Source organism: Cupressus sempervirens, chromosome 5, assembly GCF_028749045.1.
Source record: "Cupressus sempervirens isolate cs-2001-9-10 chromosome 5, ASM2874904v1, whole genome shotgun sequence".
In the NCBI taxonomy this organism is placed as follows: domain Eukaryota; kingdom Viridiplantae; phylum Streptophyta; class Pinopsida; order Cupressales; family Cupressaceae; genus Cupressus; species Cupressus sempervirens.
Genome location: NC_143122.1, coordinates 494,616,938 through 494,761,116, shown reverse-complemented (window position 1 = coordinate 494,761,116; position 144,179 = coordinate 494,616,938). Strand labels below are relative to the sequence as shown.

General features: G+C 35.0%; 1 long non-coding RNA gene, 1 other non-coding gene and 1 pseudogene across 2 annotated transcripts; 2 read left to right on the top strand and 1 right to left on the bottom strand.

Annotated features, from left to right (window-relative positions):
* Positions 1-23,818: 23,818 nt before the first annotated feature.
* On the top strand, positions 23,819-24,281 carry LOC149556891 (uncharacterized). Its single transcript, XR_016364581.1, has 2 exons — positions 23,819-24,034; positions 24,198-24,281. It is a non-coding gene; the product is annotated as an uncharacterized LOC149556891 (long non-coding RNA).
* A 45,862-nt stretch (positions 24,282-70,143) lies between these two features.
* Positions 70,144-136,441, bottom strand: LOC149556889 (uncharacterized; annotated as a pseudogene).
* On the top strand, positions 74,216-74,289 carry TRNAR-UCG (transfer RNA arginine (anticodon UCG)). The gene has a single exon. It is a non-coding gene; the product is annotated as a tRNA-Arg (tRNA).
* Positions 136,442-144,179: the final 7,738 nt, after the last annotated feature.

Genomic DNA, 144,179 nt, shown 5'->3' with positions numbered 1-144,179 from the left:
TGTATTCGCTGCCTCTTTCTCCTATCCATACTCAAGCCCAACTTGAGGAGCAAAAAATGGATTCTGAGACTGAGGGTGGGGAGGTGCAGGTTAAAGATAGGAGGAAAGCTTGGAAAAATTTAATGTTAGGAGCTCAAAAATGGGCATTTTTAGAGAGGTCGTGAACCTGCAAGTCCTTGTGGATAACCAAGAAGAGGAGCGGCTTGAAGAACTCATAGACCTGGCGATTGTGGCTATTTCAGATAATGCTAGGGAATCTGGGTTGAACCTTTTGAACAATACCCACAACAGTATGATTGATAACTTCAAATCAATCAAGTGGCTTTTCCATGAGCTGGAGGAGGTCAAAGAGAAGGTGGGTCATATGGGGGATAATAGGAATGGAGTGGATTCTGATAATAGAGACGACAATGGTGAGAGGCCCAGTCTAGTGGAGAGAAGGATTAACAACCTCAAAATCTAGAATCATAATCTCTCAAACTAGATGATATCACTGCTAAGCTCCATTAACAACAACATTATTTCTTTAACTGGCTAGATCAAAGACAGAGTTATGAAGGAAGAAGAGGATGGAAAAGATAGGGAAAAAGCCAGATTGGTGGTTGACACTGCAAAGGACAACATCAACAATGGTCAGTACCAAGAGGATCAAAGGGAGCTCCAGCAAGAGGCTGAGGAGAACCAGATGGCCTATGAGGTTGCTCAGGCCATGCAAGACCTAGAGAGAAAGAATGAAGACTAACCCACTACCTGCTCTTTTGTTTCAATCTATTTTTTGGCTTTTTGTTAGGGCTTTTGCCTTTGTTGTCTCTATGTAGTTTTTGTTCCTAGTCTTTTCTTTGTTTCTAGGCTGGGCCTTGGGCTTAGTATCAGCTTTTGAACTTGAACTCTTTTGGTTGGACTTTTCACGCTTATTATCAACCTTGTTATTGTTTTAACTCTTGGGTTTTAGGGTCCTTGTAAAACCTGTTTATCTAATAAAAAACAATCTATATTGTAACCTTTAATAGGGTTGGCCTTTCTCAAGACATCACTTTAGAAGAGTGAGAATTAGTAGCATGTTATTGGTGGTTTATTTGAAATTGGATTTCCACATAAAATCCATGTGTCAAATGTGTTATTGAATCTGCTATGTTTCATGTTTACATTTTTGCAGAGATGTTTTGACCTAAGACGATAACCTACAAAGTTCAAGCATTGTTTGATTTAATGGATGTATGAATAATATTTTTTTATAGATATGGATTCACTATGTTGTGAAAATTTTTATTTTTACATTTGGACTTTGGATAATTGATTCACACGCTCCCCCCACCCCAAGTTGTTCTAAAGAATTCCAACAATTTTGGTGGCATGTGCCACATTTTGTAATTTTGTTTGAGATGGCATTTGCACCATATTTGTATATGGATGCATTTCTTTTATAGACAATTGCATATATATGACATATCTATAACATTGTTTTTTGATATATTAGAAATTATTGTCATTTTTTTGTACATGTGTATAATATTTATGTCTATGAAATCTTGTCTTAAATTTAACTTAAACTTGGATAATTTAATGTATGTTTAGTATTTTCATTTAAGTTATTTTAATTTTTCATTGTACGATGAGATAAGAATTGGATTTGGAAAGCTACAAGGGGGTCACTTAGATGACTTAGAGAAAATGAAGATCACAAGGAACTAAAAGTTCTCAAATCAATGTAACCTTGGCCATTAGTGCCTAACAAACATAAATGAAGTCATGAAAGGTCTATGTATGCAATGTTGGCATGACAAGTTAAATGACCCTAAAAGGGCCACTATATAATAAGATGAGGGTGTGTCATCTTTGAAAGGTTTAGAAGGAGTGAAAGTGTGTAATAGGCCATTATAAGTCATGTTAGAATGTAACGAATATCTTTATTGTATAATGGGATCAAAAGAGTCTAGTTGTCAATAAGGCCTATAAGGGTCAAAGTGTAAGTTAGTAGTAATTAAATTATTTTGAAAGAACATGAAATACATCCATTAACAAAAGTCTTAGTAAATTAGCGGTGAAGAGGATCATACTTTTTAAGGTTGTCAGCTTGACAACATTATATGTTACAGTTAGTGGTCAATCAACAGTTAGTAAGAAATTAAGAGACCTCAGTTGATTTTTTAGGCAGTAAGGAGGTAGTTGGTTAGTCATTGAACTATGAAAATGTTTATAAAAATGTAAAATATCAATAATGAATCGTCAAAGTCACCGTAAAAACAATTTGAGTCATATTTGAGCAAAGAGGCCTACACCTTAGGTACACTTCAATATAGGGTGGATGAAGATGTTGTAATGACTCAACAGTCAAAATCAAATTGTCACTAGAATTCACCTGCCCATCTAGACCTAATATAGCATACAAATTGATGCCATGATGCATAGTTTAAAAGATATGTACTACGACACCATTCAACTAACCTCTACTACACATTTTGACATCAAATGAGATTGTTGTGCCAAATGCAATGAATTTCAATCTCCCAAAACCAAGGGAGGTTATTGTAGACCTTGACAACACAATCTTGTAACATCTAATAGTTCATCAATACTCCTCACGAGCTCCAAGTTATGGCCCTATGAAGATTTTACCCCAATATTACATAGGGTACCTTGGGTGCACTTTAGTGTGGGGTGGGCACAAACATTCTATCAACTTAGTGGTTGAAATGTGGTTGTCAGTAATTGATGTTACAATTTGTAGTTTGAAAGATATGCACTATGATGCCATTTCATTGGCCTTCACTACAAGTTTTGACATCAAGTGAGATTATTGTGCCAAATAGAAATGAATTGGACACATATGTCTCTAGGGGTCTTAGGACCCCTAGAATTCTATTATGTTTGTTTGAATGGGTTGATCCTATGACCCCTTTCAACTCATTCCATGCCATCTTATGTTCCTAGGGGTCCTAAGACCCCTAAACACATGTCTTATCTGTATGAATGGGTCAAAAGGGATCATAGGTTATCCTATGACCCCTTTTGAACCACTCAATTGTTAGAATGATTAGAATAACTAGGAGGGGGGTGAATCAATTATCCTTAGGTCAAGATGTACCAATTCAACATTTAACAACTTCAAACAACTTATTCAAACTCATAAATCCACTTACTCAATATAGAAACTCATCAATAACTTAACTTATTCACTAACACATTCTCTATTCAGTATATTCTGAATAACATATATAAACAATAGTAAATAGCATGAACAACAAAACAACATTCACACACGTATGACACTAGGATTTAATGTGGAAACTCAATTTAGGAAAAACCACCAAGTAATATGCTACCACTTTTTCACTCTTTTGAAGTGAGCTCGGTTAAGAGCCAACTTTGTTAAAGGTTACAAAATACACTATTAGGTGTGACCTTGTTAAAGGATTTAATCACCCCATTAGGAGTGGCCTTGTTAGAGGACTTTGGATCATTCCATTAAAATGTCACATTGATTAAAAGATTTTAAAATGATTGTTTGGTCAACCTTGGTTAAAGGATTTTAGTGCCATAATGGTTAGAAAGTAACAACTAGGCTTGATTTATTAAGATATAACTCACTTTCCAAATTTGGATCTTCATTCGACTCATTCCTAGTTCATTAACTAGACTTCATCATATTCTCCATCACTAATATTCTTGGAAACCCTTCAAGTAATCACACTTCACCAATCACTAACCATAAAACATCTCTTGATCCTTCTTAAGTAGGTGGCTTTGACCTTTTGTTGCTTAAACATCAGATCTTAGGGTTTGATCATATTCATTGAATATGTCCATTATTTTATCCTTTTACACTTCTTTCTTGAAACTTCTAAAAAATTCTCCTTGGATCCTTACCATAGATCACTTAAGAAACTCAATCCATGCATTAAATATGCTAGCTCATCAATTCTTATCATTCATGTGCTTTGACCAATCGAAAGTTCAACTATGTTTTCTTCAAAACTTGATTCTTTCACAAACTATTATTTTGCTGACACTAGGTCGTCACTATGTTCTTCAACTCGGTCATTGTTGTCACAAAAGCTTGCACTCTCGTCCAAAGTTTTTACCTAAGGACAACCTTGTGAAACATGAAAATAACCTCCAAGCTATGAGACTTGAACTATGAGGTTGAGTCTTTAGAGAAGGCCAACTTCCTCTATTATCTGTAATCACCTAAAAATGGTCTTCTAGCTTATTAGCCCCCTTCTCAACATTTTGGATGATTTAATTGATCATTTACCTAGACTAAACTATTAATAATTAATAATTTGATTATAACCTATAGTTTGACTATGATATTCTAAGTTTATTATTAATTAAAAGAACATGTCCCCTTTTAATTAAATAAAATACCCCATTCTTCTAATCCATTTAAAGTGCACAGATAAATTCCTTTTTCTATTTTTTAAATTAAAAGAAAAGGCTTTGTGATTTTTCTCTTATATGGGAAGTCAACTTATATTTTATTGGTTGACTTGCTTGTGCACATGGATCACTCCTATTTTTAAACTCTACCATCGATCATCCATCATCTTGACCTTGATCTCTACCGTCCATACAACTTTAAAAGAAAGAGTGCTCCCCTTGTCAAAGGATCCATCCACCTTTTGAATATTGTTATGTTGCATGTTTTCTAATTGGTCTCTTTGGAGCTTTGTGGAGAACTTCTATTTTCTTGTCTTCATTCTCTCATTCCATCACATTCTAGCTTAATATCATGTTGTATGTTAGTTTAGTTTCTCTTTTTCAATTATTTATCTTACATAGCTTAACTAGGTTGGTGGTAACACTCTCATCCATGCTTAGCATAGCTGCATTTTGCATGCTCATTCTAGTTTAGTCTCCATTTGTATTGCATTATTGAGGCCCATCCTTCATAGACATTTGTACTCTTGCATCTTGTCTCTAAGAAAACCTCCCATTGCATGGTTTACTAGCAAGAAGAGTATTCATAAGGCTTAGCTAAGAGCCCTTACATTCAAATCATACTCTCTTGCACTCCGTGGATAGGGAGCTCTAAGCCGACATCCAAGCATTCTGAAATCGTGGAATCCCTTGGATAGAATGGTTTAGAGTGTGATACATTTATAGTGTACATTTTTGGCGCCCATCGTGGGGTAGAACACTTGGTTTTGTCCTTTATCTTTTTGTTTTTTGTTACATCTTCTACATGTTGTCTACACTTTTCTTTTTTTACACTTGCAACTTTCGCACAATATTTTTCCAGTTTTGTATGACATTTTTGTAATTGTAGTGTGATATTTTTCTGGTAGAAGTGTCGCACAATAGTACTAATATTTGTCACTTCACTATAGTATGTGCTATCACCCAGCTTAGACAAAAATATCACAGGGAAGAAATCTGTTGCACTCAAATATTGAGAAATATCATACAACAAACTTCTAGCATAAACTATTGCCTCATTTGAACTTGCTTACTGATTGAGTGATTAGATCAATTTCATGATTGTACTTGCTATTTGCTAAATTTTTACATGTTTGTAGTGGTTTTATAGAGGTCTATTTGCATATTACATGTTATTTTGAAGCTAACTTGTGGGGCTAACAATTGTGTTTGTAGGTTGTTACCTTGAGATGTTTACCTAATTGCCTTTAAAAAAAAAGAATGCATGTCAAAGGTTCAAATGCACAAGGGCTACTAACAATTATTTGTAAGGCTTCCCAAAGCATAAAAACCCAAACTTTCTTGTATTTCTTTTATTTAATGTGTGACAATATTACTAGTTGTTTCATTTCCATAGGCACATTAAACTTGCAATTAAGGTCCTTTGGTGATAGGAGAGTATCCTCTTCACCCTTGTGGTGAATTAGAAATCTTAACTCTTGAGAGTGGATCCAATATATAGTAGTTAGAATCCTTTAGAGGGCCTGCTCTTGGACAAAACTAAGAGGAAAAATTCAAGGGGACAAGCTAATACCCAACTCTTCCAACCCACTATAAACTCAAGGCTATCAAGAACACAAAACCTTAGTAGATGTATTGTTTGTCTTCACTTAGTGTGATCGCTTGTGAGATTTCGACCATGAGGAGATTACTAGGAAATAATGCTTAAGGTGCTCTTATGATCATGAGGTATGATACCCATTGCAAAGTGGGATGCCCCTTAATTGGGTACAAGAGGAACATTATGAACAAAAGCCCTTTCTAAACACTCTAAGTTAGTAGCTACCCTATTTTTCTGTTCAACTTCTTGGTGCAAGGATCGGTCCTAGTGGATTACCCAGATCACTCCAAGATTTTACACTCACCATCTATGTTCCCTTGGTTGTGCTTATGGCACTTCCATGACAAAGCTGATATCTCTTGTGGACAACCACTTGGTGTGAGGTGAAGGAGCATTAAGCTTGGGCCAAGTTGTTGAGTAATGAATCATGACTCTAATGTAGATTGCTTGGCTAATATTTTTGAATGTGACAACCTATGTAAATATTCTTACAAATCAAACATCTCGATAAAATTGGTGGGAAAGATGTTTTGATATCACAAATGTGTATTGGCAAGGTTGTTTTGACCCTTGTTCAATTGTTTGGGACATGTTAAAAACCCCTATTGTTTGCAAACCTTGTTGTTACTCGACACGAACTGAAACCTAAATTTTTTTGGTCCTAAAACTATCCAATTGTCAAACCAAAACACCACAAAATTGGGGTAAAAAACTTGTCCTTTTTTACACAAAAAATGGCACTTTATCACACATTCTCTAGAGAAATATCATGCGATAGTTTTTTCAAAAATTATGTCACCCTACTATTATAAAGTTTGTCACCCTGCTATATTGAAATCTATTGTCCTACCTTGTGTGAACTGTCACCTAGGAGAAAGTGTCACATGGTTACTACAAACTATGTCATACAATATATTGTGTTGTCATACTATCACCTAGGTTCTAAAAGAATATCACCTAAGCTTTCTATTGTCAAAACAGAGTTTGTATTCTACTTTTTCTAATCTAGGGCCTTGTCGCTTGAGTCCTTCTTGGTCCTAGTCACACATCTACATGTTAGGTGTTGTCCAAAGTTGAAAAGATGGGTTTAGTTTGTTAGATGTAAGTCTCGAAACGTCATTGATGATCACTTGTCAAGATCCAGTTACCTTTCTATGCTAACTATTTGCTATTAAGCTTCTTTCTCACTCACTCAGCTTGAGTCACTAGTATTGTAAATTCTTGAGCACCTTTGGCAAGCCATTTATTGTACCTAGACAAGTGATTATTTTTTATTGTAAGAGCTTCAAATCTGAAACACTTCTCTTCTCCGATTAAGCAAAGACACATCCTTACATGTTGGTCACAACTCGATTCCAAGTTGGTAATGGTAGTCATTCCCCTTTCATTTTTGAATAGTTAGAGACTCCCCTAGGTGTCCTTGTGGACAACCTTGTGCAAAAGATCCCAACTCTAGTAAAGCACAGACAACCAAAGTTTGACTCAATTGGCTTTACAATTTTGAGAACCCATTTGGAACACCCTTTGACACACCCACAGGTGAAAACACTTTGACCAACATGCATCCTAACAAAATCAAATGCTACTAAGAAGAGAAAGCACGTAAAAATGAAAGACTTCTAGAAATCATCTGTGCTAAGGAAAGAGTGGATCAACAAGCTAAAGCTAACTGTCATACACACAATAAGGAAACTAGAGGATGAGACTATTATCACAATCCTTTTGATCACATTCCCATCAGTGGCAACAATAGAAATCATACTGTAATGTGTACCCCTAGTTGACTTTTTGTATTACATTGCCAAACTCTTTTAGGCTAGCTTTATGTTTATACTTGATGATTAGTGATATTGTTTTCTAGATTGTTGGATATTGTTTGATATTAAGTTGATATATATATATATATGTTGAGTTAGTTATTTCAGTTATTTCATGATTGTTCGATGATGATATATATGTTTATGTAGTTACTTTCAATTATTTAATGATGTTAGTTAGATGAATAATTTGTATACGGTTTCAATGGATACTTACCCCATACTTTCATGTGTATGGTGTACGTGTATGTTTTCTTTATGTTTGACATTTTCGATGTGGTTGAGGAAGGGAGTTGTAGTCACCTACTAGTTGGGATCTACATGATACACCACTTCCTACCATTTCCTATTTAGTTTAGAATATTGTGTTTGTACATGCATGAATTTTATGCAGATTGTAGGTATCAGGTATCAACTTCCCTGAATTGCTAGGATGAGTGCATCCTATCGTAGTATTTCAATGGTATAAGTGGGGAGATAACTCTTGAGTCCAAATCCTAACCTAAGCCAACTATCCTAGAAAATAGGACAAGTATTTGAGTTAGTTTTTCCTTTCCAAATTCGTCAAGTGATGTGAATTTGTGATTTTGACCTTGGTTTTTTTTAGTTTTATGTTTTGTATGATTAGTTGTCATATTTGGTTTTGTGGGTCTATTGTGATTTTTTATTATAATTAAATGAAGTTAAAGGATAATTTAATGAAAAATTTATAAAGAAATTTGATATTTAATTATATTTAATTAATTAAGAAATTAATTAAGGGTGAACCCACAATAGTGGGTTACACAGTTTCGGAGGAAGAAATTCCTCCAAAAAAGTGCGGACTCGAAAAATTATCCGTAAAGTTTCAATCGAATTTTTTTACTTTCTATCGAAAGTAACTTGCAATCAAAACTATTCAGCAGTCAAAGTTTTGATCGAAACATAAGTCAAGTTTTGATCGAAACAAGGAAAGCGGGTTTTTGCACAGGTTTTAAAGTTTCGATCGAAACTTGATTCAAGTTTCAATCGAAACCCTAATCCGCTAGCATATATATGGGTGAAGCCGGTTCTCTCTTCATTATTTTGATCAAAAGTTGGAGAGAGATTGGCATCCGCCTTATCAACAATCGAAAAAGGTATGAAACATTTTCTTTTTCCTTTTTCTATTGTTTTAGTTAAAATTTATATGTTTTTAGTAGTTAAATATATGTTTTTTTGTATATTTTATTTTACTGTTCATGCTTAAGCCTCTAATGTCATTGTGAATCTCTAAATACACAAATAAGATATTTTTTAAAGATAATTTTTCATCCATATTGGATCTAAATATATAATATTATCTTTTAATTTAAAGTTTATTTAAAAAAAATATGATTTTAGATGTTTTGAAATGTGTTTAATTTATGTATTTATTACAATGTTGAATGATTAGATTAGATGTAAATTCATTGTTTAAACATGTAATTTTACAAATAAATATAACCTTGACCTAGAACCATATAACCTCGACCTAAATTAATTATTTAAACTATAATCTCGACCTAACCATATAGTTATGTACAATAAAACTCTAAACATATATAACTAAGTACTTAATCACATAACAACTCGCCAAGGGATCCAAACAAAAAACTTCTAGTATTTAAAATGATTTTACTTAAATTGTATTGTACTTTGTTTCATGGATTGAAAATGGATGGTGTAAACTATTTTATAAATGTATATTCTTTCAGCCTTTCATACCCTATGACATGTACAGTGGATGATTGTGCATTCTGAATTAATTTGCCAAGTGGCATTCAAAACAAATGTATATAAATTATTCAAATGGATTGAACTGAAGTAGTTAATATTCTTTCATGTGGATGTGTTATTTATTTTACTTTTAGTACTTATAATTATTTAAAAATGAAATGTAAATGTGCTCATTAAGGAATGCAATCACTTATGTTTTTTATAAATATAAATAAAATTGTATGTATGTTATTGCTTGCTGTTGTCACTTAGGTTTGCACCCTTGTCCAAGGCCTATGCGCGAGGACAACCTAGTGAAACATGGAAACAACCTCCAAGCTGTGGGACTTGGACTACGAGGTTGAGTCTCCGGAGAAGGCCGGCTTCCTCTTACTGTCAGGGCGCACCTATCTATTCTCAGAAGGGAAAGGGAGAAAGAGAGCATCAAAGCAAATCTACCTAGTCTAATCTAAGGTGGTGATGCACCAAAACAGAGTGTTCAAACTCATTCCTGCCCATGTATATGCTACAAAACCATAATAACATACAAAATTCATACACATCCAGACTTATATCAATCAGTAATCACATACAGATCAGGAGAAACCAACCGAATGACACTAGGAAAAGGAGATTTCACTTATGTATTATTCGATAGGCCAAAGATAGATATAGTATGCAGATCGTTGATCTCAACAATACACCAATGGGAGGCAAAGTGATGCACATTCACACTGATGGCTAAAAGAGATGATATAGGTTATTACATGGCTCAGAGATAAAGGGGTCTTACACTGCAAGTCTGCAAGCAGTAGCAGAGGAATCAGGAAGAATCGACCCTCAGAACAGATCACGAAACTGCCTTTATAGATCAGGCACAACTGAAGATTTCTGCGTTACATTCACTTCTTACCTACTGGCATTAACTTCCTGTCATGAGAATCCAATCGGGGATCTGGATTGAAATCCTGGCCTGCGTACCGAGAAATCTCATTTCTTCTGAGAAGAGCCTGGAGAAGATAGAAACGGCGCCACAACATTCCTTGACATGGTAGATGGATCGACCGGATGGGTGGAGTGTCCTTATGTCCTGCATTCATTCCTGGTAGGTCGAAAATGATCGCGAAGATCAGATCGCAAGATACATCGATCGCCTCTGCATTTTGGTTCATGAATCATCCAAGCCTATTAGTCGACACGACTCCCTATAAGCCAACTAGGCCACACGGGCCAATTGTAATCCTTTGTCTTGCCACCTGGAGAGTCCTTCCGCGATTGACCGCCTTCATCGAACTAACCATGCCACCTTATCACCTAACCGCTGGCCGTCAGCTAATTGCCATGTTGAAAACCGAAATGCGAGGACACGTGTCTTCCGAGCGCTAACTCGCTATTGTAAAATCTGTGCAATTCCTTCATGGCGAGATAGCGCCGACCCTAGATTCTCGCAGATCTGATGGTGGAGAATCGACCCCTCAATGCGTTGATCGCATTAAGAAACTCGGCCCCACGACGCATCTGTGTTCTGACTTGGCACACTTGGTTGTTTCTGATTCGCCGCAGAATCTCTTTCCTGTGACTGGGCCCCATCCAAATCGGTGCCACCTCAATGATGCATCCGGTGAGACCTGACCCCACCGATACGTGTCAGTCGAGCGCGATGTCGCCATGGTAAAAATCCCGCAGCTTCACTAAGGCGACATGGCACCTACCGTTGATCTCTTCAAATCTGATGGTGGAGAACCTGACCTTTTGTAACCCTCCGTTCCTATTGATTCGCTGGGCCCGCCAACACGTGGCGTCCCCCTATTGGTTCATCAGTCACCCCACCCTATTTGCTTCTGATGGCATGAAACACAACCCTGCCAGGACACGTGGCGCACGGGCGCCATGTCGCTGATGCTAAAGTCTGAGTAGCTCCTGATGGTGAGATAGCGCCAGCCGTAGATCTCCTCAAATCTGACGGTGGAGAACCTGACCTTTCGTAACCCTCCGTTCCTATTGATTCGCTGTCGTGACGCGGGCTCTGCCAACTGGGCAAATAAGGTACGCAATGGGGGCCAATATTTGTCTGGAGTTCTCATCGTTTATTTTCTTCGGCCCGCCAAACTTTATTCGATCGTCGCAACATTTTTGGCCACGTGTCCCGCCCATCATCGTGAGTATCTCCGTCGGGCGCTATGTTGCCATGGAGATTTTTTGGTTGGCGTGTGATAGCGCCATAGCGCCTGCGGCATCGAAAAACTTTCCTGACCTGCCCTCCGTTGTAGCCTCCTGTCGGGCCCACCAACATGTGTCGTTCGGGCATGATGTCGCCAACACTACCTCCTGTGCAACTTTCGATGATGAGATCGCGCCGACCGTCGATCTATCTAAAATCTGACGGTCACAGAACCTTGGTGAGTCGAGGCATTAAAATAATAACTTTTTGGCTAACCGTTGAATAGGCCGCAGATTTGAATTTGAACCTTTTGGTGGCAAAACCAGAGGTAACACTTCTGGCGACTCGCAGGGGGCATGAGCCTGCTCGATGCATGACCAGTGCCTGAGAATGATCCATTGGGCTATGGAGTCGAAAGAGGACTAGGAGGCACAAGCTGAGAGCTGCAAGAACCCTAACCCTTAAAGAGGAAATCAAAACATTAAAAGCCCTTAAGGTTCTAACTCTGCTTCTATGATTGGAAACAAAAAACAAAAAACGGGACCTCCTCAGCAGCATGAGACATGTCAAAGATGACTCACGGAGAGGGCCATGTGCTCATGCACTTATTGCAAAATAGAAACAAGCAGGAAGCAACTAGATTAACTATGTACATAGATTCACAACCCTTCAGAAATAGGGCTTCAGATAGATCCCATTGACTGGAATGGGTAGAACTTCACCACTTGGCCTGCTTAGTTGGAATGCGTTGGCCTATTTGCAACTGGAAATCAGATAAGGGCCACTCCATAATGGGTCAAATTTGGAGTGCCTTCCTGGTTTTGCTCTGTCTGAGTCCCACTTGAGAACTAAATCTCCCTCTCTGAAGATTCTGGCCCTTGCCTTCTTGTCAAAATTCCTCTTCATCTGTTGCTGGTGAATCCCTAGAGTTTTCATGGCGTTGTTTCTCTTTTCTTCCAACTCAATTAGTTCTGCCATTCTTACTGACATGGCATCATTTTCAACCAGTTCCAGCTGATGAGCCAACTCCAAGGATGGGAACTCCAATGAGATTGGGAGTTTAGCTTCCCTACCATATACTAGCACAAAAGGTGAATTCCCAATAGATCTCTTGGGTGTTATTCTATCAGCCCACAGAGCAGTCCTTAATTTCTTGTGCCAGGTCCTCTGATTGTCTTCTATTGTCCTCTTCATAATTCTGATCAGATTCTTGTTGGAAGATTCAGACAAACCATTACCCTAAGGATAGTAGTTCGATGATGTGCTCAGGTAGATATTGTGATTCATAGCCCATGCACAAATTTGGGTTCCAATAAAAGACTTGGCATTATCTGAGATGATAGTAGAAGGAGCACCAAATCTAGATACGATTCCATCAAGGAATTCAACAACAGATGGCTCTGTGGCATCCTTCAAGGCAACTGCCTCTGTCCACCTAGTGAAATAATCAGTAGCAGCCAAGATCCATTTATGACCTACACTAGATGGAGGATTAATGGGGCCTATAAAATCCAACCCCCACTGAGTGAAGGGCTGATCCACCTGAATAGGATGAAGAGGAAGAGCTGCAAGTCTCTGTTTGCCTGAGAAAAAAGCACATTTCTCACATTTCCTCACATACCTATAACAATCATGGAACAGAGATGGCCAATAATATCCAGCCCTCATGATTTTCATAGCGGTTGTTCTTGCAGAGAAGTGGCCGCCATCAGGGCCATCGTGGAGTTCTCTAATCACCCTTTCAGCCTGATTCACTTCAACACACCTCAATAGGGTCCCATTAAAATCCCTCCTGAATAGGATATTGTCAATCACAACATAGGGGATGGATTGTAGTCTATATTGTCTTCTTTTAGTTCTGTCCAATCCCTGAGGGTATCCATTCCCTAATAAGAAATTCTTCATGTCATTTATCCAACTCCTTGGACCATCAGCATACCTTTTCTCCTGCTGCTCTGCTATCACCATGGCAACTTCTTCATATGAGTTCTGATCTGATAACATTTCTTTACATAATCCTCTTCCTCTTACCAATTTGGTAATCTGAATGTCAACATCATATTCCATTACCCTAGTGATCCATCCAGCTCTCTTCTCACTGACATCTTTGTTTAACAGGAAGTCTTTCACACTTGCATGGGGCACCAACAAATGGATCCTATTATGGGATAAGAGGTGTCTAAACTTCTTCAAGGCTCTAATGACTGCAAGGGCCTGCTTCTCAACAAAGCTATACTTATCTTCATATTCCTTAAGCCCTTCACTAAAGAAGGCTATGGGCTGCTCCTCATTCCTGTCATTTGTTTGGGTCAAAATAGCAGAGATACTTGACTCACCACCTAAAGTGTAGAGGATGAAATCTTTCTCAAATTTTGGATTCATGAGGGTAGGGGCCGATGCTATGGCTGCCTTGATCTTTTCAAAACTCTCCTTCCCCTCCTTGGTCCATGAGAAGACCATATCTTTCTTGAGCATGGTTGTAAGGGGTTTCACCATGGTGGCAAGATTAGGAATAAACCTTCTTACAAAATTTATCCTACCAAGGAAACTTTGTAGCCCTTTCTTGTGTTTAGGTAGAGGAAGGGAAAGTATTGCTTTTGTCCTTTCTGGATCAACAGTCAATCCATCCTTAGATACAATGTGTCCCAATAGTTTTCCTTGGTCTGTAGCAAAGACACATTTGGCTGGGTTGAGAGATACCCCAAACTTTCTACATCTTAGAAATACCTGTCTCAAATGATCAAGATGATCTTCCACATTCCTGGAATACACAGTTATATCATCAAGGTATACCAAGACAAACTTGTCAATTAATCTTCTGAAAGCTACCTCCATTGCCTTTTGAAATGTGGCACCTGCATTTGTTAACCCAAATTGCATTTTGCAATAAGCATAGGTGCCCCATTTAGTAGTAAATGCTGTCTTGTATCTATCAGACTCTTTAACCAGCACTTGGTTATAACCAGAAAACCCATCAAGAAAAGAGAATCTCCTTGACCCACTGACCTTGGACAGAATTTGCTCCATAGAAGGGAGAGGATGGTGATCTTTAAGGGAAGCCTGATTGAGATCCCTAAAGTCCACACATAATCTGATTTCTCCATTCTTCTTCCTCACAGGGACAAGGTTAGCTACCCATGATGAGTGTTTGATAGGAAAAATTATGTTAGCCTCAATCAGTTTGGATAGTTCTTTCCTCATTAAAGGTTCAATCTTGGGATTCATTGGCCTCTTCTTTTGCCTTACTGGTTTCACCCTATCAACTAAATATATGGTATGCTGAAACAAACTAGGGTCAAACCCTTTTAAATCATCATATGTCCAAGCAAATACATCACTAAATTCTTGACATAGATGAATGAAATCTTCTTGCTCAGCTTTAGAACATACCTTCCCCATGTTAAGAGATTTTCTATTAGCAATAGTAACTGGGGCATGGCCATCCTTTTCTGCAACTAGATTCATCCCTTTGCCCCTTGTTTGATCATCAGGATTAAAGACGCCCTCCAAGGTAATGAGACCCTTGGGTAGCTTGTTGGAACTGAGATGAATGATCTGATCATCGTATTGATCTTGTAGTCTTAGCTGACTTCTCTCTAAAAATTCTGCTTCATTTTGCAAGAAGCTCACAATTTGCTCATCAGACTCGAACACTTGCCAATGAGTATTATTATCAGGAACAACAGGCCTCACCACTACCCTTATTTGTTGTTTCTTTTCTTCCTCAAGATTCCCTGGCACATCATAAGATGCACCCACTGCTGCAAGTCTGTCAGCATGTTTATTTTCTTTCCTAGGAATGCTTTGAATGTTAAATGCATTGAAACCTTCGAGCAAATCCCAGACTCTATGTTTATAAGACTTGAGCAGGCCATTTTTGGTGATATTCTGATTTCTCACTTGGTTCACTACCAACTCACTGTCCCCATATACTTTCAAGGCTTGAATTCCCCTCTTTTGGGCAAGTAGGAGACCTTGGATCAAGGATTCATACTCGGCCACATTATTGGTACAACTAAATTGGAACCTAAAGGAGAAGTAGTATCTTATTTGTGTAGGAGAGATCAACATAACACCAGCCCCTAATCCATTTTTATTCCTTGAGCCATCAAAGTACATTCTCCATACTCCATTTATGTCGTCATTAGTCCTAACAAGGTCAGGAACTTGAACCTCCTTCTCTATTATGCAATATGTACTAAGGCCCGTCTCAAGGGTTTTCGACATAGATTCAAACTGACATGCATTTGCCCACTCATCCAAGAAGAAATCAGGAATCTCTGCTATGGAAGTGACAGGCTCGTTTACTATGTTATTTTCGTTCACTTCTAGGATAGGGAAATTCATATTGATGAAGTTGGGAGTGTAGGGTTCAGTGTGGTGAAGGGCTTGAGGTTCTGCTCTTATTGAAGCATTGGCCCCATATATGGTCTTAAACGACATGTAAGACCAATCAGCAGATATGAATCCACCAATTTGAGCAGTGAAGTCTCTCGAAAGACAGATGGCAAAATAGGGCTTAACCTCAGCCACAAATATGTCTTGAATCACAGTACAACTAGGGCATGCATGTAGGGCCATTTCCACACTTCTAAGGATGCCTACGGTTTTGACAATACTCCCATCTAGTTGTAACACATCCCTAACAATGGGCTCATATTTCATCCCTAAAGCATCAGCAACACACCTAGGCATTACTGAGCTGCTAGCCCCTAAATCTATCATGCAATTATGGACTAATTTCCCCCTATAATCAGAGAAACATAAAATGGAGGAGGTCTAACCTTTTTATTTGCCTCCACATCTTCTTCTGGTTGTACTAAACTAGTGGCACTCTCCATGGTAGATGACTGATCCTTGGGCTCAATCCTTTCCAATTCTTGCTGCAGCATCTTCTTCTGTATTGGTATGGTAGCAACAGCATCCCACATGGAAATGTTTACATTGGTCTTCTTCATTTGCTCTACCACACTCAATGGTGCACTAGGGATTTTGGTAGAAACTTTGGGGGCTGCACATATAAGAGGTTGAGGTGGGACAAAAAAAGGATCACTTGCGTCCTCATTTCTTGGACCTTGCTTTTGCTGTTGTGAGGTGTCTGTCTACTCATTTGCTGTCTGTGTGTTAGGTATAACACTTGAAGTTGAGGCCTGTTTAGGAGAAGGAGGAGCAACATGTTCCATATCTCTCTTCTTGCTTCTTGTGTTATGAGCAATGGAGTCCTGGTTTACATTACAATGTTCCTCCATTCGGTGATTCATAAAAGAGCAATCACCCTGCCTTTGAACATATGAGGCTTCCTTGGGATGATCTTCTTTGTGTGATTTCTTTACTGTGGACTCCTGGACAGTTAGGGCCAAATAAGATTCTGCTTTCTGACACAAGCAGTAGGTATAAGAATAGTTACATGAGGGACAAAAATCTTGGTCTTGGGCCAAGTTATTTTGAGGGACTATAGCTCTATTCTGATTTGAGCTTGAAGCAGAAGCATGACTACTCTGCCTATTCTGATCAAAAGAGCTATTCCACTGATTAGGAGGCCTACCACCACTTGGAGCCTGATATTGCAATTGGGGAGGCTTGCCACCCTGGGCCTGCTGTCTTTCTAAGGCCACCACCTTGTTACTCATCTTTTGTATTAGAGAAAAACTATCCTCTAGTCTCTTCCCTTGGTCCTTCAACTCCCTCCCCTGCTCTTGTAATTTTTTATCCAGGGTCTGTTCTCTTTTATCTGCGTTCAATACTAGGCCTTGGAGCATTTCCTTGAGTTCATCTATTCCATTTGAGGATGTGGAAGCTTGGGGAACTGGAGTAAGGGCTTGCGATGTAGAGATTGTAGGGAGAGGGGCTATTGCTGGTTGGTGGTTGGGAACATCAGGAAAGAAAGGCATAGGAGGCCTTGGGGCCAACTTTCCTGCTTGTATTAGAATGTTCTCAGCTTTTATGGCTGTCTCATAAGCATTAGGTAATGTATCTCCTCCCATAGTTTGGATTGTAGTGGCAATATCACTGTTAAAAGCTCTAAGGTAATGCAAGAAAGCATTACCAGGGGTAGGTTTCACTATAGTAGGTATTTTATCCCATGTCTTTTGGAATCTATAATTAAAATTAGTCATACATTCATGGGGGGCTCTTTTTATTATAGTCAGCTGCTCTAATAGTGACAAATGGTCACTTTTATCCTCAAAATGTTTGCATAATCCTGCTCCTAGTCCATCCCAATCAGTTATGGAACCATGAGCTAAGCCTCTATACCACTGTAATGCTTTTCCTTTTAGAGATGAGGCTAGAAGTCTGACAGCAACATCATCTTCCGTAATACCATGAATATTGCAGACATTCGCTACCTCTTGGATATGCTCTAAGGGGGAAATAGAAGTTTCACCAATAAAATCAGGTATGCTTTTTAGTGCAGCTACTGGTATATCATGTCTTTGGGCTAACAACAGAGGACTTCCACCATTAAAGGTGGCAAAAGGATGAACTCTTGGTTGTGCCATATAAACAAGTGTTCTATTGATGAGTGTTGATGGCAATCTAGGCTGAGTTCAGATAGAAGGAGGAGTAGAGACAGATCTCACAAGTATGTTGATTGTTACTCCACCTCTAACTGGTGATAATGAAGCTCTAGCCCTCCTTCTTCTAGGACTTGAAAGTGAGAGTTCTTGATATTGAAAATTACCTCTAGAAGACGCCCTTGTTTCAGCTCTGGGCATGAATTTCTGCAACTTTAGCCTGAAACCAGATTTGTTGATGCTCAGAGTCGCCAAGTACTTGATGAATCAGCCTCTTGAAGGCTTGAATACTGAAGCCAGCACTACTTCTTTAGCATTAATCTCAGAAACTCTTTCTTCTTTTGACACCAGTAGACATGAAATCTTCTGATATTTGTCCCACCGGGCGTGCCAAAAACTGTTGTCACTTAGGTTTGCACCCTTGTCCAAGGCCTATGCGCGAGGACAACCTAGTGAAACATGGAAACAACCTCCAAGCTATGGGACTTGGACTACGAGGTTGAGTCTCCAGAGAAGGCCGGCTTCCTCTTACTGTCAGGGCGCACCTATCTATTCTCAGAAGGGAAAGGGAGAAAGAGAGCATCAAAGCAAATCTACCTAGTCTAATCTAAGGTGGTGATGCACCAAAACAGAGTGTTCAGACTCATTCCTACCCATGTATATGCTACAAAACTAGAATAACATACAAAAGTCATACACATCCAGACTTATATCGATCAGTAATCACATACAGATCAGGAGAAACCAATCGAATGACACTAGGAAAAGGAGATTTCACTTATGTATTATTCGATAGGCCAAAGATAGATATAGTATGCAGATCGTTGATCTCAACAATACACCAATGGGAGGCAAAGTGATGCACATTCACACTGATGGCTGAAAGAGATGATACAGGTTATTACATGGCTCAGAGATAAAGGGGTCTTACACTGCAAGTCTGCAAGCAGTAGCAGAGGAATCAGGAAGAATCGACCCTCAGAACAGATCACGAAACTACCTTTATAGATCAGGCACAACTGAAGATTTTTGCGTTACATTCACTTCTTACCTACTGGCATTAACTTCCTGTCATGAGAATCCAATCGGGGATCTGGATTGAAATCCTGGCCTGCGTACCGAGAAATCTCATTTCTTCTGAGAAGAGCCTGGAGAAGATAGAAACAGTGCCACAACATTCCTTGACATGGTAGATGGATCGACCGGATGGGTGGAGTGTCCTTATGTCCTGCATTCATTCTTGGTAGGTTGAAAATGATCGCGAAGATCAGATCGCAAGATACATCGATCACCTCTGCATTTTGGTTCATGAATCATCCAAGCCTATCAGTCAACACGACTCCCTATAAGCCGACTAGGCCACGCGGGCCAATTTTAATCCTTTGTCTTGCCACCTGGAGAGTCCTTTCGCAGTTGACCACCTTCATCGAACTAACCGCGCCACCTTATCACCTAACCGCTGGCCGTCAGCTAATTGCCACGTTGAAAACTGAAATGCGAGGACACGTGTCTTCCGAGCGCTAACTCACTATTGTAAAATCCGCGCAATTCCTTCATGGCGAGATAGCACCGACCCTAGATTCTCGCAGATCTGATGGTGGAGAATCGACCCCTCAATGTGCTGATCGCATTAAGAAACTCGGCCCCACGACGCATCTGTGTTCTGACTTGGCACACTTGGTTGTTTCTGATTCATCGCGAAATCTCTTTCCTGTGACTGGGCCCCATCCAAATCGATTCCACCTCAATGATGCATCCGGTGAGACCTAACCCCACCGATACGTGTCAGTCGGGCGCGATGTCGCCATGGTAAAAATCTCGTAGCTTCACTAAGGCGACATGGTGCCTACCGTTGATCTCTTCAAATCTGACGGTGGAGAACCTGACCTTTCGTAACCCTCTGTTCCTATTGATTCGCTGGGCCCGCCAACACGTGGCTTCCCCCTATTGGTTCGTCAGTCACCCCACCCTATTTGCTTCTGACAGCATGAAACATAGCCCCGCCAGGACACGTGGTGCACAGGCGCCATGTCGCTGATGCTAAAGTCCGAGCAGCTCCTGATGGCGAGATAGCGCCAGCCGTAGATCTCCTCAAATCTGATGGTGGAGAACCTGACCTTTCGTAACCCTCCGTTCCTATTGATTCGCTGTCGTGACACAGGCTCTGCCAACTGGGCAGATAAGGTACGCAATGGGGGCCAATATTTGTCTGAAGTTCTCACCGTTTATTTTCTCTGGCCTGCCAAACTTTATCCGATCGTCGCAACATTTTCGGCCACGTGTCCCACCCACTGTCGTGAGTATCTTCGCTGGGCGCTATGTCGCCATGGAGATTTTCTGGTTGGCATGTGATAGCGCCATAGCGCCTGCGGCGTCGAAAAACTTTCCCGACCCGCCCTCCGTTGTAGCCTCCTGCCAGGCCCACCAACACGTGTCGTTCGAGCATGATGTTGCCAACACTACCTCCCGTGCAACTTTCGATGACGAGATCGCGCCGACCGTTGATCTATCTAAAATCTGACGATCACAGAACCTTGGCGAGTCAGGGCATTAAAATAACAACTTTTTGGCTAACCGTTGAACAGGCCGCGGATTTGAATTTGAACCTTTTGGTGGCAAAACCAGAGGTAACACTTGCTTAGTAAAACTTTTGATTAGTTCTTTGGATCCCTTGGCTGAGCATCATTTAGGATTAACTATAATGTCAATTTGTATTGAATTTAACTCTAATTATAACCCTTACTATCATCTTAACCTTAATCTTAATTTGCTAAAACCTACACCAGGTAATATATAAATAATTAAATAACTTTCCTATCTTACCTTGAGTACTAATTTTATAAATGTCAAACCCTAAAATTGTAACCTTATTTATGATTTAAACTAAATTATCCTAGAGGAGCATCATATCTACATCTACATGTCATGCACATGTGAATCTAAAAACATTTGTACATATCTAATTACATCATTTATTACATAGGAAGGATTTAAAATTTTTATTTTATATATATATAATCCATGCATATCATATCAAAAGAATCATATAGAAATGTCATTTACGACATGTCCATCATATCAAAAAATCAAAAAATGAGTGATATCAATACATTATATCTTAATATTTAACACTAAAATAAACTAACCCCTGGGTTAACCCTAAACCAAATTGAATATATCAAACTAGATTGAAAGGTAAGCCTGGCCCTTAACTAATTAATATTATACTTATAAACCAAATTGAATTAAACCATGATCATAAACCTAATTATATATCCCAACTTAATAGTAGAAACCTTGAATTTAACCTTAAATTCTTTCCCCAACCATTAACCAAATTGAACCGTTACCCTAAGATTTAACCAAGTTAAACGTTGACCTTAAGACTAAACCAAATCACCTAGGTAAACTAGAACTCAATAATATATTCAACACTTTATTAAAACAAAATTCAAACCTAACTTTTTTGAATTAATCTAAAAGCTCTAACTATAATTCTATATCTAAAACTGAATTTAGCACTTTAAAACTTAATTCAATTTATTAACTCTTGTCCTAATTGAAACCTAAGCATGTAAACCTAATCAAACAGTACAAACCAAATTGAACCCTAATCCTAAAACTAATTAAACATTGATATCAAGGTCTCAAAATGATACCGTGTGCATTATTTATATATATATATATATATATATATATATATATATATATATATACATAAATAGATCTATATACATGCATATGTGTCATGATATGTATATTTGTACATATCATGTGCACGTGTGTGTGTATATATGCACATGTATGCACATATATACACACGTGCATGATAGATATATGTGCAAATATACATATCATGCACATATACACATATATAGATATATATACATATATATGCACACATATTTACTTCGTGGACCTAAGTTGTACACTTGACAAGTTTATGTGCACACATGTATGTCTAAAACCTTTGAACATTCAATCTAACTTAGATAGAAATATAACTTGCACACATGTAGTTCTTAAAAGGTCCTTGAATTACAAATATTATATATAACAACATGTCTGTTTTAAAATTTAGTTTTCTTTGAAGGTATATGTTCATTTATGTTTTAGGACTTTTATATATATGTAGACATGTGCGTGCATGTTTAATTTTATTAAAACAATTTAGATACAAGTTTTTTAATTTGGTCAAATTGTACATACATATGTTAATATAAATTTCAAGTTTATTAAATATCATACATTTTAATTTAAATTTGCAGGTTTACACATTATACACACACCTACATACATTGACATGGCTGATCAACAACCTTCTATCCCCCCCGAGCAGCCTGTCCCCCTTGAGCAGCCTATACCCGGGCCCGAGTATCCTATCCCAAGCCATGAGCAATAGCCTATACCTGGGCCTACGCAGCCTATCCCAAGACCTGAGTAGCAACCTATCCCCCCTGAGCAGCATCATGTCCCTCATGATCAGCTACCTATCCCACCTGAGGAGCTCTATGATCGCACTAACTAGGAGATTCATAGACTTCAGGAATCCCTAACTAGTGGCACATGCTCTAGTGTTTATAGTGGTACATGCTAGAGTATCTTACGCAACCTGACATTTATTCAAGATGAGATTCATGGAACTGCCCCATATTCTGCACATACTATATAGACTGTCCTTAACAGTAAGAGACGAGAGGTCTCCTCTGGTCTTTCACTCTAGGAGGTGCAGGGCTTGGTACCCAAAGATGTCCTGAAGAGGGAATGTTTCCCTCATTATCTTTCACAAAAGTATGTGAAGGGGTATTCTACCCTTAAGTGTACAGATCCATAGATGGCTGCATTGATATACCCATGCTTCCTTGCTGCCCATGGTCGTTATCCAAATAACGACCAAATTCCACTCTATTTTTCCTGACAGCTTTATGCAGAGGTTCTCTTACGTAGGGTGGTGAACTACACAGATTTACCAGGACATTTAGGATAGGGGCGTGGTAGATTGGTTGATAGGCAGCTAGGTCATCCCCCACTGGTACATAGATCGATTGTCGGAGAGAGGGCACCTGCTATTTCCCCTGTGTTAGGTCCATTAGCTAATGAGGCCATGCATAGAACTCAGTTACGTGGGGTCCTTCAGGGAATTGGAGAGATTACAACAGCTGTCAGATCTATTTTGAGTGATGAGGTTAGTCAGTATTTGATGTCTCATTGGCATTCTAGATCATCATCCTATGCTTCATCTTCAGGAGACTTGTACAATACAATAGACATCCCTTTAGTGGCTAGCTTAGAGGGTCTCACTAGAGTGTTGGCATGAGATACTATGATTGGTTTGGCTGAGGATCTATTAGATACATATAGATTTGTATCGGAGCATCTTAGCATACCCATATCAGATGTTCGAGGTCATGTCCATGGTAGTACTAGGACACATCCTCAGCCATATTCCTCTCATTGATCAGGTAGTGGTCATGGTGGTAGTGCACGTGATGATCCATCTACTAACCACTCTTTTGCTCTAGAGAGACATATACATACCACAGACTCTTCAACCAGTGTTACAGTGCAGGCTCAGAGTTCAGGTGTGGGCCTTGATGATGTTGATTTGAGCTTGTTGACCATAGGATGGATGGACTTGTTGACATGTGATGAGTCTACTTCTATGCCATCTCATCTACATAGTCCACTTGGCTCGTCATTATTAGGACATGTGCCAGTCACGAGTCATGGGGCCCGCGTAGATCCAGAGATTGACCTTGATGCGACGCAGCGAAATATAGATGCATTAGTGGACACAATCGATGCTAGGCAGTCTGAGTATTATCAGATGCCACCATCTACACAGGTAAATTTGTTTTTGTTCATGTTAAAATTTCAATCATTTCAAACTAATTTAATTTAGACATGTGCATGTGTGCACATGTATGTATATCATGCACATAGATTCAAATGTAATCATGCAGACAAATTTTAATTTGATGTGTTGCACGTGCACATGTACAATGTAGGGGGACATGCCTCTTTTTACTCCAGCTTTGATGCCAGATCGTGTACGTCGTCGAGACTCATTGGATGATGTTAGTAGTGGATAGGTAATGTTTATTTATGTTTTGATTATGTGTACATGTATTTCAATATCACTTTCTCTTGATTAAATGTATGTATGTATTGATATCACTTTCTCTTGAATTTATATATAGGGGTCAACACATCCTAGTGAGCACCTTGATACTAGTCAGTCTTCAAAGCGCGTTGTGAGGAGGCGTGGTGATGATAGTCTTGCACCTAATAATCTATAGTTTTTTTTTATCTAGATGATTTGTTGTAGACTTTCATCTAGAGAGACATTCATATATATTAGATAGACACTTTATATACACACATGATGCATGCTATATTTATATTTGATTTGATATAGATGTACCTAGATTTAAATGTCTACATGTGTGCACGCTATTTATATTTGATATTATCTTCTGATAGATCTCTAGATAGATACATGTTTTTGTTATTTGTTCTCGAGATGATTGATACATGTTACATTATGTTGTGGAATCTAATACATACATACTAGATCTAGATCTAGTATATTATAAATTGTTTCTATCTAAGATATGTAAGTAATTTATTTAGATATGTATGTGCATGTTTAATATATTGATTAAATATATATATATATATATATATATATATATATATATATATATAGTTCATGTAATTTAAATTTGTGGTAATATATCACATGTATTAAATGTTCAAGTATCAGGTAATTAGTTGTACATAATTTCTAACTCGAGTAAATCTATAGAACTCATCCCTTTTATTTGTACACATATCCTAGAATTTTATCCCCTTAAGCCCAATGTTCGAAAATTCAAGTCCAACTTAAAACATGTGTACATGTTCAAAATTTAGTTTAAACAAATTGCAATTTGAACTTGAAAGCTCACATGTCAAGTAATTAGTTAAATCAAAAGCTCACATGTCCTAATTTAATTGAAAGGACATGTCCTAATTAGTTAAATTGAAAGTGTACATGTGTTCTAAAATTGACAAGTTAAATGAATTAGAAAGCTCAAAATGAAAGAGTAAAAGTTCAATTTAGAAAATTAGTTATTCCACCAAATTTCAAATTGATCAAATGATTGTTCAACCAAATTTCAAATAGTTTAAACCAAATTTCAAATTTTTCTTGAGTTACATTTCAAATTTTAATCATAGTGAAATTTTAATTCAAGTACACATGTATCCTAGAATTTTATCCCCTTAAGCCCAATGTTCTAATTCAAGTCCAACTTAAAACATGTACATGTTCAAAATTTAGTTAAACAAATCACAATTTGAACTTGAAAGCTCACATGTCCTGAAATTGAAAGCACATGTCCTAATTAGTTAAATTGAAAGTGTACATGTGTTCTAAAATTGACAAGTTAAATGAAATAGAAAGTTCAAAATGAAAGAGTAAAAGTTGAATTTAGAAAATTAGTTATTCCACCAAATTTCAAATTGATCAAATGATTGTTCAACCAAATTTCAAATAGTTTGAACCAAATTTCAAATTGTTCTTGAGTTACATTTCAAATTTTAATCATAGTGAAATTTTAATTCAAGTACACATGTATCCTAAAATTTTATCCCCTTAAGCCCAATGTTCTAATTCAAGTCCAACTTAAAACATGTACATGTTCAAAATTTAGTTAAACAAATCACAATTTGAACTTGAAAGCTCACATGTCCTAAAATTGAAAGCACATGTCCTAATTAGTTAAATTGAAAGCGTACATGTGTCCTAAAATTGACAAGTTAAGTGAAATAGAAAGTTCAATATAATATAATTAATTTTACAAACTCCTAATTTCATCCCCTTAAGACAAGTGGTGTTTGAATTTATTTCCCTCAAGGTGCACATGTCAGGTAATTAGTGTACACACATACATATAAGTTCATAATTTCTATAAGTAGTTACTTTAGAAAATTCAAAATGAAAGAGTAAAAGTTCAATTTAGAAAATTAGTTATTCCACCAAATTTGAAATTGATCAAATCATTGTTCAACCAAATTTCAAATAGTTTGAACCAAATTTCAAATTGTTCTTGAGTTACATTTCAAATTAGGAGTTGTTTCTATCTCATATCAAGTGGATCAGCTCGTTCTTGGATAACATTTAATATTTTCTCATGATCATCAATATGGAGCCTCCAATTACATATTCCAGGTCCTTTGACTGGATGAAGAGTTAGACCAGTGGCAATAACATGGTTACTATATTGATATACCTTATTGTTAGGTTGATAATCAATGAAATGAATCCCATTTTAAGTACTTTTATTTGCTTCAAATATGTTCCTTGTACAACAACAGAACCTGCACATGTACACATTTAAAAAATACATCAATTTTGAATTTAAGTCAAAGAATTTGAATTCATTAAAAACATGTAGATACTTGACATACATAATTCAACTATATACTAACCTGTGGGAAACATAATTTCATCCCTTATTTCAGTCTTTGTTAGCTTCTCTCTTTCCATGGTGCAACGCAATAAATAATAGCTAACACCTTCTACATTTTTCAATTCTACCATGACTGTAAAAACATTTCCTACACAAACTTATATATGTCAAAATTCTGGATACACGTCATTTACATAAGTACATATATATAATAAAAATTAACCAAAATTATGAAAAATGTATACATGTACATGATCTAGGTATATATATAGATCATACATACCAACTCTGATCAATCTTGAAATATGGTTATAATCACTAGAAATCAATGGAATATCGTCATAATTTTCGTCCTCAAACTCATTCGTATTAATAACATCTAGTGGCACCAAAGTCCATTCACCCACATATCCACGTTCTTGATTAATGCAACCACCATAGTCTTCATCAATACAATTAGGAAAAAAACATGAGTATTCTCTTGTGTACAATGACCACACATTACTATTTGTACTCATAACTGAATGCAAAGATCGTGTCTTCTCTACCCTCTTGCATGCATGCATTGATCTTCTATCAGCACTTGAATGTACACAAGGTCCATAATTTAGTTAGAGATCATCTAAGGTAACATATTAAATATAAATTTAAGATTCAATTTAAAAATATGAACAAATTAACTTATATATGCTTGATACCTCCCAAAACACTCTAAATGATATGACTCAATCTGCTTGTGATGATGTGTTATCTATATTTGTTGGCACCGAAAAATGTGTTTTGCACCACTCAACCACATCATGAGCATTATTAATGTGACATCCTTTATAGTCCATTTGATACTTTCTTAAAGCACGTTTGATACAAGCTCCTGCACCATCATGCTCACCCTTTCCATGTCCACTCTCAAAAAAACTCCAAATGTGTGGTATATTAAGGTATCGATGATATCTACATAATGCATAAAATGGTCTAGCTGATTTAAATTGTGCTGCACATCCATCTGACCATACAAAATGTTTTTCTATTTTAATGTTTTTGTTTTTCTATTTTAATGTTCCACAAAATGTGTGTCATGTTCTTTGCCATCACTAACATAAAAGTGATACTCTTTTTTGATAACTCATGCTTGATCTGTACTTTCCACACCATCCAAATCAATTTGTGCATGTCGATAAGACACTTGAACCATAATAGTAACCTGCTTTGTATAGTAGTATTATGCTTGAAGTTGTTTTTGAGATACGAAAGAGTAATTCTCTACAAAGTCAACAACAGATAGAATTGTTTCGAGTAGGAAAGTTTCTCTTAGTGTTTGAAATTGTTTTGCTTGCCACTTAGCAAAAAATGCATGGTGTATATATGGTTGAATCAATTTACGAAAATTTGACATAAATTCTCCAGCCGATATCTCATCCTCTACATATTCTAACCTTGTTGATTCTTTTCCAGTTTTTATTTTTGACTTTATGTACTTATATCTCTTACATTTTACCATCCTTTTTGTATTAGTATATTCTTCTCTCAAATGAAATTTAGTCAAGTTACCACATGTTTCACAAGTTCCTCTTATGCAATCTATTTCACCTATTCCACAATCATTTGGTTTGTCACATAAGATTGATGTTATGAATTGACTTGATCATTTAGGAAAAGTATTTTGAGAAGTTCCACCACTTTCTTCTATCATCTTTCAAAACCCTTCATAGTAGAGATCAAATTCAACATGATATCGACAACAACATGTTTCAAAAGATTTATTTATCTTCCCAAAATAGGGCTTCAATCTTTCAAACATTGTTTGTCCAATCTTTATGTTAGGATTTAAATTACAAAATGAGAGATACAATTCATGTTGAGTGACATCCAACCAATGTTTTGCGTGTTGAATATATTCCTTAGGCCCAATCCTCTTCTTGATGATATCTCTTCTATTTGGTGAAGGATGAGTATTATCAATCCAAAATTGAATAACTAAGTTCTTAACTATTTCCCCAATCATGTCAGATCGAGGAGCTCTACACATTAGTGCCCAATTTCCTTCTAATGTACTATCATTCAAATTATTTCTCCTTTTCAGATAATGTAGTACTGTCTTCCAACTATACCCAAAATGAGATGATAATGAAGAGATCTGTCTATTTTGGGATGTTTTCTTATTTAAAATAGATGTCAGTATCACTCTCCGTGTAATGGATTGATCTACAGATCTAGTTTTTTCCCCAATGGAATGTAACCCTTCCTTAACACTTTCAACAATATCTTTTTCTAGTTTAGAAGTCTTCCTCCTTTTTATACTTGTATCTATACCCAATAGTCTCAGTGGCTCTTTTAATTCATCTTTAAGAAGTGAAATTGATAATAGTTGAGTTTTCTCCACTGTTGATAGATTCTCAAATTGTGCAATTATGTCTTTAGACTTTTTATTCAATTTCCTCTTCATAGTATGTGTAGGTTGATTAGCATATTCTCTCAATTTTTCCACATCCATTTCAATTAAATGATCTATGTTTCTATGATTAATTTTTCTCTTCAATCTTTGAGCTAAATTAACATTCTCATTTGTTATTTGATCTCGAGTTGCACAAGAAAAAATGAAACAAAGTCTTAAGATACAATCTCTTTAATGGACATATATGTACATACATATATACATGTTTAACATGAGTGAAATACTATGTACTTGATTAAATTATCTAACCTTCAGATGGTCCTTCTTCAATATCCATTGCTTCATCTTCAATTTCTCCATTTCCTTCTTCAATATATATGTGTAGATTGATTAGCATATTCTCTCAATTTTTTCACATCCATTTCAATTAAATGATCTATGTTTCTATGATTAATTTTTCTCTTCAATCTTTGAGCTAAATTAACATTTTCATTTGTTGTTTGATCTCGAGCTGCACAAGAAAAAATGAAACAAAGTCTTTAGATACAATCTCTTTAGGGGACATATATGTACATCCATATATACATGTTTAACTTGAGTGAAATACTATGTACTTGATTAAATTATCTAACCTTCAGATGGTCCTTCTTCAATATCCATTGCTTCATCTTCAATTTCCTCATGTCCAACATTTTCATCATCTACTAGAGTTGCATGTGCATGATATAACAAATAAAATCAAGTAAGTTTATAAGGGGAAATATGGCTCACTAAATTTAAAAATTAAAGATATAAAGTTTGATAGAGACCTAAAATTCTAGAGAGATCCATATTATATACTTGCAAGAGATGCACATGTACCTGTTTGAACTTGGGATGAACCTTCTCCAATGTCAGTAGGTTGTCCTAGTTGACTATGTCCTAAATAAATTCATTTATTTAAATTTAATCATAATTTAATAAACCTTAATGGACTATAAATTATTAATATAATTGAATAAACAAGGTAATTCCCATACTAAATAAATTCATAATTTAAATTTATTCATAATGTAATATTTACCCTAAGGACTAATATGGACATAATTGAATAAACCCTAATGGCCTAAATATGAACATAATTTCAAATAAACTCTTAATATTAAGTTAATCTAGTAATGCTAATTTAAGATAAATATCATATTCCTAATTGGATTTAAACCCTAATCTTAACTAAATAAACTAATTAAATACATTGGAAAAAAGATTGTGCATGTGTACCTAATATAAGATAGTATCTTGCTAGCATTTTTTGACGATTTTCATCTTCTTATTCCTTAGTTCTTCTTCATGCATATTTACTTGCTCTTTTATCTTTATCGCCCATGTCGTAAATTCTTCTTCCAAAATTCGAAAATAGGTTGAAGTTTGTCAAATATTTCTTTCTTCCCAATTCAAAAGCCAATAACTTGATTTCACATAAATGTAAATTGTAAAAAATGAAACTCATATTTATATACAATTTTTTTTTTTAAAAAAAAATCTCCTTACTAGCCGACTAGGGAAAAACCCTAAGGAGCCGACAAGAGAAACAACCCTATGGTCCGAATAGGGGTTATCCCACTTTCTTACTTTCGATCGAAACTAGGAAAGCAGTTTGCTAGCCGTGGCTGTAAACCGCAAATAGTTTTGATAGAAACTAAGAAATTTAGTTTCGATCGAAAGTTTGCTAAATAGTTTCGATAGAAACTAAGTTTCTATCGAAACTAGCTAGATAGAATAGTTTCAAGTTTTTTCAATGATTTCCTCTCTTCGGAGCTGAATTACCAAGTTCAAATGGAGCATTGAAGACCTGAAATTGTACATGATTGAAGTACTCTGAACTAGCTTTCTAATGACTATGAATTTGGTGCTTTTCAAATTTTTTAGGTATATATATTTTAACATGAATTAAATATAGGTTTATTATAAAAAATAAACTGAGATATTCGACGCTCATGGAAAAATAGTAAATATAAAAATAAATTTTTTGAAAAATAAGTATGGTCTCCATATTTGAGTCACCTTTCAATTAAATTTTTCTTTTTAAAAATTGGGTAAATATAAAATAAGTTACATGTGTCAAAAGCCATGTATGTCTAAATTAGTGTTATGCCAACTTTAAACTACAATAATATATCAAATACTAATGATAAAGATATAAGACCAACTATACGATTTAGGTATGAATGTTAACAAACTAAATTCGAAAGAATCACATTGATATCTATTGTAGAAAAAAAGTTATGTGTGTCAAAAACAGTGTCACTCTTTAAAAATCAGGTTTTTGATATCATACCAATTTTCGTAGGAGAAAAAATAATTCAATAAAATCAATTTAAAAAAAAAAAAAAAAAAGATTTAGAATCTAGACACAAAATCCTAAAAGACTCTAGTTTACTTCATCTTCAAATTCCTAACCGTTAAATGCAAATTTGCATTTGAAAGTGAACGTTTTCTTAAAAGTTCAGAGTTCAGTGTTAGTTTAGGCAAAAAAGTGTAACATCAAGAGAGAAAACATTAAATTTATAAAGTTTATTTTTATTAAATTGCATAAAGTGTATGAAAGAAATTCAAAGATAAAGTTATAGTTCTAATTGTGACGTAGTTATATTTATTTAATTTAATTATAATTATTTAGGAGTTTTATTTTAAATAATAAACTCTAAATAACATGATTAGTTGAATTGATAAATATATTATTAAAACGTCTCTAAATTTATTAAATAAAAGAATTTATTTAAAGATAAAGTTATAGTCTAATTCTGGGCATGATAATATTTATATAATTTAATAATAATATATTGAAGAGTTCAGTTTTAAATAAATACTAAATATTATTATTACTTAAGTTAATAAATATTATTTAAAAAATGCTTTGAAAATTAATAAGAGAGAGTTATTTAATAAAGTTTATTTTAATTAAATTGCATAAAGCTAATGCATGAAATTATAATATAATAAACTAAATAAAGTGAGAAAAATAATTAATTTAATAAAGATATTTTAAAATTGCTAAGAGTTGTGCATGAGAAGGTAAAAGATAACAAGTAATAAACAATATTGATCAATGAGTTCCCTCACATGGTTGCACAATTAGAGCCCCAAATTTAGGGGAGAACTCTTTATCAGAGATCGTGTGATTGCATAATCAGAGCCCTAAATTAAGGAAGAACTCTTTAGCAAAGATCTAGAGCTCATTTTGCAATTACACTCATTTTGGAGGAGTGATTTAGAAAAGAGAGGTTTTCAGAAAGAAAGGAAAATTCTTGTGTGCTTTGTGTATTGTTGAATTAACATCAGATTTAGGTAGAATCTTGTGGTTAATTTGTGAGTAGACTTACATTTTTCAATTTTCCTGTCTTCTTCATGTTTGGTTAAATCTGTTTTCAAAACTTTTAGAATTTTTTGAAACCATTGTAATTGAAATTTATTATTTTATATTCTTGATTACGTTCGTGAATGAATTAATGAAATTGAAACCTTGTTGTATATTTTAATTGTTCTTTATTCGATTATATGTATATGAGAAATAGAGATTTGAAATCCTCACGTTAAAATTTATTGTTCTCTACTCTTGAATACATATGAGAAAGAGTTAAATTGAAAACACTTATTTGATTATTTTGTAATTGGATGTTGAAATCGAGATTTAGGTTTTGAAAAGAAAATTAATTTTATTTTATAGATTTTAACTATTTAATCTTGGTTTCTCTACCAAATTCCTATTGGGAAGATTCTATTTTTAGTGAGTTTTCATTTTTAGAAAGTTTTCATTTTTAGTAACTTTTTATTTTTGGTAAGTTTCCATTTTTAGTAAGTTTCTATTTTAGGAAAGCTTTTATTTTCAGAAAGTTTCCATTTTTAGTAAGTTTTTAATTATGGAAAGTTTCTATTTTTAGCAAGTTTCCATTTCAAGAAAGTTTCTATTTTTAGCATGTTTCTATTTTTGGAAAGTTTCCATTTTCATAGTTTTCCATTTTTGAAAAGTTTCTATTTTTAGCAACTTTTTATATTTGGAAAGTTTCTATTCTTAGCAAGTTTCTATTTTTGAAAAGTTTATATTTTTAGTAGGTTTCCATTTTTGAAAAGTTTTTATTTTTATCAAGATTCTATTTTTGGAAGTTTCCATTTTTAGCAGGTTTCCTTTTTCGAAATATTTTTCTAAAGTTTAATAGATTTAAAATTGTAAGAATTTGCCTTAGGAAAAAATTCACCCAAGAACTAAGAACTCAAACACAAGCACAACTATAGACTAGAAAGGAGCATGATCAGAATAACAATGTATTCAATTCTATATGCATTAAAGTATACTAGGAGTGCCTATATATAAAGGCCTCAGAGATGCACTAGAATGCCTAAGAATCAACTACATGATAAGTCATACAACCGGGCACATGTCTACCAAATATGGGTTATCCTCCATTATGCACAGAAGTAAGTGTGATGATGAGAGGATAAGCCTACAAGGGTATAATACACAAATTTATGTTGTAGACAACATGTGCTTAAAAGGGAGTGTGAATAACTGTGTTGTCTACATGACAACTCAATGAATGATGCAAATTCTAATGTTGTAGACACCATGTGCTGAATTAGAGTTGCATACTTTTGTGTTGTCAATATGTCAACTCAAAAATGTACACAAACTCTTAAGTGTCTCACAAAATAAATAATAAAATAATGCATTAACCTAAGTAAACTTAAGTAAGTGTAAATAGTAAATATGTATTTACACCAACATCCACCCTTAAGTGCAACTTAGGGGAATGCCCTTAAGCTTACGAAAACAAGAATGAAATGCATGATGGGTCCCGGCTACTAGGCCATGTTAGGTACCCATTTACACAATGATATGCAATCTCTCATAAAGCAGAGAAAGAGGGAAAACCTCATGGGAGAAACCCTCACCCAGAAAGAGAGATGAAAGGGGATGCATCGATGGATAGAGTAATCAAGACCCCTCCATTACGACATACATCTAGTATATACAATAGTGAAGAATGAGAAGAACAAGACCTCATAAGAGAAAAAAGTCCCCCCCATAAGAAAGAACAGGAAGAGAGAAAAGTTAGTCCCCCCCACCAATAAAAAATGTTGACTAGTGAGTGCTGCTCCAAGGAAGAAGCTAGTACATAAGTGCATAATGATGTTCATCCCCTTGGGAATAAACAATGGAAAAGGTACAATCTTGAAGATGTATGATGGCCCTAAAACCTACTCAAGTGTCCCTCTGTTGATGTTGATGTGCACCCTTTCCAATACTACTGAAAAGAACAAATGCAGATCTGACTAGGATGTTTGTTGAACATGTTCCAATGAACCATCTGTCGCCTCAACTGATAAAGAGACCTCCAACAACTATTGTTCATAAGGATCCACAATCACATCAACCTATAAAGATCAATCATGTAGAGAATGGACATGAGGGTTAGAGTGAGCCCTCACAACAATTGTAGAAGGATCATCTTCATCAAAGAGAAGATGTAAATCGTCAAGGTTGTCTCCCAAATCTATAGTGTGTGACTCCATGAACAAACCTACAATGCCTGCCATGTAGTCATCAACTGAAGTTGGAGCTGGAAGACAACATGTACCTTGTTGTGTTGGACCTATCACTATGGCAATATATGCATGTGGACTATACTAATGTCATGACCTCTTGCTGCAATTGTCAATAGAACCCCACATGTCTAAATTTGTTGAAGCACCATTACTAGTGTCACTATTAGTTTTCATTGTGTATGAAGTGCGAAGTAGAGTGGAGGATAAGCTAGGTGAACTTTCCTCAAAGTGAACATCCTTCTCTGAAAAAATCTCATGAGTCTTTGGATCCATAAGTCTATAAGCTTTCACATTATCTCCATAACTGATGAAAGTACAAGGCCTAGGTGTTGGTGCCTTGCATCCCCTAGAAGATAGGTTTGCCTATGTTGGACAACCGAATACTTTGAAGTGACTCACAACTGGTTTTTTGGCACACCATGCCTCAAAATGAGTCTTCTCATCTAAGGCATTACGAGGAGACCTATTAAGTATGTGAGTAGCACTACTAATGGCTTCAACTTCAAGTGTTGGATCAAGAGACTTGGCTTTAATCATGCAACTTGCCATGGATTTTAGAGTCCTAATCCTCAGTGCTGCAACACCTATCTTGTGTGGACTGAATGCTAGTGAGTTTTGAAGATTAGTTCCCTCAAGTTTACAAAAGTCCTTTAGTCTTTTGTCCATATATCTGTATTCATTGTCCATCCATAGAACCTTGATGGCTTTCCTTGATTTGTGTTCAACATGAGTCTTAAAGGCTTGAATCTTATGAACCACTTCACTCTTGTGATGAAGGAAGTAGACCCATGTGAAACATGAAAAGTTATCAACAAAAGTAAGGATGTAGTAGCCTTGGCTGACTAATGTCACTACAAAAGGTCTTGCTAATACCATGTGAACCAACTGAAGAACAACTGGAGCTCATGAAGACTTCCCTTTATCATACTTCTCCTTGAGATGCATATGCACTAAACATGATGAACACTCACCCTTAGAAAAGTTGATGTTAGGTAGACCTTTGACCATGCATTTGGAGCAAAGTTGCTGAAGATGGTGAAAGGCAAGATGACTAAACTACTCATGCTATAATTTGATTTGTGAATGTGAGTTAGTTAACAAGGCTTGTGAAGGAGACTTTGGCACAAAGTCAGAGAAGGAATAAAGCCTCTTGTCATGATTGACTTTTCCCACTACAACCAATGAATCATCTCTAAGACTGTGCACCATCTCATTGAATCTAGAAGGAACTCAACTTTGTCACCATCTCCAAGATGACTGATTTGGTAAACTGAGAGGAGAGTAGAGCTAAGGTTTGGAACATAGAGAACATCTTTGAATTCTCCATTTTTCATTTCCACATGTCCTTTCCCTTCAACTTCCATTTTAGTATCATCTCCCATGAAGATGTGGGTACTTGTGACTATTTTAATGAAGAAAAGTCTCCCTTTGGAGAACCCATATGATAGGAGGAACTTGAGTCAAGTATCCATTCTGAAGAACTTGTGTTTTGTTGGAAATATAGATGGAGTAATTGAGAGCGGGGGGGGGTGAATCAATTACCACAAAAACAAATCCACAGATCTCTTAGATGTCTTATAAAACTAGTTACTACTGTCACTCAGTAGCAATACAAAAAAATATTGTAACTTGGTAGATGCAGTGTATGTTATCTTTAACAAATCTTAAACACTCACAGTGATTAACATGCATGCATAAAGAAAATAACATGAACACATAAGACACAAGATTTAATTTGAAAACCCAATATGGGAAAAACCACCAAGTAACTAGCTATTGATTTTCACTCTTCTGAAGTGAGCCCTGTTAGGAGCCAACCCTGTTAAAGGTTACAAAATACACTGTTAGGTGTGACCTTATTAAAGGATTTAATCACCCTACTAGGAGTGGCCTTGCTAGAGGACTTTAGAAAGATTCAATAGAACTATCACCTTGTTAGAGGATTTACAAAATGGCTATTAAACCAACTCTGTTAAGAGATTTGAAAATCACTGCTACAATGGAGAGAAAGTAACAATAAATTGAGCTAAATGAGATGCAACTGAATTGCTTATAGAGATCTCTGTTCTACTTCACTAGATCCTCTTATGATCAAATACAACTTTTTTACTCCTCAATGATATCTGATCCTTTTTCAAAATTCACTCACACTTTCCTCTTCACATATTCAACACACTTGCATGCTCACTCATTACAATTTAGAATTCACAACTTGAACTTTTATTTATACCTTACAAATTGTCAAGTCAGCTCATTTACAAGTTACAATTACCAACAATTATTACCTCAGTCAGCTACAATCATTACATAAAACAATTAAGCTTTATTTTCCAAAATAATGAAATCCTTTATTGGTCAACCCTGCTTGGTAAACACTACTCTAGAAATGATTTCCAGTGTTAACCAGCTAAAGCTCGGTGAACATTGCAATCTCTATAAAATCTTTTGGAGACTGAGTGAACTCTATAAACACATACTTTCCTTCATTAACCTTGTGAGCTTGGTTACTAGTGACTTCTGCCACAAAATCCTTCAATGCCCAAGTGAGCTCAGTAAAAACTATTTCCACAAAGTAACTTTTAGGAATGCTCAGTACACTCTAGAATTTGCTTTGCTAACCAACTGAGCTCGGTAGACTTTTTTTGATAACTCATATGAAATTTGTGTAACATCAAAGACAACACACAATTGAACAATTGTATCCAACAATTTTCCTCTTTGGCGTTGATGGCAACACAACATGTCATAGCAGATGAAATTTGAGAATAAATCTTTTTTTGACAGAACATTTCTCCCTCTTAGATTTTATGCCACAAACTCCTCTAATGTAGTAATCTCCCTCTATGAAGGAATTACATAGCTTCTTTTCAAACAGTAAACTCTTCACAAATAGATTCAAATTTCAAAAAGATATGATAGTACACTCTCCCTCTTTGACAACACAAGTAAAATAAGTAACAATGCACCTTGAGTACTGAATCATATGCAATATTTCCATGACTATGTTGTATCAACTGAAAGATCTTCAACTTGTTTCTTGTTGATGCATCACTAAAACTTTATTTTAGTGAGCTTAAAATAGGGGATTGACCCCTAGCTTACCTCTTAGATACAAGAATGCATCCTTAGGTAATGGCTTGGTGAATATGTCAGCAATCTGTTCTTTTGTATGGACATATTCCAATTTGGTCTCCTTATCTTGCAACAATTCTCTGACAATGTGATACTTTATAGCAATGTGCTTGGTTTTGGAATGCATTACTAGATTCTTTGATATGTTGATTTCACTTGTATTATCAGAAAATATAACAACTGGTTCTTTGATCTCAATCTTCATGCCTTCTAACAACTGTTTAAACCAAACAATATTTGAACAATTTACTATTACTGCAACATACAATTTTGCTTTTTACTTGTCCAAGAAACCAACCTCTTTCCAAGAAATAATGCTCCACCACTTCTACTCTTTCTGTCATCAATGTTTCCTTCCCAATCAGCATCAGTAAACACTTTCAAGTCCAAATTTCTTCCAAATTTGTACCACAGTCCATAATCTTCAATGCCTTTCAAGTATCTGATCCTTTTGATTGCCATCATGTGATTCTCTCTAATTTTTGATAAAAATCTTGCCACAATACCAACTGCAAGAGCAATATCAGGTCTTGTATGAACCACATACTATAACTATCTAATCATTGATCTATATAAGGTTTGATCTACCTCTTTTGATTCATCAACCTTGGTAAGCTTTAATCCAATACACATGGGTGTTCCAACTAATTTACAATCTTCCATACCAAATTTTTTGAGTATCTCCTTGATGTACTTAGACTGAGTGATGTAGATACCATTCTTGCTTTGCTGAATTTGAAGATCAACAAAGAATTTGATCTCACCAAACATTGACATCTGAAATTCCTTGTTCATTTTCTCTAAAAATTCTTTGCATAGATCATCATTTCCTATAAACAAAGTATCATCCACAAATATTTTTGCCAAAAAAATCTTGTTATCTAGTCCTTCCTTGATATACAAGCTACTTTTATCATTAGTTTTTCGAAAACCAATCTGAATAAAATAGTTATGTAACCTTTCATACCATGCTCTAGGGGCTTGTTTTAGGCTATACAATGCTTTGTGTAATTTTTAGACCATGTCCTTCTTGTCTAGATCAACAAAATCTTAAGGTTGCTCAATGTAGACTTCATCAAGAATACCATTGAGAAATGTTGATTTGACATCCATCTGATATACCTTAAATCCTTTGTGTGTAGCATATGCAAGTAAGGTTTTGACACCTTCTAGTCTTGCAATAGGAGCAAAAATCTCTCCATAATCAATTCCTTCTTCTTGGGAGTAGCCTTTACATACCAATCTAGCTTTGTTCCTTGATACCTTACCATCCTCATTCAACTTATTTCTGAATACCCACTTTGTTCCAATCACATTTTTGTCTTTAGGCCTAGGTACAAAATTCATGTTTTGTTCTTCTCTTTTTTCTCTATCTCTTCATTCATAGCCTCAATCTAAATTTTATTTTCCAATGCATCTTTGACATTTCTAGGTTCAAAATTAGCAAGTAGGAAAGTACCTTTTATCTTACTTCTTATCATAGTACCTTTAGATTTGTCTCCAATAATCTGATCTAGTGCATGATGTCTCCTAACATACTTAGCCAATATAGGTTTTCCTTTTGACTAAGTTCCATTGTCTTCATGTTGAATTTCAATTTTTGGCTCTATTTGATCTGACTGCTGCTTGGATCCTTTAGACTTGATAGGCATTGCCTTGGTAGCATCTGAATGTGACCTAGGTTCCTACAACTCAATTTGAACTTCTTGCAACTTGGTGACTGAAGACTCAGGAGTAGAAGTTTCTTAATTGACAGATGTATCTGGCACTATACAGGTTCAATGAAAAAAAATCTCCTATAATCTTTTGGTTCCTTTTTGCTTTCTTCTTTAGTCCTTTCTACAAACTCATCAACTTTCACATGTGCACTTTTTACGACTTTGTGAGTAGACAAATTCAAACATCTATATGTCTTACTCTTGCAAGAATATCCCATAAATATACCTTCATCACCCTTCACATCAAATTTACCTTTCCTAGATTCTTTCAAAATATAACAATTGCTTCCAAATACTTCTAGGTAACTTACATTGGGTTTATAACCATACCATAACTCATAGGGGATTTTGAATGAGTTCTTCTTCAATTGTACTTGGTTCAAGGTATGAACTGCAGTGCTAATAGCTTCCTTCTAGTATTTGATAGCAATGTTCTTTCCAATCATTAGAGTTCTTGCACAATCCATGATAGATCTATTCCTCCTTTCAGCTATTCTATTCTTCTTGGGAGTTCCAGAAGCTGATATTTGTCTTTTGATTCCTCTTTCAATGCAAAAGTTATTGAATTCATGGGAGGTGAATTCACCACCTCTATCTGATCTCAAACATTTTAGTCTTTTCCCTATTTACTTTTCTATTTTAGCCAAATACCATTTGAAATTCTCAAATGCTTTTGGTTTCTCTCTCAGATACATGACAATCATCATTTTGAAGTAGTCATCAACAAAAAGACTGAACATCTCTCTAGTATAGCTCTCAATTCCAATAGGTCCACACAGATCGGTATGCACAATTTCCAAAATTTCTTTAGATTGATAATTTTTACTTTTAAAGCTAGTCTTTCCCATCTTACCAATCTGACAATTCTTGCATAGACTAACATTAGGTTTCTTTATACTAGGAATGCCTCTTACTTTCTTGGATTTGCTTATTTTCACCAGGTTATCAAAATTCACAGGGCATAACCTTCTATACCATAACCAACTTTCTTCAACTTGAGCAATAAAACATGAGCATTCACCAAGTTCAAGATAAAACAAGTTACCTTTTGTTTGTATGCCTGATCCAATTAGCTTTCCTTTGTCATCCAACAGTCTTGCTTTTCCATGCATGAATTCCACTTCAAATCCAATATTCATTAGATGTGCCACACTCAATAGACTATTTTTTAGTCCTTCAACCTAATAGGCATTATCACATACAAGCTCTTTGGTTAATGAGATTATTCCTCTTCCTTTTATGCAACAAGGTTCATTATTACCAAATCTCACACTACCACCATCATAGTCTTCAAATTGTTCAAACTAAGTTTTTTCACCAGTCATATGATGAGAGCAACCACTCTCTATGATCCACGTATCATTTTTTCTTACATGAGAGATAAGTGCCATCTTATCTTCCTCATCATTATCAGATTCATCTTTCATAACAATGTAAAAAATTTCATCTTTGCTATTATCAGAATCCTTAGCCATGAAACAAGTGTTGTTACCTTTGTCCTTGAATGATTTGAAGTCTTTTTTGCCATTACACTTGTGACCTTTCTTCTGATCCTTGTTTTGCTTATTTGGGCATCTTACATCAATATGACCAATTCCCTCACATGAAAAATAGATAAGAGGATCCTTACCTTTGTATGTTCCTTTATTCAACAAGGTTCATTATTACCAAATCTCACACTACCACCATCATAGTCTTCAAATTGTTCAAACTAAGTTTTTCACCAGTCATATGATGAGAGCAACCACTCTCTATGATCCACGTATCATTTTTTCTTACATGAGAGATAAGTGCCATCTTATCTTCCTCATCATTATTAGATTCATCTTTCATAACAATGTAAACAATTTCATCTTCACTATTATCAGAATCCTTAGCCATGAAACAAATTTTCTTACCTTTGTCCTTGAATGATTTGAAGTCTCATCCTTGTTTTTCTTATTTGGGCATCTAGCAGCAATATGACCAATTCCCTCACATGAAAAATAGATTAGAGGATCGTTACCTTTTTATTTTCCTTTGCCTCTAGAATATTTCCTTGCTAGTAGAGCTTTAACCACCTCAAAATCACTATCAAAACTCTATTCTGATTCTTCTTCACTTTCTGACTAAGAAACCTTTATCTTTTTTCTCTTTTCTTTGAGTGAAATCTTGGCTTCAAATTTTGATTCAATGTTCTTGGAAGCTGGAACATAGTTGTCATAGTTATCTAGCTCAAATGCAATCAATCTTCCTACTATGGCCTCTAAATTTATCTTATGATTTGCTTCACATCTTCTTTCCTGAATTGCAAAAATTCTAATTGCATAAATGGGAAGCAATGTTCAAAGAAATTTACTTACAACTGTTTCCTCTTTGATATCTCCTCTAGAAGCCTTGATTGAACTTATGCTTGCTTTGACTCTTTCAACATATTTAGCAATGCTTTCATCCTCTCTAATTTTCATCTGATCAAATTGTCCTCTTAGACTTTCTACTTTGGCCCTTCTCACATAATCATCACCTCCATAGATATCTTTTAGCTTGTTCCACATAGCAAAGGCAATTTTGCAATCCTTGATATCATCAAATTCTTCATTGTTTAGGGCTGATGCAATGTCTATCATCATGGTGTTATGAGTCTTCTTCATAGTAATTTCATTAATAGATAATGTACTAGAAGGAGTTACATATTCTTCATCAAGGTATTTCAATCTTGTATCTCCAATGGAAGCTAGATGGAGTATCATGAGACCTTGTCATGCTGAAAAGTTATCCCTGTTAAGCCTTGGAATTTCCCTCTTGTAAGAAATCCTTAGATCCTTGAAATCCTTCCTACAAGCAACAAAATATTTGATACCAATTGTTGGAAATATATATGGAGTAACTGAGAGGTGGGGGGGAGGGAGTTGTGAATCAGTTACCACAAAAACAAATCCACAGATCCCTTAGATGTCTTATAAAACTAGGTACTGTTGTCACTCGGTAGCAATATAAAAAAATGTTGTAACTCGGTAGATGCAGTGTATGTTATCTTTAATAGATCTTAAACATTTACAGTGATTAAAATGCATGCATAAATAAAATAACATGAACACATGAGACACCAGATTTAACGTGAAAACCCAATATGGGAAAAACCACCAAGTAACTAGCTTCTGATTTTCACTCTTTTGAAGTGAGCCCTATTAGGAGCCAACCCTATTAAAGGTTACAAAACACACTATTAGGTGTGACCTTGTTAAAGGATTTAATCACCCTGCTAGGAGTGGCCTTGCTAGAGGACTTTAAAATAATTCAATAAAACTATCACCTTGTTAGAGGATTTACAAAATGGCTGTTAAACTAACTCTATTAAGAGATTTAGAAATCACTGCTACAATGGAGAGAAAGTAACAATGAATTGACCTGAATGAGATGCAATTGAATTGCTAATATAAATCTCTGTTCTACTTCACTAGATCCTCTTTTGATTGAATACACCTTTGATACTCCTAAAGGATAACTGATCCTTCTTCAAAATTTTCTCACACTTTCCTCTTCACATAATCAACACACTTACATTCTTGCTCATTACAATTTAGAATTCACAACTTGACCTTTTAATTATATCCCTTACAAATTGTCAAGTCGACTCATTTACAAGTTACAATTACCAATAATCATTACCTCAATTGGCTATAATCATTACATAAAACAATTAAGCTTTATTTTTCAAAACAATAAAATCCTTTATTGGCTGACGCTACTCGGTAAACACTGCTCTAGAAATGATTTTCAATGTTAACCAACTAAAGCTTGGTGAACACTACAAATTCTGCAAAATCTTTTGGAGACTGAGTGAACTCGGTAAACACTAACTTTCCTTTATTAACCTTGTGAGCTTGGTTACCACTAAATTCTATCACAAAATCCTTCAATGCCCAAGTGAGCTCAATAAAAATTGTTTCCACAAAGTAACTTTTAGGAATGCTCGGTAGACTCTAAAATTTACTTTGCTGACCAACTGAGCTCGATAGACTCTATCTGATAACTGATATGACATTTGTGTAACATCAAAGATAACACACAATTGAACAATTATATCCAATAGTGCTTGCCATAAGTGCTTGCCCTTTTCCCTTTGAAGAGGTTGGAGTTGAATCATTGGAAGTACCTGGCACTTGAATTTTGTTCTTCTTGAGTAGGTTTTCCAACTCATTGATTCTTTTAGTCTTGCAATTATGCTCATCATGATTTGGCTTTTTGTAATATGCATAAAAAAGTTTGTCCTTCTTTTCATTACTTCCCTTCTTGTTGGAAGAAGAATTTCCTTGTTGTGAGGAGGATTATTGTGTCTCAAACTATGATTTCTGCTTCCACTACTTCTTCTTCTTGTTCCTAGAACTTTTCCCTCCTTGACTTGATTGGTGCTCATCACTAACCACCAAGACTTTGGTCTTTGATTTTCTGAGAAGTCCAAAATCCATCAAGTGAGATTTTTCAACAATCAACATATCTATAAATGCATCAAATGTAAGCTTCTAGTAAGCACTTCCCATGGTCAACCTATGAGTATTATAACTTGAAACAAAGGAAGCATACTCTGAAGGTAGCCTCTTCAGGATGTGATGAATCAAATTTTCAATCTTCATGGGATTTCCACAATCTTTAAAGAGTGCCCTATACTCATTGGCTTTGTTGATGTAATCTTGAATTGTGTCAAGGTTCTTTGGATCCAAGAGAAGTAGATCATCCTCAATCTAAAATCCCTTTTCTTCATCCACCTTATCATACAATGCTGCAAGTTTGTCCCAAGCTAGTTTGGATTCTCTACAACTGGTAATGTGAAAGAAGAGATCTCTATATACATAATTCTTGATAGCTCCTAAAGCCTATTGGTATTGTTGTTTCCAATTAGGAGTTCTTTACCATTAGTGGGTTTGGGTATTGTACCATCAACATAAAGATTGTAACCTTTTTCCATTAATCTACTCCATGCAATATCTTTCCAAGTAGAATAATTATGTGAAGTTAGAAGTAGACATTCAGGTGAACCCATGATGTAGAAAATGAAAAGAGCACACAAGAGAGACACAAGAACACAGTACACCCCCCCCCCCCCCCCCCCCCCGCCTTTCACTCAATTAAAAGACCCCCCCCTCAAAAAAGATGCTTTTGGCACTTTTTAAGTAGTGCGTGTACAATAGGCCACTTTTTAAAAATGAAAAAAATGGACTTATAATTTTTCTTTTTACAACTACCTTTTGAGGCCCAAATCTAACACTAAGTACTGTAGCTCAGATGTACAACAATTATGAGAAGTAATCAAAGTATTACAATGCAAAAAAAACCCTAATTCTCAAAGTGAGGTTTTTGTCTACACAATCCTAGAATCTGACTGTAGATCTAGAAAGTAGATGAAAAATAATGCACTTTAAAAAAAAATCGAACCTATTTTTGTGTCCAAATGAGTCCGCACGGAGCATTTGAAGTTGTAAAATGTAGGATTGAATAGGTACAGTAGCCAAAAAATGCAATTTCTAAAAAATCTATGCACCAAAACTAGAAAAGAACATGACCACTAAAAAGTTCAAAAAATTGCACCTGAATTGGAGTCTAGATGACCAAGTTATGGCCTCACAAAGTTAGGCTACGAAATGAAAAAGCAATCTGAAGAGGGGTTTGTGAAGAAAACTACTATCTTAAATATGATGGTCAAATGACCATCACAGTAGTTATAAAAGGCCTAGAAATGATGGTCAGACGACCATCAAATTTAACTTTGCAAAATGCTGATGTCAGTAAGAAAAAGTTCACCTAGGTGATGTGGTAGTTGACTAGATGTATGGACATGCCATGTGTCACTGTATGGATGCTAGCATGTTATGGTATGGAGATGATGTGGTAGGCTGAGTCATGTGCTAATGTGTACAACCTATTTTCATTGACTATACAGCTGAGTCACCCGATATGTGGCTGGGTCAACAGATAGCTGGACACCCTGCTAACATGTGTTGGGATGTAGATGTGTCTACATGTCAAGAAGACACATGGCATAAAAGTTGGGTCACTGGTTTCCCACAAGAGTTCCATGTGGTGTATGTTGTATGGGTCCTCATGCCACCAGAGGGAATTCTATGGGCTACCATTTAATTGAAGATGGTTGGGAGTTCTCAATGTTGGAGGTCTATGTTACAATTGCCAAAGTTCTATCTAGTCTACCAAGTTTCACAGGGTTAACATCGAGTTTTGTGAATAGTGTTTTTGTTCACCAAAAATGTCAAAGCCGTGTTTAAGAAACTGGTGTTGGGACTTGGTGTTTTGTCCCACATACACTGTGGGATTGAACACTAAAGTCCTCAAAAGAACAAACCCATAGAATGCAAACCAAATATGTGGTCACCAGTGGAGTGGGTGTAATCCATCTATTTGATTTGTAGTGACCGGACTATTGAAGCCAAAATTATGATTTGGCCAAAATTTGTGAATCTGATTTCGTATGATGGATGTTGAGATAACCATTAAAGCCAAGGAATATTCCCTAGTTCTCTACAGAATATTCTTTGCATAGGATGCAGGGTCGGGATCTAACTACTCATACCTGTACCAAAAAAAATTCTTTGCAAGGCTGCCTGGCCTAAAAAATTTGAACAAAAATCCAAAAAAGTAGAGAATAATAAAATTACAAACTCAAAAAATAATTAATTAGATCGACAAAATGACCATACTCGAGTTGCAAATTAGGGCCTCTGAGTGTCGATTTGTAAAAAAAAAATTTCCTCACAATCGACTTTGGGCTAGGGTAGCTGAATTTATAGCCAATTTTTACTGAATCAACATTTCAGAATCGATGGTGAGGTCAGATCTAGCTCTAGATGCTCCCAATTTCTATAGTACTCCAAATTCAAGCCAAGGTGATGGAGCAACAAGATGGTCCCGAACGGCTTTGTGAAGAGAGATTCTCCTAGCTCTGATACCATGCAAGAATTTTCCTTAATGAAAAATTCACCCAAGAACTAAGAACTCAAACATAGGTACAATTATAGACCAGAAAGGAGTATGATCAAAATAACAATGTATTTAGTTCAATATGCATGAAAGTACACTAGGAGTGCCTATATATAAAGGCCTCTGAGATACATCTAGAATGCCTAAGAATTAGCTACATGATAAGTCATACAATGAGGCACATGTCCACCAAATATGGGTTATCCTCCATTATGCACAAAAGTAAGTGTGATGATGAGAGGATAAGCCTACAAGGGTGTAACACACAAATTTATGTTGTAGACAACATGTGCTAAAAAGAGAGTGTGAATAACTATGTTTTCTACATGACAACTTAGTGAATGATGTAAACTCTAGTGTTTTAGACACTATGTATTGAATTAGAGTTGTGTATTTCTATGTTGTCAACATGACAACTCAAAAAGGTACACAAACTCCTAAGTGTCTCACAAAATAAATAATAAAATAATGCAATATAATAAAATAATGCATTAACCTAAGTAAACTTAAGTAAGTGTAAATAGTAAATATGTATTTACACCAACAAAAATTATTATGGTAATAATTGATAATAATAATTATTAATAATTTAAATAAGTATTGTTAAAAAATTTAATTTTATTATTTCAAAATTTGATTTACTACTTTATTATTTAAATATAGTTCTAAAGTAAATTGAAAATCAAAGAAATTACTTGGGAGAATCAATAGTTATCTTTAGTAAAATTAGGTTGTGCTTGATGATTCAATTTTATATGAAAATGGTTTATATTGCTAGGTAAGTTTTCTTATTCAAAAACTTTAGTAATTATCATACTTTAAAAAGATGAAAACTATGATGTGTATGCTCACTGAACTCTTATGTTTTGATAATGAATTGAACTATGAAACAATGTTTAATTAAATTTATATGATTTGTTAAATTGTCTGAAATTGTAGTGAACTCGAAAACCTTAGTAAATCTGGCAACTAGAGAAATGGAAACTAAAACCCTGTTTGAGATCGCAAACATTATGAACTCTAATATTTGAAAAATGAAAATTGAAACTTGAAAACCTTTAATGAAAATTAAACTGGTGCATTTTTAAAACCTAATATATTGTGAAAGTTACTTTTGTATGCACTCTTTTTATGGCGTTTGATTTTACTGTTGGGTTTTGGGTTGACTTAGCTTTGACCAAATTAGGATGTTTACCAGAGGCTCAAGAGTTTAATTTTGTGATGTCATGATGATGTTTTGATCACAATCTTTTATAATCAACCATGTTAATGTGTCTAGTATTCTCTATGAGGTGTTTTGATGTATTGATTTGTTATTGCTTTCTAGTGTTCTTGTGTGAAACTGAGGTGAATGGGGTGACCCATCTAATATAACTTTTGAGTCTTTGATCATTTGTTTCTGGAATTACTTTCCAGTCACTTGTATAGGATTGAGGTCTTTGTATGATTTGTTTTTAGTGATGTCATGTTATGATGTGGATTGGTTTATGAGTACTTAATTTTTTTCATTTCTATTAGGATGATCATATTGGTGGAATCCATGATTATAATTAGTGATTTTCAGTACTTGTCACTTGCTTGTTTAAGAATTGATTTATGATATGTGGTCTTTTGTGATTTTTTAATTTTACTAAGCTTAGGGTAGGTTATCTATATGTCATGTTGGGAAGTGGCTTGCAATAGAGGTCGAGGCCCTAAAGAGGCTGACGGCTAACCCATTGTAGGTTATTTAATAAGTGATATCATTTCATTAAATGGGTTTAAAATGAACTAATAAGATTTATTATTCTCCTCGCTCATACCTCAAGTACTGGTATAGGCTAGGATGGGAGTAGAGAGGACACTTGGTTACAATCATGCTTCATTAGTATGCCTTGTCAGTACGAAAGGATACTAGTGTTGCATAGAGTTACTAGGAGACTGGAGGATTAAAAGACTAGCCGATTAACCCTATAGTTGGTTAGTGCGATGACACTTTCCCACATGCATAATAGATTTCCTACATGTGTATGTTGCCTCTAGGATTAGTTGATACTTGTGTCTTGGTACCCCTGAGAGATTTTTCTTTTAGGTGATTCCTTAAACCTAGTTGTTGGTTTGAGTTATGAGTTTGTTATCCTATCTAGGACTTGAGTTTATCTCCTCAATGAGGTGAGAGTGGGCCTTTTGAGGTTCCATGAGGTTGGGTGGTAGTACTTTTTATTACACCATTGAAATCCTATAGTCAGTTGTCGCTATTGGATATGTTTGTGTAGATATTCCTTTCTATCTATTCTTGTATTTCTATGATAGATGGTTGTACTATTGTATTTTATTTGATTTCATAAGATCTTAAGAGATGATGTAATTTATTTCATGATGTATATTATTTCAGCCTCTCATAGCCTGTGACATGTACAATGGATGATTGTGCATTCTGAATTAATGCCAAGTGGCATTCGGAACAAATGCATATTATTTAAATGGATTGGACTTGTGGTTATTATTTCATGTGGATGTGTTTTGTATTGGACTTAGTATTATTTAAATTTAAATGTGATTCATTGTTATAGGACCCTTAAGAGTTGTAACTTGTTTATGTGTTGTTGATGCATGAGTGTATGTTAATTGCTTCCGCTATTCTATAACTATTGTTGTTAAGTTATTATCTTTAGCTTTAAAAAAATTGATTGGCAAACTTAGTAAAACTTTAGGTTAGTTGTTTTGGATTCCTTAGTGGGGCATTACACACACACGTCCAAGGACTCCTAGGGTCAATAAAAGAGCATCTCCATCACCACTTAGACAATCACAATCACATCACAAAAGTGAGGATGAGATCACTAGTGAAGGTGTTGTAAAATTTCAACAAGATGAGCTCTCTTAAAAACTAATGCTAAAATATTTAGAGCAAAATGGGGATCAATACTTCTAGTATATGGAAATGAAAGGATGGAAGCTCCCCCAAGATTTTGATGTGCAACAAATAATCCAAAAATAAGAGCCTACTGAGGCTAAAATCTTGAGAGAAGAAATGCAAGAGTTAAGGAAACAACTTGCACAATTACAAACTTCCAAAGAGCCACCTAAAACTTTATTCATTGAATCAATATGTGATCTTCCATTTGATAGGAGTTTATACATGTCCCCATTTCCTAAGGATATAGAGGGTCCTAAGTATGATAAATACAATGGAAATGGTGACCTTCATGATCATGTGTGACATTTTTGTGGTACTAGTATGGATTTCATGCATGAAGACTCCTATCTTATGTGTTTTTTTCCTAGAAGTCTAAGAGGGAAAGCTATGGAGTTGTTCACAAAATTGACTCCCCACCTCAAAACATTTGATGAGCTAGCACATTACTTTATCCAACAATACTCTTACAACATTCAACATCTCATAAACATGTTGGAATTATGCCAAATTAAACAAAAATAGGGAGAACTCTTTGCAAAATACCTTCAACAATGGCAATCCCTATACTCTAGGTACCCTCAGCAAGTTCTTGAAGCTGAGAAAATTGACATTTTTGTCAACACGCTTGTACCTGAGTTATACTTTGACTTAAGAAAATAGTTGTTCACATCCTTTAATGAAATGGTGAGAGTGCATATCGCATTGAGGATGTTGCTATCAAGAAGGGTGACATTGTTGTGAACAAAGAAAAAAATAACAAGGCACTAATACATTTGGCATCGATTTGCGACAGCTAAGTGTTGCAATTGCAATGGCAATGTGTCACCACTGCGACAGTAGTAGACGTCGTTGTTTTTTAGTAACAAATTACGACATCTATCCTTAGATGTCATAATTTTGACGCCTATCCGTCGCAATTTCACCATTCTAACCCAACACGACTCCCATCACAATGCATGCGGATCTCGTCACAATTTTGACGTCTTCCCCATGCATTATGACAGGGTGGCGTCGGCATTTTCCCACGAGTTCGCTGAGGCGAGAGCCTTTCCAGTTCTTCCGTGGGCATCGCACTTGCGATGACCTTGGAAAATTGTGACAGGGACGCGACGGTGCTAGCAAAGCAGTAGCACTGGTGTCGACGCTGTCGGCCCATTGCAATGTTTCCAAATGTGTCACAATTGTGACACAAAGTCAGGAATTGTGACAGTGTTGCTATGCATGTGATGCACATTTCGTCGCGATGCATGGGCAGACGTTACAATTGTGACATTCGCGGTTAGCAATATGGTGGGGCCACTGTGGCAGCGATGCGAACTGCCGTCGCTGCCACAGCGGCCTTGCCACAAGCATGATGCATCATGGGGCATATGAATTCATATGCCCCCTAGGTGATAGAAAACATGCATTCTTTCCAAATGACAACAATCTCTTTTAGTGTTGCAAGTGTAAACAAGATATCCCAACAGGTAGAAAATTTGTCAAATGTCAATTTCATTTCAGAAAGTCTAGAAAAGAACACAAGTTCTAGCCAGTCATGTAGTAAATCTAGATCATCAGTAGATCATGGTGCATCATGCTTGCGATGAGGCCGCTCGTGTTGCCGCCACAGTGGCCCCGCCACAAGCATGATGCATCATGATCTGCTGATGATCTGGATTTATTGCATGACTAGCCAAAACTTGTGTTCTTTTCTAGACTTTCTAAAATGAAATTGACATTTGACAAATTTTCTACCTGTTGGGATATCTTGTTTACACCTGCAACACTAAAAGAGATTGTTGTCATTTGGAAAGAATGCATGTTTTCTGTCACCTGGGGGACATATGAATCTTGTAAGTGGTTTTCCTTTGGATGTCCAATGTTTAATGACACCCTCTTCTTTAGTTTAGAGCCATTATACTGAGATTCAAACCCACCTGCTGTTTGAATGCTAGTTTTCTTATCTCGTATATAGAATAGCATGTAAGCTTTCTAGGAAAGCACACTTTTATCACTGACTGAATAGACCTAGAGTAGAAAATGTCATAAGAATAACTTCAATCAATCTAAGAAACTTCAGTATAATTAGTGTTACCATATAAAGAAAAGGTTCTACATAAAATTGTAGTTCTTTTGTGTATCCTATTATACACAAATTATAATGAGCTTGCTCCACAAAATTAAACATGTCTTCACAACTATAGCAAATGTATACCTGATTATCATCTAAAGCATGCCAGATGCCTGTGGATGAATGAATAAAGAAAAAATAATGACCAGAATGTGTGCTTCAGCCATCATGAACAAGAAAACCATAAAGATTTTTCTTAAAATTGCCCTCTTGTGATTGATCAATAGACAGAGAAACTAGAATATCATTCAGATGTGCAATATTTATTAAAAAACTAGTAGATATTACAAAAAATATATTATTAGATTCCATTGAAAATGTGATCCACTGGAAAATAATATTGTAAGGGCTACTTACATGTGAAATGCTAACAAATGGTTTGAGATCCAACATACAACCAAAGTCTACTTTTTTGTCAATTTTTCCTCCAGATCCAACTACACTGAAGCGCTTGAGATGAATTGCAAGAACATGTGGTGCTTTATCAATTTTGAGTTGTTCTAGAGCCTTCACTTTTACTTTGCATCGTTCACATTGATCTCTTTTCACACCCCCATCTAATTGCTCCACTGCCATGTAATGGGATAATGCTTACAACAAGGAATTTGCTCGAATGATCTCTAGGCTCAAATCTAAGAAAGGATCAAATTTATTTGAGCAATAAGAACATTGTGTGCACTTCACCTACAAGCCAGATTAAAGAAATTGTTAATGAATAAAATAATTTTATAAGACTATAACCTAGAGTTCCCAACATAAAAATAATTTTGAAAGGTTTAAGTGACTCAAAAAAGCAGAAATAATGACCAAAATGTGTGCTCTTTCCATCATGAACAAGAACACCATAATCAATCATTTTCTAACATCTTTTTACCCATTGTGTACCCATTGCACATCAATGTAGTATTGCTAGTTTTTTATTCATGTTATGCATGGCAAAAGCATACAGTAAGGGTCACATCAAAGTTTTCATTGGTAAGGAGAAACCCAAAAAATTACCCACCATATTACATGGTCCTAAGGAAAACTTTATGCTTGACCAAAGGCAAGGCACCTGCAGCTAAAAGTCAGGATGATCGAACTGGAGTGAACAATGACTTTATAGAAAACACTTTGAAAACTTGTTAAGAAAATCTATCAACCTGCAATAAGATTGTATTAAAACTAGAATTATACATATCCATATTATTAAAACGTAAAATACCTGTCAGTATTAGGTGTTCAAAAAAGCACACGCTGGACACCTCTTGGAATGTTCAGGGCCTCCATAACCTTTGCTAGAATAAGAAAGAAATCCAAATAATATTAAATCTTTGCTGAAACTCCAATTCACAAGGATGTATAGTTATGTTCTAATAATCAAATACTAACAGTAAAAAAACACAAAGCTAAAATGGATATGTCACTAGTTTTTCTCCATTCATTCATAAAACAAGCTTGATAGTAAAATGTAAGTGTTTTCTCTTTAAAATATATCATGGTGATCACAAATACTAATCACAGATTAGTTATCCAAAAGGGTGCAATAATGACAGAGGAGCCAAATACTAAAAGATGCAATGAAGAGTTGTAATTCTTCAAATGATATTAAAAAGGCATCAATAGCCAGTCCAAGGACATTATTCAGATAGAAGATTACTTTATATTCTATACAGACATAAGTGGTAGTAATCCACTAGACATCAGAAAGCCAGATCCCATGAGTACAATGATTAAGATCAGCAATAGTGACATATATATCACATAAGTAACAAGAGTTACATTAGAAATTGCAACAGTACAGATCACCCATCATTGGGTCATCACCATTACAAAGATATTATATCAGACAGAGATCAAATAAATATCCAACGTCTTTACAAACAAAACAGAATCAATCATATCACATTTCAACAAGGTAGATATCAGATACAATGAATAACTTCAAACCAGTATGGTACATATCACTTTTACATTATGATAAATCTGTAACAGTGATTACTTGGTCTTGCAAATTGCTCTACAGAAATTCTAATGTTACTTATTGCATATCAGTAATCAACATTAGATCGTCAGGATCTATGACATTAGGTCATTTAGTTGACTATCACTATACTTCCAACTTCAATATATATAATCCTTGTTTAGTCTTTGATATTGATTGGATTGGGAATTTTCACAAAGTCATTTCCATCATTATTGGAAGTGTTTTTGGTTATCAAAGTTTGATTGAAGATATCAGAACTACTTAAAAAGACATTTGCATATTGTTCGTCTATATTCTTTACCAAAGATCAGTTGCATCTCTCTAGCAGTGAATTAAAGAATATATCAAAAGCATGGTTGATATTAATTGTACATAACATCAAGATACATGCACAATTGCATTGATATATCTACCCCGAAAAAATATTGTTATTAATACCTAACATTTATTTGTGGCAAAATAAAGAATTGAGTATAAGTAATAATAGAAAGAAGTTTATTGTGATTTAAAATATAAGGATTTAGTCACAAACCCTTAGGAGTCATATAAGGGAACATCAAACATTAGCTCTAACCTCAAATAAGGGATTATTAACAAGCTGAAAGTTATCCTTGTTTCTGAAGTCAAATCTCTCTTCTTCCAAACTTTCCTTGTCTGATTTCTCTAGACAATGTTTCAGGTCATAGGTCTCAGCTAGGTTGTCAACTTTATCATTTCTTCCTTTGTCTTTTGGTTCCTTGAAGTGTTTTTTTCCTACACCTCAATTTTCTGTTTTTTATGTTTTCATGAACATCTATCAAGTTATCATTTTTTTTCTTATATCAATCCAAGGTCCTACGATATATAGTTGTTGATCTATTCTTGCTTACTGTCTTGTTACCTCATCCTTAAAGGACTTCAATGCTATATGTTGAGATTTTTGACAAGGTAAATGTGAGTGAAGTTCTTGAAGCAATATTTGAATTACAATACTTAGTCTGAACAATCTCTCCTATTTAATTTTTTGCAACTTCTCTCTTTCTTGTGAAGCTATCGTCTTGGCATGCCTAGATATCATAGAGCTCTTTCAACATCTTCAGCACGATCCCTTAATTTCCCTAGTTCTTCGCTTGCCATAGTTTCATCAAAACATTTTCTCACCTACTTGTTCCTATCCTTCACTATCACATCTCTTTGTCTATCTTCCTCGAGGTGATTAGATTTGACACACAATGTATTTTTTGATTGACTGACATTAGAAATATTACTCTTCTCATGCACAAACACTGACATGCTAGTCAATGTCATGTACTTTTTAAAAGGTGAAGGATAATTTTGATCAACATTCTTATCTCCAAGCAGCTTCACATAATCTGAATGATGACCCCTAGATTCAATCCCTACTATGTCATCCTCAATGTATGATGTTGAGATGCAGTAAGAACAATCTCATAATCATCATTAATCCATGTACTCATTTCATTTGTGATAGAAGGAGGACTCAAAAAATTAATTGCTTCTATTCCTTCCAAGTGTCAAAAACTATTTTCTCTCCTTGTATCTTGTTACCACTATCTTTGAGAGGGAAAGGTTCCTAAGAATAGAGGAACATGGTGAAGCAATGGAAGATGTTTTGATAAAAAAGGATGATGCTTTGAAGCAAACAGCTAATGAGAATGAGGTTGAGGAAAAGAACCTAGAAAAGGATGATATGAAGACAAGTTGTCCATTTGAAGGACAAATAACAAATGGGCAGCAATCAAGTGTTGAAGAGCAAGGAGAACCTAACACCAAAAAGGTTCAAAAGGTTGTAGCAGAGGTAAAGAGAAACGATGCTGATGAAGATAGAAAAAGATCAAGTCTTGAAGGGCTTGAGGGAAAGGAGATGATTGGAACAAAGATGAAAAGTACAAATGCTGATGTAAATAGCAAATAAACAAGGCTTGGAGAAGCAGATATGATATTGATTGGTTCTATATGGTGTCCATTGAAAGTTGGACAAAGAAAATTCACAAAGACAATGATGACTAAATCGGATAGAACAACCACCAACTAGGAGTTGGTATACCAAGGCAAATGGCAAGGGTGTGAAGACATGTTGCAGACAGCAGTAGAGGTCTCAAGGTGCAAAGAGAAGGATGAGAAGACAATGGAGATGAAGAGCCAAGGGAAGGCTAAACAAGGTGATTATATTCCAAGCATGGAGAAGTATGAAAATATGAGTTATTTTTGGTTAGTTATTCTAATTTTGTTGCAAGCATATGAGAATATGATGGAGATTCCTAGTGTGGGGAAGATAGCAATAATTGGGAAGAGTTATGTTCTAGAAGGAGCTTGTTATTGCTTCTTGTTTCTACCTATTGTTAGTATCTTATTAAGCTTCACTTTGTTTCGAGAATAGTTTAATATTCTCTACTAGATAGGGCCAACCACGTGAAGGTGGAAGCTCATTTGGCCCCACTCCCCTCCCCCTAACATCACTCTACATTCCTCGTTAACTTCTAACGTTCATTCATTATTTCAACCATTAATTAAATGTAACATTCAATCAATATCACATGATAACATTCAATCAATATCACATGATAACATTCATTAAAACATTAGATTCGTTAACATGCAACATTCATCAATATTCTGCATTAACACATAATTCATGAACATTCATTAGCACATAATTAAATTCATTGAGACATAAAATTCAGTCATTATCAATTAAGGTATGTAGATGACAATCATTTCTTCTTTTTTATTTCTATTTCTTTTTTCTATGTAAGCTCTAAGAGGAGCATCAGTGCCATCATCAATTCCCCCCTCATCAGTTGTTCAGTTCTCTATTCTTGATGATCTCAAATTCCTATGCTGTTGCAAAGGGGGATCCTCTACAATAACAAATAAAAGAGTTAAATTAAAAATAATTTATTATAATTGTTACAAGTATTTAATTATTTTAAATAACATAACTGTGGCTCTCTTTACCTGATCTGACCACATCATTTTTTCTGGGCTCAACGTCAACACGGTCATGAACATTGACCCCTCGATCCTCTATAGCTGCTATACAAAATGTTACTTTAATCCAAACACCAATTGCAATTACATATAAAAAATTTAATAGAAAATGTATACCTCCACCACTGGGATGCACATCATACGAACCTTTGGAATCCACAGATTGTGTAGAAGGATTCTCAGGCTGCATTCCAAAATCCTACGCATTGTTATCATTGCTTGCTTAAAACAGATATACTCACTTTATATTGGAACTTAACATCAAATAGACTAATTGGTAAAGTATTCAATTTGAAATAAATTTCATTTAGCTTATTTACCTGTGGCTCAGATGCATCATTATTAGAACCATCCACATTGATTTCAGCTCATAGCCATTCAGCCACAGCTCTATAGCCTTGTTGGAAGCCAATTCTCTTATCCTCTTCTGTGAGGCATCTCTTGAACTCTGAGCCCTGCATTTTTGCGTGGTATGGTGAATTTTACTTGCATTGTTTCATCAACCAATGGAGGGTAGTTAAAATATCAACAACAAATCATCTATATCCATCACAATATAATAGGAGAAAAATTGAGCAGTTTTGATGGAGCAATCTACTATATAAATGTTGCATGTTTGTATGCTTTGCTTGTACCAACATATTTTCTCCAAATTCTTAAGTTGGGTAAGAGTTAGTTCAGCTCTTTGGAAATAAAAATGGCTGCAAGTGCTGCTGCATTCCCTCATTCATCACTGCCTTTATTCTCAACTATTGGAGGAAAATTCAATCTCAACCATGCCCTCCATTTGTGAGATTTCTTCATATGAGGATTTTGTGAACGAAGAGAAAAGTAAAATATTAGTGATTGGAGCCACTGGTTATATTGGTCACTTTGTTGCTCTTGCAGCTGTAAATGCAGGCCATTCTACCTATGCTCTCATTAGACCCATCACTGCCCATGATTCTGCCAAAGAAAAGTGCCTTCATAAATTGAAAGATTCTGGTGTTAACATTGTCTATGTATGTCACTAGCTCTGTTCATAACTAAGATTTTGTGGTAGATATGTATGGCACAGTTGTAAAGTGTGTGTACTTGTTTAAAATATTGATTTTATAGACTGTAGATTGTTTTGATTGGTCATATAGGTTTAGAATATATGATTAAGATTTGCTTGTTTGTTCATGGTAACTACTATTGTAGCTATTTGCTAAATTGTTAGATATCGGTCATCTCACAAATAATCATGTTTGACTGTCTTGTTGTGAAGTTGGGTATTTAGAAATTATGTTAAGAAGGGGTGTTCGGTCAGTGATCTCCTTATCAATGAGTCTAATTTGGTTGGGATCATGTGCTATATTATAGTTGTAAAAATTTGTGTTATAATGGGTTTTATTAATGTCTACATGTTCTGTAATGGGTCTTATTAATGTGCATGTATATTATAATGGGTGTTCTGCAGGGAGATTTAAGTGATCATAATTCAATGGTAAAGGCCATGCAAGGCATTGATATTGTTGAACTTTGATGCAGAGGTTTCTTCCTTCAGAATTTGGGCATGATATAGACAGAGCCAATCTAGTAGAACCAGGGCTAAGCTTTTACAAATAAAAGAGAGGTGTTAGGAGGGAAATTGAAGCATCCAACATTCCATACACTTACATCTACTACAATTCTATTGCTGTGTGGCCTTACTTTTATCATACCCATCCCTCTGAGATTGCTCCTCCCCAAGATCAGTTTGAAATCTATGGAGATGGAAACATCAAGGGTGAGATTTTAAATAATGTCATATTAGTAAATGAAGGAATCTTCACTAATCTAGATTGTAGAGTCTGACTTCAATTGTTGAATTGTTTATATTGAATATGAAAATCCACTACTGTTATTATATTCTATTGACCTATTTATAATTGATGAGATAAATAAGGGAGTCCTAGCATTTCCCATCACATTATATAAAAAATTTGATACAAATTTTCATTTAACAATACTTACAACTCTTGCTTGAAGTTTCGAAAAACCACCAGAGCCGAGCTTGTGTGTCCCGTGCTTTTCTAGTCTTGCCTTTGTTGCCTTTGATGTGTCAAGCAATCTATGAAAAGTTTGAAATATGTTAGATAGTATAAATATAGAGCTTAATTAGTACATAATTAGATTCTCAATAGTATCACATACCTTGCTGTACTCTCCACTGGTGTAATATTATTTTTCTTGTCAGCTTTATACTTTCCATCCAAAATCAGAGCCTGCCACTCAGCCTTAGGAACATAGGGCAGACGCTCGTACTTGGGGTTATCTCATAAATTTTTTCTATACTGGTCCCTAATATACTTCAAAAATAAACAAGCTTTTTCAAGGAGCTTGTTTCTCTCGAATGCACGAGGTCCAAAGAGTTGGGTCATGCTCTCTATAAGATCATCCTTCAACTGTTTGTGTTGGTTATTCCACCTTTTAACTAAAAAAAACATGTTAGACTCATAAATGAAGTGAAGCTACCTTTAATATAGTTCAAGAAATGGATGAAAAGGAAAACTATTATAGCAATGATATGAAATCAAAATAGTGGTTTGGAGTTTTAGTTAGGATATGATGTTCCACCAGGTACGCATGGTGGGCCCGAATATTCGCAAACACTCATCACCAAGTTTTCTCAAAAAAAGATCATTTCCTACAAAACAATCATGGGATCATTAGTCGATGAAGAGTGATCAAAAACTAAATTACTATTATATCACTATAGAATAATAATAACTTTAAAGTACCTAGAACTTTGGCTACTTTTAATGGAATGCCTTCATCGTTGTTGACGATCAATGTGACATCCTTCACCGTTCCCGTACTAGGAACATAGGAACATCTGGGAAATGATGCTGCAACTCCTATTGCAAAAAGTTTCATAAGTTTCATAAGTCTTTGTCATGAAGTATAAAAGAAAAAATGATAATTGATGTTGAAAAGTTGTAAAAAAAAAATTGTTTGTTGCTGTCATAAGAGAGAAAAAGAGGGATTTGTGTACCAGCAGATGGTGCAACAGTCGATGCCTGTAAGTTGCATGTTGCTGACTCAGCAGTCGGAAAGAGATTTTTGGTTGTCCTGGATGGAGGCGACGTCATCATAGGATTCAATTGATGTGAAGCTAAAGAATAAAATTGTTAGAGCATGCATAAATATAGAACGCGTGGACTAGCATGGACAAGATTGTTAGAGCATTAAAAAAAGGATTGTTCGAGCATGTATTATCAATGATTATGATCATTCATATATATATTCAGTGGAAAATAGAAGTGGGGAATGGAACATGCGATCTACCTGAACCACCTGCAGCACACTCATCATGGGAACGAGGCTTGAAATCATGCAAAAGACTCTGTAAAGACAACGCATCCATATTTTAATTAATGCCATAAAAGAGCATAACATAAAAACCATTATTGAACTCTTGTTATAATTAAAAATTTCATTAATACTTACTTTTTAGTCGAACTGATCGGGTCATCGGTGTCTGCTAAATCAATATAAAAATGGTCCTCCTCAGGAGGGGCTGCTGATCAGGGACTGCAAGTTCCTTTCCCTCCTTTCGACCACTGGTCCTCTGTGACAACAATAGTATTAGTATTATCAAAATTATTCCAAAACAATGAAGAAAACAAAATTAAAAAAATAACATTTTGCTTCTATCTAGTTTGCACAATTACAATGAGTTTTACCTGCTCATGTGTAGATGAGTCGGGAACATCACCAGCATCCCCTCCTAGCTTGTTGCTCCATATTGTGCCCCTGTGTCAAAGATCAAGTATAAAAATGTTAGCCAAAAATTTATTGACTAAATGGTATGTTGGAGTCATTGATTAGAAGTTGGTTTAATAGTATGTACCACCCCCATGATAGTAGCCTCGTTTGTATCTATGCGGTTCAAATTGTAATCAATAAGAAGCTCTTCCCCTGCACGTATTGATTTTATCGCACAGATGAATACACGATTTCCCTCGCATGCCTCAAATATGCAATTGGGTTGCTTTATAGTTGACCCAGGTTGTGTACTATTTATAAAAATTACAATATTCCCTGTTGCTTTTGGCCTTCCATCAATGTATATAGCCACACTTTTACTTTGATTATTGTCTTGTTGTTGTATATAATTTGCCGAGAGGGCATACCTACGCATACTTTTTTTATATTTAACAATATGCATCCAACTTTTGTAATTGTAACATGGTCCAACGTACTCCATCAATTCAAAAACTTTGTTGTAAGACACCTTTATGCCATCCATAGAAAATAGGCTCAAACCATGTAGTGATGATGGTGCTATGCGATATATCCTCTTGTTAACACAAAAATTAGTGTTTATTGGAGGAAGTTCCTTCGGTACCCAATGTTTCTGTAGATGTTGGTACCTTAAGGGCACCTCGATGTCGCCTTCCATCTCATCATCATAAGAACATGACCCCCTTGAGCAAGGAAAAATTTCATGCGTTTATTGAATTTCCTTCTAGTCCTTTGACCTTTAGTTAATCTCCCTGTTCTAGATAAACTGCATGTCTCACTTTCCTCTTCTATTCCTATATTTCCCTCACTCGAGGAAGACACTTCTGACAAATACCTATTCGCTGGTACCTACAAATGGGAGTGATCTTAGAAGACATCAATCTTACTATTGATAAGTGTATTAAATAGACTGTCTATAAGGAGTATTGACTTATACCTGTCGATCCATGAGACTGTGTGGGATGCTCTTGAAAGGGGTTCAGTTTCCTGCAAATGTAATTCAATTATCATGAGCATAATCACATCATAATCATAATCACATCCATCATTAGCATCACATAAAAATTTAAAACATTAAAAGGTACACAATAAAACACTTAAATCAGGCTCACATTATAAGCCTACTAGGGAAGTAGGCCTAGTGAAGGGCTAAAACTGTGTTTTTGTATCAGCTGATGAGTTGAGGGCTTAGTCACCTTGGGGACATGCTATTTGAAGTTGTTTGATGTGTGTGGAGGTGGAGGAAACACCTAGTTAAGGTGAAGTCAAGTTTGGCACCTATTGAGGCATTGTGAGCATTTGATAGTTTGTTGATTAGATTGCTTGGATGAATCTATTGGATGGATTGAGGGACATTCATGGGATTATTCCAAAGATGTAGAACCTAAGCTGGCATAAGGATTTGGTGTGCACTCTGATAGGTTATGGAGTTGGCTTGGATCAAGGAGAGGGATCTTATGAAGATGCTTGGTTATGAATGATTGCAAGACCGCCTAGGGTCTCTGCATCACCTACGGAGGCAGAATTATTAACCAACAAATTGGGTAAGCACTTATATTATGTTTTCCCTATGAATTTTATTCTAAGTACAACTCCCTTTTATAGATATTTAATGAATTCCCTTTTCTAAACTAAACACTTACAAATGCTTTTGACCTGAAAGAAAATAAGGCTCAATACATTCACTCATCAATATGTGTTTTAAATAGTTTTATTTAATTAATTTAGATTAATAGTTAATTTAGATTAGCAGTATTCTATTTGTAGTTGAAACTTGTAGCTTTTAAATAGATAATGAATAAACTATGTAACCATATATATAAGAAATATATATTTCTATCAAGAAATGAATATTAAATAGATTAAGGATTGATGGCATACCTCTAAATTCCATCATCATCATCCTCGTCATCATCATCATCATCATCATCATCATCATCATCATCCTTGTCATCATCATCATCATCGTCATCATCATCATCCTCACCATCATCGTCATCATCGTTGTCGTCATTGTCATCATCGTCATCATTAACATCATCATCAACATCAACATCATCTTCATCATCATCATCAATAGCAGCATCATCGTCATCATCTTCTTCTTCTTCTTCATGAAAATTTGTGTCAGGAACATCATCCAATAACTGTCGATCGTGATCACCATCTACATCATCTTCTACTTCTTCTTCAGTATCTTCTTCTTCCATCGCATTATACTTTATTGGCCTTCCTCTCGGTTCATGTCTAACAACAAATGTCCAACCTAATTTATGTGGAACCTCTGAGTAAAATACCTGCTCACATTGGCTTGGAAGAACATAAGGCTCATCCCCAACTGGCTCAAATGACCTTGTATTAACCATTGTAAATCCATTATCATGTTCAATAATAGTTCTATCAGGATCATTTGGATTAAGTTGTAGCTTGTACCATTTGACAACGAAGAGTACTAATTTGAAGGAACTAAAGTCACACTCAAGTATCTCATCCAAAATTCCATAGTATCAATTTTCAAACTCTTGAGGATGTAAGTCGTTTCTAGATGAAATATTAGTCACTTGAAAGACTGCAGTTATTCTGAATCACAAGTTTTCTTCGTTTCATCCAACACTTTGACATGAAATTTTTGACCATTATAGAACATAGCCTTGTGGTGTTTAACCTAAAATAATATGTGAAACATATCAAAATTATTGTATCGTGAGTTGATAAACATACGGGTGATTAATAAATTTGTACGTACCTGGAAATCTCTTGAACCACGTGCTAAATCTATTTCCCTTTGCGTAACATTGGAATCTCCATTACGATGAGCTTCTTTAACCAATGAAGATACATGTTCCCATGTTAATGTGTGACCAAAATGTTGACATCGTTCAATCCATACCGTCATCCAATCAAGATTGTTTGCAATATACAAATGTAGTGCATCCCACTCTCGAGCACCTGTACAAGAAAAAAATAGACAACTTACAACCGATTTATTTTGAAGATTAAGAAATAATTTATTACAATAACATCTTATAATTTATTACCTCTCACTTTCCTCAATGTACGTTTCCCCATCAAGTACTCCCCTTCTAATTTTTTAAAAGGCCCGAGATCCCAAATGCGATCTACATGGATATTTGATGCAAACTTAGGAAAATATTCAGTAATGTACACCATAGTCTGGTATACCATATATCCCTCTACCATAGAACCCTCAGGATGTGCTCTTTGTCAAACCAAAGCCTTCAAAGATTTCAAATGCCTCTCAGCCATCCACATTGACCTAGTGTGTACAGGTCCACACTATTCAATCTCCTCAACTAGGTGTATGAGGTAGTGTTCCTGTGCATTGAAAAAAGTTGGAGGTAGACACTTTTGCATTTCACATAGTAAATGAGGAATTCTTCTCTTCCAATAGTTTATATCTTCTTTATGGATTTATTTAGATGACAACCACCTACATTAAGAGATTCAAGTCACAAAAAAATATAGATATGAGACTTTACAAAATAATATACAATAGATTACATAGCAAGAAAAAAAAATCGCGAATATAATAAATATATACAACAAATTTAACATATATTACTGCTTACCTCATATATTTTCCAACATCGTATATCACTTGTTTGATGTTATTGTTGAAGTGCTCTGGGAGAGATAGAGGAAGCACGTACTACAGTGATTATAAACCAATCATTTCATTGTTTTCTAACATAACATAATGAACAATACATGTAGTTTATGAATATATTGTAAATACAGAAGAACATAAGTTGCCTTGATGAAAGTATGCCAATCATGTGTTTTGAGCCCTAGCCCAAATTCACTTTTTTTATATATGAGATTGTTTATGTTCGTAGCAAATCCTGTGGGAAATCGAACTTTTTGTATGACTTCTTTTATGGCATCACTTTGCCGCTCCGTTAATAACCATGGAAGAGCACTTATATTAATCTGATCTCTGTTTCTATTTGAGTGAATGAAATTTTTCAATGCATGATTGGATTCATGTATGTCATTACAAATTTTGACAATTTTTTCTTTGTCATGCCTTCCATCCAATATTTTCCACAATGTCTCTGTTATATTCTTTCCAATATGCATAGTATCAAACAAATGCAAAATTTGTAAGTGCTCGTAGTAGGGCAACCTACTAAATTGTCTAGGATAGCTTTTTAGTCCCTTTGGAAGGTTGTCAGTATTGCCTTGACGACCTTCATGATCATCAATTACACAATTAGTCAACAAAAATCACAATAGAAATATATAAATTACAAACATAAACCAATAGGTGGAACGACATTACCTTGACGATTAATTCTATTATATTCCAACTTCCATAGGCGAGGTCTCATTCTTTGTGGCTTTGATGTAGTCTCTTCTTTCCCATTGAAAAGAGGTTTTTTCGTATTTTGATACTTATGATTCCTATGGAGGAAGTGTCTACACTCATCAAACACCTGCTTTCCTAAACTTTTTGAATGACGAGATTTCATCTTTGGACCACAAACTGGACATGCAAATTTTCCCTTTGTTTGAAGACCTACAAGATAATGATGTAATTGGATTATTAAATATGTTGATTTTTATAATTAGAATTATTGTGCGCAACTTGAATTCACTATAACATACCACAAAAATGTGTTAGCCCTGGGGCATCATGTATTGTCCATGCAAGTATTGCATGGAATTGAAATTGTCTTTGTCCTATTGGTCTAGACACGTCATACATAGTGACACCGTTCTAACTCCACCAACTCGTCGATAAGAGGCTCAATATATACATTCATATCTTTTACTTGATATTTACCTACTTGAATAAACAGTAACATTACATAATTATCATGACCGTTTTACTGCAACATTTGTAAGTACATGTAAATTAATAACTATCAAATGATAAGATACCTGGAAAAATCATTGCCAACATAATGTGCTCCCTCTTTATTGACATCCATGGAGGAATGTTATTGTTGATAACAAAAATAGGCCACACCGAGTAAACAGATCTCATCTCTCCAAATGGATTGACACCGTCCGCTGCCAATGAAAGCCTGAGATTACGAGGTTCTTCTTTGAAGTGTTGCCACTTTTCCTCTATGTGCATAAATGTTGAACCATCCACAGGGATTCGAATAATGTCATCTCGACTTCTATTGCGTGCATGATAATCCATAAATTGAGCCAAGCTACTACACTTGAATAATTGTCGCATCCGGGATGTAACGAAGAACCTTTTGAGGCACCTTTTTTGTTAGTCGATCTGTTCGATATCTACTTGTATGACATACAGGGCATTGTGTTGCAAATTCATGTTCTTTATAATATATAATATGATCATTGGGACAAGCATGTATTGCTTCATACTCCATTCCAATATCTTTCATAACAATAGTTAATTCTCGATATGAGCGAGGTAGAATATTTGATGATGGTAACAGAAACTCGCCTATCAATCTACAACAAAAAAATATAAGTTGTTAATATAAACAATATTAGTGGTACATTATTCACCATTTGTTAACTATAAAGACATATATGACATACCTTAACATATGTGACATTGTTATGTTGGATAAACCATTCATAACCTTCAAGTTCAACAACAACAATACAGTAGAGAGAAGAGTTGTTTGGGAGTCTTTGTATAGGGGCTCGTATGCCTTCTAAAGTAGAGGTACATCGAGGCTATCATCATCATCATGATTAGATATGCTTGGACTAGATGTGTCATGGATCAATGTATTTATACCATCCTCTTCAATTGTGTTTTCTGGTGCATGATCGTCATCTTCCATGGGATCATTATCTTCACCTTGGATATTTGCACCTCCATGTTCCTCCACTTTGAAAACCATATTCTTCAGATTGTTGTGGTTCATATCATGTACTTCCCTAGGAAGATCAACCTATATAAAATTGATTAACATAAATAAACCATGATCATCAACTCATCATCAAGTGATTTCATATGTATATAAATTGTTAAATTGATATAATGAATGACTTACCAGTGGATGATAGTCATACCCCCCTTCAATGTGACCATTCTCCCTACAATGTCTCTTAACTATTTTGATTAGCAATCTTCTATGGTTTAAGCCCTTACAAATATTGCAAGGACAATAACATTTTCCATCACCTTTTCTTTTCAAGTTAGACCACAATCTAGCGATTGTCTCCCTGTTTTGTTCTTCACTTATATTATCTGATATGATTGTTCTTTGTAGGAAGCAAAAATTGGGCTATGAAAACTTTGGTCTACAACTTTCACAAACTAAGAAAAACTGTCAAAAGTACACAAATCTTCTTAGACCTAGCTAAATACTTTAATATTTTAAAAATACTTTCTTTGACTTTATTCCTAAGATTATTTTTAAAACTTTGACCAACCGCCTGAAGGTCTTATTTCAAGAGACCTTACAACATTAAGCCACTAAAAGAAATTTCAAAACATATAAGCTAAAAGTCTAGTTAAAATATACATTATAATAAAAAAAAACAATTTTCATACCTGAGCGCATGGCTATAACTCGTGCAACGGCCTTCTTGCTTAGTTGTAGAAGCTCTCCAGCAATCAAATTATACAAACTACAAGGCCTAACAAAAATTTCAAAACATATAAGCTACAAGTCTAGTTAAAATATACATTAGATTAGATTCAACAATAGCAAGCAATGTTATTTAGAATTAGATTCAACAAACCTTAGCAGTGTAAATAGCCATCTCCTCTAAATTGGACTCCAGACATGAGGGGGCATTCACATACTCTTCCCCTAAAGTTATCCTGAAGAACAAAAGCCACTATTCTTGAGTTCGTGAATTGCACCTCGAGATGAATGAAGCTTAAAAGGAATGAAAATTGTTTTCATACATTTAAATCAGGATGTAATATTTATTCATAAGTATATACCTTGCAAGCACTTAAAATTGTTGTTATATGTGTTGCGAGAAAAGAAGAAGTTTATACTTATGTGTATAGACGCACTTCATGTATGCGATCCAAAGCTCAAATGTTATCAAGTGTGTCCAATGATGGGGAGAGACCTCTGTGTAAGCAAAAGATCTGCAATGAAATAAAAGAAAAGAAAATTTTCTTATAGTAAGAAAAAGTTTGTTGTGCTGCACAGGGTAAGTACAAAATAGTGTATAATATCTTTTTCTTTACCTAGCTTTCAATTCAGCATGAGAGCCTTTAATAGAAAAGTCAAGTTGATAACATATTTAACAAGACCTGCAGGGCAGCATAGTTCCTACGTAAGTCCAAGAAAATGTGTGAGGATTGACATAGATTTGCATAAGTCAAAGAAGATGTGTGAGCATTGGCATAGATTTTGTGAACATTTTCTATGTAATGAAGATTTTACTGCAAATGGAATGAACCTAGGGGTCGATTGGTAAACTGATTATTTGTATCAAATGGTGTAAAATTGAAACTAAAACCATTTCAACTAACCACACCACTTATGGACTGTTCCTCCATATGTTATAATACTTTCATCATATATCACAAATATGAAATAGAATATGTAGCACACTGAAATAAAGCATTAAAAGATAGTGTCTAAATGTAATTAAATATATAGAACTGGTTATAAGAATCTATACAAATCAATTAGAATGGGTTGAAATCAGTGCATCTTACTTCAACATTTCATGTAACACAACCAAATCCAAAAGAAATCTCGCAGACAAACTACCTGAGATTTATAACCTTTATCTTCCAATATCTAATGGCTCCTTATAGGCGTTAATACAAAGAAGCCAATTGTCAAAAACTGTGGCAGTGATAAACATTTTGAAAAATAAAATTGTATTAGGTATAAATAAAAAATAGTGAAGAATGGTGTAGACTTGTAGCCAGAAGATAACACAGTGAAAATTGATGAGCTCTTTGTTATCACCCACCTCAAAGAAACATGCATATCAACTCCAAGTGTCAAATGTCAGCTGTAAGTGCAACAATGCAAGTTTTCATCTGTGTAACTTGTTTTTCAGCTACAGTCAATGCTGATACATCCTACTTTAACATAAATAGATTAGTCACCAAACAAATTATCAAGAGACCCTATGGTCATCATCATGATTATTTGCTAAGCCAATTTCAACATCAAAGCCTCTAATATGAATATAGAGGATCATAACTAGATCCCATATGATTGTCATAGAGTGAGATCTGAAACATTGTGATTCAAAAAACATATACAATCTCTTCTAGAAACAACATCAAGTAAAATCTTGGATAGCAAAAAAATTGTTATGTATAACAGAAAGTTGTTTTTAAATAAACTTAAGAAATTTTTAATTTACCAAAGTTTTTGCTAATCCCACATTTGCCAACTGTGTAAGGAACTTCATATGATGCTACGAGGAATGTGTTGATGAAGCCAAAAAATGTGATTTTTTGATTAATCACTAATTGCCAACGTTCATGATTATGTAATTGTGAAGGACATGTCTGAATTGTATCTACTCTGATTTACAATCAATTTTCATCCTATCACTGTGAAAAATGGTAGTGTGATGTTGCTTGTATTACAAAAGGGATGTTGCTTGTCAATCTTGCTGAGGGTACTAACCCCAAATCCCTATAAGGGACATTTCCTCTTGACCCTTTTAGGTGCTCCATCCCTAAACTTGTGCCTATGATTGTCCCCAAATCAACCCTTGCTAACCACCACCCCCAAATCAAGATCCTAGGTCCCACCCTTCCCAAGACTCTAAAGGAACATAGAATTTTTTGCAACTTTGTACTTAGTTTTTAGGTTGACTTCATACAAAGGAAATTGTAATTGAAAACTATCAACAATTAGTTATCATTTATGCAATGTGTAGTATGTATTGTGCAATACAATTTAATCAAATACAATATGAACATAAATAAGAAAAATGTATCTCATAGTTTATGGAATAAGCTTTCATTTTATTTTATTTTTGTATCTCTATTCTATAAAACCATGTTTTGTTAATTTTTTCATCTTTATTTTACGTGTGTTGAAAATATGATTTTTTCTTGATTGATTTGTGATAGTTCGATAATTTCTGAATCTTTTGGTTTGCCTTTTTTTTACTAAGAAGATTTTTACTACTATGGTAGATAGTAGGAAACCACTGCAAACTTTCGTTTACATAAAATATAATGCCATGATCAATAATGTTACAGGCTCTTTTAACAAGAGAGAATTATAATTAACTCTTGAAATGAGCTGGCCTATTACAATTAACTTTATCAATGTGCTGGACTATTAAAATTTTGATTGGAATTACATGATATAACAATGCACTTGCAGTCTGGTCTATTGCAAATTGACCACTATTTCCAAAAGAATATGTTGCATTTTATTCCATTACATAGAATATGATACTGCGAGCCTGCATTCCCTTCCAAAAACCACACTGTATTATGGTTATGGCACACAACTCAGGAATTTGACTTCAACTATGGCATCTTTGCTACTCTTGTAGAAAAAAATGATATTGCAAATATATAACCATGTAGCTCAAGACAAAATTGTAAACCTGCTATATTATAAAACCCATTACAACCATACAAACTCAACAAGAGAATCATCCATAGGACAATGCAAGGTTGTTGTGCCTCATACCAACATTCCTCAAGGTGAACTAAAGCAATAACCAACTCAGATCACCTTGAAAAAAGAAGCGACTAGGTTACCCCCAAATTTTCTCAACAATTGGGTTGCTGCCATCAAGAAAACCCATAGTTAAAGAAAGCGGTCAGACCAACCATCGATCGAAAAGGATACAGCAACACCATCAACGACTACCCAAAAATCAGATCCTATATGGACAAATAGACATCATCCATCTATCTGCAAAAAGATGCTATAGATGAGACAATGTAAGTTGGATATAAAGAGGAAATGTTCCACTTGGAGCCAAATTGAGGGCCAAGTAATATTTACACATCAGAAAACTAGATACAAAACATATATAAACAAGTGCCATGTTGAAATATCTATATTTCTCAACCCATGTAGTGAACATCACTCATTGCTCCTTTCAGGCTTTTTGTCAAACAAATGGTTGTTTCTCTTGGGGAGACTTTACCATGTCCGAAAGGCCTCAAAACTATGCCAAGTTCTTCTAGTCTCTGCTGTTGGAGTAATTGTGCACTAAGCTCTAGCAAGCCTTCAAGAGCTTTTGCTCTTTGTTGATATGATTTAAGATCTATTCCTTCTTTTACTCATTTTTGAGAATAATCAAAATCTCTGCTGGAGGTTGAGGTTGTCTTAAGGTGCTAATCTACAATATGATGGCCAGTAACAGTTGTCCCCATGGGAACTGACAGGACATCTAGATCATTATTGTCTGCATCTAAAAATGAATTCACATCTATTCTTCCTTGCAGCAAGCTGCTCACAGTTCCTCTCTCTGACTCAGCTTGATCGATACCAACTCAAAAAGCACTATGTCTAATTACATGAATAACATTATTGAAGGCTGGTTTCACGTGAACAGAAGCAGGAGCTTTTGCCTTGATCTGGATCGTGCACTTCTCCTATGTTCTATCACAGTTTGCATCATCCCTAGATGAACCTGAGCTTGATGATGTGGACCTTTCTAAATGCAATCCATATGGTCTACTCTCTGCTCTCAAATGACAACTTTCTTCTCTAGGAATGTCTAAGCAAGTACCCTTAGCATGTTGTTTTGCAGCGGGCAACAAATTTTCAGAAGGGGCTATGGAGAACTCCGCAATACGATCAAGTCTAGGTGCATTAACTGATACATTAGGAGACTGCATAGCTCAAAGCCCTGAATATTTTTTTCTATCAGAATACCACAAAGTGGCAGCTTTAGAAACATAAGGTGACTCAGTAGTTGCATCTTCTGGAGTAAGGTTTGATCTCTCAGTGAGTGCTTCAATTCTTCCAAATGAAGATGCTGATGAGCGTGAAGTTAAAGAAGATTTTCGTGGCCTAGGTGTTATAGATTCATTGTTAAAAAATTTTACTTTAGGTGTTCCATTCTTAGGACTGTTAGTAATGAATGTAGGCCATGAAACTGATGGCTTTTTTGGTAGGGGCAGGGAGGCCCTACGACTAGAAATACCTAGAGTTGAACTTGGTACACAAGATGGATGTTGAGATTGTTTTGTGTGTGAATATTTACCATCCAATTTTGGTGTCAAGACAACTTGTGGTGAAGGTTCTCCATAGGGTAGATATCAAATTTATGACTCAAGTTAACATTACAGTTAATATAACAAAAGAAAATTGTAGAAATAATAAGAATTTGGAACTTACAGATTGCCTACCTTGAGTAAGATGTGCCTTCTTTATAGAATATGTTTTTACTCTAGGAGTGGGAAAAACTCGATCAAGGGTCTGAGGGCTTCCCACTCCAACAATCTCTTTTGCAAGTTACTTTGTTGCATTTGTAGGAGATCTTTTCTTATGAACCATGGGGTGCTTTACTTCTTTATTTCTATCTACAAGACTTTCTAGATTTTCTGCAAGAAAGCTATGGCCACAATGCCTATCCAATGGAACATCCTCTGAACACAAATTTGATTCCTCTGGTTTCTGCACAGCTGAATATTTATTTAAAAAAACTTGCTTGGAAGATTTTGGTAATTCCTTTCCTGTGTATGACCATGTACCTTCACTTCCAATGTTATGTGAAAGGCTATCTTGCAATGCACTATCTCTAGCATTCACATAATCATGAGGGGGCCTTACTGGACAAGTTAGATCACTATTACTGGAACCTTCTCTATCACAACTGCTATTGCTTTCATCTATATTTTCCTGTTTAAGATGGTATCCGCCCCTCAAGACCCTATCTGGGGTCGGACAGTGAACAAGGCCAAAATGTGTCCTGCCTTTAGCAATGTAAGGGTGAAAATGAGGATGCCTCAACCATAGATGGAAAACTCACAAATTACTCAGCGACTTTTAAACACTCACTGAGTATTTAAGCTAGGTGAGTAAATCCCATAAAAACTTGTAGGAATAAAAACTCGGTTGTTGGGAAAAAACTCGCCGATTACTCAGAAAGTTTTTACTAAAAACTCGGCGATTTTTTTTTTTAAATCGACTGCATTGTTTGATGCCAAGACCTATTTACTATTTTTCTTTCTGCGATGAGCATTCCGCATGAGAATGCAATTTTGTACGCATTGTGCATGTATATATATCTAAACTCTGCTTGTTTCTTTTGTATTCTCTTTAATTAACTTATTAGATGCATCTTCTCATTAAATTTTGCAAAATAAATGTATTTTTAATTAAATTTCAGCGGTTTTTTTAAATTCCCGAGTTTTTTTTTTAAATCGCCGAGTTTTTCTTGATTAAACTTTTGGGGGGCTTGGCAAGTTTTTGCCTTTGGCGAGTTTTCCAACTATGGTAGATACTATAGACCTTCGCAATGAGGGCCATACTTTCATAACTATGCCAGATATATAATACCACTGCATCTCTATGTAAGATACATGCAACCAAATGTACTTTTTATTACTGGCCATTTTGTGGACTTAGGGCCTTTCATTTCCAATGAAAATAATGTTCTATTATTACTTTTATACTTGAATCAATGAATATTGAGCAAGGATTTTTGAATTTTATTCATTATATGAACGTTTAAACTTGAATCTTGATCTCATGTAATGGGATACTTGTAACAATTTTCCAACTTGTATCCCAAATTTTTAATATATAGTCATAAATCTGTTGCTACCATCCTACCATAATGGGCTTTGGGTGTGAGATCTTACCACCCAAGGCTATGCAAAATAAAATAAGCTTTGATGCATTGGACTATGAGGAAAAACAAATTTTCATGGATTTCGCATGTCTTTTTGTTGACAAATCCAAGCACACTGCCATGGAAGTACGGGAGGCATCAGCATGGAGCTCTCGACATGCAATGGAAACACTTAAAAACAAGTGTCTTGTTCAAGAAATGAAAGGGCATTCATGAGAAACATTAACAGTTATAATGAGAATGCATGACCATCTTTGGGACATGGGAAGATAAATTGCAAATAGCTTGAGCCTAGTGAACCAGAATACAATTACCAAAATGAATTTATCTCATAAAGGTTGATATTTTGCAATTTTCTTTGGTCAAATGTAGATTTCCATATTGTTGTCAAGACCATAATGTCTTATGAAATTTAAACTGGAACTTGATGTTACTGAACGTTAATGTCTTGTGATGTTACTGGAGAAGGATGTGCAAAAGACATGCAGAAGAATGCATAGAGCTCATTGGAAAGAGCCTCTCGCAAAACACAACAAAAGCTCACCAGCCTCAATTGCTGATGTGAGGAAAACAAAGGATTCATTAAGAACTGGTTTTATGGCCTCTTTCTTCTCTGTGTGTACCAAGGTTGAAGTATCTAAAATGAAGAGTGTGAATGCAAAATATGATGATAATTCCTCACAATGAAAACACATTTTCCCACCACGACATCCACTAGGGGGTGATCATGAAAAGTTAAAACATAAGGGAGCAACATCTTCTATCACTGTAAGATAAGCATCCAATTATGGTGCAACCGCATGGATTGTTGAAATAAAAGCAGTGGAAGAACTATAATTTGTTGGCATTTAGATTGCTCTCCTATTCATGGGAATTAAAATTTGTTTTCCTATAAGTTGCTTTCTAATTCAGGTGTATTCCTACTACCATAGATATTTTGTGCCTATAAATTGAGAAATATACTGATTTGGGGCTAGTTTGTTTAATCAAAAAGTGTTTAAGATGGAGGAATTTAATGATCTCTAAGGTTTTCCAAGATTCTCAAATTACCAACAAAGTAAAATTCCCATTATCTAAGAAACCAAAAATGTCTCCTCCATCTTAAAGAGAATTATTGGTCACCAACTTCTAATCTCTATATTTTCAGCCTTAGGAATGAATTTGATGTTTCATTTTTCACAATTATTTGAAGAGAAGTAGTTATATAAGCTTCATTATATACCTACAAAATGTTGAGAGCAATTGTGTCCCATAGAATTATAATAGGCATTGAAATGATAGTCAACATGAAATGTAACAAAAACTTAATTTGGCCACAACAATCATCACAGGGTCGCATAGCGCAATGGATTAGCGCATTTGACTTCGGATCAAAAGGTCATGGGTTCGACTCCCACTGTGGTCGAGTTTGTCAAAATGAATTTTATCATTTCATTTTTGACATGTTTCTCAAAGTTTGCTGCAAAATGCGAGCACTGCTCTGCTTTCTATGAGTTTAAAGCTCTTCTTGTAGCATGGTCTTAGGTGACACTATCAATATGGCTCTTTCCTTATCTTTTGCAACTAGTTTTCTGAATGACTAGAGGATTGTTTTAAAACATTTATGTTACCATATATGCGAAGGTATTGATAGTGAAATGCATATTGATGTTTGTTCATCTATACATATTCATAGATATATGCCATATCTTAATAGAACAATTGTTTACCCTAAATGTCTACTAAAAGGCCTCTTGTTTGCCTCTTTTTCTCTACAGTCGTTAAAAGACTTAAATGAGCTCAAACATTTGGACACTGAAATGAATGGGCATGCTTTTGATCCTGAAAAACATGGAGAACAAAGGAGTAATGGGTTTATTTGTCTTACACCTTGCCGATGCGCATCTCTGCCCGACCCTCTGAATGCCTCAAGTTCACCTCAATGCCCCTCTCAATGCTGCTGAAGTGATCTCCCGCGCACGCGCCTTTCCTTTCAGAAGAACCCTGTGTCACGCGATTTCATTCAAATGAGGGTTTTTGGCTTTTTTTTTTTCTCTTATATCCCGCTGGCATCACAATTGCGACGCCTGCCATCGCAATTGTGATGACATCGGGCTAAAATTGAAAAAAAAAAAGCCAAAAGCACATTACCTTTTCTTGCTGTCACAAATTAACGTCGCAAATTGACCCCTAATGTATTAGTGATGGAAATGGCAAAGACAAGGGCAAACCTTAGAATTTTTTTTAAAATGTTGTCAATGATAGAGTAGTGGACACTCCTAAGACCAAGGAACCTATTTTAAACCTTTCTACTGCTATCTATGCTACAAAACAACAAGAAGGTTTGAAACCACAAACATCTGATAAGAGCTCTAAGTTTACCAAAAAATGACATGTTTATACACCAATGGTTGAGCCTTACAAAATGGTCTTAAAAACCTTAATTGTAAACAAGCTGGTTAGTTTACCAAAGAATTCCCATCCCTATGACCCACCCATTAGACCTCCTTAGTGGCGAGAATATCATATTTTTAGTTACCATAAAAGCAAGGTTCACAATACTGAAAATTGTTTCAAGCTCAAAGACATAATTCAAGATCTCATTGAGGCTAGTAAAGTTGTCACAGATGGCCTCGTTAAAAATTCTAACCAAAAAGATTTTAAAAAGCCCTTGCTAGAATATGAGAAAGGTGAAACTTCTAAAGCTGCTAAGAAGAATCATGATGCCAAGATTAGTTATGCCTATGTTGAGACAGACAACATTATAGGCATGCTTGAGCCTATTGAGTATTTATGCATGGAAAGTTCTAATGATGACAACCGACATGAAAATGAAAGACCCAAAGTTTTCCTTAAAATGTGAAATGTTCCCCAACATCGTGATGAAACTAGTCCTAAAGTGGTACTCCAAGTTGCCAAATCTTCCTCTTCATAGCGTGAGCTACTTGACATTGTCACTGGGGGCAATCTAAAGTTCTCCTAAAGGTTGCTCATGATCCTGAGAATGCTTTATCTTCTAAACAACTGACTACTTCTAGGATCTCCAACTATGACCGTATTAGCCAACTGCAACATATATTGGCTCAAATTTCCATTTTTGAGTTGTTAGAATTATCCCCTTTGCACAAGGATATCCTTGAAAAAGCTTTACATTCTACCAATGTTCCTACAGATATTGATGCGAAACAATTCCAAGCTATGGTGAACCATATCTCTTCACCTCACTACCTCACCTTTTCAAAAGAAGATGATCAATCTCTTAGTCTTCCCCACAACTTTGGTCTCCATGTTGAAGTCCAAATCTTCTATACTTGCATTCACTGAGTCTTGTTAGACAATGGTGCAGGGTTGAACATCATTTCATTCATTATGATCCAATAGTTAGGCATGTCTAAATTTTCCATTGACCTTAGCTGCAAGATCACTATAAAAGCCTATGATAAGGTTGAAAGACCTTCCAAAGGTCTAATTATGCTTCCAATCAAAGTTGGTCTAGTTGAGAAGGATGTCATGTTTCGAGTCCTAGACATATCACTTGCATACAATTTTTTGTTGGGATGACTATGGATTCATGACATGCAAGCAGTACCTTCTACACATCATTAGTGCATCAAGTTCCCTTTTAATTGTACTAGGATAGTTGTCCCCAGTGACAACTCAATGTCTATCAATACACTATCTGCTACAAAAACACTAGTTCTACATAATCGCTCTTCTCATGGGCTAACACTGTCCTTTATAGAGTGTGAACAGAAATTGAAAATGATGAGCCTTGGTATGGACAAATACACTGTAGACTCTATTGTTGCTTTACCTATTTCCCCTCAGTCTTATGGGAAACCTTCTACCAAAAAGAACTTTTCTGCTTTTTCAATGACTCTTTTTGGCACCTTTGTGCAATTCTTACACTAGTACATTTGACCCCAATTTTTGACCAAAAATTTTGACCATCTAATAAATTGGGGTCAATTCATCAAAATGTGCAAGGAAACATATACTTTTTGTTAAATGTGAGCCCGTGTTGGTCAAAATTTTGACCAACATGGGCTTACACTATGTCAAAATTGAAAAAAACATTATTTTCTGCCCTAATCTCATTGTTACGCGACCCGAAAGACAGCTCGTGCACTCAACCATTTTCTACACTGCGTTTAATAGCTAAGAGTATGCACCAAAAGAGTTTTATAGCTTCAACACCAATAGGGTTTGACATCTTGGGTTCTTTGGTGCTTGATTGTAGTAGAGGAGAGCTCGTGAATGCTTCAAAGTTGACATTGAAAGAGATTTCAGAAAGAAGGCGGCGTGAAAGGATTAAATAACACCTAGAAACATTGAAGAGTCTCCTTCCTAGTGTTACAAAGGCAAAGTTGATTTTTTTTTTTTATAGATTGACATTTGGTTAATCATAATACATTTGATTGAAGTTTTGTTTTATAGATTTGTTTTATAGTTGAAGTTTTTTTTTTTATAGATTGACATATTTTTGTACAAAACTAGATATTGTAAATTCAACTTAACTCATTACACATGCAATATGCCTAAAATCCAAGGTGCAACTCAAATCTGATGTAGTATTTATTTTGCAAGATTAACATCTATTTCTGGAACAACATTGAAACTACTGTACCATACATCAACCTACAAGTTAAGGTTTCCCATATCTTAACCTACTACACATGCTTTTAGAGCTGCTAAGTTCAACTGCTTGGGTTTGTACATACCAAAAATCAACTTTCTTCCTATTAACAATAAGCCATTACGCGTGCTCTATGATCACCTTCCTGCAACCCACTAAAAAATTCTACATGGTAGAGCTATGTGAAGGATTCTAAGTTCTCTCTTGTAAGATATTTCCTATTAAATAGTTATACCCATCATTGGTTTGGTTTATTATAGATGCCCCACACCAACTTTACATGTAATGCCTCATTCATAATTCTACAACCTCTTAGCCGAGAATCCCCACTTTCTTTTGCAATGCATACCTTATCACATGCTAAGAGTGGGACTTTTTTATTTTTATTATTTCCATTGCATAGAAATATTCTTATGCTCTTCTCAATTTTGTTTAACACTTTCATAGGAATCCAATTGCAAAACCTAGAGTATACTAGAATGGCCAATACAATTGACCTAAGAAGCATAAGATAAACCAAAAAAGGTTAACCATCTTGATTTCCATCCTTCCATGGTTTTGGTACACTTGTCAACCAACTGGTTCCATAACTAAGTTTTGTTAGCCCCAACAAAAAGAGGAACACCTAGTAATTTTCTAGGAAGCCTACCCCTTCTTACACCAAAAACATCTAATATCACCCTCCACAAGTTTTCCCTAATATTGAAGAAAAATGTATCAGATTTGGCCCAATTTATATCTTGACCCAATGAATCCCTATAAGCATTGAGAATTAATTTCATCACTCTTTCCTCCCTCATTGATGTTTCCCCAACAAAAAATGTGTTATTTGAAAATTGGGAGTGGGTTGCTAAGGCCATATTCTCAACTATTCTTTGGGCCTCTCATCTGCCAAGCTCTCTATATTTAGTGGCATTCCTATCCAACGTCTCTTCTAGAAAAATGAATACAATCATGGAAATGGGGTCCTGTTTCCGTAGCCCTCTAGGTGTTGGAAAGAATCCATGTGGCCTCCCATTCACCAAGAGGGACATCCTATAACCTCCTATCATAATTTTAGTCTAGTCAATCCACTTTTTGCTAAACTCAAACTTCTCCAAAATCTTGTAAAGAATAGGTCCATCCACCTTGTCATAAGCTTTCCCAATGCCCAATTTCAATAGCATGGAGATTTTTCTTAAGGAGATGGAGTGAATCATCTCATGGGCCCATGTGATGACCCATAAATACTTCTCCTTCCCAAATTGAATCCACTTCGTTCATGGGAGATGAGTTTATCTAGGACAATCCTCAATATGTTGGCTACTATCTTAGAGATAATTTTGTAAGTTGTGTTGCATAATGATATATGCCAAAAGTTGTCAATTATTCTTTTTGCATTTTCTTTTCTATGGATCAATGTTGCTAGAGTATTATTGAAATTCTTCAACACAAACCATCACCATCTTGACTCCTCAACCACTCCCAACAACTCTTTGATAAAAACATGCCATAACTTGTGGTAGAAAAAGTCTTGGAAGCCATCCAGACTTGGAGCCTTGTCACCTACTAAGCCAAAAATAGCCACTCTCAACTCTTTCATGGTTATTTTGGATACTAACATTTCATTATCCACTTCAAAAAGGATGGGCTCAATTGCCTCAAGTGTTGTAACTGATTGCACTTCATTGATCTCTTCATCAAAACTCTAGAGCCTAGTAAAAAAAATTTACTACATGCTTGTTAATCTTTGGTTTATTGGTGACCTCTCTACCTTGGAAGGATTGTAACTTGAAGATTCCATTAATGGACTTTCTATTTTTTACTAAACAATAGAATTAATTTGTGTCTTTGTCCCCAACTCTTAGCGATTATTCTCTTGATTTTTTCTTCAAGAAGAACTCCCTTGTCATTAGTTCATCATATAAACCTTTTAGATCCACCTCATTTGAAAATTCCACCATATCTATCTTATCCTCTATTACTTTATTGGTTAGGGTTGCTAATTGGCCTTTTACATCAGCAATATTAAAGAAAATCTAACTAACATTGAAATGAGTAAGACTCATATAGTCATCAATCTACTATTGTTATGGTTTAAGACCAATTACAAAAGTCAAATAGCTACTGCTTAAATGAATTGATTGTTTCCAAACTAGTTAAGTGCCTTTTGAATAGTGACCCTCATGAGTTGGCAAGGTGATTTGGGGGTCTCAGTTGGGGTCTCAAAACTTCTTAATGTCAAACTTCTAAACTTAAAAACAAAATGAAAATGTCATCATTAACTCTACAATCAAGGAATGAGCATTAAATACTTTTGATCCACAAATAATAATAATTTGGTAGAGAGAAATTTGGCGATTCTTACCAATACATCGATAGTGATCACAGTGAGGATGAATCAAATTATGAAATGACTCTTCAATAAAAAAATGCAGAAAAATGACTTAGAATCAATTGAAAAACAAGACACGATAATCTGATCAACTACATAAGAACTTCATTCAAATCAGGTCAAGTGACTTACACAAAGATTTTGCATGATTTTGTTCTGCTGTTGAGAATGTTGACAGGAAAAAATGACCACAGGTTGCTAGATGAATATTATGACCCAACTAAAGAAGAAATATTTTTTATAAAGAAATGAACCAAGACTATTCTTCTGCAACTACTGCTGCAATCCATAAATGCTTGTTCATAAACATGTAGCATTTATAAAATGTATAATCTATGTCTGAAATGGTGATTGATAAGATACAATCCATAAGCAGGAGATATTTTAACATAGCAAGTCAAATTATGATATTGCTATCAGGATTTAACTGTGTGATTTTTGAGTCAAACTCATTGATACATATTTAATGAAATGAATGGAACCCATCTCTCATGAGAATTAATGGAACAATTAGCTCTCATTGGATCTAGGTGATACTCACAGAGGTGAAGCACCAAGACTTTTCAGGAGGTCACCCATCCCAGTACTACTCCAGCTCTAGCATGCTTAACTACATAGTTTCCTCCATGGCTAAACCCACTCTTCTTGCAACTCCATTTTCAAAACCTTCACCAAGTGTTGTGCCTTATGAGCCATTCATTAGAAAGCCCCTTAAGCTCATCAATTGATAAGTAGGAGATATTTTCCCATAGCAAGTCACATTGTGATATTGCTATCAGTATTTAACTGTGTGATTTTTGAGTCAAACTCATTGACCCATATTTCATGAGTAGTGGTTCACTAAACTCATCTCTCATGAGAATTATTGGAACACTTAGTACTCATTGGATCTAGGTTATGCTCATAGAGGTGGAGCACTGGGATTTCATGGGAGATCACCCATCCTAATACTACAGCTTGAGCACACTTAACTGAAAAGTTTCCTAATAGCAATATCATAATTTTAAAAAAAAAATCTTAACCCTTATATTTTGTCACAATAGCTTGCTAGTTCATCTACACTTGTGAGGAATTGGATCACACACTCCTGGATCTGCTAAGTAAAGTGCAATTGGCTACATTGAAAAAAGGAAAAGGACTTGGTTTACATGCATTCAAATCTACTGCTCCTTAAACAAAGTGGCTAAGAGGGGACACAAGGGACTGAGATAATAAGCCCATAAATTATTGACTTGGATCTTCCACTTCCCATTTTGCTACACTTGATGTTGATGATGACTATGGGCAAATTTGTGGGCATTGGAGTGCTAGTGATAATGCCAATTCTAGTGGAGCCGTATTTGTGGTTCTTCTAATTTACCACTACCTATATCATCTAATATAGATGGTGATGATATTTTGTAAGTCCCATATTATTATTTTTTAAATGATGACTCACTATTGACAATTGACATTATTATTATTTAATTTTAATATATATTATAACATTTGAGTTTCACTAATATATCATTAGTATTTTGAACTGAAATACTGCTGCAAATATACATATTTTTTATTTTATATGTTTTTGTATTGATGAACTCAACACCAAATTCTTTTTGATAAACTCCTCAAACTAGACCTATGAACCTGAACCCAAACCACTATAAAGGCCAGTAACTTAGATTATAAGTAAACAATCTTTGAGAAATTAATTCTTTATGTTATGGCCCCATCTTGAGCATTGTTTGCTCTTGTGGGTTTATGCATACATTGTAGGAGTATCTTGCCTTTGTTTAACTTGTAGAAAATTATCTCCTACTGATCAATTGATGAGCTTAAGTGGCTTTCTAATGAATGGTTCATAAGGCACAATATTTGGTGAAGATTTTGGAAATGGGGTTGCAAGCAAAGTGGGTTTAACTAGAGGAAACTCTGTAGTTAAGTGTGCTCGAGCTGCAGTAGTACTGGGATAGGTGACCTCTTGAGAAGTCCCAGTGCTTTACCTCTGTGAGCATCACCTAGATTCAATGAGTGCTAAGTGTTCCATTTATTCTCATGAGAGATGGGTTTGGTGAACCACTACTCATCAAATATGGGTCAATGAGTTTGACTCAAAACTCACATAGTTAAATCCTGATAGTGATATCACAATTTGACTTGTTGTGGAAAAATATCTCCTACTTATCAATTGATGAGCTTAAGGGGCTTTCTAATGAATAGTTCATAAGGTGCAACACTTGGTGAAGGTTTTGCAAATGGGGTCACAAGAAGAGTGGTTTAACCATGGAGGAAACTCCATAGCTAAGTGCGCTAGAGTTGGAGTAATACTAGGATGGGTGACCTCCTGGGAAGTCTTGGTGCTTCACCTCTGTGAGCATCACCTAGATCCATTGAGTACTAAGTGTTCCATTCATTCTCATGAGAGATGGGTTCAGTGAACCACTACTTGTAAAATATGGGTCAATGAGTTTGACTCAAAAACACAGTTAAATCCTGATATCAATATCACAATTTGACTTGTTGTGGAAAAATATCTCCTACTTATCAATTGATGAGCTTAAGGGGATTTCTAATGAATGGTTCATAAGTCACAACACTTGGTGAAGGTTTTGCAAATAGGGTTCCAAGCAGAGTGGGTTTAACCATAGAGTAAACTCAGTAGAAGTCTAAAGGGGAAATGTTTCTGTCTTGACTTACAATTTTTATATACTCCTGGATTTTTTTGTCATGATCCTGCTCAAGAATAAATTCTAGCTTGGCAATCCATGTGTACTCTAAATAGCATTTAAAAGGTCCAATGTTTTTGATATGTTTAACTGATTTAGAATTAATATCCTTTTTCCACCTTGAGGACTTTGCTGTCTCTTTTAGTGGTTAACCTTATGATGAATATATTCATTAATAACATTTTTCTTTTGGTTGATAAGTCATATTCATATGCACAACATTATTACTTATTAGGTTTCATTCTCACTAATTCTTAATAGCATAACCCACTAGTTGGCGTGTTCAAATTGAGACATGTGTGAGACATGTGCTAACTCTAGGGTTTGACATAAATTGTCTAACTTAACCTTTGATTAGACATGCAATCAAAAAAAAAGTTGAATTACAAGGATATAATTGATTGAAAACCAAATCAAAGTAAAGCTTGCTTTTAGAATATTCTAGTTTTTTGAATCTTGGTTTTGCATTTCTGATGCAAACAAGAGGCATTGGATTATAAGTAGTCTAGAAACATTATAAAGCATCAAAGTTCTGATATTTTTATGTGTTTTGTGAAAATTACTTTTAGTAATGTAGTTTTAGTATGCTGGGGCTTGTTTATCTGATTCTTTATAGAAGTATAAATTTATGTACAATTGTATGAATCAAAAGAAATTGCCCATCACTGGGGTAATCTACTCTTGAATTTTATATGAGGTTTTAAATAAGATTGATTGATGATGTCAGGGTATTTTCTGAAAAAAAAGTGCAAAAACAAATGGTTGGAGTCAACAGTGGTTTGTTTTGAATGAGGAATCTGGAAAGGTTTGTTGCATTTGATGTGGACAATAGAATTGTAATTTTTTCAATTGAAGTTATACATCTTAATGAATTGGGTTTGATGTTCTCACAGCTTGGTTACACCAGAAAACTAGAAGAAAGGCATTTTAGAGGAGTCATTAATTTGGAGGTATAAGTTGCTGATGAATCTTTTATTGTTACTCTGTTTGATAGTCAAAAATTTTGTTTCAAATTTCTCCATTTCTAAATGTACTACCACCCTGGAGTCCAAAATATCCTATGCATTCAACTGTTTTCTATATTGGGAATTGAAAGAGTAGAATAAGTGATATGGAATGTGTCTAAAAAGCTCCCAATCTACTTTTGAAAGTCAAAATATGTTTTAACTGCTTTGTGTTTGTTATAATTGATGTACTGATTTGCATTATTCTCTGTTTACCAAATTAGTTTTGATTTCATTCTAGTGGTGGTTGGTACAACTATACTACACTGTTCCTATATGTAATTGATTTTTCCAAATGTACATTGAAATAGTTCATGACAATTGTTTTGAATGCAAATTTGAGAGTGATATGTAAAAGCTCTATCATATGTATATATCTAGTTTGGATAAGCAATACATGTGGCTTTCTGATTGAATTTTACTCTCTTCACTTGTAAACATCAAGTGGAGTATCTGTTGAAAGCATTTCAAGTCATCACCAAAGCCTTCATTGATCTTTTGTTCAATGTCTTCCATACATAAATTCTGTCCACCATTATTTCTTAGCTTAATTCTAGCTACAAGAACCATTGACATAAATCTTTAAATACAATATCTCTATCATCTTTTATTAACCAAGAGAAATTTATAATCAGTCACCTTAGTCATACTTTATAATGTTGTGTACTCTTTTGGACATGCTTTGCCTTATCCTTCCTACTTGAAAAATTTATGAACTCAAAAATAGATGGTATTTTTTTTTTTGTTTATTTTGGAGAGCAAAGATTCTGGTGTTCAATCCAAACAAAATTTAGGCTATCTTTACTAATATAAATACCATTCCATTAGAACTATAATGTTCCCAATAGATTAAAGTAGGATCATTTTGTCATTGTTGTAATTTGTAATAGAACTTTGGATACATCTTTGCTAAAGATTTATGTTTACCATATGTTTCAAATATGATTAAGTTCTTAAACCATAGCTTTCAAACATGAAGATTTGGAACTGAAGACAGGGTTTGGGAGTGGGAGGCCTACTCTAAAAGTAGATCTCTCCTCTTTAAGAGTGGTATTAGTCAATAATTCCATATGAATATGTTTTATTTGATTGAATTCATTTATCATTAGTATCGACATGATACCTTCATATCATTTGACTTCTTAATATGATTCCTTATCTTCTAATTCCTCATATTAGTGCACCTCAAACTATAATATTTGCCAATATCTTTCAAAAAATAGTAATGGATGACTAAGATCCCAAATAGCAATGGATGACCAAGTTGTTACAGTGAGTATCCACCAATTAGTGCCAAAACTTTTGAGTGCTCTTAAAGGAGTTTGGCGTGCCTTGTTCTTGTTGACTTGCTATACCCAATTCAGGCAATATGATTGACATAAGAAAGTAATTCCTAGCTTTAGATGGCTAGAAGTATGAACTACATATACCATCAACTGAACATGTGGATTATGAAGTTATTAGTAGGCCAACTCTTCATGGAAAAGATTCTCACATGAAGATTTATTATGAACTTTACTAATATATCTCTAGCTACTCTAATAAGGTTTTGATGAGCATACTTTCTTCCTTCACAAAAATATACTTTAATTCACCGTAGCCTCTCCAACCAATATAAATGGTTAAGTTTATCGTAGTGCCTATGTGGCAATGTCATGGTACCTAAGTGGCATAGTAATTGTAATGTGCGCCAGTCACTTCTAGGAAACTTTACAATGCAGATCTTTACTAACATTTAAGTATACTATAAGTTGATCTCTTGTGATTGTAAAGGCTTTTGGTCTTTTTCAAAAGTTCCCCGAAGGATACAAAAATTGTTTTGTAATTGGAACCTTTAAACTTCTAAATCAAGTAACGAAAAAATGAGATTGATATTTTCTGTCTGTTTATCCATTGTGTAATTTTGTATGAAGTATTTGGTTTTCTTGATTATCTAGCATGCACCACAAATTTTTTTAATGAATTAATGTATTTGCTAAGCTTGCTGATAATTTTTAGTAAATGAATGTTTCATGTTAGAAGACTGTATTATTGAGGAGGTATCAAATGATGGTACTTCTAATTCTCCAACTCCAGCTAAATCAGGTTCTAAAAACTCAAAAAAGGAAAATTGTCCTAATGCTGTAGCTATAAGTCTTACATTCAAAATCAACAACAAGGTTTCATATAAAATAGTACTAAAAGGTGTGTGTCTTTTTGGGGTTCAAGTTTCAAACTGCAAGTGCACATATTTGTATATTAAATTGGCACCTTCTATGCTCAAATGGTTGCTGATCTTTGTTTCATGGCTTTCTATTCTAGCACATAGTGCAATTGTGCTAAAAGAAGATAGTATAGTAGATAAAACATAGTGGGTTAGCAAAATCAGGACCTTATTCAACCTTCAAAAGGCGTATCAAGAGAAGGACCAGTATTATTGTTGTCTTGATCTTATCCATTATTGTATACTAGGTGTATTTTTTTGGTAGAAGGGTGGTATTGTAACTGTGTTTCTTTTTCTCTGCTTCATTTTACTAAACATTCCCTATCAACAAAATATTGATTGTGTTTCAATAATAAAATGTATGAGGTTATGTGAAGACTTTGCTTGTTATCCACAGAAACTGTTTGAGAAGCACATGAAGTTTTGACAACTCATGCACCCTTGCCTCCTCAACTGATTTTATTTTCAAGTAACAAGTAATAGAATTTCTCTCATTCTCATTGTGCTTTATATCCATGGTAGAGGTGTATTTCACTAGTTGAGCACAAATTGGATGCAACATAAATGCTTTGCTTTTTATTCTAGATAAAGTGGACTGCATGATGGCAACTTACATTGGTTCCTATAAGGGCACTAACTTTTTCTTCACAAAAAATTATAGGATATCCAAATTTAGGAAAGGATACTAATTTAGAAAGGAAAAATTGTGTTGTTTTCATTAATGAAAGAAAAGCCTGTGATTCAATGTGGTAGTAATTGGTGAACATTATCTTTAGCAATTACTAGTTGATAGTTGTTATTTAACTCACTTCTATTTTATCTTTTCCTTTAAAAAGTAACCTACTTTGTTTATGTACAGACCTAATCTATGACTTATTTTTCCTTCAAACTACCATTTCAAACAACCTAAGATCCAGTTTTAAGTGTAGCATTGGAGTATTCCTTATTAAAATCTCATATTGTTTTAAAGTGTAGTCGTTCTACCACTATATACGGTTTCCTTCCTTTGTTAATCTATCATGACCTTTGTTTTTGTAAGATAGTGTTGGAAATAGAGAATGGAGTAACTGAGAGGGGAGGGGTGAATCAGTTACCACAAAAATAAATCCTTAGATCCTTAGATGTCTTTAAAATATAGTTGCTGCTGACACTCGGTAACCACACAAATAAATGCTGAAACTTGATAGATGTTCTGTTAACTTATTAAGAATTTAAAGTGATTAACATGCATGCATAAAGGAAATAACATGAACACAAAAGACACCAGATTTAACGTGGAAACCCAATATGGGAAAAACCACCAAGTAACTAGTCACCAATTTTCACTCTTCTGAAGTGAGCCCTGTTAGGAGCCAACCTTGTTAAAGGTTACAAAACACACTATCAGGTGTGACCCTATTAGAGGATTTAATCACCCTATAAGGAGTGGCCTTGTCAGAGGTCTTTAGAACAATTCAACTGAATTGTTGAACCTTGTTAGAGGATTTACAAAATGGCTGTTAAACCAACTCTGTTAAGAGATTTTGAATCATTGTTACAATGATTAGAAAGCAACAATGAAGTGATCTAAAATATATGAAACTTATCTTTGCTGAATACAGATCTTTGTTCTACTTCACTAGATCCTCACTGATCGAATACAACTTTGTAGCTCCATACGGATATCTAATTCTTCCACAACATTCGCTCATATATTCAATATTCGCTCATTCCATTTACATCCATACATTCACACTCTTATGCATCCACACTCTTTCATATTCATGAATTCACAACTTGACCTTTCATATATACCTTACAAATTGTCAAGTAAGCTGAATTACAAGTTACAACAACTGAAAAACATTAAATCAGTCGGTTGCAAACATTGCACAAAACAATTAAATTTAATTCTTTAGAAAAATAAAATTCTTTGCTGCCCAACCCAGCTCGGTGATCACTACTCCAGAATGGTTTTCCCAGTGTTAACCAAGTGAAGCTCGATAAACACTGCAAACCTTGCAACTTCCTTCGAAGACTAAGTTAACTCGGTAAACACTAACCTTCCTTCGCTTACCGAGTGAGCTCGGTAAAAGCTAACTTTCTCTTCAATGATCAAGTGAACTCGATAGTCATTGAATTTCCCTTTGTTAACCTTGGGAGCTCGGTTAACATTAACTTTCTGCTACAAAATCATTTGATGCCTGAGTGAGCTCGGTAAGAGCTAACTTACTGTTTAATGTTTAGGAACACTCGGTAGTCACTATAAATTGCTTTGCTAACCATCTGAGATCGGTAGACTCTGTCTGATGGCTAATATGACATTTTTGTAACATCAAAGAAAATACACAATTAACAATTGTATCCAACAGACAGGCATGAAACTTCTCTTGACTATCACTACTTTCCAACGCAAAAGCTTTGTAGCGATCCTTGGATATATTTAAAATCCTATGGATAAAAGATGAATCATTTCTTAAAAAACTTGCTCCTTCCACAGAAGAAGCTACTTTTGAATTTTAGATATCAACCAAGTTATTAACAAGCTCCTACCATTCTCAGCATCATGGAACTCATAAAAAATTGAATCCTTAAAATTAAGCAGCTTACTATGTTTATACCCAAAATATCTTCAGGTTATAACCAACACCTTGGATACGATTATAAACTCTAGCAACACCAAGCAATACAGTTAAATAAATGTTTGTCATGAGCTATCGCTAATTGGCCACATTCTAGATAACTATAGATTCAATCATAGGGATCTAATAAATGCTAAAATCTATTTTTCATTTTTGAATTGATAGAAGAGCATTTTAAACATAAAACAATATCAATGTGTTTGGTTCAATAAGAAGTTTCTTGGTTCACTTTGAATTATAAATGATCTAAATTTCAAGATTGAAAATGAAACACTTATTACATTTTAGCTATTTTTCCAATTGATATGTTCATCTGTTGACCAAGGGAAGGCTAAACCAAGAGACCTTTCAGTAGTGTACAAAATCACAATGTCATGGCTTAGCATGAATATAGTCATAATTATAAGATGTTGAACTCAATTCTATAGATCAAATATATCTTAATACATCTGGTGAGCAAGTTCCATTTTTTCTCTTTTATTTGATCCTCATTGCAAGTCTACAAAGTGATGTTGCACATAACATATTTGGATTCTAGATAGCTGCATAACTTTCAGCTACTAAAACATTAGTATTCTTGCTTTACATGAATTGGTATGGTGGAAAAAAAGCTACGTTTTATTCTATTGAAGTTTCATATACCCATTTGATTTTGTTCTATTCAAGATTCACAATGTGCTTCATTCCTCGGTTTATGGAATTTTCAAACATGTGAGGTCTCAATCCAAATTTGTAGAGAGGTCTTGGTAATATTTTGGCATTCTATGTGTAATAAATTAATTGTTAAAACAACCCAATAATGGTCAAAGGAGAAGCCAAAATTTGAAGAAAGATACATCTAAGCCTCTTAGATTAGTTAAAAACTAAAAGTATTACTAAAATATCTTACGTAGATTGCCTTCTTTTATGACCTGACTTTTGATCAATTTCATGTATAATAATGACTATTGCATGGCTTAAGTATTCAATCAATGCAATTGGACTAGATTTATCTTCATAAAATCACATTAGTTTATTTTCTAAGCATCATGCTATATGGAAACTGGATAATTGAACCTTGATGAGTAAAATGCCTGACCTATGATCCTTTTTAGTGATGAGACTCAAGAAAAGAAATTTCTTTGCCATTTGGTAAAGAAAAAACAAATTTATTCATTAAAAAATCATATGATTTTTCTATTAGATCATTTTTTTTTTTTGGATTGGGCTATTCTCTCTATAAAAAGAATCTCGGACCTATTTGACAACTTTGATTAATAGAAGATTCTCTCTTTCAGATGGAAATAATTAACATACATTGTCTATAAATCTAGATTTTGTAAACATCTATGCCTTCTAGAAATTATAGGATCATTTTGTTACATTTGAAAACATTAATCAAGAAAAATCATATGTGCAAATATAAACATTAATCACAACATGTCCAATTTATAAATTGTAGATATATTTTCCTGTGAAGAAAGACCATGCCTGACAATATGAACGCTAAAGAAAATGAAACAATGGCTGCATTGTGGGCTCAATTTCAAAGAAAACCTAATAAATGTTATTGTCCTTGCAAAAAGTGTAAAGGCTTAAAGACTCGAAGAATTCTAATCACAAGAACCTAGAGTCATTGTAGGCAACATGGTCATGTTGAAGGGGGCCACAATTTTTGTCCATTGCTGAATGTGGATTTCCTACTGGAGGAACATAGAGGTGTGAATATCCAAGCTGAGGATAACACTCTCATGGAAGAAGATGATAATGTGCCAGAGGACATGATTGAAGAAGATGGTATTGGGGCAGGTGATGAAGAGGCTCACAATGATGGTAATAGTGAATCTGATAATGATGATGAAGATGGTCTTGATATACCTTTACTTGAGAAGGCACATGAGCCCTTATACAAAGGCTCCCAAACAACTCTACTCTCGGCTATAGTGTTGTTGGTGAACGTAAAGGTTATGAATGGCTGCATATCCAATGTAGCAATGTCACGTATGCTAAGGTATGTCATTTTTGTCATCGTCAATGTTAGCATACAATTACTATTCATTATATTAACAATGCATATTTGTTGTTGTAGGTTGATTAGTGAGCTTTTGTTACCACCATCAAACATTTTTCCTCGTTCGTACCGAGAATTATCTAACATTATGGATCAGATTGGAATGAAGTATCAAACAATACATGCATGTCCCAAGGATCACATTCTATATCATAAACAACATGAATTTGCAACAAAATGCCCTGATTTTCATAGTAGTAGATATCGGTCAGATCAAATAACAAAAAAGTTCCTCACAAGGTTCTTCGGTACATTCCCATTATTCCACGTCTTCAACAGTTATTCAAGTGCACTAGCTTGGCACAATTTATAGATTACCATGCATGCAATAGAAGTCAGGATGACATTATGTGAATGCCTACTGATGGTTATGCATTTAAAGAGATAGAAGAAACATGGTCACACTTTAAAGAAGAACCTCATAATTTGAAGCTTTCATTGGCAGCGAACGGTGTCAATCCATATGGAGATATGAGATCTGTTTACATAGTGTGGCCTATTTTTGTTATTAACAATAACATTCCTCCTTGGATGTCCATAAAGAGCGAGCACATAATGTTGTCAATGATTGTGCCAGGTATTTTTTTCATTTTATAGTTATCTAAATTAATTTATAAATAGTGCATGAAAATGGTCATTATAATAATGTAATGTTTATGTTCGTTCAATTGCTAGGTAAATACCAAGTTAAAGATATGAACATGTATATTGAGCCCCTAATTGACGAGTTGTTGAAATTATGAAATGGCATCACTATATATGACATCTCTAGACCAATAGTACATCGACAATTTCAATTCCATGCAATGCTTGTATGGACAATACATGATGCCCCTAGGCCAACTCATTTTTGCAGTATGTTATATTGTTAATATCACATATTTTTGGTCTGTTGTAGTGCTTACACATTACTATCAAATTTTTAAGTTGTGCATGATAATTGTACATGATCCACTTCTACATGATCTTTTAGGTCTTCAGACAAAGGGAAAATTCGCATGTCCAGTTTGTGGTCCGAAGATGAAATCTCGTCATTCAAGAACTTTAAGAAAGCAGGTGTTTGATGAGTTTAGACACTTTCTCCACAATAATCATAGGTATCGAATTGCCATAAAATATCTTTTCAATGGGAAAGAAGAGACATCATTAAGGCCATGAAGAATGGCACCTCATTTATGGAAGTTGGAATATGATTGACTAAATTGTCGAGGTAATATCCAATTTTTCATCTAAAGTTTAAAATTTGTATTTTGATATTGTCTTATATTTACTAATGTTGTAATTGATGCTTGTGAAGGTCGTCAAGGCATCAATGACCAACTTCCTAGAGGAATGAAAAGTTATCCTACTCAATTTAGTAGGTTACCATACTACAAGGATCTCTCAATTGTGCATTTGTTTGATACTATGCATATTGGAAAGAATGTAACAGAGACACTATGGAAAATTTTGGATGGAAGGCATGATAGAAAACAAATTGCCAAAACCTATATCGACATTCATGAATCCAATCATGCACTAAAAGCTTCCATTGAATCAAATAGCAATGGAGACTGCATAAATACAAGTACCCTTCCTTGGTTATTAACAGAGCAACAAAGTGATGCATTAAAAGAAGTCAAAAAAAAAAAAATTCCAATAAGATTTTTTGCAAATATAAGCACTCTTCTATCAAAGAAATGTGATTTTGGGCCAGGGTTGAAAACACATGATTGGCATACCTTCGTCAAGGTAAGTCATGTTCTTTATTTACAATATATTTGTAAGATTGAATGTACTACCTATTGCATTATTTAATAATATATTGAAATGATTATTTTTAATGATTGCAATTCATCCTACCTCTATCCCTTCCACAACAATTTGACAATAGTATTAAACAAGTTATATATGATCTTGGAAAATACACGAGGTTAGAAGTGTTTTTTCTTAGATTTGTAGCTTTTTCTCTTAAATCTATTTTATAATTTTATTTGAAATCTCGTTTATGTGATTTTGCATTTTGAATCTCTTTTAGGTGGTTATCATCTAAAGAAATTGACAAAAAAAATATATAATATTGGAAGAGAAAAATTCCACAACTTATGTGTGAAATGTTTAATGCTCAAGAAAACTACCTCAAACATCAAGTTGAGGAGATTGAATTGTGTGGACCTGTAAAAGCTAGATCAATGTGGATGGTTGAGAGGCACTGGAAATTTATGAAGGGCTTGGTTCGAAAAAAAGCATGTCTTGATGATTCTATGATAGAGGGATATATGATATACCAGACCATGATGTACATTACTAAATATCTTCCAAAGTTTGTAGTAGATATCCATGTAGATCGTTTGGGATCCCAACTCTAATGACAAATTCGAAGGGGAGTACCTGACGGGGAAAGGTAGATTGAGGAGGGTGAGAGGTAATTATAAGTTTTTTTTAGTAGTTTAATAATTATTATTCATCATCAATATATATAAGTTGTTTCTAACTAGTGTAATTGTCTTCTTTATAGTTGGTCATGAGTGGGATGCACTACACTTGTATATTGTAAACAATCTTGATTGGATGACTGTATAGATTGAACAGTCTCAAGAAAATGATCGCTCATTAACATGGGATGGTGTTGTATCATTGGTTAAAGAATCTCACCGTAATGGAGATTCCAATGTTACACAAATGGTACTTGATCTAATATATGGCTTAAGAGATACAAAGGTACGCATAAGATTACTAATTATCACACATAAGTTTAATATCAACTCACAAATCGATGCAAATAATCTTGACATGTTTGAATAATTGCAAGTCAAACACCAGAAAGCTATGTACTACCATGGCTATAAATTTCGCACAAAAAAGTTAGATGAAACGAAGAAAATGTGTGATTTCGAGATAAGTGTTATCTTCGCGGTCACCAATATTTCATCTAGAATTAACATACATCCTCAATGATTTGAAAATCGATACTATGGCATTTTGGATGATATACTTGAGTGCAACTTTAATTCATTCAAAATAGTTCTATTTTTCGTCAAATGGTTCAGGTTACAACTAAATCAAAATGATCCTGATAGGACTGTTATTGAACATGATAGTGGATTTACTATGATTAATACAAGGTCATTTGAGCCAGTCGAAGATGAGCCCTACGTTCTTCCAAAAAAATGCGAGCAAGTGTTTTATTTTGGTGTTCCACACAAACCAGGTTGGTCATTTGTTGTTAGACATGACCCAAGAGGAAGGTAGGTAAAGTATAATGTGATCAAAGAAGAAGAAATTGAAGAAGCAGAAGAGGAAGTAAATGATTATTAGGAACAACAGTTACCCAGTGATGAAGATCAAGAAGATGGTGATGATTTTGGTCATGCTGACAATAATGGTGATAATGATGGTGATGATGCTGATGACGATCATGATCATGGTGATGATCATGGCAATGATGGTCATGATGATGATGGTGATGAAGATGATGATGATGATGGCGATGAAGATGGTGGTGGTGACGATGACAAACAAAATGACAAGTATGATGATGGTGTTGATGATGATGACAATGACATGGATGAAGATCATGATGATCAATGAAATTTCTAGCTAGGATCAATGTCAACTATGATGGGGTCTTGTATGACCAAACTTTTCTTTCTAAACCATATGTGCACATATAAACATTAAGTAGAACATGTCAAATTTTTTTTAGATATACACATTAGTTACACTAAATTTTTAACTTAAGACAAATGATTTACATATACAATCTACTTTATTATTAATATTTTTTTTTGGTAAGTCTATTATTTTAATTTTGCTGCTGATTTCTAAGACTTACTAATTTTTTTCACACGGCGATATGGATGCACCATCTTAGACACCTTTAGTAGACGTAAACATCAAATATTGTAAATTTTAATGTTAATATAGAAACAAATTTTTTATTATTATGTTCTTTTCTTTATGTATTTGAAGTTATTTTTATGAAATTTTACTGATATTTGATGTCACAAATGATAGGAAAAAGCTAGAATGATCGCTAATCAAATGTGATCTGAAATACGAGCTTCATATCTACATAACATCGCCCTTAGTATTGACCCTATGTTCATCACCTAGAAAATCAAGCAAAGATACACTGATGAACTTGTTAACATTATCATCGAGGGTGACAAAAGCGAGGAGAAAGAGGCACTAAGAACAGAATTGGGCCGTAGAATCCAATCTTTGCAGGTAAGCAGTAATTCGACTAAAGCAATAATAGAAGTTCAATAGATATGAATATTTTATACTATCTTATGGATCATGACCTATAATTTTATGTGTACTTGTATAGACATTTGTGCCATTTGTGACATCACATGGTGAACATAGTGATGGTCGTTGCGCACAACCTTCATGTAAGTAGCACTTTGTTTGTTTTCATCAACATTATAACATTTACTTTTTTTTTGTGGACATTTCTAGCTAGTATCCCATTTGATCTTTATCCATTGCAAATTTCTTTGCTAACAATATTTTATTCTTTAGCTCATGATGAAGTGTGGACTCTCCTTCGATTGTCGGTCCACTAATGCCTAGTGCATTGTTGGCAACAAGGGCCATGCAAACATCCTCATCTATGCCCACTAGAACTGGTAAAACCTTGTTTTGCTATATTTTGTAATGTATTTGTACAAGTTGATGAACAATGAAGTAACATATCAGTGCTTAAATGATGTCTATAGAAGCCTGCATACACACAAAAACATGCATACACACACCACACAGACATACATACATACATATATATACACACCCACACATAGAGAGACATTTTAGTTTTGTCCTGTATACCTTTTCCTCATGACTTCTCATTTGCACTTCTAACATTTTTGGACTCATGACCATTGACTATTTCTCCCTATAATATGTTGGTACCGTCTGTTCCTATCTCTAGCTATTAGTTTCACATGCAACATTTAATCTCTACATGACTTCTCATTTTATAATTTAGCTACTAACTTTGTGTTCAAATTACCAGCAAGAATAAAGCCTTGTTATTACTGTGGATTCAATTTGAGTTATAATGAAGTTACTAAAGCTCTTGAACTTTGAATGCCATCAATGGCGAGTAAACTTCCTCATAGATAATGTACTATGTTTCTCTCTTCAATTCCTGCATGCAGTTCCCTCAAAGACACTACCATGCCAGCCTACGATGTGAAATAAGTATTATTGAGCAACTTTATAATCATAGGTAACAAACATAAGTGGTAGACGATGGTTAGACATAGAAACCTATTAAGTAAATTCAAAATATAAGGTCTAGAAATATGAGTGCACTGATAAAAAAATGGAGTTCTAAATTTTGTGGACTGGCAAAAGTCGTTAAGTGGGGACAAAGAATCTTTCCATGTGCTGAAATTGAAAGGCTATTTCTTTAATAATAATAGCTTTTGAAATCAATTGCACCCACAAAAAAAAATGATGATCCTTTTTAGGTTAGTGGAGGAAACAATGAAAATGAAACTTCGAGGAGGTTTCCCTTATGAAGACTTTTTTCGCGTGGGCTTTCTGTACAACGTAGGCAAGATTTTGTCACTGGCTATCTAGCCACAAAAAAAAGTGCCCAAGATTTTAGCATGGGAATGGTTCAATTTTTTTATTCAAAAACTAGTTTTTTTATAAGATAAAAGATGTAGATAGTTGAATTTTGATATTGAGATTTGACTTGTTCTAGAATTTATTTCTTATTTAGTAATTGATGAGTAAAAGGGGCTTCATTGAAGCGTATTGAGATGACTTCATAGGAAGGTTTGATTTTTCATTCATGTGAAGACCCTACTTAGATGCAATGACTGCTATATGTTCCATTCATGAGAGATTAATTCTTGTGAACTAACTACTCATAATATCCTTATAAACTATTCAAAATCTAATCATTATAACTATCTCATTTGATCACTATTTGAGAAATTTCTACTCTATTTAAAGATTTATTAAAAGATTAAATAAAAATCATTTTGCATATATTTCTACTCAACCTACTATTTAAGACTTTCATATTTGCATTTATAAAAACAAAATTGTGCTACTTTTTGAATTAATGTTTTAGATTCACATGAAATTTTTTTTCTAAATTTTGAATCCAAAATTAAACTGAAACATCATTTAAAAAATATATTTTAATTTTGTCTTTTATGTTTCTCTAGGATGTATGTGCATAGATATTTTTATATTCTTGAACTCTCACTGTGATAACAGACCATGGAACATTGAAAGCTATCCTAAACATAGATGATAAAAAATCACACATTATCTTATCATAAACATAAACAACAATATATCATGAATTCTAAAAATATGGTATCTTTAATACACTATTTTTGTATTTAGTTTTTTGAAAAACTCATGTATTGTTGGTCAATTGATTGAGTAGACTTTGCCGAAGCTGCTACCTACTTTTTACAAATTTATTATTATTAATTTAACATTTCTACTATAGATAAGTTCACTAAAGAATAAAACCCCTATCATACCATGCATGTGAATATAGCTTTCTCTCTTCAATTCCTACATGGAGGTCCCTCAAAGACACTGCCATGCCAACCTAGGACATGAAACAAGTATTGTTGAGCAAATTTATAATCATAGGTAACAAAGATAAGTGGTAGATGATAGTTAGACATAGAAACCGATTAAGTAAATTCAAAATATAAGGTCTAGAAATATGGTTCAGGTGTTTCCTACATTCCCTTTCATCCAAACTGCAAGTGCTTGGGGCTCCTATCCTGACCTTGGTCTACTTTACCTTGGCTTTGATACCAGGGTAAAATTTTTTGTGTACCAACTAGGAGTCAAACTGAGGACCACCAGGTTGATGCTGGGATGATCTACCACTGAGCTACAAGCCCTTTTGGTGACCAATCCATCTATGGTCACTAGAGACTAAAGCTATAATTTCCACTAGACTTCTAATGGCTTTCACAATCCAACATAGGATACTAGGACTTAACACAAGTCCCTTTACCCACACTGGGTATACACAACTACTGAGCCCAAATGGGCAATCCACTTCAAAAACTTCACCCACTAACACAAGAAATGGTGATAGCAAATAGGACATGCAGTCCAACCACAATCCACTGTTAGTTTGGAATCCACCAAACCCACAACACACCTTTTCACTTCTAGGCCTGCAATCCTTGTAGCCTTTCCAATCTGATTTCTAGTATTTTCACCAACTATCCCTCAATGGCATAGGGACTTCTCCTATGTGCCATGATTTTTTTTCCTAAGTGGCAGATTCACCTATGTAGAACTGCAAGCATAAACTATTTCTTATTCCCTGATTTTTGGAATTTCTTGTTACACTCATGTTGCTCTTCAGTTAGCACAAATAATCTATATTAAGAAATGTGATAGAGCATTGTAGAGTCTAAGAAAATTCAGTGCACTTAATGGCTCAAATAACCCATATTAAGAAATGTGATAGACCACTGTAGAGTGTAGGCAAAAGTTACAGTGCACTTGAGGGCTCAAATAGAGCTAACTACTTGTAGAAACTTGAAAGATTATAGTGACGATAAGAAAACATAGCTTCACCCTTCTGCACAGTTTCCACTCATTTTTGTTTCTCTAGTATAGTTCTTATTTTATCTCTCCTATGCACATTCTAATTCATTCGCTTGCTTGTTTCCATGCCATGCCACTGCTCCATCATTGGGAGGACTTAAGAAAATATGAGAATGATATATAGTACTTGATAAGTAGGAGATGATTTCCACAGCAAGTCAAATTGTGATATTGCTACCAGGATTTAACTATGTGATTTTTGAGTCAAACTCATTGACCCATGTTTCATGAGTAGTGAGTAGAATAGTACTTTTTCATAAAGGCCATAAGAAGCATAACCAGTTCTCACATTAGTTGAGGAAACAATCTTGTGGACTAGACAAATCACATTTTGATCCTAGCATAGAATAGGGTCAGATATATTATATGCAGAGACTACAAGCATATATATGAGCATGTGTGCAATGACCTAATGAATATATGATCTATAGATGCCAGTCATAGTATCGTAAGAAGCATTGAGTTGCATTGTTAACTTTTTGTTTCAATCAACACAAGGAAACTTAAATCTGTAGTGTTGAATCATACAATGGAATAATTGCCAATCACTCTTCCCCTTCGAATGTACGAATAATTCAAATCTTGAAATATTTCAACTATTAAGACTTAATTGGAACAAAAAGCAATATCTATGCCAGCTAGTATAAATAGAATGGCCAGAGTGCAGAAAAGATAATTTTCCATAAAATCGTAGTTTTTATAATGAAGAATATTCATATTGCAATTAGTTGGGCTTGCCTTTAACATCCCAAGTCCAACATCTAGAAAAAATTGTAATAAAAAGCATGCTATCAGATACATTCTTTCCTTTGCAGTGGTTGTTGTAAGCAAGGGGTATAACAAGTTTAAGTGACAAATAATAGTAGTGCCCAACTATTTTCTAAAAGAAAATCAGTGCAAAAACCAAGTTTATAGAATATGCATTTACAAGATTCTACCATAGCAAAAGATAGGGCTTCTTGTGCCTTCTTTGCATGCTAATTTTTAAGATCTTGAAGCTGCATGGCTTTACTAGGCACTGATAACGAAATGAGGCCAGTGCTCCAAGCCCCATATTGAATTACAAAGTGTTATGGAACAAAGTTACATTTTTATATAATGAAAATGTTATTGAATAATTGAAGCACCTGCCTTTACAACTTGAGGACTTCTTCACTCAAGACTTGATTTGTCTTCTTAAGGTTTTCAACTAGACCTCTGTTAGAAGAAAGGGCTCCCATTGTTGGAGTTGGTGTAGTTGGTGTTGCAGAGCAAGGTGTTGGACTAGATCTCCTTGAGAGTGGTGATATTGATTGTAAGTTATTTGTTGACTATGTAATTGAAATAGCTACTTTTGTTAGTGTTTGTTGTGAATCAAGTAAGTTTGAGATAGTAATATCCTTCAGCTACAACAAAGGAGGTACTTGGGATGAAGATTCCAGCTCTATACCACACTTGTTGCCTTGGGTCTTTACTTCCAGAGTTGTAAATTGTGTCTTTGAACCTTTTATTTTTTATTTTTTTGGTCTATCTCATATATCATTAAAATGCCTAGGAATCATGTTTTGGTTGTTATTATAAGATACCATTGCCAGTTCTGATGCTTTTTTCAATTTGGCAAAACAAGAATCACATAAATAGTGTGGTTTATTTGGATTTAGTTGCAGTGTAGCCTTCATGATCTTTCTAGAACTACATGAATGGTAGTGAACTGAACCACAATTATAGCATTGGTCACTAGATACTAAAGCTATAATTTCCACTAGACTTCTAATGGCTTTCACAATCCAACATAGGATACTAGGACTTAGCACAAGTCCCTTTACCCACACCGGATATACACAACTATTGAGCCCAAATGGACAATCCACTTCAAAAAATTCACCCACTAACACAAGCAATGGTGAAAGAAAAAAATACATGCAATCCAACCACAATCCACTGTTAGTTTGGAATCCACCAAACCCACAACACACCTTTTCACTTCTAGGCCTACAGTCCTTGTAGCCTTTCCAATCTAATCTATTGTATTTTCACCAACTATCCCTCAATGACATAGGGACTTCTCCACCACTTTGATCACCTCTTTAGGCACTTACTAAGGATCCAAAAGTTTCTTAGGAAAATCTTGCTCCAGCACCCCCAAACTACTTCTTGGTACCTAGGCCTAATTGATCAAGTTAGGCTAGGCCTTCAAGGAAGAATTGACAAGGTGGGTTCCCAAGACCCCAATTACTTATGGAAATCTTTAACACATCAATTTGCAACTATATTCAACACTTGCAATGGTCAATAGTGCTTCCCAATATGATTGTCACCATTCTACTTGCAAAAACCAGTGAAGCACATGGTCTTGCTTGACCTAGGGCTAGCTAGGAAAAATAATTTCCCTTCTCACCATGCATCCAACTCCTAGAATCATGTTCCTAGGTCCCTTAACTTGCATATCCCTCAGTTTCAAAGGTTTCCACTGGTGGATTTGCAAGTTAGGACTGCATTTGTACAAGGTTGTAGAAAAGAGGGTTGTTCAGACCCCTTGTTACTAAAATGATAATAACTTGCAAACCCCAACTCCAATTTATGTCAAATCAAAGCCAAAAAACTTATGAACACACCCCTGCAACTAATACACACACTTAGAAATCATAATAGTATCATACAGAACCTTACAACCCACTGTAACAGCAAAATTACCAGTAAATTAGAGGTTTTTTATTCGTTTTCTCCAAGCATCGACTAGAACCTGCTCTTCCTCGCCTTCTGAGATCAGACATGATATATATAGAGGCCTGTAGGACCATTGGAACAACCAAGTACCTATTCCCCAACTTAAAACAAACCATAACAACTTTTAAACAATACCGAACAACATTTTAAAAAGTTGTCAGCAACTTTTTTATGCAACCTTTTGCATTTTTGCAAATCTGACGATTTAATGAACTCAACAAGTTCAAAAACCATAAAATTGGCCTATATTGACTCAAACACCCTATTCTAAGGCCTCTTGGTCCCATTGAGCCACTTGGTTTATAAACACACCTAAGTGCTAATGGACCTTACATACATGAGCCTTTATTACAAAACATGGGCCACCTAGTAAAGTATGGACCAAACCTTTATTCCAACACCCTAACTACTTGAATTCTCCCTTTCATGGAGTGGAAAGGTGTCCTAAATCATAGGTACTTGTTCTCTTGCCTCATAGATACTTGTTCCCCTGCCTCATTGGTTAGGTGTCTTGCAACACAACTGCTTCATGGAAACAGATCCCACACTATCTAGTCCAATATCAGACATCATGTTTTGGACAATGTACCAGCTATTGGCCACATGGTTTTTTGAAGTACCAGCTATTGCATCACGGTGTTTTTCAACTTCCATTGCTTCTTCCAAAGAATAGGTGTTAGGTTGTCTCTTATTTCTACCCACTAGAAACTTTAACTGCTTTGCTACTTGCAGAGATTACTATACAAATGTATTCACAAAATGAAGGTACATTGTCTAGAATGAATGATTTTCCAAAAATTTGATCTTATTAATAAGATAAATAGAAAGCAAGTCCTGAATTAAATCCTTAATGGAATGCGAGGAAAAAAATTTTTTGCTAGTCAATTTCTTCAATTTGATTATATCCATAAGTATGCTTTAATTCATTTGGTGTCTTCTTTAATTGTCACATTGTTTCAGTTGATAGACCAGCAGAGAGCAGTACTGCTGAAGCTGATCCATTTCCTGGAGCAGTTTTCATGATTAGTACTAGTTCATATGAAGGGACATTATTGCTAAATAAGAAAACTATGTTTCTATTAAAAGAACGAAAGCTTCCAGGTGCTTTAAAATTGTTTTTATTTAAAGTGTAAATTTAATTTATTTTTATATTGCTCATTTTGGACTGATAAATCCTTTATGTTTTTGTAGGTAATAATGTTTTCTTTGAACATCTTTTTCATATGACATTGAGACTATTCGGATCCACCATACATAAAAGGTACGTAGTTTCATATCATTGCTACATATTTTTTCTTTTCTTCCATTTATTTTAATATATTAAAGTAATTGATCTAACAATATTTTTTTATTTTTAAAGGTGGAATTTACAAGCTATGGAATTAAAAAATCAGCTCATTGCATCTTTTGATGAGAAATTTTGAAAAAACTTTTTTGACAATGGCCTACTTCTCAAAAGAGTAGAAAAGCATATAAAGACTGTCATGGATCAATATAGAAGGGCTCTCAAGGATAACCCAAAGTATGACTGTCATCCTATGATTCCACCAATGGAGTGGAATGAAATAGTAGAAGATGCAAAGGAGAAAAGGCTATGTGAAGATAGAGATAATGAAGCAGCACAGGGCAAAAAGAGGTATGTCATGATAGTATTAAGTACTTTGTAATCATGCACTAATTATTCATATTTGTAAATATATAATCTAAGATGTTTGAAATTGTTCATGGATTGTAGGACACATTCGTGGCTACAAAAGCGAGACTAGAAAAGTTTGGCCAACACAAACTTGGCTCTGGTGGCTATATGAATCTCCAGTCTCGACTTGTAAGTAGGAGCAATGATATGAAGTAATTTTTTTAATATAATGTTGCAAACAATTTTGTTTACTGAAACCATACATACAAAACTGATGATATTAAGCGAAAAATACAAGGCACAGAATTCAATGTGGAGGTCACAGATGAAGATAGAAAACTTGCATTAAAGTAAGGCTATAAAGTCGTGGCTACACGCCTATGCAAAGAATCTGTAAGCCTTGCCCAAGAATCCAGTTCACCAAATGATATCTCATAGGTAAATTGGTTAGATGAAAAGTAAATGAAATTGAATAGTTGATCCTTTTCTTTTTTGGTATTAGTTTTGAACGTAAATTGACTACATAACAATGTGCATAACATTTTATTACAGCCTTCATATCCTACCACAGAACCTGCTCGTGACAAAGGCCATAATGTGCATTATAGTGGTGGAGGTATTAATTTGCTGTTGGAAATTAATTATGCAATTATGAATACAATTTAACATATTCAATTGCAATTTGACGTGTATCCTTTTTTTGAATATTTCAAAGCATGTTGAACATCATGCCGAAGGAGTGGAACATGTTCCAAGTGTTCAACATGTTGATGTGGTGGCGGATCAAAATGTTAATGTACATGATGTGGCATTGTTAGGTAAGAAAAATGCATGTTATGTTGTACTGGTACTTAATTATAGACTAGTAATAGTTAAAAAAAGAAAAAGAGTATGCCAATTTATCCCATTCACTTGTTCTTGCAATAGAGCCCCCTTTAGTGCAGCAGCCTCTTGCTCCTCCAAAGAGAAGGAGCCATCATAATTTGACATTACACATGCTAGAAGAGGAGGAGAATGATGCAGATATGGATGCTCCTATGAGGGCTTTTCTTAAGAGAGCTCAGAAAAACAAAAAGAAGATATGATGTTTTAAAAATCTTCTTTGATAAACCTTGTTGGATAATGAAAGAACTTTGTTTTAAGTAATTATGTATGAATGATGCGTATTAATACTGATTTTTATCTTATGTTAATGAATATTGTTATGTCTTAATGAAGTCTTGATTAGTATTGTGTATTAATTAATTTTATATCATATTAATGAATGTTATGTGATTGTATTGATTGAATGTTATAGTTCATAAATGGATGAATGAATGAATGAAGTATGTAATTAGATGATAATGGGTACTTTAGATTGATGTTAGGGGGAGGGGGGTGAGGCCAGATGAGCTTCCACCTTCACGTGGTTGGCCTTGTTAAGTAGAGAATATTTTAGTATTCTTGAAACCAAGTGAAGCTCAAACTAACATAAAATGGACACTTCGCATATGGTAGGTCTAAAATGATCCACGACTACTGCTGCCCATAACATGAATTTGTGAAATACATTCTGATATCACCAATTTCAACACTCTATTCAAAGCATAGGAGTGGCCTGTAGTCTTAGCGTGAATTTTGAGTAATGCCTCAGTCTAGATTGCCTCAGAAGTGGCTGGAAGAAGCCTGCACGAGTCTGAGACTATGAACTCTCCTTGCCTTGGCCAAGAAGAACTTGCCAACTCTCTAGTATTAGGGAAAACTACAAAGTGGTGTGGCTGGTCTGCAACCAACCAATAATTTCACAATTAAAGGAATGATCCTTCCTTCACCAAGGATTGCCAAGCAACGATCTCAAGTGTACCAATTTGATCAATGCTCCAATCCTTATTGAGAATCTTGTCCCAATCAATCTCTAGATGAAACATGGAAAAAAGTGACTAGTCAAATGGTGAATAACACCTAAACATCTAAAAATTTCATCCTTATATCTTCCAAGGTCACTCCAGTGAATCCCAACTAGTTCCATTACTTCTTGTTGAGAAATCCCAACATTGACACCCAATCGAGATTAATCCCCAAGACCAATGCATCACATGAAGAAACTACATTCCCAAGCACCATAACAAGTGCAATGCACTCTTAGTCTATGATGCAGAGGTGGTGTGTGGTATCCATCTTCTTCATATCAGATAGCAAATCCATTCATTTAGCAACAACTCTTTACTCCAATGTCCCCTCAAGGACTTACCTTCCAGGCTACCCCAAGTGCACTTAGAGTTTCCCAAACACCATAACTTCTTCCAAGGCTTCAACCTTCATTCTTCCTTCATGAATCATCTCCTAATGGCCTTTCCACCATGTTCCATCCATCCATTCATTTTGGACAACTAATCTCTTACCCAACATTCATATTTAGCCTTAAAGCTAGTAGCCCTCACTAGTCACTAATTTGGATTTCTCTCCAATAGTTCCCAAACAACTAGGGAAATTAAAACCTGATTAAGATAGCCTTTCAAGATCTATACATCCTCCCTAAGCTTCAATATCAACTCTTTTGGACCACACCCAAGATCCGATATCCCTAGCCTATCCACACTAGGCCTAATTCTCCAATTTTACATAGCAACCCACAACTCCACTCAACCCTATGATTCCAAAGGGTGAAACAGTCCTTCTAGGGGTTGAGAAACAATAGATTTTCAAGATTTTAAGGTTCTACCCTTTACACAACACATTTGCCACCAAACCCTTGGTTTTAGGGTCACTAATCTAGGGCCTATTCAACAGGACCTCTAACCATATCACTAGAACAAAATAATTGCATAAACACTTCATAACTGATCCCCCCATACGCATTTTATCACCAAACATCTTTAATCCTAAAGTAAATTACTTTTAATATGACTAGTGTCTATCCAGGGCATGTTCTTAGTCAGCAACCAACTATATTGTAGTTCTTCAAGAATATTCCTTCAATAAAATTTTATCATCATTGAGAGAGATAGTTGGGTCTACTAAATGTTTGTAGGTTTCAAGGGCCTACTGAAGGAGTTCTAAAGTTTGAAGGAAGGAAAATTAATTAAGAGTAGTTTAAAACACTTCCCCACCCCGCCCCCAAACTTACCATGTTGACTGGAGGTATTATTTAGTAGTATGATTATCAAGTGAACCCTGAATTTAATGCAATCTTCAAGTATTTACTCTTTTACATCTCTATATCTTATGCTGCAATACATCTTGTCATAACTAGCATTTTAAGTGCCATATGTATAGTATACACAACCTTGTCCCCGCAACCACCCCCTATCATCCCCAAATGAAGACCCCTCAGTCCTCTTGTCCCAGAAACTTGTCCCCCATTCTATTGTCACCTATCTCTCAGGGCAGTGTAACTATAGGTTTTTGATATTATGTTTTGCATTGCAATTGTTAGATTGAGTCAATGGAATGTTAGAAAATGAATTGCATCTGTTAGTAAACGTTATTCAAGGCTTTATGTAGCCCCAAATTTTTCAAAGGTTGGACTATTTTTTGCTATTTTCAATGTATAATTGAATTTCAATCTTTTCTTGAGCATGCCAAGCTTCATTTTGGTTGTGTTTTTTACCTCTTGATCTCTTTCTCATGTTTGCAATTAGTTTTCAATTGGTTAAAAGAAGAGCTCAACATCTCTTATAATATGCCAATAAGGTATTTTGCATTTAAATTTTTACATGCTATGAACTTGGTAGACTTTTTTATTAGCCTTATTTCAAGTTGCAGTATTCTGATTTAATTTGCATGCACATTAAATATTTAGAGTATGGAAAGTGGGAACTAATAGATATGGTGTTGTTTTAAGTTGTTAGAAGACTAAATTCTGGGAGTACCTTTATGTTTTGGTGAGAACCAGAGTTGGCCTAGAGGATTTGATTTTGTTTTGTATTATTTACATTATCTTAGTTAGCATTGAAAGTGCTAGGTCTTTTTGCAGCCTAACCTTGCATGTGAGCATATTTGTTTAAGCTAATTAAATGACTGAATAATAAGGACTAAGGATTGATGTAGTCAGTGTATAATAATCTGATCACTAAATCTTGTTTTAGAATCTCCTTCAAATATAATCTTGTAGTCTTACTAATAGATTAGACTCTTTATAATGTTTTATGGAAAGAATTGTTCAGATATCTATGGATGGAACTATTAGTTACTGACTCTTCCTCTGATATTTACTTGTATACTTGTAGTGGTGGTAGTTTATACCTCTAATGTCCTTGCTCTATATATATTCAAAGAATAAGGAACTATTCACTCATGATTTGATTATAAGAGAATACTTCTAAACCAAAACTCTACTTATACCACGGTATCAATTGGTAGTTGATGACACTTATTGGGGAAATGTTGATCTTGATTAATATATTATATCCACTTGTGAATGAATGTCTTGACACTCATACTCAATGTGAGGTATTCATCTTTGTTTATGATACCTTGATAAATAATATGTTACAAGTCTTTCCAATACTATGGGGTAACTAGTCCTAATTGATGTAGAGGATAGAGTGGTGAACAAAGAAATAACCCAAAATGAGCAAGATTGTAGCAATGTGCCAAGTGACCCTTCTAGGTCTTGATGGTCAAGTCCTACAAATGGTCAACTCCAAGAGGTTTTAAAGCTTCAATAGGTTTTTTTTGGTCTATCTAACATGTACCAAGCATCACCTTTGAGTTTCAACACCTTTTAAGCAAAAATGTACAATGCACCCAAATATTGTCAATGCAACTTTTCAATTCTGTGATAGCAGCAAGACAAATAGGTGAATAACTTTTGTTTTTCCCAAAAGACTCCTTGAATAAATGGATTTTTTAGATACCCTTTATCCTTATACAAAACATATGTAAAACTGAGATACACTTCCTTTGGCAAATATCAATGAACTTTTCATGTTTCCCCTATTTTCAACAATGTAAGAGTGTTGCAATTACAAAGAAACCAATAGGAATACTTAATGTCTTGACTCAAAACTTTTTAGAGGCTCATAAAATGTCCCCAATTGGAGGATTCCCCAACCAATTTCAGTCTAAGAGCTTTCTAACCCCAAAAGCCCTAATTTGCCCTCTTGAAACCCTTGTATCTAGGGCTTGCTAGATCTCCCACGTGCCAAACTTCTTGCACCAATTAAAGGTGTAAACATGAATGTTTCAACATTTTGAACATGATTCAAAACTTAAACACTTCCCTCATTAAGGCGAATCCTTTGCTGTAGGTCTGTACCCTTCAATTTACACTTTCTTTTCACAAGTTTTTGCTTGGTGGCCACGAAATCTTCAAATTAGTTGTTCATCACAGAGTTTGAAATCATTTTACATGTTAGATAAACGTCATTCCATGAAGAAATAGTGAACATTTCATGGAATGAGCATGTTTTATTGGAAAAAAACTTCAAAATTGCTTTAAAATAGCCTGCTACAGCCAACAATACGGGTTTTTGATTAACACCTCCTCAAATATTAAAGTAAAACGAAGTAAGGAATATTAAAACATGTCTACCAAGATGTTACCAATCATTCCAACATGAAATAATACTCCCAAAACCAAGAAAACTTTAATTTACTCTTGAAATAAAGCACTTTTTATTGCAAATTCTATGACAGTTCGTACTATATTAAGGTATAGGTTGTACCAACACACACACACACACACACACACACACACACATATGTTCAAGAGTTAGTTCTCAACCTCCTTAACTGAATCCAATTTGTTTCACTACCTATCCCTTTGTAAAATTCAAATTTGAAGGTTTCCCTCCAAAATGGCTCTTATAGCCATTACATACAAAATTTGAATTTTGAAAAGCAAAAAACTATATCTAAAGGGACTTATTGGCTGTTTTAACTTATGAAATGACTTGAGGTTGTTATGACATAATACTAGACCCTAACTAATGACTTCTCTACCTTAAACAACCACTAGATCCCATTCCAAGGATCAATTACAATTCTTCAACATTGGAATCAGCCAATACATCATACAAAACCATATCCTTTCGTGCTTTCAAAAGCCATTATTGGCTATAGAATTGACCAATTGATATCATAAGATGCTCCATGATCTCTTTGATGACCTAGATCTCCAATGTGTCTAAGAAGAGCATATGATGCCCCTGCATCAAATTGACCACCTTGAAAGTTGTTCTTGTCCCAAGAACATTGTCTCACATGGATGGTCTCTTTTAGTCCATATTTCTGCATATGCTACTTAGGAATGAAATCTCGTAGTGTAAAATGCCCTCTCTTCTTGTTACCTGCATTCAAAACACTCAAATATTTATTAGAAATCTTAACTTTTTCCCTTGGGGCAGTCACCATACCTGTTTCAACTATGTCTCTGTCTGCTTGGATAGTCTTTATTTCAGTCCCCTTAAGACTATACTTTTGCTGTCTCCCCACATGCTGTTGTACCCTCTTTTCATTGTACTTGTGATTGTATGTGCTTGTAACATATTTTTAAATATATTTGAATTATGTAGGAATAGTTTTTATTGTGCCAATTACATGTCTATCTGCAGATGTGGGTCATGTTATGCAGCATAAATAACTTTGGATGAAAGTTTAATGTTTTTACTAGGATCAAGAGAAAAGAAGAAAAAATTTCATTGCAATATTTATAAGACTCTTTTCTATTACAAATTTGTATTTCTATTTGTAATCACCTAAAAATGGTCATCTAGACTATTAGCTCCCTTTTCAACATTTTGGCTAAATTAATTTAATCACTTACCTAAGCCAAATTGCTAATAATCAATTTATTTGATTATAACCTACAGTTTGACTATGCTATCCTAAGTTCATTATTTGATTAAAAGAACATGTCCCCTTTTAATTAAATAAAAGACCCCATTCTTCTAACCCACTTAAAGTGCACACATAATGTCTTTTTTTCTATTTTGCAATTAAAAGAAAAAGCTTTGTGACTTTTGTCTTATATGACAAGTCAACTTATATTCTATTGGTTGACTTGTGTGTGCACATGGATCACTCCTCTTTTTGAATTCCACCGTTGATCATCCACCATCTTCATCTTGATCTCTACCGTCCATACATATTTAAAAGGGAGAGAGCTTTCCCCCTCGATCCATCTTTTGAACATTGTTATGTTGCAGGTTTTCTAACAGGTTTTTTTGGAGCTTTGTGGAGAACTTCTCATTTCTTGTCTCATTCTCTCATTCCATCACATTAGCATAAGATCATATGGCATTCTTAGCATAGTTGCATTTTAGTTTAAATTTGATTCCTTTGAAAATAATTAGATCACATAGATTAATAGTTGGATTTGTAACATTCCCATCTCATTGTTAGCATAGCTTGCATTGTGCATCTCATCCTAATTTAGTTTCATTTTTGCATTGCATGATCTAAAGAGTTCTTTGACACTAGCACTCTTGCTCTTGTCTAAAGAATCTTCCATTTTGTGGTTTACTAGCAAGGGCTATATTTCTAAGGCTCAACTGAGAGCTCCTATATACTCATTTGTATGCCCCTTGCACTCCATGACTAGGGAGCTCTAAGTCGGCATTCGAGCTTTCCAATCTATGGAGAACTTCAGATAGAATGATTTAGAGAAGTGCACCTTTTCTAGTGTACATTTTTGGCGCCCACCGTGGGGCTTGAATCGAATTTCTAGCTCCATTTGCTTTCATTTTTTATCTCTGGTTTTTTACAGCAGCATATTGGATCTAATCAAGTGCTTTTGTAGAATTATCACTTTGGTTATAAGGCCAACCCATAAGTAGATTGGTTTGAAGGCCAAAAATCTAGTTGGTTTAAAGATTTGATCATATCTTTTAAACCACTTAGATTTTGGTTCTAAATTTTTTTTAAAAAGTTTCTTATGTGTTCCAAATGTCTTAGTCCAATATTTAGAACATTTTGACATGATTTGCGGAAGTTATGACATTTTCTTTATTTTTCATAAAAAAGTCATTTTTGATCGCAAATCAGCGTATTTTTCAGAAAAAATTACATTTTCAGAAATTTTTTTGAATTTTAATAGGGTTTATTTCTTTGTGTTTTGAATTTTGAGGTCGTATTAATGATCAAAAACTCGATTTGAGAAATTTGGCCTGTTTTGACAAAATCAATCTCTAGAGCACAAATGAAGAGATTTTTTTGAATTTCTTGCATTTTTGGAAAGCTCTCTGATTTTTAATAGGGGTATCTTCTTTTCATTTTTATTTTTGGATATGAAATCATAGCAAACAAGTCCAATCTTGTTGACTAGGTCAAAACCAAAGAGTAAAAATGAGAGCATTTGTGATTAACTTGCACTTTCTTTGCATGTACTTGGTTGGAAGATAAATTGGATTTTTGAGGAAACTCACCACTTTTTATTAAAAATTTTTATGTTATTTCACACTAACTTTTGGTTCTAACAAGTTTTGATTACAGGTTGCCATCCTTATGAAAAAAATTTGAAACATTGCATAAAAAGAACGCATGTCAAAGCTTCAAATGCGCAAGGGCTACTAACATTGTTTGCAAGGCTGCCCAAAGCATAAAAACTCAAACTTGCTTGATTTTTGTTTTCATGTGTGGGATTGAATAATTGTTCATTTTTTATAGGTACATAAAACTTGTGATTGAAGTCTTTTGGTAATAGGAGAGTATGCTCTTCACCCTCGTGGTGAATCAAAAATCTTGACTTGCCATTTGGTTTCAAAAGCAAGGGGTAACTGAATCTTCCTGGCATGTTTGGGAGAAAATGATTGGAATAGGAGAGTATGATCTTCACCCTTGTGGTGAACCAGAAATCTTTACTTTCGAAAGTTGATCCACTTTGTGTAGTTAGAATCTTTTAGAGGGCCTGCTCTCGGACAACCTGAGAGGAACGACCCAAGTGGGGACAAGCCGATTACCTGGCTCTTCCAACCCACTATAAACTCAAAGCTACCAAGGACACAAAACTTTGGTAGACATAGTGTTTGTCTTCGCCTAGTGTGATCGCTTATGGGATTTCGACCATAGGGAGATCACTAGGCAAGAATGCTTAAGGTACTCTTCTGATCGTGAGATCGGTTACTCATCGCAAGGTGAGGTGTCCCGTAATTGGGAGCAAGAGGAACACTATGAATGGAAGCCCTATCTAAACACCCTAAGTTAGTAACTACCTTTTTTAGCCGCTCAACTTCTTGGTGCAAGGATCGATCCTAGTGGACTACCCGGATCACCCCAAGATTTACACTCACCATATGTGTTCCCTTGGTTGTGCTTATGGCACTTCCATGACAAAGCCAATATCTCTTGTGGGAAACCACTTGGTGTGAGGCAAAGGAGCATCAAGCGTGGGCCAAGTTGTTGAGTAATGAACCATCACTTTTAGGTAGATATTGCTTGATTTGTTTTCGAATGTGGTATACCAGTGAAAATCTTTTGAACATACACATTACGATAATTCTAGGGAATTCTTTTGAGACGTCACATATGCTTGTATCATGCAAGGTTGCTTTGTCCCTTGCTTGATTGTTTGAAGAATACTCCATGTGTCACTATCTTGCTTGGAAAGAAATTGCTTTGAACATCAAACTTGCTATGCTATCAACTATTGTCAAACTTTATCAACCAAGTCAAAACATCAAATTCAAACATTTTCTTGTGTTGCTTGCTAAGAGGAGTCTCATCATTTGACTTTTCTTTTATATGTCTCTAGTGCTTGAACATGCTTAAAGTGAATATTTGGTCTTAGTGCTCATGGTCTTCCTATCTTTATGGTCTATGTTTGCTTGCTACTTATCCTTTTGCTAAAATGGTTACCTTGATTTCTTGACTACACTCTTGGGTTGGAGAGTTATTCACTTGTCACCCCGCTTGCTCTATCTATTTGGCTAATTGGGCATCTTGCCTAGCTATTGACTTGAGTCATTCATGTCGTAAATTTCTTGGACATATTGTTTGACAAGTCGCTTTAATCTCTCTCTAATATCTTTGCAAGTGAACACTCTACCTCCTATAGTTTCAACATCAAGTTATCTTCTAGACTATTTTATGCTTGGCTTTGCATCTAAAACTATGGGATCTAAACCTTATGCTACCAAACTTCAACCAAATCTAGATGATCATGATATCCTCCATGTCACTAAAGAGTTTCAAGATCTATATGCACAATACAAAGAACTAGAAGAGACAAATGATCTTTCTTACCTTCATCTTTCTAAGCGCATGATAGAAATGAAGTCTAAACTTGAGAAAAGGTTAGAGGAGAAGATTGCATCATTACATGAATCTTCCTTAAGGTCTTTACATGCATGTGAGTCACCTTCTTTGAGGTCATCCTCTTCTTCTAGGTCTACATGCTCTACTTCAAGACATCAAATGTCTTCTTCTTCTAGATCTAAAGACCTCTTTAGAGAACAAGCAAGTGATACCTCCTTTGAGCCTATGCTAAAATTTCATGATAAATCTATCTTTGACCAAGACAAAGATGAAGACATGTATGCATGCTATTCACTTGGGAAGTAACCAAAGGACTCTAGACATACTTTTGAGAGAAATTTTACTCCCTTGGGGAATTCTTATGATGACATTTTGAGAACACTTCTTGGCACCAAGCTCATCATGTTGCCTAATTCTAGCTCCTATGGAAATCCTTTCTTGGATGCTTATTGTGCTTATCATCAATCTAATGACCATGCTACTTTTGATTGTATAGAGCTGAAACATAATATCCAAGATCTCGTTGATGATGAGATTGTTGATCTTGGAGCCTCTAGTGACTCATGTGGTGAAGCTACTTCTCTTGAGCAAGATTACATTAATGAACCTATGTCTAGTAGTGGCTCTATTACATCTTCCACTTCTTCCAACACTCTTGCATGTCCCAACACTTCAAAGCTTTCCAACATGCCTCCATCAAATAAAGAACCTAATGCTTTCCACATTGACTACACATATCCTCAAGGGCTACCTCTAAAAGAAACTCAAGCTAACCTTCACTTGGCTGCAAACCTTTTCCATGCTACTAATCCTAAACATCCTCAACCTTCATGCACTACTATGCCTAATCCAAGCACTACTCCATTCACTCTTCATTCTCCCTTGTCCTTAGAAGTGGCTCCATGTCAAGAGGACTCTCAAAAAGAAAAAGCTATAAATGTCAAGAAAGATCAAGATCAAGCACCCTTTCATCTCTTTCAAGATTTTTCCCCTCCATATCCTATATCTTGTCCACCCCCCAAGTATGATGAAAATACCACTTCAATTATCTCCCTTGAGCTTACTGAAAATTATGAGAAAAGTTTTCTTCATATGCTATCCAAACCTACTTGTCAAGATCAAAGTGTCCCCTCATGTTCTACTTCTCCATATCCACTTCAAAATTGTGCTCAAGCTTCAAGTGCTCCTATTAAAAATGGTGTTCCTATCAAAGGTACTCATGAGTCTATTGATGGCTTTGACCACATTGCTCACTCTAAAGATGTTGATATCCCTTTTCACTATCCATTCGCATCTCCTAAGTCTATCCTTGGTCCTTATCCATCAAAGCTAAAGCCTTCAAACCTTCCATCTATATTGGGACCTTATGTTCCTTCATCTCTTACACTTTCCACTCCTAGCTCTCCCATCATACCTCAAGATCAACAAAGACACTCATCCTTGATGACTTTTCACCCATCTATACATCTAAACCAGTCATATCATCCTTATTCATCCACAAATCCCAAGTCCTTTGGAAGTGAGAATAAATATAAGAATCCATTGAAAAAGAAATATCACTATGTCCCATCTAATCGACATGTGAATACTAAGAAGGAGAATGCACAAAAGAGACCGCAAAGGTCCACTATTAAAAAAACTAAATCAAAGAAAATATGGGTTCCTAAACCCATTATTGAAGAAATGTGTTTTGAAGTATCTGAAGGAAAATCTAAAGCTATATGGATTCCCAAGTCTCTTTTAAAAGACATGAATTTTGAAAATACTTCAAAGTTGACATTCAAGCTTCCAAAGGCTTTCATTCCATCTTCTTTCAAAAATCTTTCTAAAAATATTCCAAAGCCTTCCACTCCACTTTTTTCCAAATCTCTTCTACCACCTCATAGATCTAAATCTCAAGCTATTTCATCCATGATTCCTCCATTGTTCCAATACCCTTCAAGGTGTGTGTCAATGTTGATCTTGTCCAATATTTCAGCTACCCTCATGAAATTCTCTAAATCTTACACTTACTTTCTATACATGAACTCTTATCCTCAATATATTCTTCCTACTACCATTTCTCTTTCATCACCCTATCAACATCTTTGAGCATACCTTTCTATGGTCTTGGCTTATCATGACTTATCTTTCCTATAGGAGCACTATCTACATTCAAACAGCTTGAGCTCTTTCTAAAAACTCAAGAAAAAAAAGAAGAAAAAATACAAAAAAAGAAAAAAAAAATGAAAATGTGCCTTGGTGAAAACCACTTCTTGTGGCACCTTGGTAGCAAAAGTAAAGAGAAATAAATCCATCCTATGGTGAAAACTACTTCTTGTGGCACCTTGGATAAGTAACATGATGAAAACCTAGCAAACAGGCATCATGCGTAATTCTTCCATCATCCATCTATCCCCTCTTCTCTCTTTGATCTTGACAATGTTGAGCTATCTTTGCATATTGGCTATCTTATCCACTAGATTTTCTATTGTGCTCTCCCATTCACTCATAACCTCTATCTTGAGCTTTATTCTTATTGCTCTATCCCATTGCTATACTATCTTGTTGACCCCTTGGTCTTGATCATAATAAATGAAACATGGTTCTCATAGGTCTCTTGACATGGCTACTCTTTTGGACTACACACTTCATGTTATCTCACTTGTTGGCTTCATTGCTTATCCTACATGCTATCTTTCTCATTACTTCCATTGCTTATCCAAAATATGCTTCTTATGACTATTTCACCTCTTTCCCTAGCTTGGGTACTCTTGAGAGTTAGTCCTTGAGGATCACTTTCACTTGCTTCATACTCTTTTTTCATCCATCTTTGCTTATCCACTGGCTCGTTGCTCCATCATATCCTATACCTTGCTAAACATTGGGAGAAAATGATGTGATCTTGCTTGAGAACTAGTGATATCTAAAACCTTTTTAAAAAATCCAAAAAATCATATATGATGCTGAAAAAATCCTAAAAATTAGAAAATGTCTTGAAAAAATGATCATCTTAGTGAAAACCTAGCAATAGGTGCTTTGATGTATCACCAAAAAAAAATCAAAAATAAAAAAATACAATTTTTTTTTTAAAAAGTCCTAAAAAAATCTATCAAGTGGTCAACACCTGGAAATAGGCACTACTTGAAACCCTTGCACTTATGTCTATCAATCTCTATCACCTATTTTGCTACACATTTCCTAGCTTGGAATTGTTTCTTGTCCTCATCTCAGGGGCATAACTACTTAGCCTTTTTGAGGTATTCTTGTGCATTACAGTTTCTTTGACAACTCACAAAATAGTGTTTCTCAACACTACCCCCACCCACCTTGACATCAAGTGTTTTTTTAACACTTTTTAGATAGTTTACCTATGGTTCCGATGTCGCGATATTTCTCACTATCAGGATCAAGTCTTGAAGAAATGGCCAAGTAACTTACACACACGCACTTTAACACTTAAACGACTGAGCAATGCTGATCTTTATCTACTTTGTGTGTTGTCTATGATGATTTCTTTGCCATGTGTTCCCTCCCTAATAGTCTTTCGAGGATGTCGTTGACTAGAAGACTGGGGGCATGGGACATACTTTCTTGATTTCTGCTTGTGGGTATACTTTATTTGTCTATAGTGTTGTAAGCATTTATGCTTGTCCTATCCAACATGTTGACTTACAAATGTATCATCCTTGACTGTTTCGCAAGACCACACTTGGGGTTTATCCTAGCGCTTATGCCTTGATACAGGTGTAATCTTGCTAAATTAAACTTAGGGAATCTAATCATGTAGTTATCTTGACTTATATGTCTCTGATGCTTAGATTGGATTTCCACATACCTATCTGATATCGATCATATTCATATCCTCATAGTTATACTAATGATGGTTGTATGATCCCATGATGTCCCTAATAAATGCTCAATGATGAAATTAAGAGTCTAAATGTTATGCGCTTCTTGCTGGTAAACCACTTTGCATATTAGCTTGCATTTTAGGTTCATTTTCTAGCTTAGTCTTGCATTCTTCCATATGGGGAGAGTTCTCTCTTCATCTTTTCACAGACATATCAGCTAACTTCTTTCATATATTTCTTTACTTTCTTCTTGTTCATGTCTTTTCACCTTCTTAATCTTTCGCTTCATCTCTTTTCTATCTTGTCATCACATTATATAAATTTTTGACCTCTTAAATAATTTTGACGTCCTAAATTCATTTTTGAGATCGAAATCCAAATTCGAGTTCATCTTGATGGTCAAAATTGTCTTTTAAAATTCTACTTTCTTCTATGCAGTTAGTTGACCTTTTGAGGTCTAATCTTTGAATCAAACTGGGGCATTTTATCAGTTTCTTATAGTCATTCTTGGGTTCTAATCATTTATCTATCATCTTGGACATTGCTATATTCTAATTTTCTCATGTCTAGCCAATTTTTGCATCCCCTTACCTCATTTCAATTTCGATCCCGAGGGGGCAGAAATACTCTATTGCTGATTGTTATAGTCTATCACTTCTTAGGAGCATTTGTTTGATCTTCTCACTTGCTCTCACTCTATCTACTTTTCTAGGTGTTAACATTCTTATTGAATTCTAACATTGTTCTCTTCCTAGTGTTCAGTACTACCACTATCAGGCTGTGCATTTAGGACTTGCTATCTATTTTTGCATTTCATTCTTTGGAATCAGATATCTATATCTATCACTGCCTACTTGGCTTTCTATTTTCTTTGACATAATGTGTTCCCAGATCAATCACGCATTAGTCAAAGAGGGGAAAATGTACCTAAAAATGGTCATCTAGACTATTAGCCCCCTTCTCAGCATTTTGGCTAAATTAATTTAATCACTTACCTAAGCCAAATTGCTAATAATCAATTTATTTGATTATAACCTATAGTTTGACTATGCTATCCTAAGTTCATTATTTGATTAAAAGAACATGTCCCCTTTTAATTAAATAAAAGACCCCATTCTTCTAACCCACTTAAAGTGCACACATAAAGTCCTTTTTCTATTTTACAATTAAAAGAAAAGGCTTGTGAGACTTTTGTCTTATATGACAAGTTAAATTATATTCTATTGGTTGACTTGTGTGTGCACATGGATCACTCCTCTTTTTGAATTCCACCGTTGATCATCCACCATCTTCATCTTGATCTCTACCGTCCATAAATCTTTAAAAGGGAGAGAGCTTTCCCCCTCAATCCAATATCCTCATTTTGAATATTGTTATGCTGCAGGTTTTTAACAGGTTTCTTTGGAGCTTTGTGGAGAACTTCACTTTCTTGTCTACATTCTCTCATCCATGGCATTCTAGCTTAGCTTAGCTTTTATTTTTACATGTAGCTTAATCTCACATAGCTTAATAATGGTATTGTAACTCTCTCATCCATACTTAGAATAGCTGCACTTTTTATATTAATTCTAGTTTAATCTTTAGTTGCATTGCATTCTTGAGGAACTCCTTGGGACATTTGCATTCTTGCATCTTGTCTTTGGAACCTCCCATTGCATGGTTTACTAGCAAGAAGAGTATCTCTAAAGCTCATCTAAGAGCCTTTGAATTTGAAATACACTCTCTTGCACTCCGTGGATAGGGAGCTCTAAGTCGGCATCCAAGCATTCTAAACTCATGGAATCATTTGGATAGAAGGGTTTAGAGAGTGACACAAATCAAGTGTACACTATTATGTTTCTTCTAGATAGAATAGCTGGGCTGTATTACCTATATTAGAAGAGAAAAGAAAAAACTTAGCACAAATGTAGTTTACTGGAGTGTGAACTCAATTCACAAGTCTTCCTTTCTTTTCTTAGCTCAATTTCACACAAGTCATGAGATGATACACTAGTTAGTCAAGTAAAGAAGCATTTATGAACAATACAATACACCTATGGCATCTGAGAATCACACATAAAAGTGAACAATGTGGACTATATTGCCTTCAAATGGGGATTAGTTAAGGGAAACTAAACCATGTTTGAATGGGGAATCAATAAAGGGAAACTGATTTTGTCTTCACAAGAGTTTAAAATTATGCATGGCTTACACTAGCAGCAGGGTAAAGTGCATGAACTATTTAACTTTCATAGTTATTGTATAAGATCAAATATTTATCTAGGAGACCGCAACCTATAAATGATCATATCTTGGAAAATGTTTAAAGGTTTTTAACATTCATATATTTTAGAATATGAAATGAAGTATAACACACAAAATGGCCATATAAAATATTAATGTACATGGATATGTGATAATTTCTCTCTGATATTCAGTAACCTGTAGTCAAGCGTCCCCCATGAATGCAAAGATCATTTCCAATGGGGTTCCAGTATTATAGTTTTAAACTACCTTTGTTGCATAGTCTTACTTTTAAATTTATAGCGAAAGAAACTTAGAGAACTAAGAATAGTTGGAATTGGTATTTTAGGCATAAATGAAGAAAATTGTCAGTCAATGACATTTTAGTGCATATATAAAAAATACATATGGCATGATTCCAATGATGTCGCATGATTTTTTTGATAGGTTTTCTTATTTTGATAGCTTTTAAATTAAATATCTAAGTCATTAGATGTGCGGTGTTTTACATGATTATTTTTTCTGCTTTATAAAGTTTAATCTTCCATTGTTAAAATAAATAGGAAAACGTGGATGCAACTTTGGAAGTGGAAAAAACATTCAATGAGAAGATCTCAAAATATTGTCAAGTCACATTGGAGTCTTGTGCATATGCTGGCATAGGCAAGATAAAATATTGTATGCAGTACACCCATATTTCCACATTTAGGTTTAAGTTTTAATTATCTTGTAAACTATTTTTCTCCCATCAGGTACAAAGTCTTTTAGGACTACGCAGAACACCTCGAGAAGGGTGAAATTCATCAAGCACCAGCTGTAATTGGAATTGCATTAGTTGCAATGGCTAAAGAACTAGGACTTGAAATGACCATTCATTCTTTGGAGCATCTCCTGCAGTATGGAGAGTAGAATATTAGAAGAGCAGTCCCATTGGCTCTAGGCCTATTGTAAATATCAAATCCAAAAGTAATGTTCATTGTTTTATCCTTCCATTTGCTTAAATACTCAATTCTTGGTCCCTTAATTTGCTTGATTATTTATGTGATAGAAGTTTATTGTTGAAATATGACATGTAAACATCTATATTAGGTCAATGTGATGGATACTTTGAGTAGGCTTAGTCATGATACCAATTCAAAAGTTGCTATGGTGAGTGGTATTTGTTATAATATTTCTTTGTAATCTTTCCAATTTCCACCAAAAAGGTTTTCCTTATGAATTTTCTTAAAATCTGACAATCTAAAAAACAATGTGTATTTATAGGCTGCAAGACTAGCTCTAGGATTAATTGGTGCTAGAAAAAATAATGCTTCAATAGTTGGCATGCTACAAAATCTATCGAACTATTATTACAAAGATCCCAGCCTTCTATTCTGTGTATGCTATATTGCCAATTATTAATGTTGATGCTGCATTTTATTTTCTAAGTTTAACAATGTGGACAAGAGGCTTTCAAGAGTACAAGCTACACAATATGGCATGTCTTAAAAGAATTCAAGAGGGCATGTGAATCCTAAACTGGAGGACTTCTTAGGATAGTACTCCACCAATAGGGATTCAGTGTCTCTGAGCATGGAGGGCATGTATTATGACCAACATAATAACAATACCACTCTTGGTTTTGATAGGGATTCATGCAACTCGAGGATCAATGTTATCTAGCTTCCACTTTCTAGGCCCATGGAAGTCCCAACTGCTTGGAACAACACCACCACCACCTATGAAACTTAGCCTAATATGTTGTTTCAGGCTGTATTGGAGCATGATGAGGATGACTCATCCAAGGAGAGTATGTTTATAGATTGTAGTCTTCAGTTCAATCCTCACCAAAGGGGAGAAATCATGGATAATGGCATGGGTATATCTACCATGAAACCATGGTTTAGATAACAATATACCACTGACATGAAGGAGGATGAAAATAATAACAACAATAGTGGAAGTAGTTTTCAATCACAGGCATCCTTGACTTTAACCATGAGTTGTGGATCATAGTCCAGTGCTGTTACTGTGATTCTACAATCAACTAGTACTAATTATGTTACAGTTGAAACTAGGAAAAGAGGGGCAGGTGGAAGGTCTAGGCAACCAATTCCCAGAAAATCCATTGATACATTTGGCCAAAGGACTTCTTAGTATCATGGAGTGACAAGGTTTATCTACATTATTTGTACATTGAGTTTAAAATTTTGTTAGTTTAATATTCAATGTGATATTGCTATCAGAATTTAAAATTCATTATTCATTATTAGTTAAAATTGTTAGTTAAATGCTATTGAATTTCTGAGTACAACTATGTGTAAATTTTTTTCCATCAATGTTTAAATCCCTGTAAGTGATTCATCTCTTATTTTGAGCTCTCTTCCATCCAAACAATGGATCATGAATCATGATTCAAAATGTTGATGGAAAAAAGCTATTTTGGAAATCTTATAGGTTTGATCCATTTTCCATTTTTTGTGTTATGCTTGTTTTGTGGGCTTTTCTTCATCCATTTTTATGTTATTTTTTTCTTGTGCATTCTAAAAATATAATTGACTTCCACATTCCATTTAGGTTGAATTAATTTGAATGAATACCAAATTCTTTCCTCTTTCAACTTTATTTAACGACCTACATTGTGGTCTATACACAAGCAGTGTGTTGTTAATATTTCTATTTATGGTTTGGGATTAAGTGGTTTGAATTTTTTTATGTTCAATTGAACTCTGGCAAGGTTGTAGTAGTTGGACCAGGGGCTTATAGTAAGGAAGGCAACACCATTCCTATTAGCTTGAAGGAAGGTGATCATGTTCTTCTACCTAAATATGGTGGTAGTGAAATCAAACGAGGAGACAAAGAGTAAGTTTGCATCATTTAATCTTTACTTTCTTATGGTTTTGAAGCATGATTTGTGTAATGAATGCATTGGTCTTCTATAAAAATTATACTATATAAGCAAAGCTCCAAGAAATGACATTGAATTTGCAGATTATCTCATGTATAGATTTCTCTAATGTTGATTGTCATCTTTTGTTGTCAATATTGGAATTAGGTATCACTTGTATCGGGAGGATGACATTCTTGGAATTTTGCAGGATTGAATTTGGCTACAGATAAGGTCTACAATTTTGAATTTAGTAGTTAGGATGAATTGTTTCATCAAGGAAAGCTAATTAAGATTTGGAGTTTGAGAACAGTGCAGATGATTGATTTTTTTGTTTTCATAGTATTTGTTTAAGCAACCTAAACAACCCATGGCATCTCATTTCTCTTTATTTTCTCTCAGTTCATATGACTTCAACTTTGTTTCATTGTTGTAATTTTACACCCAAGTCGAGAATGCTAGGCAATCTGAGGGCACAGAATGGGACCTAGAGTAGCTATTTTTGAATTTTAGTGAGTTCCAGAATTGATTGTCTGAACAAGTCACCAGGGATTGAGCTTGTGAGACCATTGTAGAGGTTGTAGGGGTTGTCAGAGTGTGATTTAAGCTTATAGTAAACCCCAGAAGGATAAAGTATAAATTACCATTGGAATTGGGATCTAAGTCATAGATCACCTTTTGCTGGAGTTCTCACCCATATATAAGTTTTTTCTCAGTACATTTGTGTAAGATCTTGTGGTGATGTTTGCTTTCTCTAGTTCTTTTGATTCTAGATTTTATTTAAACTCAGAATAATTCCAGTCATGTCTATCATTAATGCAAATCTATAAGCAATGAACTTTTCAATGGACCATCCATTGTAGTTTGTCAATCATGCATCACATTAAGTGGCTAGCACTTATCATGGTAGCTTCACTAACTGTTAAAGTGTTAAAACAAAGTGCACAATCATATCATATTTATCATGTTAAACCAAAAGCAGGAAAGAATTATTGTACTGAATAGTGAGCATGAACAATAGCAATGCATATCCATCCAAGCTTAACAGACTATGGGTGACCATCTTCTTGAACCTCGCTATTTGGATGACTATTAGTTGAATTTGGAAATCAATGAATTTTGGTGTTCCTGGGCAGCTCATTTTAGGGATCTTGACACCTTTCTCATAGCCACTGGTAGTCTACCGCACCTCAACTTCTTCAAAAGCATGTAGAAATTCTCTTGTATTTCTTGTACTAGAGTCCTAGATCATGTTTTTTTTAAAGAGAAAGCTAATGCGTTGTGGCTATCCAGCTATAGGCATACCTTGATAAAATCATCCACATATTTCTTTTATCTTGGTCTTCACCATGTTTCTTAATGCAGCCTTCAGTAATTAAGCTTCTATAGGACTGGAATTGCAAGAATCTGTCCTACTTGTATTGCTTATGTTCACATGACTATCCTGCACCATGTTGCAAGAATATTTTCTATTGCCATAGTGTGTAGCCTCCACAAAAATGCCACATTCCTTTGTTTCATTAATTCTACTTGATGAGATTAATATAAAGGTTGCTAAAGTTTCTCTGAAGGAAAAGATAGAGGGTGCCTTGAGCATTTTCCAGCGCTCAAAAAATGCTATTTTGGAGGCTACTGATGCTATTAGGCATGCTACAGGACGATATCAAATTGAAGATCATATGAAAAGAACAAAAGCTTTAGCAGCATCAAGCAATCAAATGATTTGGACTGGATATGCAAATTGTAGAATCTTAACATATGGTTGTTCAAATTTTGTATCTCCTAAATGATTTCCTTTTAGCGTATAACTTGTTGTGCATAGTTGCCAAGTTTGCTTATTGTATTGGGCATATTAATGAAGAAGCATATTAGTTACTATCGGTGTTTACAATAGTTTGATTAGTTATTGTTGATATTTTTTAGGCATTCTATAAAATAGTTCACATGCCTTGCATATGATATGACATTTTGCATGCATCCTGCACTCTCTCATCTAGCTGATGATGGATTACAGAGAGTGATCTGAAAGGATGACGCTAAAAAACACACAATCAAATCCAAAATGAACTTGCATTACAAATGGATTGTGGAAATCTGATATTGTTTATTTTGCATGCATGTCTACTAGGACAATCACAACTTAAACATATATAACATGGTTATATATGTTTAAGTTTTATAGTTATATATGTTTAAGTTGTGATTGTCCTAGTAGACATGCATGCAAAATCAACAATATCAGATTTCCACAATCCATTTGTAATGCAAGTTCATTTTGGATTTGATTGTGTGTTTTTTAGCATCATCCTTTCAGATCATTCTCTGTAATCCATCATCAGCTAGATGAGAGAGTGCAGGATGCATGCAAAATGTCATATCATATGCAAGGCATGTGAACTATTTTACAGAATGCCTAAAAAAAAATTTACACCCAGGCGTTGGTAGAAATTTATACCTTCATTGGTCAAAATTTATACCTTCATTGGTCAAAATTTTTTACCTTCATTAGTCGAAATTTCCACCTTCAATGGTCAAAATTTTTGACCTTCATTGGTCAAAATTTCTACCTTTCTTGGTTAACATTTTCTACTATCATTGGTCAAAATTTCTATCTTTCTTGTTCAACATTTTCTACCTTCAATGGTCAAAATTTCTACCTTTCTTGCTCAACATTTTCTACCTTCAATGGTTGAAATTTCTACCTTTATTGGTCAAAATTTATACCTTCATTGGTCAAAATTTTGACCAATTCTAGGCAGAACTTGAACCATGGCTATGGAAGTTTTTTGACCAAAGTATTGGTCAAAATTTTGACCAACCAATAGGTTGGTCAAAATTTTGATCAAAAAATTTCCAACCAATGAGTTGGTCGAAGTTTGGTTGAAAAATGGGTCAAAATTTTGACCAATAATGGTCGAAAAATGTTCTCAGATGTAGTAGTGTTAGTTCCCCTAGAAGTAGAGATAGAAGAAAAAGAAATTAAAGATTGGATCTATAGGGAAGAGGAAGATGAGGAGGTCACAGTCACTACTCCCATTTCTCCTAAATGCTATGGCAAAGGATATAAGTTTCTTGCAAACATGGGCTATCAGGGTCGTGAGTCCTTAACTAGTAACAAAAAAGCTCTAGTTGAACCTTTAAGTCATACTCAAGGTCATGACACTCGAGATATTGTTGGCCTAGGTTTTGGGCTAGAAGATGAAATACCAATATTTGATCAAAGAGCACCCATGTCTAGTGAATCTAAGGATGATGATCCTCCCTTTGTTGCTACCACTTTGTAAGATGAGGACTTTATGCCCATAATTTCTTTCCCTTGAGAGAAGAAACACTAACAATAATGATGTTGAAGTTTCCACTTCTCAATAGTTGGAACAAGATGAATCTGACCATGAAGACATGAATAGAGGATGAATTAGATAAAATATTGCTCATCTAATTTCTAGAGATCAGAGTATAGACTCTCACGAGTATGAATGGGATAGCCTATCAGATGCATCTTGTGAGCTAGGAGTGGATGTAATTCATGCCTATGTAACCCAACCAAATGTAGTCAAAGAGTCTAGTATAGGGTCAAATAAGTTTGGCTCACAACATGCTTTAGTGGATCATGTTGGTCCCTCTAAGTCTATTCTTGATTTGCACTCATTTTCAATGTTCACTATAGGCTTGACTTCGCATGCCACCAGAGATGACTCTTTTCATATTAACAACCTTGAAGCTTCCACATCACTCTCATTGATTCACCGTAATCTCAATGATTGGTCACTTCAAAATCAGAGACCTAAAATACTGCCTTTTCAAAATGACTATGAGATTGCTTGTTACCTAAATGCCATTGATTCTATCACTTCTTCTACCATTGAACCCATAGTTGACATTACAAAATCAAATATCAAGTACCTCAGTCATAAAATTAATAGAAAAAATAAGCAGTCAGATGACAAAAACCACATTGTGGCAATATCTAAAATTTAAAAAGTAAAAAAAATGATGTATTTAATGGTGAAAACCCCCTTGAGGCACCTGTGGATGAGATACTTGGTAGTCTACCAAGCTATTTTTAGGATTGATCTTTGATTCTCATCAAATGTACACATTATATCAACTTGGGGTCAAAAGAATCTCCTAAAATTATATGTGTGGCTCAATCACTATCAATTGAGGAAAAGGAGAGATTTGATTAAAAAATTAAAGCCAAGAAGATCAATTTCATATGGACATACTCAGATATGCTAGGGCTTGACATAGATCTTATTATGCATCACTTTTTAATCTCTCCAGGTGTAAAACTTGTTAAACAAATACTAATAATGATGCATCCACATAAAGCCCCATTATTCAAAGTAGAGTTGGAAAAACTCCTGAGGGAAAACTTTATCAAAGCTATTGACTATGTGGAATGGATTTCCAACATTTTACCTATGTCTAAACATGATAAATCCATCTAGGTTTGTACTAATTTTAGAGATCTAAACAAAGCATGGCCCAAGGATGACTTTCCACTACCAAACATAGACATGAGAGTGGACATGATAGCAGGTTACAAAATGTACTCCCTCATGGATGGTTTTTCTAGGTATAACCAAATTAAGATTGCTCTAGCTAATCAAGAGAAGACAACTTTTACATGTTCCTAGGGAACTTTTTGTTGGAATGTCATGCATTTTGGGCTCAAAAATGTTGGTGCTACTTATGAAAGAGCAATGACCACAATCTTTCATGATATGATGCATAAAAATATGGAAGATTATGTTGATGACACATTGGCTAAATTTAGAAAATGAGATACACATCTTAAATCCAAAAAATGAGACACACATCTTGAAGACCTTAGTCTGATATTGGACCATATGGAACAATTTCAACTTAGGCTAAACCTAAAAAAGTACACCTTTGGTGTCACATTTGGAAAATTACTAGGCTACATTATCTCAACAAAAGACATTGAGGTTGATCTTGAAAAATTCTAAGCTATCATGGAAGTGCCTCCAAGAAATATCAGTCAACTCTGAAGTCTGCAAGGATGTCTGCAATCCATAAGAAGATTTATTTCTCAATTGGTTGATAAAGTTCAATGTTTTAACAAAAATTTGCATAAATAATCTACCCATATTTGGAACGATGAATGTCAACAAAGTCTTAATCAAATCAAAGGGTACTTGGCTAAACCTCTAGTTTTGATGCCACCCATTTGAGGAAAACCTTTGATCTTGTATATCTCAACTACAACTTCTTCTCTAGGAGCATTATTAGCCCAAAGTGATGAGACTAGTAAAGAATGGGATATATATTACATCAATCAAACTTTGGTAGCTTATGAAATGAACTACTCCAGTATTGAGAAAGCCTACCTTGTAGTAGTCTTTGCTTCTCATAAACTCTGAAATCACATGTTGGCACATATAGTTCACCTAATTTCCAAAAGTTATCCTCTAAAATATTTTTTGAGAAAAGCTACACTTACTGGTCATCTAGCTAAATGGATGATGATTCTTTTTTAATTTGATATTTAGTATGTCTAACATAAAGCCATCAAGGGGTAGGCCATAGCAGACTATTTGGCTGATTTTACACTAGAGGATATAACACTTTTGCAAATTCAGTTTCTAGATGCCTCAATTATGTACATCACCGAGAGATCTTGGAAAATGTTCTTTGATGGTTCTCATACACAGAATGGGCTGGAGTAGGTTTTTTGTTTATTTCCCCTCATGGCTATATGATCCCAAAATCCTAAAAGCTCTTATTCCTTTGCACAAACAAAATTGTAGAATATGAGGCATTAACAAAATGGCTCTTGAATGGAGAATTTCTAAATTGTACATCTATGGAAATTCTTAACTTGTTATAAACCAAGTGAACAATGAATGCCAAAAAAAGGATGAGAATTTGATACCTTACAAGAAGTTGATAGATGCTCTAAGGAACTATTTCACTTTTGTGACATTCTAGCAAATTCCTAGAGTAGAAAACAAGGTTGTCAATGCTATGACCACTCTAGCATCTATCCTCCAACTACAAGAACATGAATCATGATTTGAGTTACTGGTGGAAGAACTATGTCATCCTACCTATGACTCCTTAGATAACTAGGTGATATGCACTATTGTAGGTCATGATTCATCCCGCTATGTGGTTATCTTCTCTTACATATGTGATCAGGTTATTCTTGAAACCCTCACATGTAACCAAAAATGCTAACTCCTCTATAATGCTTCACATTACACTTTGGTCTGTGGTGACTTGTTTAGGAAGAGTCTAGATGAAATGTTTCTTAAGTGTTTAGAGCTAGAAGAGTCTAAAAATGCACTCGCTAAAGTCCATGATGACATTTTTGGGGCACATTCTAATGGAATTGCACTTGCTCAAAAACTGCTTAGGGAAAGTTATTACTAGCTAACAATGCAAGTTGATGCCATTCATTATGTTAAGTCTTTTCAAAAATTTCAACTTCATGGCAACTTAATTCATGCTCCTAGACACAAGCTAATTCCCTCTATGACATATTGGTCATTTCAATAATGGGCCTTTGACTTGGTAGGAAAAATTAATCCAAGTTCTTCTAGTGGCCACAAGTTCATCATTACAAAAACTAAGTATTTCACCAAATGGGTTGAAGCTATACCACTATCTGCTACTATAGGCAAACATGTTGCCCTATTTATACTGAACCACATCATTTTTCGTTATGGTATCCATTTCTACAATTCAAGAACAAGGACCTCAAACAATTTTGTAATAAATTTTAAATCAAACAACATTGGTCCTCTATCTACTACCCTCAAGGGAATGGCCAAGCTAAGGCCTCCAACCAAACATTGCTAAAAATCTTACACCACATGGTTCACAAGTTTGGGAAAGATTGGAACCTATAGATAAATCCAACACTTTGGATCTACAAAGCTACCATTCATACTCCTATAGGGGCTACACTCTTTTCTCCAGTCTATGGCTCTAAGGTTGTCCTTCTATTAGAAGTTGAGATCCCCACCTTGAGAGTCTCCTTACATAGGTTAATAACTAATGAAGGCCATCAAGCTATGTGAGTGCAGGAACTAGAGACTCTTGATGAACATCTCAAGGCTACTTTTGATCATAGGAGAGCTTATAAAAAGCACATGTCTACTAAGTATAACAAGAAAGTTCACCCTCATGAGTTTCAAGTAGGTAAACTTGTACTTAGAGAGAATCCAAAAAATTAGTAGCATAGAGAGTAAAAGGGAAAGTTTGAACCTAATTGGTTAGGCTTGTACATTATCACAACAATATTTTGGTTTGGTGCTTATCAACTACCTACTCCTAAAGGGGAAGAACTTGCAGACCCTATCAATGTCCTACATTTGAAGAAGTTCTATAATTAGAGGCTCATAGCTCAGCTATCTTGTACATATTTATGATGTTGAAAAAATCCTAAAAATCAAAAAATAACCTTAAAAAATGATCATCCTAGGGAGAATCTAGCAATAGGCACTTTGATGTATCACCAAACAAATAAAAAAAATTCCAAAAAAAAAAGTTGAAAAATATCCTGATAAAATCTTCCAAGTGGTGAAAACCTGGAAACAAGCACTACTTGAGACCCTTGCACCTGTGTCTATCAGTCTCAATCACCCACTTTGCCACATCTTTTCCTAACTTGAGATTGTTTCTTGTCCTCATCTTGGGGGCACAACTGCTTAGCCTATTTGAGGTTTCCTTGTGCATTAGGGTTTCTTTGAAAACTCACAAAATAATGTTTCTCAACACTACACCCCCAATTTGACATCAAGTGTTTCTCAACACTTTTTAGATAGTTTACCTATAGTCTCTGATGTCATGATATTTCTCACTATCAGAATCAAGTCTTGAAGAAATGGCCAGGTGACTTATACACATGCACTTAAACATTTAAACAACTGAGCTATGATTAAATTTATCTACTTTGTGTATTGCCTATCATGATTTCTTTTCTATATGTTCCCTCCCTAATAGTCTTTCAAGGATTTCATGGACTAGAAGACCAGGGGCATGGGGCATGTTTTCTTGCTTTCTTCTTGTGGGTATACTTTGTTTGTCTATGGTGTTTTGAGCATTCATGCTTGTCCTACTTGACATTTTGACTCACAAACATATCATCCTTGACTATTTTCACAAGACCACACTTGGGGGTTTTCCTAGTGCTTATGCCTTGATATAGGTGTAATCTTGCTATACTAAACTTAGGAAATCTAATCACATAGTCATATTGACTTACATGTCTTTGATGCTTATATTGGATTTCCACATACTTACCTAATATAAACCATATTTATATCTTCATAGTTATACTAGTGATGGTTATATGAGTTCAGGATGTCCCTAATAAATGATCAATGATAAAATTAGAGACTAAATGTTATGCACTTCTTACTAGTGAACTACTTTGCATATTAGCTTGCATTGTAGGTTCATTCTCTAGCATAGTTTTACATTCTTGCATATGGGGAGAGCTCTCTATTCATCTTTTCTTGGACATGTTGGCTAATTGCTTTCATATTTTTCTTTGCTTTCTTCTAGGATCGTGTCTTTTTCATCTTCCTAATCTTTCGCTTCACCTCTATTGCTATCTTGTCATCAAAATGAGTTAATCTAAAGATCACATTTGATCTATCTAAGTGTTAAATGTTTCAAAAACATAATTCTATATCATACACATGAGAGTTAAACATCATACATAAGAGAGATACATGAGCATATCCACATAAGTATCAAAGCAACACATACATGAGCAAGAAACAAAAATTTAAACATCACAGGAAAACTTAAAATGTTGAAACATCCATTAAAATGAGACAAGTACACAAATCTATCAATCAAATCTAGTATCTCATATATATCAATGTGCCACAAATACATATACACATGTGGGATCCAAAATCTAGATATTCATTTCAAAACTATATGGAGTACAATCAAAACTATCAAAATTGACCTATGACTGACTCACACCCTCTATAGTTTGTGGTGGCCCTAGTGGTGGAGCTTGTCTTTTGTCTAATGCCTACACTATACCCTTTGATCTCCCAGCTCTCTTTGAGTACATAGGTGCCCATTGCTCTGTAGGGACTGCAACAATATATACCCCATGATAGTATGTTGCCATAGTTGTATGTCGCTCCATCTCTCATCGAGCCTTTGCTAAATCATCTCTCAAGGACTGCTCCTATCTATCCACCTCTACCCATGCATCCACTAGTTGTTGATCTTCCATTGTTGTTGGGACTCAAAATTGAAGCCCTAATTTTGAGTACCATTCAAAAAATCATGCCCTATAAGTGCTTTTTGATGCATATGTACCTGGTTGTTTGTTTGAGGCCTAAGAGGTGTTCAATGCTTCTAACGCCTTGAATTCAATATATCCACTCATCCCATGATGATAAATTGTCATTCTGAGCCATACCGTGAAGTTCTATTTTGAGTGGTGTCCAAATCTGCATTTTGCCTAAGTGTCGAACAGCGATAGGAGGTTGTGTTTGCATTTGAATATCTTGCACCCAATAACATTTCATGACTCACTAATTTGGGAGTGTTTAGTGTCCATACCAAAGAGCCTATTTTATATATTTTGAGTCATTTCAATATGTTTCGACTAGATTTTGAATCCCTCAAAGTTGGTTTTTTATTGTTGTCATGCTGATGCAAATTGTTCAGAATTCTTGGAGCCCTGTTTAACTAGTTATAACTTTGACCTAGTTGACTAAAATGATAAAATTCCTTTTGCATTTCATTTTAGAGGTCAGAGATGTACCATGTTTCAATTTTGAGCTTATGATGAATCCATTTGATCAGTTTTTGAATGCAATTCCTTAAGTAATTTGCAAAGTTTTACTGGTGTCATAAAGTATAAATTGGTTGATACCCCTGTTCATGATATCATATCTCTATATTAGTGATAGGTGAGGTAAAATTTATTGTATCATTGTGTTCTCCTCTAAAAACTCTTTAAGTGTGCCAATTTTCAAATCTTGATGAATCTATCTGCACACTTTCCCAAGTCCATTCCTTTTGCAAATACCATTTTTTTGCCAGTGTTTCTAGTTTGCAAAGTCTAAATAGCCCACTTTGACCGCTTGCCAAATTTTCCTTGTTACTCATCACAAACCCTAATTATAGATTTATATTTTCCTCATGATAGTAAACCAATGCCCTGGTTCCCATTCCCCCAAGTATAGAGCAAAGAATTAGTAGGATTGATTTCAAAGCCTAGTCAGGTATTTTTGTCATTTTTTTAAAGCCAGTCAAAGGACCACTTGGAAAGACATTGACAGTTGAAAAAAGTTGTAAATTGAGTTAAAAAATGATGGTCTAGTGATTAATTTAAAAATTGATCAGTATTGGGTGTTCACCAGAGCATTTTAAGAAGTTAATTGTTTGAAATGCAAAAGAAATTAGCCAGACTCACTTTGGGGCCCGACTATTTTTGCCAAACTAATAAGATGCTTTGAAGAATGAAGTATTGAAAGGGATTCCTAAAAGTATCCAATGCAATTTTTTAAATTCAATTTTTTCAAATAGCATAAGTTTTCAAAATTATTCAGAATGCCCACCAAGTTTTCACAATGCCTTTAAAAGTCAATGACGCAAGTGTATCAATTGATAAGCCTATCATATAGAATGGAGTTGACTGAGTAGGAATTGTTGACTATCATCTCCTAAGTAAAGATAAGATGGAGTTTTACTTTTAGGAGATTCCATTATGAGGGTATGAAAGGGAAAACATTTTTTGAAGGAAATAAAAGATTATATGCAAGTTAATGACTTGGAAAGGAGTCAAAATATTGCATAACAAATAAGATGGGAAGTCAGCGAGCACATCATAGCAAAAATTTGCATCAATTTGGATCAAGCAAAGACATACTTAGGCAAAAAAATCCTCCTTTTTTGCTACCATTCACAACCAACACTCTCATTCTTGTGGTGGGCCACCTCATAGAATCTATTTTAAGGGAGGTAGGAATGAGGAGTTATTTGAAATTCCACAACAACTTGTTTTTCTTTTCTTACCCAATGAGGCTAGTATCATGATCTTTTGTTTCAAGTGCTAATATTATAAAAGGGGCTTCAACAAAAAGGGAAGCAGAGAGAGTTGAGGGTGACATTGAAGGAATCACACAAGGCATATAAGGTGAAGAGTAAGGTTGTAGACCTTCTCCATGAAAACACTATAGGCCACTATCACACTACATTTTGTCGCACCAACATACTGACACCGTAATTCATGATAAGAGGTCATGGTCATAGTAGGCAAGGCTCTCATAGCCATCTATCCTTTCCCTAATGTGATTTTTGCTACACCCATCCTCATGTAGGAGTCTAAAGTGAATCAAGGGTGTATCTTTATTCATGTTAAGGAAATACTATTATTATATTATTGGGGCAACCTCTAGGCCTCGAGACTAGCATTGAACTGCCATACTCCTATTTTCCCTAGCAGTCGATAACTAATAATCGAATAGGTTGCCTAGCAAAGCCTTCCATTACCAACTATGCTTAGGAAGAGCCCAATTCAATTTAGAAGACCGCATCTATATCAATCACAAAGTCTCCTCCTCCTCCCTTGCTATTATATTATTGGTTCCCAACTTTTGCATCGATAATGAATGGGAAGGTTGAGTAAGATCCGTTGAAGGAGCTTGTATCCAGTCATGAGGAGAAGGTAAAGAGGCATTAGATGCTTGAATCCTAGTAGATCATTAAAAAGACCAATTGATGAATAATGAAGAGTTGCAGAGAGAAATGTTTATTCTTAGACTTAGGAGCATTGGTTTTGGTGAAAAAAATAAAACATTTTGTCCCACATCTTCTGTGGGGAGGATATAAAAGGTGTTTAAGAGTATGAGCATTCACTTAAGAAGATGTCTTTGAGACACATGGTTTTGCAAGTCTTGGCTACATGGTGGGCCTATGACTAGCTAGATCTGACTAGGAGGAAAATTTGAACAATTTACTAGTTGACTAAATGCTAACATCATGTTGACTGGACTTTGACCAAACCAACTAGTAGCCAACACATGGTGACAGAATGATGAATTGAGAAATGACATGGCAGTCTAAAAATCAAAGGAATAAGATGGCAACATGTAGCAGATTAGATGGTCATCGCCATGTTGTCATAGAAAAGATGCTCAACTAATAACCATGCAACATGGAAACCAGCTGATGTGGTAGTGATGTGGCAGTGATGTGGCGAGATGATGTGGACCTATGACTAGATGTTGAGGTGGTAGAAGATGACATGTGTCACGTGGTCACTATGTCACAATGATGTGGCACGATGCTTACTCATCATGTGACATCGTGACCAGTGACGTGGTAGACATGTGGTGACTAGGTGGATTTCTTAGGTGATTGTTCAAAAATCTAGCCAATTAGGGCATGACACGTGGCAGGGTTATGTAATCACCTAAAAATGGTCATCTAGACTATTAGCCCCCTTTTCAACATTTTGGCTAAATTAATTTAATCATTTACCTAGACCAAATTGCTAATAATCAATTTATTTGATTATAACCTATAGTTTGATTATGCTATCCTAAGTTCATTATTTGATTAAAAGAACATGTCCCCTTTTAATTAAATAAAACATCCCATTCTTCTAACCCACTTAAAGTGCACACATAAAGTCCTTTTTCTATTTTACAATTAAAAGAAAAGGCTTGTGAGACTTTTGTCTTATGTGACAAGTCAACTTATATTCTATTGGTTGACTTGTGTGTGCACATGGATCACTCCTATTTTCGAATTCTACCGTTGATCATCCACCATCTTCATCTTGACCTCTACCGTCCGTACAACTTTAAAAGGGAGAGATATTTCCCCCTTAAAGGATCCATCCTCATTTTGAATATTGTTATGCTGCAGGTTTTCTAACAGGTTTCTTTGGAGCTTTGTGGAGAACTTCTATTTCTTGTCTCCATTCTCTCATCCATGGCATCATGGAATTCTAGCTTAGCTTAACTTTTATTTTTACATGTAGCTTAATCTCACATAGCTTAATAGTTGGATTGTAACACTCTCATACATGCTTAGCATAGCTGCATTTTGCATTATCATCTTAGCTTAGTTTCCATACTTGCATTGCACTCTTGAGGGACTCCTTGAGACATTTGCATTCTTGCATCTTATCTTTGGAACCTCCCATTGCATGGTTTACTAGCAAGAAGAGTATCTCTAAGGCTCATTTGAGAGCCCTTGAAATTGAAATACACTCTCTTGTACTCCATGGATAGGGAGCTCTAAGCCGACATCCAAGCATTTTGAACTCATGGAATCGTTTGGATAGAAGGGTTTAGAGTGGGACACTTTCGAGTGTGCAGGTTAGTCAACCACGTTTGACCCAAATGGAATTTGAGAGGGAAAAATCAAAAGTCATAAAGTTAAATTTTTAATATTTCTTCTCAAGAGCATGTGTAGGAATAGATTTAAATAAAATTTGAATTTATCCTATAGTTGAAACTTAGAAAAATATTTAATACTTGCAACCAGGTGCAATTTCAAAGTGTTAGTAGGAGCATATTTTTCAAACTGAGATTCTGGGAGTTTTTGATAAGCCCATATAGGAGTATTATATATCGTCAGAACTAGAAAAAGACAAACTTTTTGTTTCTAGAGTTTTTTTTTTACAATGGAAGCCACTAGTTCTAGTTAGGCAAGGATTTGTCTTAGGTACCAAGTTTTTAGTTTCATTCAGCTGGGGCAATCCAAATTAATTTCCAGTGAAATTGTAAGCTGAGTGAATGTAAAAAGGTAGTTATGGCTGAGTTTTGTCACCTCCATGGTAGTTTTTGATTAGGTAAAATAGGTTTTACAGGGATCCTGAAACCCAAAGTTTTATAGTGAAAAGAGCTAAATAAAACAGTCTTAAAAAAAAATTGCCTCAAAAGGCCAGAGAAAAAATAAGGCCTGAAGCCAATGACCAAAGGCCAGAGGAAGGGACAGGTGAGCAAGCTAGTGGTCATCTGTGTCCATGGCCAGCAATATTTCTGCAGCATCATTGTCCTTCTGACTGGCCTCGCCCTCCTAAATCCTGGTAGGAGTGTTCATCTGGTTCCCCTAATTCGCCTGGTCACTGGCCTCTTTCTAAAGAACATCTTAGTTGAATCTTTGCTTTGTGTTCTACTTCGCATCCCTTTCAAGGCCAGTGGTAGTCAGATAGTCCCCCAGATTGACAATGTTCTCATTCAAGGTGTGAAGGGTGTCCACTATCTATTTGGTGATTATCTGGTGGACAGAATCTAGCCTTTGGACCTTTTGCTCAAGCTTGGTGATCCTGTCATCGTGATGGTCTCTGGAGACCCAACCTCTGTCTTTCCCCTGGCTGCCCACCTGGTCATTTCTTCCTCTGGCATCTTGGTCCTTGTCAGTTCCCTGGTTGTTGGGTTGGTTTCTTTTTTCCTTCAAAGCCTCAATTTCCTGAAAAAGCCACTTGATGGACCAAAAGTTGTCAATCATACTATTCTTTCCATTGTTCAGGAAGTTGAAGCCAGTTTCATGCACATTGTCGGAGAGAACCAAAAGAGCAGGGTCAATGAGCTCGTCGTACTAGGTGCTTTTGTCAAGGTCCTCCACCACTTGGATTTTGGCAGGTTCTCTAACAATACACAAACTGACTTTTACCCCATAGAAGTTCCTCCAGGCCCTCCTCTTATTCTTTTTGATAACATGCCCCCCTTTTTCAACCATGATTTCAATCATCTCCTCTGGGGGCAAAATAGGAACCTCCTGAGGCAAATTGGGCTGGGTGGGGCTGGGGGGCACATCAACAAGGTCGTTGTGATGTTCCTGGGGCAGGACCTAGTTTACTTTTCTTTTCTTAGGGTTATCCTTGGGGTCCATAGGGGTCACCGCCTCCTTATCATTTTCTGTCCCCTTATCTTCTTCCATCTCATTATCCTTCCCCGTCTTTGAATCCTCCTCCTTAGACTCCATATCAGACTCCACTTCATCATCACTAGCCTCTTTCACCTCCTTGAGATGAGGAGAGGGGGGGATAGAGGGAAGACATCTGGGGCTCTTCCTGCTAGGGATGTGGGGATCATGGGTAGTAGGGGTAACTTTGCATGGGATGTCAATTTTCTTTGATTTCACTTCAAGCTCATCCCTAGAATTAGAACTGGCAGTGTCCTCTGAAGCATTGCTCGAAACCTCAATGGTTTTACCAATAGCGAGGGTTTTCAAGAACTCATAAACCATAAGCAGAAGACCCTCATGGAGGGCAAGGTTTTTAATAGGGCATTTATTGAACCCCTCTATATTCTTGGCCATGGAGGTGAAAATATAAAATGGAAGAGAAATTTTCACTTTGTGTCTAAAATGATATAACAGAACAAAATGATGAGTCCTAATTCTATCAAACTTGGGGTCAAGAGTGACATATTCAATGATAATCCTGAGAACATACCTCCAGAACTTTTTGATTGACTCAATGTCGTAGAAGGTGTCAATCTTGACCAATTTTCTTTTCTCCTTATCATCCTTGACAAAGTTGTTGACAGCGTTGGCGGACATCTTCTTGTCCCTGTAAAAATTCAAGCCATCCTGAGAAAGGCCAATTACCTCCACAATAAGACCCTCAGTAATTTGGTGGGAAACTCCATCAATTTTTACCCTGCCATGGTAGTTAAATTAAAGAATTATTAGCATTTCATGATGTTTTTAGATATTTTAGTAATAGAATGGTTTTCAACATTGAAGAAGAGATATTTTGAGTTTGTTACAAAATAATGATGAAAACCAAATCAGATCTCATGGGTAGAAAGATGAGAGAGGTTTTACAACAGCAAAGAATGAGGATTCAAGTGGACACATGTCACCTTCAAATCAAATATGGGATTCCATTCTTCTTCTATATCTTTCTCTTTCTCATCCATTATAGAGGTTGGTAATTTTCAGTGTGAGACCACATTGTTGGATCCACAACTATGATTCTACCATATTCTTCAATAATTTCTCTTGTAATGAACAACAAGAAATAAGCATATAGATAGTTTTGATCTATTAGAAGTTTTACATTTCATTTTCATGCATCCTATTGTATTTGTTTCAAAGAAATGAATGAAAAATGTAGCAGCAAGTTAATCTTCATTTTTATATCTTCTCTCCCATTCATGTTGTTTGTGATCTTTTGTGTTTTGTAAACAAAGAGTATGAAACTCAATTGCAATTTGTTGGTTGTATATGTTGATTTATTTTTCTTATGACTCAAGGAGTTATGTAAATGATTGATTCATCATCATAGGATTGTAGAACTCATGGAGGGATAGGTCAAGTATGAGATTCAGAAAGATGCAGATGTCTGATTCACAAGGTGGATAGATAGATTAGGAAGTCTTGATGTATGGGATATGTCAATGACTTTTAGGGATGTGTATTAGGGTTTTGTATGATTGCCCAATAGATAAGGCATTGATCAACTACATGATCATTATGTTATGTTGTTAATGTCATGTTTTTCTGAAATCAACATCATTAATCAAATGTTTTTCCCTATAAATGTTGAAGAACTAAAATGTTATGCCCTCACTTAGCTTAGCAATTTCTTTGGTCATGTTATTACCTATTCTATGTTGAAGATCTCTACATAAGTATTAGAAGATTAAGGGTTTTGATTTGCTTTGTCAAGATTCAAGTGTATGTTTTAGCACTAGTACCATATAAGTGAATTTGAGGTACACCTACCTAAGTTTTGCAAAGCCTGAAGTAGAAGAAGGGTCTAGCCTTATAGTTGGTCTGATTTTTGAAAGGGTATGTTGAAGATGGGAAGTAGCTACCCCTAGATGTATCTTGTTCTCATTGGGCTAATTTGAAATTTTATTGTTTCAAAACACCAAAAAAATGACAACTTTGTTGGGAAGTCTATGAAGAAATTCATTGTTAAAAAGTATTGGAATCTCTAGTATAAATAGCATTTTTAGAATATGTATGATAGAAAAACCTCGAGAATTTAAAAAGATTCAATACAGTAGGAAGAATTTTCTACAACAACAAGGTCATGAAGTGTTTTCCATCTCTTTTCTGAAGATTCATGTCACCCAGTAAGGTTTTATCCATTTGCTATAGTATCTTTTAGGTTGTGTGTAAATTGTGTCATTAAGAGTGTTCATCTTCAATCAATTCAGTCAAATTTTTCTTTCAAAGTGTTGTTGTAAAATCAAAGTCAAGAATGAACATAAGTTTGTGTTCCCTTTTCCAAGTTTGTAAATCTACAAGAGTGGTTTGATGATTTGCATTTATCTAGTATCTGAAGGTCTGGTTCAGATTTGTCAAGTGACAAATAATCTTTTATTTCTCACATGAGTGAGTGGCGACTCTAAATCTTTGTACCAGTTTGTTCCTAGTTGATTTCATTGCAATATTTTGAAGGACTTTCAATTGTATGGGCAGATCTAAAGCTTTTGATAGTTTTTTGAAAAGGTAATTTAAGTTCTTGGTATGTTTTAGAGTGTTGTTGCATCTACTAGTTATAAGAAATAAAAGTGTAAAAAGTAAATCATAGTAGTGATTTCTTTATCCTCTTGCAAGGAGGTGGCATCTGTACAAAGTTTTATCAATGGTGTGAAGGATTTTCAGTATGCACCTGTGTCAAATTATCAAATCAAAGTCTCACATCAACACTTGGGGTATTTTGATTTTCATGTTTTTCTTAAGGAGATGGAAAGTGATAATTATATAATTCAAGATATATCTTCTAATGATAATAATGAGTGTGTTGAAAGTCAAGGTAGCAATGAATGTAATGAATCCATATATAAAGATGATTTATCTTTCAAATGTGAAGAGGTGGATTCAAATCCAAATGAATCAGGTAATTACAATAATCATGATGAAGATGGACATGAAAGTGAAAATAAACTTTGTTATAGTGAATATGAAGTTGAGGAATTATATAACAAGAATAGAGGTAGTTCTTGCCATGATGAGAATGAATGTTGTAATAATGTTGATTTTTTAGATTTTTATACTAATTATTTTGTTGTTGTAAGTTCTTCATGTCATATGCATGATAATCACAACTAGGAGAAGATTTGTGAAGCAGTCTTCTTGAGCCCTAATGAAATTTTAGCTTTGTTGGCTCATGATTTTGAAAATCATGTAACTATTTCTAAGGATGCTCATATTTTGTCTCATATTTCTTTTTCATTTAGTCAAGTTACGTCACCAAAGCTTGATGTGGAAAGAGATATAGAATCCAAACAATCTTTGTCAGATTTTGGAGGTGTATATGATAGTACCTCAAACGTCTTTACACATGATGACTTATTGGATGCAAGGGATGTTAGTGAAGGGAAGTTTGATGTTGTTTCAAATTCTTCTCATGTTGGTTTTTCTACAATATGTTTTGATGTTTCATGTGATGAAGAAGAAAACTATAAAATTTTTCAATATGAATATGGATTTTCTTATGTACAGATAAGTCTTGCAAAGATAAGTTCAAGGTTCATTCTAACATTTTGTTAGATGAAGAAAATATTGTGATTAGCATATATAGTTTAGATCAAAACTTTTAGGATGAATTCTCATACTTGGTGACTAATTAGTTGTTTGAGTGTGAAGAGGTTTCAACAAAAGAAAAATATGATTTGATGAGGAACATGACTACAAGTGGGCAGCTATTAGATTTCACATACTCTTCATATCCAATTACGCAAGGTGAGTTGCAAAGTTTTGACATATGCAACTTTTTGAACAAAGTAGAAGATGAATCATTCAAATTTCTAGTTAATAGCATGCAATAGTCATATGTAGATGATGTTTTCAAATTTATCCTAGTTTACACGAGAATGTCGATCCATATTTTCATAGTGAGCATGATGTAGAAGTTAATGTTGACTTATGTATGCACTATGAGAATGAAGGAAGTTACTTCATTTTACCAAGTGATTTGATTCATAATGCTAATCTGATTGGTGAAACTAATCATTTTACCTCATGAAAGTGCAGATGAAAATCATATATATGACAGAGGTAAGAATTTTTATTGAGTTTTGGTGGCCCAGGGCCATCGCTTGTACAGTTTAGGTCTACCTCTCCTAGAGATCTGAATCCTTGCCATGCCCATAAGGGACATGCATCCCTAGACAAAGCCACTATTGGGACTCAAAATTAAAGCCCTGATTTTGAGTACCATTCAAAAAATCAAGCCCTATAAGTACTTTTTGATGCATATGTACCCAACTATCTATTCAAGGCCTAAGAGGTGCTCAATGCTTCTAACACCTTGTATTTATTATATCCACTCATCCCATGATGATAAATTGTCATTCCAAGCCTTTTCGTGAAGTTCCATTTTGAGCGATGTCCAAATCTGCATTTTGCCTAGCAATAAGAGGCCATGTTTGCATTTAAATATCTTGCACCCAGTAATGTTTCATGACTCACTACTTTTGGAGTGTTTAGTGTCCATACTAGAGAGCCTATGTTTCATATTTCAAGTCATTTTGATATGTTTTTTCTAGGTTTTGAATCCCTCAAAGTTGTTTTTTTATTGTTGTCATGCTGATGCAAATTGTTCAGAATTCTTGGAGGCCCTGTTTGACTAGTTATAACATTGACCCAGTTGACAAAAATGAGAAAATTACTTTTGTATTTCATTTTAAATGTTAGAGACTTGTGATGTTTCAATTTTGAGCTTATGATGAATCTATTTGATCAGTTTTTGAATGCGATTTCAAAAGCAATTTGCAAACTTTTACTGGTGTCATAAAGTGCAAATTGGTCGGTACCCCTTCATGATGTCATATCTTAGAATACTTGATAGGTGAGGTCAAATGGATTGTACCATTTTGTTCTCCTCTAAAAACTCTTTAAGTGTTCCAATTTTCAAATCTTGATAAATCCATCTACACACTTTCTCAAGTTTATTCCATTTGCAAAAACCACTTTTCTACTAGTGTTTCTAGTTTGCAAAGTCTGAATAGCCCACTTTGACTTCTTGCCAAATTTTCCTTATTACTTTTCATGAGCCCTAATCATAGATTTATATTTTCCTCATGATAGTGAATGAATTCCCTAGTTCCCATTCTCCCAAGTGTCAATTTGACCTATTTTCAAAGTCGAATCCGACCATGATTTATTATTTTTTGACATATTTTCTTGCAGGTAGTTCTAAGAAGGAAACTTCGACAGTCAATAACTTTTGACTGAGAATTCATAATGAGAAACAATCTGGCAAGGTTCAAGAATGTAGAGCAAAGAATCACTAGGTTTGATTTCAGAGCTTGGTTAGGTGTTTCTGTCAGTTTTTTAAAGCTAGTCAAAGGACCACTTGGCAAGACATTGGCAATTGGCAGAAAGTTGTAAATTGAGTTAAAAAATGATGGTCCAGTGATTAAGTTCAGAATTATCAGTATTGGATATTCATCAGAGCATTTTAAGAAGTTAGTTGTTTGAAATGCAAAAAAAATTTAGTCGAACCCACATTGGGGCCTGACTGATAAGATGCTTTGAAGAATGAAGTATGGAAAGGGATTCTTAAAAGTATCCAATGCAATTGTTTAAATTCAATTTTATCAAATAGTATAAGTTGCAAAAATATTTTGAAATGCTCACTAACTTTTCACAATGCCATTCAAAGTCAATGATGCAAGTGTATCAATTGATAAGCCTATCACATAGAATAGAGTTGGTCAAGCAAGATTTGTTGACTACCAACTCCTAAGAAAAGATAAGATGGAGTTTTAATTTTAGGAGATATCGTTATGAGGGTATGAAAGGAGAAATTTTTTTTGAAGGAAATAAAAAATTATATGCAAGTCAACGACTTGGAGAGGAGTCAAAATATGGCGTAAAAAATTAGATGGGTAGTCAGCAAGCACATCATAGTAGAAATTTGCATCAATTTGGGCTGAGCAAAGACATACTTAGGAAACACCATCCTCCTTTCTTGTTACTTTCTACAACAAAAACTCTCATTCTCATGGTGGTCCACCTCATAGAATCTATTTTGAGGAAGGTAAGAATGAGTAATTATTTGAAATTCCACAAGAACTTGTTTTTCTTTTATTGCCCGATGAGGCTAGTGCCATAATCTTTTGTTTCAAGCGCTAATATTATAAAAGGGGCTTCAGCAAAAAAGGAAGTGGAGAGAGTTGAGGGCAAAATTAAAGGAATCACGTGAGGCATATAAGGTGAAGAGAAATGTTGTAGACCATCTCCATGGTAACACTATAGGCCACTGTCACACCATATTCTATCACATTAACATACTGACACATTAATTCATGGTAAGAGGTCATGGTCTCGATAGGTAGGGCTCTCACAATCATCTATCCTTTCCCTAACATGACTGTTGTTGCACCCATTCTTACATAGGAGTCTAAAGTGAAGCAGGGGTGTATCTTTATTCATGTTAAGGCATTACTACTATTATATCATTAGGGCAACCTCTAGGCCTTAAGACCAGTACTGAACTGTCATACTCCTATTTTCCCCACCTAGTAATAACCAATAACCAAATAGGTAGCCTAGCATAGCCTCATGTCAATAGCTATGTTTAGGAAGAGCCTGATTCAATTCAAAAGACTGCATCTATATCGATCACAAAGTCTCCTCCTCCTCCCCTACTATTATATTATTAGTTCTCAACTTTTGCATCAATAATGAATACAAAGGTTGAGTAAGAGCCATTGAAGGAGCTCACAACCAATCAGGAGGAGAAGATCAAGAGGTGTCAGGCACTTGAAGCCTAGTAGATCATTGAAAGATCAATTGATGAGTAACGTAGATCTGTGGAGAGAAATTTTTATTCTCAGACCTGGGAGCATTTATTTTGGTGAAAACAATAAAACATTTTGTCCCACATCCTCTGTGGGGAGGTTTTAAAAGGTGTTTAAGAGTATGAGTGTTCACTTAAGAAAATTTCTTTGAGACACACAGTTTTGGAAGCCATAGGTTGCATGATGGGCCCGTGACCAACTAGATCTAACTAGGAGCAAATTTTGAACAACATGCCAATTGACTAAATGTTGACCTCATGTTGACTAGAGTTTAACTGGGCCAACTAGTAACCAACACATGTTGACAAAAAGATGAATCAAACACTGACATGGCAGTCCAAAAATTAGAGGAACTGGATGGCAACATGTGGTAAATCGAATAGTCATCACCATGTCACCATAGAAAAGATGCTCGACTGATAACCATGTGGCATGGCAACCAACTAATGTGGTGGCGACATGGCATGCTGATGTGGTGGTGATATGGTGAGCTAATGTGGACCTATGACTAGATGCTAAGGTGGCAGAAGATGACACATGTCATGTGGTCACTATGTCATGATGACATGGCACAATAATGACTCATCATGTAACATGGATACCAATGATGTGGTAGACATGCAGCAGCCAGGTGGATGTGTCAAGTGATTGTACAAAAATTTGGCCAATCAAGGCATGATACGTGGTAGGGCCAGTCAACCAAGTTTGACCTGAATGGAATTTGAGAGAAAAAAATAAAAAGCCATAAAAATTAACTTTTTAATATTTCTTCTCAAAAGCACATGCAAGAATAGATTTAAATAAAATTTGAATTTATCCTATAGTTGAAACTTTGAAAAATATTTAATATTTGCATCCAAGTGCAATTTCAGAGCCTTAGCAGGAGCATATTTTTTAAACTGAGATTCTAGGAGTTTTTTGTAAGCCCATATAGGAGTATTATATATCTCCAA